This window comes from Dendropsophus ebraccatus, chromosome 4 (assembly GCF_027789765.1).
Source record: "Dendropsophus ebraccatus isolate aDenEbr1 chromosome 4, aDenEbr1.pat, whole genome shotgun sequence".
Taxonomy (NCBI): domain Eukaryota; kingdom Metazoa; phylum Chordata; class Amphibia; order Anura; family Hylidae; genus Dendropsophus; species Dendropsophus ebraccatus.
Window position 1 is genome coordinate 161516118 of NC_091457.1, and position 144179 is coordinate 161660296.

General features: G+C 46.5%; 3 protein-coding genes across 9 annotated transcripts in view; 2 read left to right on the top strand and 1 right to left on the bottom strand.

The window, feature by feature from the left end:
• PIGC (phosphatidylinositol glycan anchor biosynthesis class C) overlaps positions 1–1002 on the bottom strand; it is a 20853-nt gene extending 19851 nt beyond the window's left edge. Inside the window, exon 1 of one of the 3 annotated variants that reach the window (XM_069969061.1) lies at positions 819–1002. The gene's annotated coding sequence lies outside the window, so the exon portion shown is untranslated. Of the gene's footprint in view, positions 1–533; positions 557–818 lie in introns of those variants that run through there. The other 2 variants (XM_069969059.1, XM_069969060.1) reach the window with 2 other exon arrangements.
• Positions 1003–6912: 5910 nt separating this feature from the next.
• Positions 6913–69786, top strand: SUCO (SUN domain containing ossification factor). Of its 5 annotated transcripts, none has more exons than XM_069967615.1 (24): positions 6913–7128; positions 24017–24125; positions 26688–26786; positions 27189–27340; positions 31633–31764; positions 33299–33449; positions 34493–34610; positions 39744–39865; positions 40434–40501; positions 40855–40962; positions 41243–41348; positions 46611–46631; positions 46808–46863; positions 47343–47431; positions 49391–49456; positions 52170–52250; positions 54334–54442; positions 55248–56384; positions 57780–57867; positions 59238–59342; positions 60340–60497; positions 61919–62010; positions 65601–65656; positions 67265–69786. In XM_069967615.1, the coding sequence occupies exons 1-24, from the start codon at positions 7076–7078 to the stop codon at positions 67700–67702; spliced, it is 3714 nt and encodes a 1237-aa protein (XP_069823716.1). In that variant the 5' UTR covers positions 6913–7075; the 3' UTR covers positions 67703–69786. The 5 variants fall into 5 exon arrangements, with proteins under 5 accessions (XP_069823716.1, XP_069823720.1, XP_069823718.1 ...); XM_069967619.1 differs by lacking the exon at positions 67265–69786 and adding an exon at positions 62848–62995; XM_069967617.1 differs by lacking the exon at positions 52170–52250.
• Positions 69787–89810: 20024 nt separating this feature from the next.
• FASLG (Fas ligand) lies at positions 89811–97843 on the top strand. Its single transcript, XM_069969063.1, has 4 exons — positions 89811–90131; positions 93869–93914; positions 94023–94076; positions 95659–97843. The coding sequence occupies exons 1-4, from the start codon at positions 89865–89867 to the stop codon at positions 96051–96053; spliced, it is 762 nt and encodes a 253-aa protein (XP_069825164.1). The 5' UTR covers positions 89811–89864; the 3' UTR covers positions 96054–97843.
• The last annotated feature ends 46336 nt before the right edge of the window (positions 97844–144179 follow it).

The following is a 144179-nucleotide window of genomic DNA, read 5'->3' on the forward strand; positions in this document are numbered from 1 at the left end:
TGTCCCCTGTGCGATCCCTGCCGCCTCCGTACTGTCCCCTGTGCGATCCCTGCCGCCTCCGTACTGTCCCCTGTGGGATCCCTGCCGCCTCCGTACTGTCCCCTGTGGGATCCCTGCCGCCTCCATACTGTCCCCTGTGGGATCCCTGCCTCCTCCATACTGTCCCCTGTGGGATCCCTGCCGCCTCCATACAGTCCCCTGTGGGATCCCTGCCTCCTCCGTACTGTCCCCTGTGGGATCTCTGCCTCCTCCGTACAGTCCCCTGTGGGATCCCTGCCGCCTCCATACTGTCCCCTGTGGGATCCCTGCCTCCTCCATACTGTCCCCTGTGGGATCCCTGCCTCCTCCGTACTGTCCCCTGTGGGATCCCTGCTGCCTCCTCCATACTGTCCCCTGTGGGATCCCTGCCTCCTCCATACTGTCCCCTGTGGGATCCCTGCCGCCTCCGTACTGTCCCCTGTGGGATCCCTGCCGCCTCCGTACTGTCCCCTGTGGGATCCCTGCTGCCGCCTCCGTACAGGGGGAATTATTACATAGAGCGACATTTAGGCGCCTTATTCTTTACACAGACACAGAGGAGGGCGGCGCCATCCGCTCACTGACCAGAAGCGTTACACCGTTACTAAGCAACCAGCGTTACGTCAGAGGGGCGGGGCCACGGAGGACCCCAGGAGGGCTGTCCTGCCGGACGCCTGCGGGAAACGCTGCTCCTGTTCGATAACTGTCGGTATTACGTACACATCCTGCCCTGTATTACAGTAACGTCCCTCCCATCCTGAGCTCACGGTTCGCCCTCCTCTCACCATACGCGGCCTTACCTTACTGCGATGTCGGCATTGGTCAACAAATCACCGCTAACCAGCAGCCCAGAGCAGCCATGTTACACTACAGCTCCCAGCATGCCTTGCTGCGGGTCACGTGATGCAACTGGCCTCGTTACTCATCGCACACGGGAAGCGAATAGAATTACTCGTCGTTTCCTGCGCACGTTTATGTGTCTGACGTGTTCTGTGTACATGACACGTGATAGACAGATAATACTGTACGGAACTCGACGTATCAATAAAGTTGTTCAAAACAAACAAACAAAAAAAAAACAGGCTGCCTGTGTTCATTAGAGTTGTTGCTCATAGCAACCAATCACAGCTCGGCTTTTGTTTCTCAAACTGCTGTAGTAAAATGAAAGCTGAGCTGTGATTGGTTGTTATGGACAACAGAGGTCAGTTCCCTGTGGCCCTCCAGCTGTTGCAAAACTACAATTCCCATCATGCCTGGGCAGCCAAAGCTTTAGCTAAGGCATGATGGGAATTGTAGTTTTGCAACAGCTATGGGAAGGTTCATTATGTTATGATCCACCACCTGTCCAGAGCGGCTGCGGTGAGGTGATGTCTTATGCTTCATTTACACGGAACGATTATCGTGTGAATTTGCACGATAACGATCAAATTCGAACGATAATCATACGTGTAAACACAGCGAACGTTCAAGCGACGAGCGATAAATCCTTCATTTTGATCTTTGAACATGTTCTCAAATCGTCGTTCGCAAACAATTCGCAGATTATTCCGTGTAAACAGTCGTTCAACGATTTTACCCATGTGCGAGATAGGCTTAAGCGATGGCAAAACAAATTTTCCGTACGATATATCGTTCTGTCTAAATGCTGATCGTTATATAAAAAAAATCGTTACTTCAAAATCGTTGGGGCGAATTATCGCTCCGTGTAAACCCAGCATTATCCTTACACTTACAATAGGTCACTGAGATGGTCGGCTCCACTGAACAATCCTTATGGCGTCTATTGTGAAGCTATAATTTTAAGGCTATGTTCACACACTGCACAAAAAACTTTGTTCCGCCATGAACGACCATTGTTTAACGCTACCTATAGCCGTAATTAATTATCTTTAAGGTACCGTTAAAGAATGGATGTCATGGTGGAGTGGCTGTTGTTTGTACAGCGTGTGAACATAGCCTAAAAGGGGTTCTCCAGGCTTAGAAAAACGTGGCTGCTTTCTCTCAGAAACAGCACCTCTCCTGTCCTCGGTTTGGGTGTGGAGGTTTTGTAGCTCAGAATGGAGCCGAATTGTAATACCACGCACAACCTGAGGACAGGGGTGGCGCTGTTTTAGCAAAAAACCTTACTGATGTCCTGCTTCTCCTGTGGCAACGCTCTCCTAGTACCCGCCGGCTGTCCCTGTGATTAGTACACGTCATTGATATATTGTGATGGGGACCAGCAGGGCGAGTATCTGTACCCGCCATGTTTGCGGCACATCTGCCGGTAATCTGCAATAATCCATTATACTAATGCTGTGTTTACACGGAGCGATAATTCGCCCAACCGAACGATTAACGATTTCAAAGTTACGATGTGTTTTTTTACGATCAGCGTATAGACGGAACGATATATCGTTTGGAAAAATCGTTATTGCGATCGTTCTTTAGATCACTTAAGCCTATCTCACACATGGGTAAATCGGCGATTTGCTAATTTTTTGCCAACGACCAACGATGATTTGAGAACATGTTGAAAGATAAAAATGAGCGATTTCTCGACCGTTTGCTGTGTTTACACTGAACGATTATTGCTCAAATGCCATCGTTATCGTGAAAATTCGAACGATAATCGTTTTGTGTAAACACGGAACGATTAACTTTCGAATTTTCGCATAAACGATCGCATTTGATCGATAATCGTGTAAACACAGCAAATGGTTGCACGACAAGCGAGAAATCTTTCATTGTGATCTTTCAACATGTTCTCAAATCGTCGTTGGTCGTTCGTTGAAAATTCGCAGTTCGCTTCGTGTAAGCAGTCTTTCACCGATTCACCCTGTGTAAAAGATGGGTTTAAGCGATCTTAAAAACGATCGCAATAATGATTTTTTTACGAATTTTCAAACGATTTTTTCAACAATTTATTCGTCTAAACGCTGATCGTAATAGAAACCAAATCGTTGCTTCAAAATCGTTAAACGATCGATTGGGCGAATTATCGCTCCGTGTAAACGTAGCATAAAGGTTTTCACTTCCATGTGGATGGACTCAGGAAGTCAGGTCAATTTCTGCACCAAGAGAGGATGAGAGTTGTAACGTCTCACAGCTATACAATGTAACGGGTCTCACTGCTGAGCTACACTGATATGGGACTAGTCTGTACCAGGGTGAATTAAAGGGGAACTCTGGGAAAGAAAAATCAACTGGTGTCAGAAAGTTATACAGATTATGATTCACTCCTATTTTAAAATGTCCTGCAGGAAGTGGTGTATTCTTTCCAGTGGTGGCAGCAGAGAGCACTGTGTCAGACTGGAGAGAATACACCACTTCCTGCAGGACATACAGCAGCTGATAAGTAATGGAAGACTGGAGATTTTTAAATAGAAGTAAATTACAGATCTAGATAACTTTTTGACACCAGTTGATCTGATTTTTTTTTTACTGTAGTTCCCCTTTAAAGCTTACTGACCATCTCCTTACCATTACTTTTCCTTACTAACAGATTATATTTCGGAGGGGGATGGTGACATTCCTGTAACCCCCCGGAGAGGCGACAACCAGGCGGCGTCTTCTTCATCTTCTCTAAGGAAATGACAGATGCAGCTTCAGCTGCTACACGTCCTCAGCGCCCCCCACTCTTCTGGTGGTTACAGTCAGCGTGCCCCCCACTCTTCTGGTGGTTACAGTCAGCGCGCCCCCCACACACTTCTGGTGGTTACAGTCAGCGTGCCGCCCACACTTCTGGTGGTTACAGTCAGCGTGCCCCCCACACTTCTGGTGGTTACAGTCAGCGCGCCCCCCACTCTTCCGGTGGTTACAGTCAGCGTGCCCCCCACACTTCTGGTGGTTACAGTCAGCGCGCCCCCCCCCCCCCCACACTTCTGGTGGTTACAGTCAGCGTGCCCCCCACACTTCTGGTGGTTACAGTCAGCGCGCCCCCCCCCCCCACACTTCTGGTGGTTACAGTCAGCGTGCCCCCCACACTTCTGGTGGTTACAGTCAGCGCGCCCCCCACACTTCTGGTGGTTACAGTCAGCGCGCCCCCCACTCTTCCGGTGGTTACAGTCAGCGTGCCCCCCACACTTCTGGTGGTTACAGTCAGCGCGCCCCCCCCCCCCACACTTCTGGTGGTTACAGTCAGCGTGCCCCCCACACTTCTGGTGGTTACAGTCAGCGCGCCCCCCCCCCCCCACACTTCTGGTGGTTACAGTCAGCGTGCCCCCCACACTTCTGGTGGTTACAGTCAGCGCGCCCCCCCACACTTCTGGTGGTTACAGTCAGCGCGCCCCCCCCCCCCCCCCCACACACTTCTGGTGGTTACAGTCAGCGCGCCCCCCCCCCCCCCCCCACACACACACACACACAGCGCGCCCCCCCACACTTCTGGTGGTTACAGCCGCTGACCTAGATCTCCCAGGTCATATACAATGGAGGAGATTTTTCAAACATGGTGTAAAGTGAAACTGGCTCAGTTGCTCCTAGCAACCAATCAGATTCCACCAGCTTCACAAAAAAATAAAAATCTTTCAAATCAACTGGTGCCAGAGATTTCTCATTTACCTCTATTAAAAAAAAAATCTTCAGTCTTCCCGTACTTATTAGCTGCTGTATGTTCTGCAGGAAGTGGTGTATTCTTTCCAGTCTGGAGAGCAGCAGAGGTTTTCTAAGGGGATTTGCTGCTGCTCTGGACAGTTCCTGACATGGACAGAGGTGGCAGCAGAGAGCACTGTGTCAGACTGGAAAGAATACACCACTTCCTGCAGGACATACAGCAGCTGATAATTACTGGAAGACTGTTCCTGGCTTTGGCTTCATAATTCTGTCAGATAATCTGTCTGTGTTATAGGGCCCTTACTGATAGACTAACAACTATCCATACATTAGGTTTCCTTCTGTCTCCAGTGGAGGATACTACGGTATATGTAGTGCCATAGTGATCTGCCCGGAGGTGTTGTAGAGGAACATATCCAGCTTCTCCTCTCACGTTGCGTCTCCCACACGTGGCGTCTCCTCTTCATCATCCAGGAGTGCGGATTTTATAGACACTTCATTAGTGGGTAGTAAAACCTGATAGCGGTGCAGAGAGGGTGACGAGCTGCCGGCTCCTGATTCACGGCCGCTGTCTGCATTCTGACACCAGGATTCATCAGTCATGAGTATATGTCTCCAATTGGCTCACCACCTGCTGCAGAACTACAACTCCCAGCATGCTCTGACAAGGATCTTGTGACACAGTGGTCTGTAGTGTGTGGTCCCCAATGCAGGGGATTTGACAGCCCTGCAGTTCCCCACACAAACATTGGGGGCAGCAGAGGGGCCCTTGTCAACCTATTACTGCTGCTACTCAACCTAAAGGGGTTGTCCAGCGAAAATCTTTTTCTTTCAATTCCACTGGTGTCAGAAAGTTATATAGATTTGTAATTTACTTCTATTAAAAAAAAAAATCTCAATTCTTCCCATACTTATCAGCTGCTGTATGTCCTGCAGGAAATGTTTTATTTTCAGTCTGACATAGAGCTCTCTGCTGACATCTCTGGCCGAGACAGGAACTGTCCAGAGCAGGAGAGGTTTTCTATGGGGATTCATATAAAACAGAGACTGAGTTCCTGTCTCGGCCAGAGATGTTAGCAGAGAGCACAGTGTCAGACTGAAAATAAAACAACACTTCCTGCAGGACATACAGCAGCTGATAAGTATGGGAAGACTTGAGATTTTTTAATAGAAGTAAATTCCAAATCAATATAACTTTCTGACACCAGTGGCATTGAAAGAAAAAGATTTTCGCTGGATAACCCCTTGAAGTAACTCTATAAGGCCCTTTTACACGTCCGTGGCCGTTTTTTACAGTCAGTTAACACTGATCAGGAGGCTACAGGAAACCATCTTTGTTCTCCGACTGTAGAAACATAACAGAAAAAAAAGCATACTCACCTGCTGGGCTTCCCTCCTCCGGCTTCTCCCTCTGTCCTCAGTCGTGGTGAGTGCACCAGCATCCAGAGCTGTCCGGAATCCTGGGTGCCCCCATAGGGTTCTCTGGAGCACCCCTGCCGGTATCCTGGATCATTATAAGACATCTCCTATATTTTCCAGGCCTATTTTGGACCCCAGTGGATCCAGGAGATCTGATTAGGAGGCCGGAACAAAAATACTTATAATATTATAAAGTAATAGCACTTTATTATCAAAGAATAACTAAAAAAACAACATGCGTCTCTGGGGTTCCCCTTTAAATGGCCGCTACCATTACCAAAAAGAGCTGGGACCTGACTAATCACTTAGTGAGTGGGGAGAAGCGCCAGATTGGCGGTTCTATCTCCACTCTGATGAGTTATTTTCATTATAACATGACGTCACTGCATTGTGTCACTGTTTTTTCTAGTTTCTGTTCCTTTAAGACACGTGATGCACTGTGGTACGCCACCTACCAATCAGATTGCTGCTTTCGTTTTCTAATCGGATTCAGAGAAAAGAAAGCTGGCCCCTGATTGGCTGGCAGAGCCGACTGCTCCATCGGTCTCATACACCTGCCGTATATCCGGGGTCAGTACGGCTGTAAATAGAATTCTTGTCATTCTCCTTATCACATAGAACATGACTGCGTCACAGCGACCTGTCACTGAGCTCTGACACGACACGACACCCCCCTCATAACCTGCCCAATGGGTCACTCCTCTCATTTTGTGTGACAGATGGAGGAGTTAACCCTGTCACTACCGATAGAATACGCACAAGCTTGTGTTCTCAGGGAAAGTCTAACAGTCCCCACCCCCCCGGTCTCCTCCTCCTTTTTTCTCAGGAGCAAACCAATACGCTTCCAGGGGGGGTGGACGTACAGGCTTGGCTTCTGATTGGTTAGCACTGACCCTAGTGACGTCACCGCCTCCACCTCAGCGAGTGTAGAGGCGCCGGCAGGGTAACGGCCGCGTTGGACGTCCGGGTCACGTGGTGCGCGTTGTGAGGTGGGGCGGAGCCGCACGGATAGAGATAGAGAGAGAGAGAGACAGGAGCGGCGGTGTGAACGTGCGCTTACCGAGGAGGACATGCCGGGGAGGATGAGAGGAGGCGCCCGGGAGAGATGATGAAGCGGCTGGTGATGATAGGCTGCCTCCTGCTCTGCTGCTTCCTATGGTGAGAGACTGGCAGGTGCCGGGGGCAATGCGGCTCCGTGGACGGGAAAAACTACAACTCCCAGCATGCCCTGACAGCCGTAGGCTGTCAGGGCATGCTGGGAGTTGTAGTTCCCCCCCCCCCCCCCCCCCCCCCCCCCACAGCTGAAGGTATACAGGTGGGGAACCCCTTATGTGTGAGTATATAGGCAATGACAGCTGTCATATATACCTGTGTGTGTGTGTATGTATATATATATATATTTGTTTATTGTCTCCGAATATCTTCTGGGCCCCTGGTTACCCTATAGGGCCCCGCAGCGACATGGTGGCGAATATGATCGTATTGAGATGTAGTGCGGATTTGTGTGATGCCGTCCCCCAGTTTTCTTACTACTTATTGTCAAGATATATATATATATATATATATATATATATATATATATATATATATATATATAATTTTTTTTTGTGTTTCTGGTTATTTAGTCTTTTTTTTGTTACTATATTTAAGAATTTTTGACAGTGAGACAAGCGGGGTGTGAGGTATAGAGAGAGATATTGGGGGGCATGGCGGCCGTCGGGGTTGGTTGGGTCACAGATCTGTGGTGGAGCTGTGCTGGGTCGGTTCTGACTGGATGTGATGGCGCTGGTGTGAACAGAGGACTATTCATGGTGGTGGGGAGGACTGTATGAGGTCATGTGACTGGTGTCAATTTGTACGAGGATGTGTAAATGCATGTGCGTGGTATACGGGGATGTATAGATGAGCGCATGTGGTATACGGGGATGTATAGATGAGCGCATGTGGTATACGGGGATGTATAGATGAGCGCATGTGGTATACGGGGATGTATAGATGAGCGCACGTGGTATACGGGGATGTATAGATGAGCGCACGTGGTATACGGGGATGTATAGATGGGCGCACGTGGTATACGGGGATATATAGATGAGCGCATGTGGTATACGGGGATGTATAGATGGGCGCACGTGGTATACGGGGATGTATAGATGGGCGCACGTGGTATACGGGGATGTATAGATGGGCGCACGTGGTATACGGGGATGTATAGATGGGCGCACGTGGTATATGGGGATGTATAGATGGGCGCACGTGGTATACGGGGATGTATAGATGGGCGCACGTGGTATACGGGGATGTATAGATGGGCGCACGTGGTATATGGGGATGTATAGATGGGCGCACGTGGTATACGGGGATGTATAGATGGGCGCACGTGGTATACGGGGATGTATAGATGGGCGCACGTGGTATACGGGGATGTATAGATGGGCGCACGTGGTATACGGGGATGTATAGATGGGCGCACGTGGTATACGGGGATGTATAGATGGGCGCACGTGGTATACGGGGATGTATAGATGGGCGCACGTGGTATACGGGGATGTATAGATGGGCGCACGTGGTATACGGGGATGTATAGATGGGCGCACGTGGTATACGGGGATGTATAGATGGGCGCACGTGGTATACGGGGATGTGTAGACAGAGGAGTGTACGTAGTATAGAGGCACACTTGGATGTGAGTGTACATGGTATATATGGTTGAGTAGATGAGTATACAGGGGGGTATAGAGGAGTGCGTGTGGTATATGTTGATATATAGATGACTGCACGTGGTATACGGGACATGTAGATGAGCGCACGTGGTATATATGGACTTGTGGGTAGTTGAGTGTATATATGGATGTGTAGATAAGTGTACAAGGTATACAGGGATATATAGATGAGCGCACATGGTATGCCGTATATGGATTTATAGATGAATGTACGTGGTATATAGGGTCTTATATGTAAGCTTACATAAGTCCTATAGATAAGTGAGTATGGGGATGCATGGTATATAGGGAGAGCTGGAGGTGTGTAGTCTATAGATAGGTGAGTATGGGGATGCACGGTATATAGGGAGAGCTGGAGGTGTGTAGTCTATAGATAGGTGAGTATGGGGATGTATGGTATATAGGGAGAGCTGGAGGTGTGTAGTCTATAGATACTGGTTATCCTGTAGGTATCGGTCACTGCTCTGTGACTATCGGGGGTGCCCCTCTCTCACTTCTCTGCTCATATTCCTCTTGAATTATTATTATTTCCCCCTGTAAGTTTATGTCCGGTCCTCGGCGGGTTTCTCTGCTGCTGCCGTCTATGTATTGTGATTCTGGGGGTTCGGCTGCAGCCATCATTGTATAGGATATAAGGGTGTAAGTCTTGGCCTCCATTCACACCGTCAGTTCTAGTGAAGCCCATAGTGGGTGATAGGCTGGCTGCTGTGCGGCACACCCTCACCCCGGCCTGGACCAAACGCTGACCCTCGCACTTCACTCATTTAAAGAAAAAAATGCATAAAAATACCCTAAAGAGAGCGACTATAGCCTGTAGGGAGCCGGCCGTGTCCTATAGGATGGATGTATATGGAGACGAGCGGATATAATATCATCATCGTGGGTCTGAATGATAATGTACAGTACAGATCCAGCTCGCTGCTCTCGGGAAGCTGATCCTCCAGGAGGCTGTCTGTCTGTCTCTCTCTCTGTCTGTCTCTCTCTCTCCCTCCCTCTCTATCTCTCATTACACAATGCTTTCCTTCCAGCATGTGTCAGACTTTGGCCGTGTGAGTCTCTCCTCCTGCAGGTATGATGGAGGGCTGAGCTATTCCTGTAATGCTCCCCGGGTGGATGAGTAATGTGCGGCGCTGCCTGTGCGGCTGTCAGATACTTCTCATGCCTCCCTGCTGATGCCGCTCTCATATCTGCTGGGTGTAATAGCGTCGTATATACCGGGCACGGCTGCTGCACATATATCGTGTGGGTAAAAACTTTCTGTGTTCTCCTTAAAGTGAAACAATTTGTGACGTGTCCCGATCCCTGTGATCAGGGGGGTCCAGGTGCTGAGACGGAGGGGCGCTGCACACAGGTGACCGCTTACTACTCACTGCGCTCTCAGGACCTGGATCCAAACTTACAGCGTTACCGCGCACCTGTATGATCTCACCCCGTTACCGATGAGGCGCATGCACTGTGCATCAATTACTATAGTATATGTGGGCTATCGCTGTGTGTAATGTTATATATACACACAGTATATGACTATAGCAGTAGAGATGTATGGTGGCCTACAGTGGAGATAGTATACAGCGTATCATCATGGGATCGTGGTGATCGTGCCCACAGCAAGCCCTGGAGTCACCATAACCAATGTGCAGCACAGAGCCGGGCGAGATAGGGAACACACTCCTGTATTATAGTGGTGTCACCCAGTAAGGATTAGGACACGTACAGGTAGGTGTATGTAGATATAAGGACGGTTGTATACGGGGGACAGTTGTATATGGGGACTGTTGCTTCTCTTTAGTGTCTCTTTTCTCCTTCATCCCCGATAGTGTTTTTGGTGCGTCATTGATTTGCACGCTACAGGACGTCGTAAAATTGGCATTTACGGCTCTTTCTATGTGATGCTCGCTCCTCACGTGTTCACTGGGTGTTATAGCATAATCAGACAGCGGTATGTATGTATGTATGTATGTGTATATATATATATATATATATATATATATATATATATATATATATATATATATATATATATATATATATATATATATATATATATATATATATATATATATATATTTTACACGCACACACACACACAGAGTACGGGCCTGACCAGGTTTGTTTGGATTCTGTGATGTAAATTATGTAAGAACTATTTGGCATGCAGGACCTTCAGTCACTATTGTAGTCCATGTAGTAGTAACGCTTCTTTAAGGCTGTGGTCACACTGTTGTGCCATAGGTTGGGGTTGTATATCGGCAGTATCCCCAGTGTATTAGGCTGTATAGATATATGGCGGTGTACGCTGGCCACTGCAAAGAGAGATTATAATAATAATTCTATACTGTATATTCATATTGTGCGTTTCTCTGAGGAGTCACTGGACGAGACTGGCAATGGCACAGAGCTGGGCGAGATGAGCTGTGGGGGTGACACCTGGGGCCAGATGCCCTATGGTGGCGACACACCGGCCCTGATACATGTAGGTATATGGTATATTCTGGATTAGTACTGGACCATTGAAGAGGAGAGCTGTATGGCCCTGTATAGCTGTGTGCCCGCCTATATGGGAGATGAATGGAGATCATAGCGGCAGATGTCTTGTGGTCTTCACCATAAAGGGGGGGGGGGGGGGCGGAAGTGTTCTAGATCAGAGTGACAGGTTTCATGTACATTGAATGCAGAGAGAAGGTTCCGGGTCTCCTGTTGGTCAGAGATGACAGAGACTACGGAGATGTTAGCGTCCGGATCCTGTCACGTCACTGTGGATTAGGCCAGGGAGAGTCCTCTTATCCTGGAGATGACGGATGAGGCATTAATACACAATGTGATATATAGGTCAGTGATTACACATAATGCGGGAGGTGAACGGTCTCATCCAGATACGCGGACGCTGTGTAATACGGCCGCCAGGTATGCGGACGCTGTGTAATACGGCCGCCAAGTATGCGGACACTGTGTAATACAGCCGCCAGGTACGCGGACACTGTGTAATACAGCCGCCAGGTACGCGGACACTGTGTAATACGGCCATCAGGTACGCGGACGCTGTGTAATACGGCCATCAGGTACGCGGACGCTGTGTAATACGGCCATCAGGTACGCGGACGCTGTGTAATACGGCCATCAGGTACGCGGACGCTGTGTAATACGGCCGCCAGGTATGCGGACGCTGTGTAATACGGCCGCCAAGTATGCGGACACTGTGTAATACAGCCGCCAGGTACGCGGACACTGTGTAATACGGCCATCAGGTACGCGGACACTGTGTAATACGGCCATCAGGTACGCGGACGCTGTGTAATACGGCCATCAGGTACGCGGACGCTGTGTAATACGGCCATCAGGTACGCGGACGCTGTGTAATACGGCCGCCAGGTATGCGGACGCTGTGTAATACGGCCGCCAAGTATGCGGACGCTGTGTAATACGGCCGCCAAGTATGCGGACGCTGTGTAATACGGCCGCCAGGTACGCGGACGCTGTGTAATACGGCCGCCCGCCATCACTATTATTACATATCAGGCTCAATGGCTACAAGTATTCTTGTCTTTTATACCTGGTGTCATTCTGCTCTTCATCCTGTTGTTGCAGCGATTGACAGAAGTGGCCAGAGAGTGAGGTGCTTAAAGGGGTAGTTCACCCCCCCCCCCACACACACACACACATTTTTCTTTTTAAATCAACTGGTCCCAGAAAGTGCCAGAGATGTGTGATTTACTTCTATTAAAAATCTCCAGTCTTCCAGTCATCAGCTGCTGTATGTCCTGCAGGAAGTGGTGTATTCTTTCCAGTCTGACACTGTGCTCTCTGCTGCCCCTCTGTCCATGTCAGGAACTGTCCACAGTAGAGAGCACTGTGTCAGACTAAAAAGAATACACCATTTCCTGCAGAACATACAGCAGCTGATAAGTACTGGAATAACAATTTTTTTTTTTAATAGGAATTAATTAATTTGAAAGATTTTTTTTTTTTTTTGTGACCAACCCCTTAAAGTGCTCACTTCTCCCTACTGATTCTAGTGGTTGAGCCCCTTTCAAATAAAGATATTTGGTGATATATATATATATATATATATATATATATATATATATATATATATATATATATATATCTTTCTTTTTATAAGGACACTTTAAAGGTCTTTTGAGGAAATTAAATTTATTATTTTTTTTCCTTTGGCTGGCTGCCAACCCCGGTAATAATAGAATTCTGTCCGCACGTTGTGTAACCCTTCATTGTCGCCTCATTTCCTGTTGTAATTGTCACCTCTGATCAGGATAAGTTCTGCCCCGCAGCGGCCCGCGAGGTGGTGGAACCAGAATTTCTGGTTAAATTTAGGACTAGATATGAAATCAATCAGGAGAACAAGTTTTCTTAAAGGAATTATCCCAAGATTATAATTATCACAGAGTGTCTGATAAGTGGCGGTCCGGTCACTGGGAGCCATGGTGGTGGAGTGAAAGTGATACTACTCCAATTTCTAAGAGGGACACTTAAAGGGGTTATCCAGGATTATAAAAAACACAGCTACTTTCTTGCTAGACAGCGCCGCCCCTGTCCTCAGGTTGTGTGCTGTATTACAATTCCATTCACTTCGAACAGAGTTGCAATAATACACCTAAACTGAGGTGCTGTTACTGGAAGGAAGCGGACATGTTTTTCGAAGCCTGGAAAACCCCTTTAAAAGTTTAAACAACTTATGTGTTGGTGCCTCTCCTGTCCTCAGGTTGGGTGTGGGGGGTTTTGCATCTCATGGAAATGAATGGAGCTGAATTGTAATACCACTCACAACCCAAAGACTGGTGGCGCAGTTTTCCCTTTTTCACGAAAGTAGCTGCGCTTAAAGAGGCAATAATATCCCGAGAGGACGTCGGTATTTTATTTCCTGAGTTGTGATATAATACAATCCATAAATCCTCCGATCTGAGCCGAGCTGAATGGCGGCATCTGTTCTCGCTGCCCGGTGACGTACGTTTGCTTAGAGGCTGCTGGAGGGGAGATGAGGGTTTATGATCACAGGCGGCCATTCAGAGCTTCACCTCAAGAAAACCTGAGGTGCTGAGTCAGCGAATATTATAGGAAAACAACTCTGCGAGTACAGGTCCTGTCTAGTCCTCCCCCACCAGGGGTCTTGTTCTCAACCCCCTCTCCCCTCCGCCACCAGGGGGTCCCATCCCATCCCCCCCACCACCAGGGGGTCCCGTCCTCTCGTAGAATGGTCGCGCCCTCCTCATGGGATCAGCGTCTAGTCGCCCGTATCTCAAAGGATCAACAGGAATCCATCTTTAAGTATAACCAAAGGCAAATAACAAACCCCTCACACTTACTCACCCGGCGTATTGTAATAGATAAAATAAATCATGTTCCTCCATTGTAATCCGGCCGCATTGTACATAATGAAAGATCAATATTTGCAGATAGAAGAGCTCGCCAAAAAGCATCACTTCCAAAGTAATCACAGCGAGGAACCTGTTACATCTGATGGGCCCCGGTCACATGACGATGGTGCCAACCGTGGCATATATGTGCGGGCAGTCTGCCATGATGGGACACTGACGTGTATGTGTAAGGACGCCATCGGCCGCAATGACTTTAAAGGGCTGAATATTAATATCCGGTTTCCCACTTTTCCTGATGTTCAAATAAAACAAAACCTATTAAAATATGGTGATATTCATGGTGCACAGTGAACGGCGCAAAGGAAAAAAAAATACTAAACGATGGCAAGATGGCTGCCCCCCATGACCTGTGATGTCACCAACTCTTTCTTCTAGTGGTGACCTGTATACCTAAATGATGGGCTAAGTGGTTGTGATTCCGGTATCTTGGAGTCAGTGATGTCACAGGTCATGTGATGTGTTGGCAGAGCTTGGGGAGAGGGAGCATTTTTGGATGTGTAAGTGTATATACCGTTGCTCTGCAACCTGTACAGCTGTCGGGGCATACTGGGAGTTGTGGTTTTGCAACAGCTGGAGAGCAACTGTTTATATTCGAGCAGTGGTGTATATTATCTAGCAGCACAGTGAGGGAGCAGTGCAGTTTAGTCCTGGTTGCCCTGCGCCGTTTAATTCTGCTTGCTCCGCGCCGTTTACTTCTGTTTGGTCCCAGTTGCTCTGTGAGGTTTGGTCCAGTTTGCTCTGCGCAGTTTGATCCCAGTTGCTCTGCATTGCTCTGTGCAGTTTGATCCAGTTGCTCTGCATTGCTCTGTGCAGTTTGATCCCAGTTGCTCTGCATTGCTCTGTGCAGTTTGATCCCAGTTGCTCTGCATTGCTCTGTGCAGTTTGATCCCAGTTGCTCTGCATTGCTCTGTGCAGTTTGATCCCAGTTGCTCTGCATTGCTCTGTGCAGTTTGATCCCAGTTGCTCTGCATTGCTCTGTGCAGTTTGATCCCAGTTGCTCTGCATTGCTCTGTGCAGTTTGATCCCAGTTGCTCTGCATTGCTCTGTGCAGTTTGATCCCAGTTGCTCTGCATTGCTCTGTGCAGTTTGATCCCAGTTGCTCTGCATTGCTCTGTGCAGTTTGATCCCAGTTGCTCTGCATTGCTCTGTGCGGTTTGATCCCAGTTGCTCTGCATTGCTCTGTGCGGTTTGATCCCAGTTGCTCTGCATTGCTCCTGTGAGGTTTGGTCCCGGTTGCTCTGCATAGCTCTGTGCCGTTAGGCCCCGGCTGCTCCTCGCTGCTCTGTGCCGTTAGGCCCCGGCGGCTCCTCGCTGCTCTGTGCCGTTAGGCCCCGGCGGCTCCTCGCTGCTCTGTGCCGTTAGGCCCCGGCCGCTCCGCGCTGCTCTGTGCCGTTAGGCCCCGGCTGCTCCGCGCTGCTCTGTGCCGTTAGGCCCCGGCTGCTCCTCGCTGCTCTGTGCCGTTAGGCCCCGGCTGCTCCTCGCTGCTCTGCGCCGTTAGGTCCCGGCTGCTCCTCGCTGCTCTGTGCCGTTAGGCCCCGGCTGCTCCTCGCTGCTCTGTGCCGTTAGGCCCCGGCTGCTCCTCGCTGCTCTGTGCCGTTAGGCCCCGGCTGCTCCTCGCTGCTCTGTGCCGTTAGGCCCCGGCTGCTCCTCGCTGCTCTGTGCCGTTAGGCCCCGGCTGCTCCTCGCTGCTCTGTGCCGTTAGGCCCCGGCTGCTCCTCGCTGCTCTGTGCCGTTAGGCCCCGGCTGCTCCTCGCTGCTCTGTGCCGTTAGGCCCCGGCTGCTCCTCGCTGCTCTGTGCCGTTAGGCCCCGGCTGCTCCTCGCTGCTCTGTGCCGTTAGGCCCCGGCTGCTCCTCGCTGCTCTGTGCCGTTAGGCCCCGGCTGCTCCTCGCTGCTCTGTGCCGTTAGGCCCCGGCTGCTCCTCGCTGCTCTGTGCATTAGCTGCAGGTGATCTCCATTAATGACTGCTTCTTGTCACATTGTGATGGTCCCAGTATGTCGCCAACCCTTCCCAGTCAGACCAGTAAAGATGTTTGCTCTGTAATATTGCTGCCTGGACGCATTGTGAGAACTTCACCTTCTGGATGTTTCTACTTGTCTTGTATATAAATGTCGGCTAGGCCGTGACTATTAGATTGCCGGTGAGCTGTATGCCGTCCTTGGTGCTCCCATGCAGGCTGCACCTTCTATAATGCACCAGGTGCAGAGCAGCGATGCAGGTAATGCAGCTTTGTCCTTTGACATCACATGCTATGTAACCAGCCTGAAACCAGTGTGTGGATGAGCGCCACAGCCCCCTGGTCTAACAGCTGAGAGGTGGACCCCCTCTGAAATGTTAGCCATGGCCTCTCCTGATGTGTATGTACCTCAGAGCAGCGCTCTCCTCAGCACTCCTGCTATGTGCTGCTATTTACAGCCTACATCCCAAAGAACAGAAATTGTTTCCATTATATTCCGGTACGTGGGGTGTAGAGTGTCTGCGGACGGGAACGCCGGCAAATAGTTCAGATGGCAAAAATTTTAACCCTTTAGCAGTGTGAAGAACCCTTGGCTATTAATGGTAGAGACCTAATGAATGATACTGCTTATACACCTCCTCTGCCTGGATGAGGTCGGATCATCACTTATTAGTAATATCCACTCACCTTCTCTCCACCCCTGCACAGGGACTACTTCACAGGTCACAGAGCATGCCCACAACACCCTGCTATAGACGTCACATGATGTCACAGCTTTTCTTTTCTTCACAGAGGTCACAGAGCATGCCCACAATACTGCCTCATGGAAGTAAGTCTTCTCTAGATTACATGCTTCTGTGGTCAATGGGGCAGCTGTAAAGCATCTCTCTAAATGCTGTTAAAGGAGTACTCCAGCCAAAAGTTAAATAGATTTGTAATTCACTTCTATTTCAACACCTCTAGTCTTCCTGTTATCAGCTGCTGTATGTCCTGCAGGAAGTGGTGTGTTCTCTCCAGTCTGACACAGTGCTCTCTGCTGCCACCTCTGTCCATGTCAGGAACTGTCCAGAGCAGGAGAGTTTTTCTATGGGGATTTGTTGCAGCTCTGGACAGTTCCTGACATGGACAGAGGTGGCAGCAGAGAGCACTGTGTCAGACTGGAGAGAATACACCACTTCCTGTAGGACATACAGCAGCTGATAAGTACTGGAAGACAAGAGATTTTTTTGAATGGAAGTAAATTACAGATCTATTACAGATCTATATAACTTTCTGAAACCAGTGGATTTGAAAAAAAAAGATTTTTGCCGGGGTTCCCCTTTAAAAGCAGCTCAGACAAGATGGTAATGCTAGGGAGAGAATGATGGTGGGACATGAACCTGCCTAATCCTTATGTCCTTAGCTGCCGGAGGAGTGTGTGTGGGCGGGGGGCTGCCAGTGTCTTCCATCCATCTCTCTATATAACTAGAGATGAGCAAACCTGGAGCATGCTGGAGTCCATCCGAACCCGATCGTTCGGCATTTGATTAGCGGTGGCTGCTGAAGTTGGATAAAGCCCTAAGGCTATGTGGAAATCATGGATATAGTCATTGGCTGTATCCATGTTTTCCAGACAACCTTAGAGCTTTATCCAACTTCAGCAGCCCCAGCTAATCAAATGCTGAACGATCGGGTTCGGAGGGATTCGAACCCGAACCTGGTTCGCTCATCTCTATATATAACACATGGATGCTTGGCTGAGGTGAGTGTGCATATGTGAAGCTGTCAGCTGAAGGGGTGTTTGGCCGCAGCTGTGTGTGGTTCAGGGGTAGGTGTAGATTTGGCTGCTGCCCTACAGGGGCCGCTCTATCAGAGACTCCATGTATATCTATTATAGGAGACCCCCTCAGATCCCGCCTGTGCTGCAGTCAGTCTGCCTGTCCTTCGGCTTCACTGTCCCAAGTCATAGAGCCGCGAGCTGTCACAGCACATTACCCTGTCGGCCGCCATTGTCTGACCTTAGCCGGAGCATAATAGCCACAAGGATACAATGGGACCAGTGACAGCGCCGCATCACCCAATCCAGCCGGGGATTAGTCGTGTCTGCAGAGACCTCCGCCATGGATTGTGCTGAGCTCATGGGTTCTGCCGGTGACTGGGCAGTAATGTGTGGAGGGTCGCCAGGATGGGGGGGGGTGCACCCTGGCAGTAATGTGTGGAGGGTCGCCAGGATGGGGGGGTGCACCCTGGCAGTAATGTCTGGAGGGTCGCCAGGATGGGGGGGTGCACCCTGGCAGTAATGTCTGGAGGGTCGCCAGGATGGGGGGGTGCACCCTGGCAGTAATGTGTGGAGGGTTGCCAGGATGGGGGGGTGCACCCTGGCAGTAATATGTGGAGGGTCGCCAGGATGGGGGGGTGCACCCTGGCAGTAATGTGTTGAGGGTTGCCAGGATGGGGGAGGCAGCAGTAATGTGTAGAATGTGTGGAGGGTTATCAGAGAACTGGTCATTAAGAGAGACTGAGATTTCTCCTCTTTTCAAATCCATTCCTGGCTTTGGCTTCAAAAAAACAGTCAGATAATTTGTCTTTGTTAAAGTACCCATAGAGTAGTAAAGAAGCAGTGAATCATTGACCTCCTACGATCTCAGGGGTCCCAGCAGTTGAGTCCTACAAGTATATAGTAAGCTGAGGTGGGAATCCCCCTTTATAGCTCCCGGAGCCCATCTGGCGGTGTTTGGGTCCGGCATGTAAGGGTTTTGGCACTGCTGCTACTGTTATTTTCAGTTCCATGTTTCTATAATAGAACTGAAAGCTGGAAATATTAGCACAGGTGTGATGGGGGGGGGGACCACTCCCTGATGATACTACAACCCCCTATCATACACCGCACGGCCTACAGCTGTGCTCCCTGATCCCACAGCAGAACTATAACTCCCATCATGCACGGACAGCTGAAAGTGTCAGAGAATGATGGAAGGTGGAGTTATGCAACAGTCAGAGAGCCGCAGGTCGGGGAGCCCAGCTATGGGGGGGATTCACATCTGGTGTAATGAAGGGTTAATAAGCGTCTTCTGCCCCTGTAGTGTGACGCCTAGTACAATGAAGGGTTAATAAGCGTCTTCTGCCCCTGTAGTGTGTGACGTCTGGTACAATGAGGGGTTAATAAGCATCTTCTGCCCCTCTGGTGTAACGTCTGGTACAATGAAGGGTTAATAAGCGTCTTCTGCCCCTGTGGCGTGACGTCTGGTACAATGAAGGGTTAATAAGCGTCTTCTGCCCCTGTAGTGTGACGTCTGGTACAATGAAGGGTTAATAAGCGTCTTCTACCCCTGTGGTGTGACGTCTGGTACAATGAAGGGTTAATAAGCGTCTTCTGCCCCTGTGGTGTGACGCCTGGTACAATGAAGGGTTAATAAGCGTCTTCTGCCCCTGTGGTGTGACGCCCTGGTACAATGAAGGGTTAATAAGCGTCTTCTGCCCCTGTGGTGTGACGTCTGGTACAATGAAGGGTTAATAAGCGTCTTCTGCCCCTGTGGTGTGACGCCTGGTACAATGAAGGGTTAATAAGCGTCTTCTGCCCCTGTAGTGTGACGCCTGGTACAATGAAGGGTTAATAAGCGTCTTCTGCCCCTGTAGTGTGACGTCTGGTACAATGAAGGGTTAATAAGCGTCTTCTGCCCCTGTAGTGTGACGTCTGGTACAATGAAGGGTTAATAAGCGTCTTCTGCCCCTGTAGTGTGACGTCTGGTACAATGAAGGGTTAATAAGCGTCTTCTGCCCCTGTAGTGTGACGTCTGGTACAATGAAGGGTTAATAAGCGTCTTCCTCCCCCGACGGCTTTCTCTTGAAACGTTACTGAACGTACTGGCGGTCTCGGTCTCGTCCCCTCAGGCTTCCAGTCAGTGACTGTTGTGTGTCCAGAGTCTCCTCATACAGTGGCTGCGGCTTCTCCAGTAGAGGACGCAGTGTCATGGCGGAGCTGCGGAGGGCGCTGTTCTGTGTTCTTTATTGTTAGTGTTATGGGGGCTCCTGAGGTTATGTACATGATGGGTAACATCAATCCCACCTTGTATATAGATGGGGGCTGGCTCCATGTCCGCCTGCTGGTATTAGACGCGGTGCCAGGGCATTATCCTAATGTGATCATCATCTGTTATATACACAGACTCCGGCCTCCTCTATTATAGAGGCCACACTGGCCGTCACCATCACTTCAGTATACTTTATATATATATATATATATATATATATATATATATATATATATATATATATATATATATATATATATAATCAAACATGGTGTAAAGTAAAACTGGCCCAGTTGCCCCTAGCAACCAATCAGATTCCACCCTTCATTTTCCAAAGAGTCTGTGAGGAATGAAAGGTGGAATCTGATTGGTTGCTAGGGGCGACTGAGCCAGTTTACAGCATGTTTGATAAATCTCCCCTATGTTCCCCTAGCGTATTTCTAGTATGTAATGTACGTTGTTTTATGTGATGATTTCTGTTGTGGGGAATAAAGGGACATTGACCATTATTCCTCATAGACGAGACAGAGGATAACTAAATAACGGTAGGCAGCCATCCAAACCCTTAAAGGGTTTGTTCACCTTTTTTTTTTTTTTCCTTTTAAATCAACTGCTGCCAGAGACTTGTAATTTACTTCTATTTAAAAATCTCTAGTCTTCCAGTACTTATCAGCTGCTGTACGTCCTGCAGGAAGTGGAACTTCCAGTAGTTGTGGTTGGTAAATCTACAGTAACATAATTTAAACACGCCTGGATATACATACATCTATCCTAAGATAATAAGAATGAAAATACTAAAAGGGCAGACTAGATGGACCCAGTGGTCTTTTTCTGCCAATCTTCTATGTTTCTAAGTGGTGTATTCTCTCCAGTCTGACACAGTGCTCTTTGCTGCCACCTCTGTCCATGTCAGGAACTGTCCTGAGCAGCAGCAAATCTCCATAGAAAACCTCTCCTGCTCTGGACAGTTCCTGACATGAACAGAGGTGGCAGCAGAGAGCACTGTGTCAGACTGGAGAGAATACACCACTTCCTGCAGGACATACAGCAGCTGATAAGTACTTTAGCTGTCCAGGCATGATGGGAGATGCAACAGCTGGAGGGCCAAAGCTTCCCCCATCCCTGCTATACACCAAATGGGGGCAGCCCCCTGGAGATCACTGCTTCCTATTGGTCTCAGTGATCGGTGAGGGGCTCGGCACCCAGACCCGCAGTCATCCATCCTGCCACACATCTACCCCATACTACGGGCACCGATCCTCCCTGGTTATCACGCACTCAGCAGATGTATAGGAGAAGGCCGTATGTCGGGGGTTTTGTCTGTCGGCCGCAGCGGATATTGATGGGTCATCCGGGAATCCTGGAGAATTACAGAGAGATTTTCTGGAAATTCCACAGAAATCGCCCCCCTTCCCTGTATTAGAGGATTCTAGGACCCTCATCTTTTATTCAGAGTAGTTACAAAGAGTGTCTCCTGCTCTAGAGGACCCGACCTGTCCTGTATCCTGTGACTGTACAGCACCACCACAGGGGGAGGTGAGTACTACACGGCACACATGTCCTATGTGATCATCTTATTGGCCCTCCCCCTCTGCTGTGACCGGTCGGGTGACCCCTTTAATAATCATCCTGTTAATGTGATTGATGCAGGTGGCCGCTTAGTTTTGAATGTTTTTATGCATTTTTCTCCCCGTTTGCACGATGAATATTGATGCACGGCCAATCAGTGATCTGTTCCCGTTCGGGGATGCGGCGGTGACCTTTATCCTGTAAGCTCAGCCAGTTCTCATGTTGTAAAATGTCAATCCCAGCTAATCCGGGTGACCTCGGCATCCTCAGGTGAGCGCCCCCCCCCCGGGGGGCGGAGCAGCCGTCACCTTTCTCATCACTGCTTAATGTCAATGAGAGGAACCGGAATTTTATTAAGTTTGGCTTAAAATAAGAATTTATGTAGTCGTGTTTTCTTACAACCTCCACGTTGTACAGGAGTGCGGTGCAGCATCCATATCGGCCTGCGGGATTCATATAGACCAGGGGGGTCACACCTCTAGCTGGTGCAGAACTACAAGTCCCATCATGCCAGGACAGACAAAGCTTTAGCCGTCCATGCACGATGGGAACTGTAGTTTTACAACAGCCGGACGGCAGCAGGTTTGACACCTGTGATATAGATTCTAACAACGGGACTATGGTGTGCTCCAGAGCAGTCTATTGCAGGACTACAACTCCCATCATGCACTGACAGCAGCAACTGCAACAACATGTCACAGAACTACAATTCCCATGAGGCTTTAACTGAAGGTAAACATCTTAGATGCATCACTGATGGGAGTTGTAGTTTTGCAACGGCTTGCAGAGCCACAGGTTTTGGGGGAGGGGGCGCTGTCACTGCTTTCAGTGCATGATGGGAGTTGTAGTTTTGCACTGGTTCCGAGTGTTGCTGCTGTCGATGCATGATGGGAGTTGTAGTTTTGCACTGGTTGTGAGCATTGCCGCTGTCAGTGCATTATGGGAGTTGTAGTTTTACAGGAGCTGCATGATGGAAACAACTCGGAAGTCAGTGATTGTGGTTCACTACTGAGAGGTTATAATGGGAGTTGTAGTCCTCGGGTTGTGGTCACTGGTCTGGAGGTTGTTGTCTTATAGGGATATTTTGCTGCTGCAGAGTCTCTGTACTGTAGCGCTATACAGCGGTACCATGTGGCGGTATGTTGTGTTCCTGCAGCTCAGTGGTGCTAGATGACTCCTGGTACTGGAAAAGTGCAGTCAGGACTGTTGTGGATATTGAGCGCAGTGCGGAGACGTTGTGTTCTGTTTTGCCACAATGTGTGAATGCAGCCTTACAGACGGCGCAGTTCTCTAGTGCAACAATATCATACAGAATGGATGTGCTGTATTTTTCCTCTTCCTCGTGGCGTCCCGTCAGCTATATATAGCCGGTGTAGTGGCTGCGCTGTGAGGTGTTGCGGGGCGCAGAGCTTCCATATCGTACGTTCAGGCTCCGCTCACATCTGTTCTGCCATCTGGTTCCCTCAGATCCTTTCATACTCTGAATACATTGACAGAAGCTGATGGTAGGGGCTGTATACATACGGATACTGTGTAATGTGCGTGACATCTGGCCTTGGCGCAATCCTGGAGGATTTCAGCTCTGAAGGCTGCAAGTTGTTATACAAGCAAAGTTCTTTATGTCACTTTATTTTTTATTGTATTAGTGTTGTCGATTTCTTTATAGACAATGAACCTCATAGTCACGGGTCACACTTCTGATTGGACGGACCCCCTTGTTTCTTTGTTCCAGCAACGGCGCCTCACCTCTCCTCAGTTTGTATATAGTATTGCAGCTCAGCTCTATTGAAGCGAATGGAGCTGAGTTGTAATACCACGTACAACCTGAGGACAGAGGTGACGCTGTTTTTTTGGAAGAAAGCAGCTATGGTTTTTTAACCTTTTTATAGGGGTACTCTAACAAAATAAAATCTCCAGTCTTCCAGTACTTATCTGCTGTATGTCCTGCAGGAAGTGGTGTATTCTGACACAGTGCTCTCTGCTGCCACCTCTGTCCATGTCAGGAACTGTCCAGAGCAGCAGCAAATCCCCATAGAAAACCTCTCCTGCTCTGGACAGTTCCTGACATGGACAGAGGTGGCAGCAGAGAGCACTGTATCACACTGGAGAGAATACACCACTTCCTGTAGGACATACAGCAGCTGATAAGTACTGGAAGACTGAAGATTTTTTAACAGAAGTAAATTGCAAATCTTTATAACCTTCTGAAACCAACTGATTTGGAAGAAAAAATATTTTCGCTGGAGTGCCCCTTTAATTCATTAATTTCTTTGTTTCCTCTCCTGTCTTATAAGTTCTTTTCCTCTAGGTCCCGCTGTGTTGCCGGTGTCTTCACTGGTATATATGATGTATATTGGTCGTACTGTTGCTTAGCCTCGTTTTTTTTTCTTCCTTTCAGGCTTCCATCTCGTCACGTTTTTTGCACCCAGGACCCCGTTCTTCCCGCAGAACAAGTTGCCGAAAATATCGAAGGTAAAATAAGTGAAGATGAGTCTGCGAAGAAAGAGGTAAGCGGAGGTGATATGGAGATCCATTATAGTACATGTCGGGTGGTGGTGAAGCTGTCTGTTGTTAGGAGTCTTCACTCAGGCTTCAGCAGTCCAGGCATGATGGGGGTTGTAGTCTTGTAACAGCTGGAGGGCCACAGGTACTACTTGGGGTACTACCATTCCTTCCTCTAGCAGTCGGACCTTCGACAATCTTCAAGATATCGCTTATCTCCTATAGATGGGGGGATACACTTTGATCTTGGTATAACCCCTTTAACTATGCGGACCAAAGCAGTGCCTGGAGTTATATGGGCTTCAGTCTCTGCAGAAAGTCTCCATGTTACCCTGGTGTGAAGCGTTGTCCGGGGTCGAGCAGCAGATCACACAGGACCGGTCACTGCTTCAGCCCCGGGATATAGCGTTGGACTGTAAACAGATAGTGAATGTCATCCTGACCCTGACATGGCAGAGCTGGCAGTGTTGACTGACCTGTATGTGAACATGAAGCCGTCCTGTCCTGGCTGTGTTGTAATACAGGAGTGTGGAATTCTCCATGAGGCTCCAAGGCAGGGGGGGCTGTGGAGACACGACCGGCCCGGGGGGGGGGGGGGTTCTCAGGGGTTTAGCTGTTTGGTTTGTAAATTACTGTGACCGATGCGGCTGTGGATAATTACATGGAGAGAAAAGGTCGTCCTGCCGGATTGTGCATCGGTCTGTAATACATTGTACTGGTCTCCATACCCTGACTGATGGGGCTGGAGATAATAACATGGAGAGAAGAAGTCGTCCTGCTGGATTGTGCACCTGTCACCGGACTGTAATACATTATACTGGGCTCCATGTGACCGATGGGGCTGGAGATAATAACATGGAGAGAAGAGGTTGTACTGCTGGATTGTGTACCTGTCACCGGACTGTAATACATTATACTGGGCTCCATACTGTGACCGATGGGGCTGGAGATAACATGGAGAGAAGAGGTCGTCCTGCCGGATTGTGCACCAGTCTGTAATACATCATACTGGACTCCATATTGTGACCGATGGGGCTGAGGATAACAGAGAGAAGAGGTCGTCCTGCCGGATTGTGCACCAGTCTGTAATACATCACACTGGTCTCTATAATGTGACGGATGGGGCTGGACGTAATAACATGAAGAGAAGAGGTCGTCCTGCCGGATTGTGCACCCGTCACCGGACTGTAATACATCATACTGGTCTCCATACTGTGACCGATGGGGCTGGAGATAACATTGAGAGAAGAGGTCGTCCTGCCGGATTGTGCACCAGTCTGTAATACATCACACTGGTCTCTATAATGTGACGGAAGGGGCTGGACGTAATAACATGGAGAGAAGAGGTCGTCCTGCCGGATTGTGCACCCGTCACCGGACTGTAATACATCATACTGGTCTCCATACTGTGACCGATGGGCTGGAGATAATAACAGAGAAGAGGTCGTCCTGCCGGATTGTGCATCGGTCATCGGACTGTAATACATCATACTGGTCTCCATACTGTGACTGTGTGCAAACATGTCCGTACAGCGCGGATCTTTACCCCCTGTTTACTCTTTATGGCAGGAACGCTGATCCGCTCCCAGCAATACACATACATGTGTGTACACAGATATCCTGCTGAGTTGTTTCATAACTTTCTTTGACGGTCCCAGTTACCTGAATGGAAACAACATTGTGCACATGACCTGTCACTAATCTGCAGCGCGTGACTGACGTTGCACGTTTATCATCTCCACGATCCTTTTTCCATGCTGCGCATTAACTCAGAGCTCGTTGGTAATCTATCATTAGGCCCTGGTGAAGCTTGTGAATTTTTTGCCTAACAAAAAACGTTGTTAAAAAAATGACACGAGGGTTGGAGTGGAGTACTGCTGCGGCAGTGGGGTTTTTTTGCGCAAAAACAAAAAAAATCCCCATAATCTGGCTAATAAAGTAGATACCATGAAGCCACACCCCCCTCCGAGCAAAAAAAAATAGCGCAAACGCCTTGATAAATGGGGCTTAAAATCTTACACTGTGTGCAAAAACACTAAACTTAGACAAAATAATGGCGCAAAGGGAATGATGATGTGCTCCTAAATTTATTTATTTTTTTTAATCAAGAAGTAGTTCACCCCCAGATGCTCTTCTTTAAAATCAACTGGTGAAAGAGATTTCTAATATACTTCAATTAAAAAAAAAATCTCAAGTTTTCCAGTACTTATCAGATGCTTTATGTCCTGCAGGAAGTGGTGTATTCTCTCCAGTCTGACACAGTGCTCTCTGCTGCCACCTCTGTCCATGTCAGGAACTGTCCAGAGCAGCAGCAAATCCCCATAGAAAACCTCTCCTGCTTTCCAGACTGGAGAGTATACACCACTTCCTGCAGGACATACAGCAGCTGATAAGTACTGGAAGACTGGAGATTTTTTTTTTTTTTTAAGAAGTAAATTACAAATCTATGGCACTTTCTGAAAGAAGATTTGAAAGAATTTTATATTTGCTGAACTACCCTTTTAAGGGGAAATATGTATTGAATGGTTTTTAAAACTTCACTAATGCTCTTGTGCTTTGTGATACAGGAGGAAAAGGAGCCAGAAAAGATTATAGAAGCGGTGAAGTCTGCGTCACCGAGTCCAGCGGCAGAAGATGTCACATTAGACTGTGCTCAGGATGAGAAGGTAATTTGGGGCGAAGACTATAGATAGATAGATAGATAGATAGATAGATAGATAGAGATTGACCAGCCGGGCCTGGACTGAATGCCTGGTTGGGTCACTGGGCCTTGTGGCTGTATTACAAATGCAGGGAAGATTACATAACCTACATTACACCAGTGTGGATCCAGGTTGTGTATGTTATATCACTTATTGCATTCGGTAGAAACCTGGAAGAGGGTTACACTATTAGACCTAGGCCGCTATCTGTGGGATTGTGCATGTGATGGGCCGGACCCCTCCGTCATGTAACTCACACACGGACGGCTCCTCGTGTCATCCTTCATTTTCCATTTCCTCCTAGGACGTCTCTATATATATCTGTGTATTTTTATCCCTGGTAATGTGACAATTGATGTTGTGCAGGGTAAAAAAGCGGAGCAGGTGCTGGACGCCCCCCTCGGCGACATTGACACTAACAGCGCAGAGAAAGCAGCGGCGGCCATGAGCCTGGCCACAAGTGGAGAAAACATTTCCAGTTCATCTACCTCAGAGATCCCTGCGGAGCCGCTCCCTGAGTAAGCTATGTTTTATATATACACAATGGTGTATACCATGTTACCGCTACTACCGCCAGTTATTGGCGCGGGTCTCCGTACTCAGACCCGCACTGATGAAACTTTTCACATAGAAATATTAAAATATATTAGATATTAGCACTGTCTTCTGATCTCGTATCACCAGGATATACCATAACGTCATGTTAGTGGAGGCCCAGATTTATAGAAATTGGTGTAATAGACTCACAATGACCAATGGCAGCCTGGCATTCAGCTCTGGCACAATGAAAGCTGACATGTGACTGGTTGCTGAGGGTAGTTTATATCAATTTCCCCTTCTACACAGTTTAATCTGGGCCACTTGTTTCAACATCTCCATGTGTCTCCATGGTAACAGACAACACAACACACAGTATGTAGTCTGATCCTCCTTTCATGCTCTGTTCTATACTATTACCAAGCGATGGTAGTGTATATTCAGTATGTTACAAGTGGTAGAAGACTGATGGGTGAGCGGGTGACTGAAGGGCCAGACTGTTACCATGGAGACACATAGCTTTGTATAGGAGCTGCTGCTGGTAGTGGGAGATGGCGCTTGTGATCTCTATGGCACCTTCCTTCCCTTCTCCAGTGCACCATTTTTCAGAAATTTACTACAATATACAAGAGAGAGCTTGGTGTTGTGGGAGTGTGCTGGTACCAATACATCCCCTGTCAGTGGCCGCTGTAACTCCGTATTCCTAGGCCTCAATAACCAGGCTCACAGATCTCAGACTTGCCATGCTACTCTACCGAAGGTGCTACTTCACAAGATTAAATGTGATTGAGTTAAATCTGTGCAGAGGAGGCCTATTGGTATTAAAGTGACTCTGTGCCCACGTTTTGCACCCCCAGCCCAAACCACTTGTACCTTCGGTTAGCTGCTTTTAACCCAAGATCTGTCCTGGGGTCCGGTCATGCAGTTATTGTGCTAAAAACAACTTTTAAACTTGCGGCCCTGTGTCATATTGGCGTGGCCTACAGTACCCATGCCCTAGGCCTGCACCGCCCCTCCATCCCTCATCCCCGCCCTTTTTACCATTAGGAATGCCCCTGGCAGGATTTCTCCTAATCATCACCTGTCTGAACACTGCACATGTATTGTGTCCAGACAAGTGATGAATAGGAGATATCCTGCCAGGGGTATTCCTAATGATGAGGAGGGACGAAGAGGCGGTGCAGGCCTAGGGCATAGACTCTCTAGGCCACACAGGGCTGCAAGTTTAAAAGTAGTTTTTTTAGGACAATAACTGCATCACTCGCCGAACGGACCCCAGGACAGATCTTTGATTAAAAGCAGCTATCCGAAGGTACAAGTGGGTTGGGGGGGGGGTTACATTGTGGGTACAGAGTTACCTGTGTGTAGAATTGTGTGTACAGCTCTGGAGCATGACGCACAAGGTCTGTCGGTTATCTTGGCTTACAGGGTTAAGTATAGCGCCACCCCTGTCCTCAGTTTGTGTGTGGTATTACAACGCCGCTTCATTCACCCGAGGACCGGAGGTGCTGTTTCTGGAAGAACAGTACACGATCAGTAATTCGATGTATCTGCAGAGTTGCTTTACTAAATGTGAAGAGTTATTTCCACATGTCTGCGACCGGGGGCCATGAGGCCTGGTGACTGCTGCTATTGCTGCCAGTATGTGACATGGTTATATATACAGCGGATACCGCACCGTGTTACTGGATTCTGTGAATGTCAAATTAGTGCTAGGCAAACGGATGCTATATTGGTCTGTTATAAAACCAGATTGCCTATTGTCCTGTTTAGGCTGGGAGTCTCCGTTGTTTTTGTTTTTTTTTAGTTTTTTTTTTTTTTTTCGATGCAAATTTTTTAATTGTATTTGTAAATGTGAAATGTTTGTATCCTGTTACCACTGTGCAACCAATAAAATATACCCTCCTCCCCCCCAACCCCTCCACGCGGTGCCTGGCAGAGATGTCTCCATACACTCAGCCTGAGGTACGGCAGCCAATCACCGGCCTCAGCACCCACCTGATCTTCCAGTTGTGATTGGCTACAGACCCCCATGCACGTCTATGGAGACAACATTACGTGCATCCACCAGGCAGTGGCCCAGGGCGGGGGGAGGGGATGGCCGGAGTTTTCTTACTACTCTGGAGGCTTTTTTTTTTTTATAATACGTTGTTGGTGTCCTGTTGTACTATACGTGATGGAGGGAGCCAAGCATTACTGTACTCCACTTAGTAATATTAGCCTCATGTGGCAGCCATACCCGCTCTCGTACCCGGTGTGTGCCAAGTCCTCTTCTGTTCTCACAGCTGGCAGCACTGTGCACAACATGAGCGTCTAAGCGGGATGTCAACACTTAAAGGGGATATCCTAAAATTACAACATATAACTTATTCACAGAGAGGAGAAAAATCTAAACTTTAAGGGTCTCGCCTATCACTTAAGCGGAAGTCCTTTATCCCACCATGTTATTGGAGTGGCATGCTTAGCCGTGCTCTGTTCTTTTGCTATAGGACCCATGTACATAGCTGTTTGATAAATCTCCCCCTTAATCTATAATTAAGAAAGTATTTTTTTTTTTCCCCTGTTTTAAGTCTGTTTTGTGTATACAGGCCAACAATGTGTCGCCATGGTGACAGACTACATGCAAGCCATGTGTAGTCAGATAGCTCTTCTGGTAGAAAAGGGGCAGAAGCAACGCACAGGTGTCAAGGCCTGCCCCTCCATCCAGCTGTTGGAAAACTACAATTCCCACCATGCCTTGACAGCCAAACCTAGAGCTGATAGGAGTAGTAGTTTTGCAACGTAGATGTGAACGGATCCCTACCCTCACTCTTTGGCTTTTGCACATGCTGTTTGCTGGGCAGCGCATTGTTACGTAACTGCTTTGCTGAGCCTTATAAACACAGTCCTTATGGGATTATCAGGATTTTGAAGAAACAGCACCAGCCCTGTCCTCAGGTTGAGTGCGGTATTACAGTTCAGCTCTATTTACTTTAATGGAGCTGAACTGCAAAACCACACCCAAACGGAGAACAAGGAGCGGTGTTGTTTCTGGAAGGAAGCGGACATTTTTATCTAAGCCTGAAGAACCCCTTAAAGTTGGTTTTCCAGAGTTTTAGAAAAAAATAAAGTCCACTTTCCTCCAGTGACAGCACCGCTCTTGTCTCCATGTCAGGTGTGGTTTGCAATTAACCTCCATTCGCTTCAATAGAACTGAGTTGCGGAACCTGCACCAAACTGGAGACGAGAGTTGTGCTGTCTCTGGAAAAAAGTGGCCGGATAACTTCTTTAAAGAGTCACTGTCGTATGTTTTTTTTTTTTTTTGCAGAAATCAATAGTCCAGGCGATTTTAAGAAACTTTGTAATTGGGTTTATTAGCCAAATCTGCCATTATCTGCATGTAAAAAGCCTTTTCCCAGGCCCCCCCCCCCTCCTTCCTCTTTTTCATCCACTCTGAAAAATCTGAAAATTGTGACTTGTTGCAGGAGACGTACCCAGTCTGCTCTAGGGAGAGGGGAGGGGGGAGGAGGAAGGAGGGAGTTAGCCGGCAGCAGAAAGCAGATAACAGAGGATTACAGGCACGGAGCTGGGTGACAGCTGTAATCCGAGCTCAGACAGGTCACTGGTGACTGTCACAGGAGATATCCCGTGAGGGATTTGTAGATTAACTCTTTGTTGTCCTGTTTTGGTCTTTTCTTTAGCTCTCTCCATAGGAGAACAATGAAGACAGGGGGGAGAGCTTCAAACTGCTTTTTCATGATAAAAATGCATTATTCGGATAATAAACCCAATTACAAAGTTTCTTAAAATCGCCTGGACTATTGATTTCTGCAAAAAAAAAATTCACGACAGTGACACTTTAAAGCTCCCTTTTAAGGCCAGGGTCACACATGCATGGTGTGATTTCAGCCTAAGGAGTAGTCCACACAGGTCAGATTTGCTTTTGGCTATTACTATAGGCTTCATTGTCCGGCATTTACCAGCCTATTGCTTTCCAGCTGCTGCAAAACTACTGCAGCTTTAGGCTGTTGCGGGAACGGCAGCAGCTGTAAAGCGTCAGGTTGAGTTTTGACCGCTATTGACCACGGACGGGAAGCTTTAGTGGTCATGCTTTCTGCAGTCCCTACGCTCTAAAGCATTGCAGATATTACACCGGCTCATTGCTGACTGTTTCCTGATTGATCTTGTGCTTTTCTGGCTCCCTTTTACTGTCCGCCATATTGGTTTTTGCATGGTAAGCTTATGACCCTCCACTTCCCCCAGGGTAAAAAGGTTGTTGTTTCTCTCCCTTCAGTGCAATAGAAGCGTCCAGCGCTCCTCTCCCTGTAGTCATCCCTAGTGACACTGAGCAGTCAGAAGCTGACTGTGACATTGGGGGGGCGGTAGAGGTTCAGAGCCAGCCATCCTTTATCAGTCCATCGGCAAGGTGAGTATCCTTAAAGCAAAATGATTGCAAATCCCGGAAAAGGTAACTCCTCCATCGGCTGCTATGGCCACTCAGCATCCCATGGCTCACATGCTTTGCTTGCTTTTTACATTTAATTTTATTTTATTTTTTGCGCCTGTAAATTTTGCGTATTGTCTATGCATGGAATACATCAAAGCACAAGTGCATCTGAAAGGCTGAAAGGTTACAACTATCCTTCCACTTGGTCACGAGTATAGGAAGACCGTGTCCTCAATGCTGCAAGTTGTTTCATCTTACTTAAAGGGATGTTCCACTCAAACACAACTTTTTTATATGTTGCTGCCCATAGTGAGACTAACAATTCCTTCCATACTTGTTATTATCTATTCAGTCTCTTTCCCCCAGTTCTCAGCTGCTGCTTTCTGCTGAAGACACAAAAATCTGTGTGTGAGCTTTTCTCTCTGTCTCCCCCTCCTCCTCCCCCCTTCTGAGATGCCTGATGTAAACATGTCCCTGGCTGGCAGTATCTGCAACTTTGTTAATACTTTGTAATGCTGGGAGGGATAATTACAGTGATTTCATTAATCACAACACTTGACCTCAGTATAACCCTCCCAGCATTACAAAGAAGCTACAAAGTTGCAGATAAAGCCTGTCAGAGACTTGTTTACATCAGCTGTCCCAGATAGGAGGGAGGAGGAGGGGGAGACAGAGTGAAAAGCTCACACAGAATTTTGTGTCTTCAGCAGCTCAGAACTGAGGGAAGGGGACTAAATTGGTAATAACAAGTATGGAAGGTATTGTTGGTCTCTTCATGGGCAGCAACATAACTTTTGATATTTTAATGGAATACCCCTTTAAGTCCTTGACACCATTTTTATGTTAATTATCTGTACCCCAGATGGAAGGAGCAGTCTCTGTAGCACCACCTATAGGCAACTTCCCTGTACATTGTCTAGAACAGTCTGGCTTATATCTCCCCTCTACTAGTAATGTTTCATAGCTGTTTTATTGCTCGGACATTGACTGTCCTCAGGTGCTGCCTATAGGTGGCACTAGAGAGAGGTTTCTTCCTTCAGGAGCAGAGCTGATTTGCATAATTTTCCCATGCAACCTTGCACAACTCCAAACACCAGAATGGGATCCTCCTTCCTTGTGCCTCATGTTATATATAAGCTTTCAGTTTTCCTTGTTCTCGGTAGTCGGGCTCCTCGGGATCAGAGTTTGCATTTTCCTTTACGCTTTTGCAGCTGCACATTTTGCTTTTTGTTTTAATTGATGCCAAAATAAACTGAAAATATGTGACGGATAATGGAGTGCGGGGGGGGATAGACGTCCAAGTAATCCTCCATAGAGCATGTGGATCATGTGACCTCATGAAGCCGGAGCCGCTTTTTGTGTGTACTGTCATCCGTGGTGTTGCCGATTCAGGACACATCTATGCATGGTTTACTATTGGCAGACAGACCTTTGTCTATATTGTTTTTCTTTTTTTTTTTTTTTCTTCCCCCTCTCTCTCCCCTTTCATCATCCCCCCTCCTCCTTTTTATAGTTTTGTCAATGAACATGTAGAAAACATCTCGGTGTCGAACAAGAAACGAAAAGAGACGTCACCGGACGGGGAGGCCAAGGCATCGGCGCTGGAGAAGGAGGGCGGAAAGCAAAAGTTATCGCTCAATTTCTCAAAAGAGTTAGAGAAAGAGGTAAGAGGTACGGGGGGCTGGAGGGTACATAGTGTGTGTGAGTGCACGCCATCAGACCCTATAGCCCAGGGGTAGGTAACCTTGGCCCTCCAGCTGATGCAAAACTACAACTCCCATCATACCTGGAGAGCTAAAGCTTTGGCTGTCCAGGCATAATGAGAGTTGTAGTTTTGCAACAGCTGGAAGGCCAAGGTTACCTACCCCTGCTATAGCCGGACGCATGCCTTTTTATAGGTGTTCCGTCCATCCTCCCTAAATACATGCATGCTCTGCTCAGCCAAGTGTGCATTCTATAGGGATAAGGGGAATAAGCCGCCGCCAGTCCGCTTTGCACCAGGCTTTATACATTGGACCATGTGCATTCTATAGGGATAAAGGGAATAAGCCACCACCAGTCCGCTTTGCACCAGGCTTTATACATAGGACCATATGCATTCTGTAGAGATAAGGGGAATAAGCCGCCACCAGTTCGCTCTGCATCCGGCTTCATAAATGGCACCAGGTGCGTTCTATAGGGATAAGGGGAGTAAGCCGCCACCAGTCCGCTCTGCATCCGGCTTCATACATGGGACCATATGCATTCTATAGGGATAAGGGGAAGAAGCTGCCGCCAGTCTGCTCTGCACCAGGCTTCATACATGGGACCATGTGCATTCTATAGGGATAAGGGGAGGAAGCCGCCACCAGTCCGCTTTGCATCCGGCTACATAAATGGCACCATGTGCGTTCTATAGGGATAAGGGGAGTAAGCCGCCACCAGTCCACTCTGCACCAGGCTTCATACGTGGAACCATATGCATTTCATTTGGTCCTTACTATGTTGCGTAACTTGGACTCGTATTAGTCCTATAAGATCCACCTGATGTTATAAATCTGTTCCTCTTTGAAGTTTATAGCAGAGGATACAGGTTGTGCTCCAGCACCTGATAAACATTACATAAAAAGAATGACTGGACCTGAAAATATGGTGGTGGTGGTGGGGCTCCTCCTGATCTGAGCCCGGTGCTTGTGCTGCTGGTCACTAATGTCTGTGTCACTTATAGATGCTGAACAGCAAAGAAGTGGTGGGAGGAGACCCGGTGGTTCCTGGGAACACAAAGGACGACATTCCAACCTTCGATGAATGGAAGAAACAAGTCATGGAAGTGGAGAAAGAGAAAAGTACGTTGTTACCCCTGGCAGGGGTCTGTGCTGTGTGACCACTGCTCTGTGTAATATCAATATATACATATAAACTATGACCACTACCCTGTGTAATATCTGTATATACATATACACTATGACCACTGCTCTGTGTAATATCTGTATATACAGTCATACACTATGACCACTGCCCTGTGTAATATCTGTATATAGTCATACACTATGACCACTACCCTGTGTAATATCTGTATATAGTCATACACTATGACCACTGCCCTGTGTAATATCTGTATATACAGTCATACACTATGACCTCTGCCCTGTGTAATATCTGTATATACAGTCATACACTATGACCTCTGCCCTGTGTAATATCTGTATATAGTCATACACTATGACCGCTGCCCTGTATAATATCTGTATATAGTCATACACTATGACCACTGCCCTGTGTAATATCTGTATATAGTCATACACTATGACCACTGCCCTGTGTAATATCTGTATATAGTCATACACTATGACCACTGCTCTGTGTAATATCTGTATATACATATACACTATGACCACTGCCCTGTGTAATATCTGTATATACATATACACTATGACCACTGTTCTGTGTAATATCTGTATATACAGTCATACACTATGACCTCTGCCCTGTGTAATATCTGTATATACAGTCATACACTATGACCTCTGCCCTGTGTAATATCTGTATATACAGTCATACACTATGACCGCTGCCCTGTGTAATATCTGTATATACAGTCATACACTATGACCTCTGCCCTGTGTAATATCTGTATATACAGTCATACACTGACCACTGCCCTGTGTAATATCTGTATATACATATACACTTTGACCTCTCCCCTGTGTAATATCTGTATATACAGTCATACACTATGACCACTGCTCTGTGTAATATCTGTATATACAGTCATACACTGACCACTGCTCTGTGTAATATCTGTATATAGTCATACACTATGACCACTGCTCTGTGTAATATCTGTATATACAGTCATACACTATGACCACTTCTGTGTAATATCTGTATATACATATACACTATGACCTCTGTCCTGTGTAATATCTGTATATACAGTCATACACTATGACCACCTCTCTGTGTAAGGGGCAGGGGTCAGTATGAGCTGCACATGTCTCTATACATAGCTGGGTGATATACACTAAGCGCTCAGCATGGCCTACACCACTGGTGTCCACCTGCCGCCCTCCAGCTGGTGCACAAACTAAAACTCCCATCATGTCTGGAGCTTTAGCTTTGGCTGTCCAGTTATGATGGGAGTTGTAGTTTTGCACCAGCTGCAGAGCGAAGGTTTGATACCCCTGGCCTAGACTGTCCAGCATTGTGCAGGGTGTAATGGGTATGGGTATGAGTGCGCTTACTTTGATGGGAACACTAGGGGGTTAAGCATCAGAAAAACACATCTCCTTCTCATCACAATAGACCGCCACCAGACTGCCTGTTCTTCATGCTCGACTTTCCTAATAGACTTTATCCATGCGAGAGACTGAAAAAGGCCACGGGCAGCGGGATCGGCGGGGATCAGTGTCCGCTCCAGTCCTGTCTTTTGTAGTTTAATCTCTCTGGAGCCGCCATGTGGGCAGCAGATGAGGAGACGGCACGATACACGTCCACTCCCCCCCGCACCCAATAATTTTTACCACTGGTCGACTACCTTTCACTTTTTACAACATTTCACAGTATAAATCCACATGAAGAGTTTCCGTTTCTTTGAAGAGTTTTTACTGTGTTCTGTGAGCAGTTTACCTCACATTCACACACACACAGCAGTGACCAGAAGCCACACAGCGGGCTTAGCGCCATTTCTCCGTGAGTCATGTGACAGCGGCCGATCCGTAGTCGCATTCTGCACTCTTCAAATTGTCCGACCTCGCTGATGGAGGAAGGAAAGAAGTCACTGTTGTGAATTTACCTTTAGGCTTAAATAGAGAAGTAATCATCTGGTTCCTCCAAGTAGGTGACAGAAGCAAGGTATTTACTGCCATGTAGTCTTAAAGGGAACCCGTCACAGGTTTAAAGGCTTTTTTTTTTTTTTTTTTTTACTTTCCTAGTAGCTTTCTTAGTCTTGGACATAAATCCCCTCTTGCTTCCAGAGAACGATAAATCTGACTTCCTGTTCTCGGTGCTTTAAGATACCAGCAGGTAGGGAGAGGGAGGAGTTCACTGTAGTTCGGATGGTGGAGAGTTGGAAAAGCATATGTAGGGCAGGCTGTATATAGAGAGCAGCATACATGGAGGGCAGCCTGTATATAGAGAGAAGAGCAAGCATGGAGGAATGGCTGATACAGGCTGTATATAGAGAGAGCAAGCTTGGAGGAATGGCCGATACAGGCTGTATATAGAGAGGAGAGCATACATGGAGGCAGCTCACACAGGCTATAAATAGAGGGGGGCATACATAGAGGGCAGGGTGTATATAGAATGGAGGGCAGCTCACACAGGCTGTATATAGAGAGGAGAGCATACATGGGGGGCAGGCTGTGTATAGAGGAGAGCATACATGGAGGGCAGGCTGTATATAGAGAGGAGAGCATACATGGAGGGCAGGCTGTATATAGCGAAGAGAGCATACATGGAGGGCAGGCTGTATATAGAGAGGAGAGCATACATGGAGGGCAGGCTGTATATAGAAAGGAGAGCATACATGGAGGGCAGGCTGTATATAGAGAGGAGAGCATACATGGAGGGCAGGCTGTGTATAGAGGAGAGCATACATGGAGGGCAGGCTGTATATAGAAAGGAGAGCATACATGGAGGGCAGCCTGTATATAGAGAGGAGAGCATACATGGAGGGCAGGCTGTGTATAGAGGAGAGCATACATGGAGGGCAGGCTGTATATAGAGAGGAGAGCATACATGGAGGGCAGGCTGTATATAGAGAGGAGAGCATACATGGAGGGCAGGCTGTATATAGAAAGGAGAGCATACATGGAGGGCAGGCTGTATATAGAAAGGAGAGCATACATGGAGGGCAGGCTGTATATAGAGAGGAGAGCATACATGGAGGGCAGGCTGTGTATAGAGGAGAGCATACATGGAGGGCAGGCTGTATATAGAAAGGAGAGCATACATGGAGGGCAGGCTGTATATAGAGAGGAGAGCATACATGGAGGGCAGGCTGTGTATAGAGGAGAGCATACATGGAGGGCAGGCTGTATATAGAGAGGAGAGCATACATGGAGGGCAGGCTGTATATAGAGAGGAGAGCATACATGGAGGGCAGGCTGTGTATAGAGGAGAGCATACATGGAGGGCAGGCTGTATATAGAGAGGAGAGCATACATGGAGGGCAGGCTGTGTATAGAGGAGAGCATACATGGAGGACAGGCTGTGTATAGAGAGGAGAGCATACATGGAGGGCAGGCTGTATATAGAGAGGAGAGCATACATGGAGGGCAGGCTGTATATAGAGAGGAGAGCATACATGGAGGGCAGCTGGGTGGACAGTAATAGTATCTGGTATAGTCTGCCTGATGCTGTATATTACTGCTGGTGAAGAGTCATCAGGGTTCGGTGCATTATTGAACATGATGGTCCAGATTAGTAAAGACTTGTGGGATGTCAGTCTTGTCAGTCCTGTAATGCTGTGCCCTTCATATAATCTATGTGATACGCTGTCTGGGTGCGCAGATATCTTCAGCCTTTATTACACCACGTGTCCTGCCTCCGCAGTTACCCCCCATCATTGGCACATGGTATTACACACTGGGGGCGGTAGCGGCTGGCGTGTCACATTCAGCGTGATCAAGAAAAACATTGATTTATTACCCATAGTACCAATACTTTACACATGTCCTGGTCTTATTAGGCTGTATAACAGGCTTCCCCTCTACATTCTCACATGGTTTCTATGAAGTGTACCTAGAAGGGTTAAGCATCTGTCTCATCCCTCTAAATCCTTTTTTTTTTTTATTAAATTGCATGGATTTCAATGATAAAAGTGGTTGGCGGTTCATACATTTTTTCCCTCTATTAGCCGCACTTCTTTCTGAGCTATAGACACATCTGCTCCTGTTCTTCTGTATGTCAGATATTAATAACAAAAGGCATTAGTGGTGGTGGGATACATGGAGCTGGCCTTTGGTAAACTCCGGTGTCATCACCGCTCGCTCATCCCTATAGGTTGTACTTTTATTCACTCCAGTACTCCGGCGAAAATCTATTTTTTTTTTACAACTCAACTGGTTTCATAAAGTTAAGTACATTTGTAATTTACCTCTACCTCCTAAATCTCCAGTCTTCCAGTACTTATCAGCTGCTGTATGCCCTGCAGCAGGGGGTGTATTCTCTCCAGTCTGACACAGTGCTCTCTGCTGCCACCTCTGTCCATGTCAAGAACTGTCCAGAGCAGCAGCAAATCCCCATAGATTAACCTCTCCTGCTCTGGACAGTTCCTGACATGGACAGAGGTGGCAGTAGAGAGCACTGTGTCAGACTGGAGAGAATACACCACTTTCTGCAGGGCATACAGCAGCTGATAAGTAATGGAAGACTGGAGATTTTTAAATAGAAGTAAATTACAAATCTATAACTTTCTGACACCAGTTGATTTAAAAGAAAAAGCTTTTCCCCAGAGTACCCCTTTTAGTGTTTGGCATTAATTTAGATGTTTTAGGTGATTTGGAAGCTAAAATTTCAATGTGTATACCAGATGAGGAAAATGTAGAACTACTGCACCCAGAACTGCTGCACAGTCTAAAGTTTGTTGCCATGTTGTATATTGGCAGCTTTTTTCCCATAGTTCATTTCCTGTAATAACTTGTGATATAGTATTGAGTGGACGTGAGGAAACTGTCCAGGTCGGGCAACTTCTCCAAAACAAAACCAACGTTTGAATACCGGCATCTGGAGAAGATGGATGCAGGACTAGGGTGACATCCGACTTCTCCAGACGCCGGGAATCACCTGCGAAGGTTTGGTTTCGGAGAAGTTGCTGAACCCGGACAGTTTCCTCACGTCCGCTCAACGCTCCTTGTGATAATTTGTAATCTTGCGGTATCCCCATTAATTTAGGAACCATACAGGGAACGTTTTCAGCCGCTTCTGCTTTTTGTGATGTACAGTAACCCTTTTCTTCTCTACCTCTTGCATTGCAGGCCAGTCTATGCACCCCTCCGTCAATGGGGTGCAACATACTGTAAAGGTCCAAAAAAATAGAAACAATTACGCTTCCGTGGAATGTGGAGCCAAGATCCTGTCAGCTAATCCCGAGGCCAAGGTTGGTGTCATGTGCCCCATCCATTGCACACTTGTCTAACTTTACACCACTGATCTCTGGGTTCACACTAGGTGTTTTTTTGTCTGTTTTTCAAAAAAAGCATTGAAAACAGATGCATTTGTTTGCATGCGTTTTGATCTGTTTTTCCTTTGGCTTCCATTATAAAGAATCAAAACGCATACATTTTCTTCTAGCGTACACACATTTGGTCGACCACGTTTTTGTGCATGTTAAAAAAAGGATGTATTTTGATCCTTTTTTTTTTTTGTCATATAATAGAAGTCATTGGGAAAATGGATCAAAAAGGATGCAGGTGATTTGACATCAGTCAGATATTGATGACTTCTCCTGAGGATAGTTCATTGATTAAAACCCTATATCAGCGGCTATTTTCCTCGCTGTAAGATCCTGATTTTTTTTTTTTTTAAATAAACTTTCCAAAATTGGCAATTATCTGTACTCTAACCCCTAATCCGGCATCACGCTGTCCTGTGGAGGTCAGACTATCGGTGGTGTTACCTACTGTAGTAAAACCACTAGTTCTTTATCAGACTTTTTTCTCTTGTAGAGCACGTCCGCCATACTTGTGGAGAACATGGATCTGTACATGCTGAACCCTTGTAGCACAAAAATCTGGTGCGTATCATGTTAGCCTTGACACACACGCACACTCACACAAACAATATATACTGTATTGATGAAACCTAGTGAGTGGTCAGAGCTCTTGGCTTTTGTTAGTAATGGGCACCATACCAGCTGGTATGGGCCTTTCTTGTATATTGTGTAACTCTGATAATCGAGACATTATAGAGCAGGGGTGTCATACTCGCAGCCCTCCAGCTATTGCACAGCTACAATTCCTATCATGCCTGGACAGCCTTTGGCCTATGGGGAGTGTAGTTTTGCAACAGCTGAAAGGGTACGACTTTGACACCTATCTTATAGAGAGATGACATGACATTGTGTAATTTTGAGAACTTCTTTTCCAGGTTAGTTATTGAGCTCTGTGAGCCGATCCAGGTCAAGCAACTCGACATTGCGAACTACGAGCTCTTCTCCTCCACTCCAAGGGATTTCCTGGTCTCCATTAGTGATCGGTACGGCCCTTATATATGTGTATTATAAGCCTAGATGGGCTCATTAGACGTCTTGCTTCCTCCTGTAGTTACACGAGGACGCTCGGTGCCCACACTTAGTGAAGAATTGTTACTCTCGTGTAGGAAGTTAGAATATAATAATATAGCGTGTTAGTTTTGCTTCTCGTTTCTTTTCTTAGAAGACGCAGAACACTTGGATGAGGAAGTGAAGGCGATGCCAGGATCTGGTGGGGTTTCTGTCCTCTTGTAAATGCATTTGTGTTTCCTCTCGGACTCTTAGGTATCCTACCAATAAGTGGGTGAAGCTGGGAACCTTCCACGCCAGAGATGAAAGAACAGTCCAGAGCTTTCCCTTAGACGAGCAGATGTATGCAAAATACGTCAAGGTAACGCCGCTCCTCATTCCGCCACTCGGGTTTAGTTTTGATGGTTTTGCATACGGTTTCCTTCTACATTGTGATTTATGGAATGAATATCTCCTATACTGCACCAGTGCTCTCCAGTCTGGGGATCTCCAGCTGCCGTATCTGGAGAGACTCTGGTTGTGGAGCACTGTGCTACACAATGGTAAGAAGGAACATGATGGACTCTAATACTGGGACAGAGTAGAAACAGGGTCTCTGGGTCTCTGCTAAAGACTCGTCCTACTTGGCAGAATTAAACAGCTTCAGCTTTGCGTAGTATGAGGTAATCTTCATGTCACCCTGCCCCTGGCTCTGTGCCTGTGGGTGGGTAAAATTTGACGTAGTTTTCCGGATTTTTTTTTTTTTTTTTTTTTTTTTTTTTTTTAGAAGGCAACCTAAGAGCAGGAAGCGTTATACAATTACATTCCACAGTTACCCTCTATGTAAAAGATTGTGGAACTGTATAGACATTTAGCTTAAAGGGGGTTTCCAGGACTTTCATGTTGATGGCCTGATCTTAGGATAGGCCTTCAATATTCCATGGGTAGGAACCGACTCAAAGGGGTTGCAGCATCTGATTGGCAGGAAGTGATCCGAGTCTATCCGCCACCGATTAGATATTACTGATGTATCCTAATCAATGGGGGTCAGCAGACAGCACTCCCCGTGCTCTGTACCAGTACCTTATGGAAGGTACAGATGGTTCTGTTGCTGCGGCACCTTCCATAAAGTAGTGTTTCATATTGAGATCCATATAATAATCCCTTTGCAACAATTTTACTATTCACACGAGTCTGGAAAAAAAAAAAAAGCAACTTTCAGAATAGTCTATTAAAAATATTCCTTTGGTTTGTGCGGCCAGATGTCCCTCCATGTTTACAGGCTAAATAGTTAGTACAGTATATAGTACAGTGTTACACAGCGAGCTCCAATATCTTCTATCAGTGCGGACAGAAAACTGCTGTCTGTTCCCAAGAACAAGCGGCGGATCCTTAAGGAAGCTGCAAATCTCAATAGAAAGAAGAAAGGGTGCAGCCTGTGGTCGCTGAGGAGTGGGAGGATCACTGCTATTATCCCCCCGGCCCCTGGGGATCTGCCGTCGGCTTCTAGATCTCCGAGGAGCTGCTGCATCTACTACTCCGCTTTGTAGCTGCTTCTGGGAAATGGGGAAATGTCTCTGCAGCCCTTACAGCTTATAGATACTCCGACATGTGTAACATACAGGATCACGGCCCCAGACTGTCTGTGCAAGGGCTGCACGGACATCACTATTGATGTCTGTGCAGCCCCTGCTAAATGATTATCAGGCCATGTAATAGGCCTAGTAAACGAGTGCCGATCTAGCAGATCGGGCCACCATCGGCCCGTGTAATAGGACACTTAGTCTCATCACTATTACTCTTTCCAATTGTGATAGAAAGCGCCAATGGCCCAAGTCACAGTGCTATTGCTTGTACACCTAATCCTTGAAAAGAAGCAGCTATGGTGGTCCCTTCCTTTTGATCCTGTGAATGGGAAACATCCATACCCTGTATCAGTGGGGGTCCCCCTGGTCAGATCCCCCATCCTATCCATAGGCTGCAGATGTTTTTAGTAAGAATCCTGGCATTAACCATCTGGGATATAACGTATAGATCTCCCCATGTGCAGAACACGCCGTATATCAGGACCATGGCCGCTCGCTCTCATGCTTCACCCTTCACCTAGAGGCAGAAACATCTGCAGGAAATTCTCTCCTGGTACATGTTACATGTGCTGCACCCCTGGCCTGGCCCTTCTGTATGTTACATGTGCTGCACCCCTGGCCGGCCCCTCCTGTATGTTACATGTGCTGCACCCCTGGCCGGCCCCTCCTGTATGTTACATGTGCTGCCCCCTGGCCGGGCCCTCCTGTATGTTACATGTGCTGCACCCCTGGCCGGCCCCTCCTGTATGATACATGTGCTGCCCCCTGGCCGGGCCCTCCTGTATGTTACATGTGCTGCCCCCTGGCCGGGCCCTTCTGTATGTTACATGTGCTGTACCCCTGGCCGGGCCCTTCTGTATGTTACATGTGCTGCACCCCTGGCCGGGCCCTTCTGTATGTTACATGTGCTGCACCCCTGGCCGGGCCCTTCTGTATGTTACATGTGCTGCACCCCTGGCCGGGCCCTTCTATATGTTACATGTGCTGCACCCCTGGCCGGGCCCTTCTGTATATTACATGTGCTGCACCCCTGGCCGACCCCTCCTGTATGTTACATGTGCTGCACCCCTGGCCGGGCCCTCCGGGCCCTCCTGTATGTTACATGTGCTGGGCCCTTCTGTATGTTACATGTGCTGCACCCCTGGCCGGGCCCTTCTGTATGTTACATGTGCTGCCCCCCTGACCGGACCCGCCTGTATGTTACATGTGCTGCCCCCCAGCAGGGCCCTCCTGTATGTTACATATGCTGCACCCCCGCCCTCCGGCCGGGCCCTCCTGTATGTTACACGCGCCGGGCCCTCCTGTATGTTACACGTACCGGGCCCTCCTGTATGTTACACGTGCGCCCCCTGGCTGGGCCCTCCTGTATGTTACACGTGCCGGGCCCTCCTGTATGTTACACGTGCCGGGCCCTCCTGTATGTTACACGTGCCGGGCCCTCCTGTATGTTACACGTGCCGGGCCCTCCTGTATGTTACACGTGCCGGGCCCTCCTGTATGTTACACGTGCGCCCCCTGGCTGGGCCCTCCTGTATGTTACACGTGCCGGGCCCTCCTGTATGTTACACGTGCCGGGCCCTCCTGTATGTTACACGTGCCGGGCCCTCCTGTATGTTACACGTGCCGGGCCCTCCTGTATGTTACACGTGCCGGGCCCTCCTGTATGTTACACGTGCCGGGCCCTCCTGTATGTTACACGTGCCGGGCCCTCCTGTATGTTACACGTGCCGGGCCCTCCTGTATGTTACACGTGCCGGGCCCTCCTGTATGTTACACGTGCCGGGCCCTCTTGTATGTTACACGTGCCGGGCCCTCCTGTATGTTACACGTGCCGGGCCCTCCTGTATGTTACACGTGCCGGGCCCTCCTGTATGTTACACGTGCCGGGCCCTCCTGTATGTTACACGTGCCGGGCCCTCCTGTATGTTACACGTGCCGGGCCCTCCTGTATGTTACATGGTATCGGTCAGGGCTGCAGATACAGGACTTCTTAGTATCCGCTTTCTCTCTGTAGGGTGATGAATGTAAATCCTCCTTTTTCTGCCCGGTAGAAATCGACCATTACAGCAGCTTTTTCTGGTGTTTTTTCTGTCTAACGCTTTCCCTCTGGCTGATAGTTGTAGTATCTTGTAGTTTCTGGCTTCTACGTGCACCGATTATATAAAGCAGGAATGGGGAACCTTCAGCAAAACTACAACTCCCATCCCATGGGGATTGTAGTTTTGCTACAGCCGGAGGGGCCGATGATTCCCCATCCCTGGTATAAAGTGTGGAGTGACTGGGCTGGATCTGTAGTTTCTCGTCACACTGCCGCCCTCTGGCTGTCACAAAAACTACAATACCCATCATGCTTAATGGTTGTCCAGGTGTGGTGGGAGTTGTAGTTTTGCAGTAGCTGGAGGGCGGCAGTGTGACCCCTGTGCTGTACAGAAATGATTTGCTTCTGGTCTCTAGCTGTATACGGGATAGGAGAGACTGTATCAGTGCCCTACACTGGGGGCATCACAACACTGTCATGCACGTACACCAGTATATGGCACAGGTACAGCCGTCTCCAGCCCGGGTCTCTCCAGCCCTTGGAGAACTTCAAATCAGGCATGCTGGGAGTTAGTCATGCAACACTTAAAGGGGTTGTCCAGGCTTAGGAGAACATGGCGGGTTCCTTCCAGAAACAGAGACCTTCTTGTCCTCCCGTTTTGGTGCAGTATTACAGCTCGGTTTCATTGAAGTGAATGGAGTTAGATTGTAATACCGCGCACAACCTGAGAACAGGGGTGGCGCTGTCTTTGCCAGAAAGTAGCTGACTTTTTCTAATTCTGGATAACCCCTTTAAGGAGCACTGATTTCTAGGAATCCTTCTAGGCCTGTGATAGGGTACCTGTGGCCCTCCAGCTAAAGCTTTGGCTGTCCAGGCATGATGAGAATTGTAGTTTTGCGACAGCTGGGGGCCGTAGGTGCTCCATCACAGGCCTAGAATCGTGCTGAACGTTCCCCATCCCTTTTTAAAGGGGTACTTAAGCATTTTTTCAAATCAGCTGGTGCCAGAAAGTTATACAGATTTGTAATTTATTCTATTTAAAAATCTCCACTCTTCCTATACTTATCAGCTGCTGTATGTCCTGCAGGAAGTGGTGTATTATTTCGGGTGTGACACAGTGCTCTCTGCTGCGACCTCTGTCCATGCCAGGAACTGTCCAGAGCAGGAGAGGTTTTCTATGGGGATTTGCTGCTGCTCTGGACAGTTCCTGACATGGACAGAGGTGGCAGGAGAGAGCACTGTGTCAGACTGTAGAGAATACACCACTTCCTGCAGGACATACAGCAGCTGTTAAGTACTGGAAGACTGGGGATTTTGAAGTAGAAGTAAATTACTAATCTGTATAACTTTCTGGCACTAGTTGATATGAAATTAAAAAAATGCCAGTGCTCCTTTTAAAGCTATTATGACCCTGCCATCCTACAACGATCTCTGCCGCCATGTCGTCTCCTCGGTTTGTCCGTGTGATTCACTTCATTTGGCCACGTTACCAGTCTCCTGTCCCACAATTGTTCTCCTTGTGTTTGATCACAGGACGGATCGTCATTACTTCTGCTAATATGTTTACTTAAGAAAAAAAAAGATCAATAGGATGCATATCCTGGTGCCAGGGTGAGGCCATGATGAATTAAAGGGGAATTTAGTCCCTCAGTATCTTCCCATTTAAGAAGTGGAGATCAGTGGGGGAGTTGTTGGAACAGCCGGTCACTGTTCTCCAGGGTCTTCATTGTTTACCAGTCACAGCGCCATGCACTCAGTGGTGGCCAGATCTGGTATTACAGCTCACTTAAAAAAAAAAAAAAAAAAAAAATTTGGTAATTTCCAAAAATTTACACAACCATGAATATTTTTATATGAACATTTTTTTGTGCAGAACAGAATCTACAAAATACTACAACGCCTCCTTCCTCTCTGACTGCTGGGATGGTCTCCATGTAAATGCGTAGATGATATGGCTTGTGGCATGTACTGTGTTTCTGTACTGACACTTGTTTCTCTTTCTCTTTCCTGGTTGCTTCAGATGTTCATCAAGTACATAAAGGTTAGCGAACCCTGTGAATGTCGTGTGCTCGGCCGATGAATGAACGCATGCATGGCTATAGATGTATCCGATCGCTAGAGCCGATCCACCTCCGCTTCTAGGTGCCATTAATTCTGCGCACTGACCGCCGCCAGCCTTTACGTCTAGCCGCTCACGCTGTGACTTTTTGTGTTTAGGTGGAACTCATATCGCATTTCGGATCGGAACATTTTTGCCCGTTGAGTCTCATAAGGTAATGGGGGTATGTGTGACTGGGTTACGTATTAAAGGGGTTGTTCACCAATCTTTTTTTTTTTCTTTTCAAATCAACTTGTCCCAGCAATTTGTAATTTACTTCTATTAAAAAATCTCCAGTCTTCCAGTACTTATCAGCTACTGTATGTCCTGCAAGAAGTTATTCTTTCCAGTCTGACACAGTGCTCTCTGCTGCCACCTCTGTTCATGTCAGGAACTGTCCAGAGCAGCAGCAAATCCCCATAGAAAACCTAACATCATTGCTGGGGGTCTGACTGCTGGGTCCCCCACTGATCACAAGAGGGGAAGTGTCCCCCCCCCCTTTTGAATGGATCAGCAGATGGACATGTATAATGCAGCTCTATGGGCTGCAAAAAGATATCCCAACAGTCAGACCTGCCAATGGATGATGATGAGGAATTTTGGTGGGAAAGCCCCTTTAAGGACTGTTGGGTAACTTGTCTCTTTGTTCCTTAGGGTGTTTGGCACCAGCATGGTGGAGGAGTATGAGGAGGTGGACTCCCAGTATCACTCAGAACGCCCCGATATTTATGATGAGGATGAAGGTAGGTGCTGCAGTCTCTTATTATTTGCACCAGTGTGTCAGCAGGTTGTCATAAATGGTGTCTGTCCCCGGCATTACCCACTGCGTGCTCTGTAAGTAAAGAGGAATATTAGTGCTCATATAACAAGGGGACATCTACTGTGTGGAGAAAAGAGGGGTGTCCTTATCACAGAAAGGGATTCTTTACTGTAAGAGCAGTGACACTATGGAGCTGTATAGATTCTTAACTGTAAGAGTAGTGACACTATAGAGCTTCCTATAGATTCTTTACGGTAGGAGCAGTGTGCAAAAGAGGGGTCTGTGGAGCCTCAGTTACGAGTCTCAAAACACAGGAATAGCCAGATTTCCCTCCAGGGGAGGGAAGCCTATTGCCAAGAGGGTGATTCCCATTGGGGAGATCACCAAACCACCCTTATACGCAGCCCCTTAAGTCCCACTCGGTTGCGAGTATTGGAACATAAATAGGGAAATTCCAGGGTGGCCCCTTTTGTGTCAAAGTCTAACTGTGGTGAGTTTTGGGACATGACAAGGGTTTACCAAGGCAGGCATCAATCCACAGACATCTGTTTCGGTGTAGTTGCCCCTCGTCAGTGTGGAGTAGGTTTCTGGCTAACAGGGGCAATGAAAAATAGACCAACAAAACACAGTAATCACTGAGCTCAGGGAGACCAGCGACAAAAAAATCTAATGGAGTACTCACTGAAGAGTCTCCACTGATGCATTGCCCGAGTGGGACTTAAGAGGCTATGTATCAGGGTGGTTTGGCAACAGGCTTTCCTCCCCTTGAGGGATATCTGGCTATTCCTGTGTTTTGAGACTCGTAATTGAGGCTCCACGGACCCTTCTTTGGCATATTTAAATTTATAGGGGCAATGTATCAGTGCAGACTCTTCAGTGAGTACTCCATTTGATTTCTTTTGTCGTTGGTCTCCCTGAGCTCAGCGATTGTTGTGTTTTGTCGCTAGGAGCAGTGACACTATGGAGCTTCCTATAGATTCTTTACTGTAAGGGCAGTGATAATATGGAGTGGTCTATAGATTTTTTTTTCTGTAAGAGCAGTGATACTATGGAGTGCTCTATAGATTATTCACCGAAAGAGCATTGAGGCTATGGAGTGCTGTATAGATTCTTTTCTGTAAGAACGGTGATACTATGGAGCGCTCTATAGATTCTTTTCTGTAAGAGCAGTGGGACTATGGAGTGCTCTATAGATTCTTTTCTGTAAGAGCAGTGAGACTATGGAGTGCTCTATAGATTCTTTTCTGTAAGAGCAGTGAGACTATGGAGTGCTCTATAGATTCTTTTCTGTAAGAGCAGTGGGACTATGGAGTGCTCTATAGATTCTTTTCTGTAAGAGCAGTGAGACTATGGAGTGCTCTATAGATTCTTTTCTGTAAGAGCAGTGAGACTATGGAGTGCTCTATAGATTCTTTTCTGTAAGAGCAGTGAGACTATGGAGTGCTCTATAGATTCTTTTCTGTAAGAGCAGTGGGACTATGGAGTGCTCTATAGATTCTTTTCTGTAAGAGCAGTGGGACTATGGAGTGCTCTATAGATTCTTTTCTGTAAGAACGGTGATACTATGGAGTGCTCTATAGATTCTTTTCTGTAAGAGCAGTGGGACTATGGAGTGCTCTATAGATTCTTTTCTGTAAGAACGGTGATACTATGGAGTGCTCTATAGATTCTTTTCTGTAAGAGCAGTGGGACTATGGAGTGCTCTATAGATTCTTTTCTGTAAGAGCAGTGAGACTATTGAGTGATCTATAGATTCTTTTCTGTAAGAGCAGTGAGACTCGGTGTCCAGGTGCCTGGATACATTTCTGGAGTGTAATAGTATTACAGGTTGTAGTCACTGGACTATGGATGACAAATTTGGGGTCTGAAGGATCTTTGCCTCATCTCTCGTATCCGTCTACTATCAGTCTATCTATATAAATTCTCATTTTGTGACTTGCAGATTATCCGATGGATTACAACACCAGAGACGACAAATCCTCCAAGAACCTGCTGGGCTCTGCTACAAGTGAGTCACGTCCTCAGGGGGACGCGATCCGGAGATTTCCATCCTGCGTCTCAGTATAAGGCAGAGCGGCTTATGTGTTATCCCACAGTATCCCATAAGTGTGATAGTGATGCACGGCCGATGAATGATGACCGTGTAAGAGAAAATAAACTGTACACAGACCTCTCCACGCTCCCGGTCTTCTGCCCTCTACTCACTTCCTGGAGCCACTGCCACAGCAGCCGCTTAGCCAATCACTGGCCAGGACCGCCGCAGACACTGATTGGCTGTGCGGTCTGTCACTTCAGAGACTGCTGGGGCGGCTCCAGGAAGTGAGCAGAGGGCAGGAGCATGGAGAGGTCTGTGTACAGTTTAAGAGTAAGGGCTGCACGGACATCGCTAATGAGATATAGAAATCTGTATATAGATATACACTGCCCGAAGGATATATACGACCCGAAGCCTCCTGTAAGCGAGCGCCAATCTGCAGGATCGGCGCTCGCTTTGCGAGCCTATTACACTGATCGATATATATAATGTGCAACCATTTCTAAACGGTTATCAATCCGTGTAATAGGCTCAGTGAGCGAGCGCCGATCTTGCAGATTGGCGCTCGCTTACAGGAAGCTTTAGGTCGTCTAATAGAGTCCAACATTCAGGACCCTCACTGATCGTGATGACATAGTACTGGTGTAATGCGGCCTCCCCTTCAGAGCAGCGCTCCTGGGACGACACTGTGAAGGGTATCAGGAGCCGGACACAGCTGTGCAGTATACCAGTACTGTGTCCTTCATCTTCCTGATCAGTGGGTGCCCCGGGGGTCTAAACCCCCGTACTGATCATAAAGTAATGGTATCTCCCAGCCATCACTGTGGAATAGGAATACTCCGTTACAGGACAGTGGGGGAGGGTAAGGCTGGTTTTACACTGCAGTGTCCATTGGTCATACACGTTAGGGGCGCCCCCTGCAGGTCCATTCCCATAATAAATATTATAGTGTACCAGCAAATGGATACAAGGAAAAGGATACCACCCAAATACATTGAGAACAGGGGAACGTAACTCAGGCTTCCATTAATTGGGGTGGGGGGGGGGGAGGGGGGTCACAGAAAAGCACAGCTACTTTCTTGCAAAAACAGCTCCACCCACTGTTCTCAGGTTGTGTGTGGTATTACACTTAAGCTCCACACGTGTAAACTAAGGACAGGAGTGGAACTGTTTCTGGATGAAGGCTGCCATATTTTTCTAAGCTAGGACAACCCCTTTAATGCTCACTGCAGGACCCATCCAGCGTGTATGTTAAATGGACATTGCTTGACATTGCAGTGTGAACCCAGCCTGATGTGTGTGAACATGACCATGGCTTGTGTCCTGTGTGTTTCTGCCTCTTTGTTGCTGTGAGCTTAGCTGTCGAATGTCATCTGGTCAGCGATCAATACATGAGGGGCCTCTCCACCCATATAAGATGTCATTTATAAGCAGAATATCGGCTTAGGGATGATGGTGGATGGTTTCTTTAAGAAATAGCGCCACCCTTGTATGCAGGCCGTGTCTGGTATTGCAGCTCAGCCCTAGTGTTGGATTCTTTCCAGTTTTTGATAAAGTATAATCAGTTTTTTTCTAAATGTTTTAGTTCTTCACTTATTCATATATTTGCTGTCAGTGAATGGGCTCACTCTGGTTTATATTCATTGGAGACAGCAAGTCTGCCAATAGCTACACCTGCACTTTGCTGAGAAGTGATACAATTGTATCCAGAGACAATGCTCTGTGAGCTCTACAGACTGATACACTGTACATAGATAGTCCTGCTCTCAGCTGTAACCAGTGTACACAATGCTCTGTGAGCTCTACAGACTGATACATTGTACATAGCTAGTCCTGCCCTCAGCTGTATCCAGTGTAGACAATGCTCTGTGAGCTCTACAGACTGATACACTGTACATAGCTAGTCCTGCGCTCAGCTGTATCCAGTGTAAACAATGCTCTGTGAGCTCTACAGACTGATACACTGTACATAGCTAGTCCTGCGCTCAGCTGTATCCAGTGTAGACAATGCTCTGTGAGCTCTACAGACTGATACATTGCACATAGCTAGTCCTGCCCTCAGCTGTATCCAGTGTACACAATGCTCTGTGAGCTCCAGACTGATACATTGTACCTAGCTAGTACTGCTCTCGGCTGTATCCAGTGTAGACAATGCTCTGTGAGCTCTACAGCCTGAACTGCATACTGATACATTGTACATAGCTAGTCCTGCCCTCAGCTGTATCCAGTGTAGACAATGCTCTGTGAGCTCTACAAACTGATACATTGTACTAAGCTAGTCCTGCTCTCAGCTGTTTCCATAGTAGACAATGCTCTGTGAGCTCTACAGCCGGACACAGTGTAACAACCTTGCAGATTAGTGCACGTGTTCCTGATGGGTTTAGAGCATTGCTGGGTAAGTACATGTAAGTCTCTGTGTTCTCATCCACTGACAGCAAACATCTTTACTGGTGAGGAACTAAAAAAAACATATAAATTCTATGATAAAATAGAGAGAAAGGAGGCTGGAGGGGTTAATACAGCTGCAATATACTATCTCCCTGCCCCCCAGGAGTGGGGGTTACTGTATAGAGACAGGATATATAGGGGGCCCATCAGGTGCAGGGTGTTTGTTACTGTGTTACTGCGCAGCCTTGCCTCGGTACTGCTCTCACATGTTTTGCTTGTGTTCCTGCGTTCTCTTCAGATGCCATTCTTAGCATGGTGAATAATCTTGCAGCTAACATGCTGGGGGCGAATACTGAGGAGGAAATCACTGAAGGGAAAGGTAGCCGCTTTATCTTCATGTTACCGTAAACCTAGTATGGGGGAGGGGATGGTGTCGTATGCTGTGTACATAGGGTCATCAATCTAGTATTGATACTATGGGTCTTCATAGGGGTCAAACTAACGGCCCCTCTGGATGGTGCAGAACTACAATTCCCATCATGGCTGTCCAGGCATGATGGGAGTTGTAGTGGTGTAACAGCTGGAGAGCAGCCAGTTTGGCCCCCCCGATCTAGAGGGAACATAGGAAACAATCAGGATGGATGACTTTTTTTTTTTTTTTATACAGTTCGTGGTTCAGAGATTTGGAATTTTTTTTTTTGCAGTTTTTATTATTGAACAGTTTTTTTCTCCCCATAGTGGGACTGAGGAGAAGTATAGCTTCTCCTTCCTTTATATCTTCCATTCTTGTTGTCTCCACTTGAAACTGCATGTGTCACTAAGGTCCTTCATCCCACAAGTGTAGAGAGGTGCTGGGGCTTGTCAGCATGTGCACCGCAGCTCTGTGGATGGCCGCACATATATATATACTGGTATATACCTCGGTTCTCAAACTCAATGGGTTCAGGAAGGCAGTCTGAGAAGTGAGCAGTGTCTTCCCATAGGAAATAATGTAAATGTGTGTAACTGGTTAGAGCACCAACTAATAATCACCTGCAGTACCCATATATTACATTGTATAGAGCTCAGTGTAACCACTACAGTACATAACGGCACTATATACTATACAGGATATTACAGAGCAGCACTATATACTGTACAATACATTACAGAGCAGCACTATATATATACTGTACAGGACATTACAGAGCAGCACTATATATTATACAGGACAGTACAGAGCAGCACTATAGATACTGTACAATACATTACAGAGCAGCACTATATATATACTGTACAATACATTACAGAGCAGCACTATATATATACTGTACAGGACATTACAGAGCAGCACTATATATACTATACAGGACAGTACAGAGCAGCACTATATATACTATACAGGACAGTACAGAGCAGCACTATATATACTATACAGGACAGTACAGAGCAGCACTATATACTGTACAGTACATTACAGAGCGACACTATATATATTTTACAGGACATTACAGAGCAGCACTATATACTGTACAGGACATTACAGAGCAGCACTATATATACTGTACAGGACATTACAGAGCAGCACTATATACTGTACAATACATTACAGAGCGGTACTATATACTGTACAAGACATTACAGAGCAGCACTATATATACTGTACAGGACATTACAGAGCAGCACTATATACTGTACAAGACATTACAGAGCAGCACTATATATACTGTACAGGACATTACAGAGCAGCACTATATATACTGTACAGGACATTACAGAGCAGCACTATATACTGTACAGGACATTACAGAGCGGCACTATATATACTGTACAGGACATTACAGAGCGGCACTATATATACTGTACAGGACATTACAGAGCGGCACTGTATATACTGTACAGGACATTACAGAGCGGCACTGTATATACTGTACAGGACATTACAGAGCGGCACTGTATATACAGCACAGGACATATATACAAGAAATATTCACCAAAACCAGCAATTATAGTACAGTAGTCACCAACTTCTCACTCATCTACTGTGCCTCCCCTCCCCCCCAAAAGCACTGTACAGGATGGGATATGGCGGTGCACTGACTCTGCTGCTACTACTACTACTGTGCTGTATATGCACTCCAGCAATCTTATACAGTACTGTTCTTATGTGATGCTTCCCTAGTGCTAAACTCACCACATACAACCCACCAACCACACTCGCAAAAATGTTCAGATTACGAGCAAAGTTCAAATTCCGAGCGTTTCTTCCGGGCAGAGTTCCTGAGTAGAGTGACACATGCAGGAATGCACAGGGAGTAAGGACAGGACGGTGCTGGGTGCCCCCGCTCTCGTGTCTGTATTAGGACAAGAAATAGAGGTCATTTCTGGTGACTTTCTTCTGCCCTTTTTTTTTTTTTTTTTGCATACGACCAGCGACTTTTATATTAAGTTATTTTTTATATACTTGTATATTTTCCCCATAGCTGTGAATGGGAGTAAACCGCAAAATGTCACAGCAGAATCTACAGTCACAAACGCAGCAAGTAGCACAAACGCAACTGAACAGACGCCGACCCCAACCCCAACAGAGACGTAAGTGCCTTCCAGGCGCCTGCCTGTATATAGACCATGAGTAGTAGTATAGTCCTAATAGATGCTTTTATTTTGGTCTTTTTTGTGCACTTTGCTGTTAAAGTTTGTTTGTTCACCAAAAATCATCTTCTGCAGTGTCAGCTGTTTCATCCCAGCTTTGCTTCATCCATATATTTGATTTGAAAGAAAAAGATATTTGCCCGGAGTACCCCTTTTAATGAACTAGTTCCAGCAAGTGCCAGAGATTTGTAATTCACTTGTCTTTAAAAAAAAAAAAAAAAATCTCCTCTCTTCCAGTACTTATCAGCTGCTGTATATCATGCAGGAAGTGGTGTATTCTCTCCAGTCTGACACCGTGCTCTCTGCTGCCACCTCTGTCCATGTCAGGAACTGTCCAGAGCAGGAGAGGTTTTCTATGGGGATTTGCTGCTGCTCTGGACAGTTCCTGACATGGACAGAGGTGGCAGCAGAGAGCACTGTCAGACTGGAAAGAATACACCACTTCCTGCAGGACATGCAGTAGCTGATAAGTACTGGAAGACTGTAGATTTTTTTTTTTTTAAATAGAAGTAAATTACAAGTCTCTGGCACTTGCTGGAACCAGTTCATTAAAGGGGTACTCCTGTAAATATCTTTTATGTATGGATGCAGCAGAGCTGGGATGAAACAGCTGACTCTGCAGGGATACTGGTAATGTTTGTGCTTTATATTAGTAAGAAAGTCCTTGCACCATCTAAGCCTATCCAGTCCTAGCTTATACTGCCAGATAGCGAAGCCTTGTAACTTTCTGATATTTTTTTTTCAGGTTTGTGGAGGAGACTGCGACTCCTCCCGCTGAGCCAGTGGTCAGCGTATCCGAACCAGAAGCTCCCAAGGAGAATCCTATTGTTCAGCTGGTTCAGGAGGAAGAGGAAGAAGCGCCCAGCCCATCTACAGTAACTCTCCTGGGCAGCGATGAGCTGGAGGAAGAAAAGGTGTCATGGTTTGAGTTTGAGTCGCAGCTTTACTGTGGGGAGTTGGCCACCATCTGCTGCATCTCCAGCTTCTCGGAGTACATCTATAAGTGGTGTTCAGCCATCGTGGCCATCCACAGGCAGCGCAGTAAGACGTCCGAGTACAAGCGGAAAGAGGAAGAGGATTCCCAGGCCACTCAGCAGACGTTAGCGGCTCCGGCAGCTACTGTGGAGTCCTCGGCTGAACCATCGGAGAGCCGGATAACAGAGAAGGCCAACACCGATTTTATTTTGGTCACTCCCGGAGAGAGTTTCCCAGCCGGCTCTGGGGTTAAGATCCTAGAGTCCATCCATTTGGAGCCCAGTCAGACGCAGACCATCTCCCAGTCTGCAGCTGCCGATGAGATCGCCCCCTCCAACGAGGCCACGTCCGAGGCCAACAAGATGGTGGCAACGCCCACTCCTGGCTTAAGCCCTTCCGTTTCTGTACCAGACCAAACCATGGAGCTAAAAACGAGCGATACTCTGATTTACGCAGAGAAGGAGAAACCAACCATAAGCGCCGAGGACCATCCCAAAGAGGAGCAGGAGGTCACCAAGGAGGAGCCGGTCGACTACACCAAAGTTATTAAAGCTACAGAGACCCTGCAGATCCAAGAGACCAGCATGTCTGCCACGGTCAGCGAGGTGGAAGTCAAGGAAATGGTAAAGCCGGCGATGACTCAGGTTATCGATAGTCCACCGGCAGCCGACAAAAGGGAAGTGGAGTACATGACCGAGGAGGTGTCCATCAGCAATAGCCTGCACAGGAGTACTACTGATTTCTATGCCGAACTGCAGAACGCTACTGAATTAGGGTACACCAACGGGAACCAGGTCCACGGCTCCAACCAGAAGGAGTCCGTCTTCATGCGCCTCAATAACCGGATTAAAGCTCTAGAGGTTAATATGTCTTTAAGCAGCCGCTATCTGGAGGAGCTCAGTCAGAGGTGAGTGAAAGGTCACGCCCTTCAGCTAAGATTGACAGCTCTAGTGTCCAATCAAGAGACCGATAGAGCAGTTAGTCATAGCCTAGTGAGAAGAGCCCGCCTCCTGGACACATGCATGCCCAAAAAGAGTTTTTACTGTCATAGCCATTGCAGAAAGTATCATTATAATCCCCCCTCCATGGCCTCTGTATAGGGCTGTCAGCAGGACTCTAGGAAAGCCCCTTTAAGCCTCATTTACATATTGGCATAAAGGCTTCTTTCTCACCCATGGAAAGGACTATTGAAATAAGGTACATGCCTGGAGTCCTGATGTCTAGCCCTATCCAGCCATGTGCCTATTAACACCTCCTTTTCCTGCCGACAGGTTCACTTTAATATAGATTTATCTTAAAGGGGTTTTCTGACAAAGACTCATAGGTCTAGACTGACTGCTATATAAATCTATTGCCCATTCAGGGCAGACCACTATGTATGTATGTATGTATGTATATATATATATATATATATATATATATATATATATATATATATATATATATATATATATATATATATATATTCATTTATTCATTTATTTGTATTTATTTATTTATTAGTATTTATTTATTTATTAGTATTTTCCGGCATATAAGGGGACTGGGAGTATAAGACACGACCCCTGACTTTTAAGAAGATTGTCAGGGGTTTGCCTTTATACGTCATAAAATGTTAACCCCTGCCTAACTCGCCTTTGACCTGTTCCGGCAGCCGCGCATCTCCTGTCCCGTTGCAGGCAGTGTGGCGTAGAGTGCCTATTCTGGAAATCCCTGAAGCTCTCCCGGGCAGCCAAGTGTCTCGTCGCAGAAGCTCAAAGACGCTTCGCTGCCAGGAGAGCTTTGGGAAAAAGAGGCGGCAGAAGTTCCCGAAGCCTCTGTCATTCTCCCGAAGCTCTCGCGGGCAGCTGAGCGTCTCATTGGAGAATCTCGGAGACACTCAGCTGCCAGGAGAGTTTCGGGAGAATGACAGAGGCAGCAGAAGTTCCCGAAGCTTCTGTCAGTCATTCTCCCGAAACTCTCCTGGCAGCCGGGTGTCTCAGAGATTCTCCGATGAGACACTCAGGTGCCCAGGAGAGCTTCGGGGGATCTCCGGCGCAGACAGTATACGTCACACTGTCAGCGCCGTGAACGGGACAGGAGATGCGCGGCTGCCAGGAACAGGTGAGTTAACTGTTTGTTTTTTTGTAGTGGTCGCCTCATACGTTGGGGATGCGGCTATTTTTGAGCTCCCCCACCATATGGGGTGACCATACCTGTCGTATAAGATGACCCGAGATTTTTCGGGGTTTAAAAAGCATTCTTATACGCTGGAAAATATGGTATATACCTGTGTATATAATATTTCTTTGTTTCTTTTAAGGTATCGAAAGCAAATGGAAGAAATGCAAAGAGCTTTCAACAAGACGATACTAAAACTGCAGAATACATCCCGCATAGCAGAAGAGCAGGTAATACATGGCATCTGGTGACCTCATAGTAAATCACTGAGCCCCTCGACCCTTCATAGTAAATCACTGAGCCCCCCGATCCTTCATAGCAAATCACTGAGCCTCTGGAGGGATCTTTAGATAGAGATGTGCGAACCTCGAGCATGCTCAAGTCCATCCGAACCCGATCGTTCGGCATTTGATTAGCTGGGGCTGCTGAACTTGGATAAAGCTCTAAAGTTGTATACAGCCAATGAATATATCCATGTTTTCCACATAGCCTTAGGGCTTTATCCAAGTTCAGCAGCCACCGCTAATCAAATGCCGAAAGTTTGGGTGCGGATGGACTCCAGCATGCTCGAAGTTCTCTCATCTCTAATGTTAAACTGTTAATGTTGTGTTAAAAACTTTTTTTTTTTTTTTTAATTTTAAAGAATTCCAGTCAAACCGGTTAAACTCATGAGGTCCCTCGGCGCCTGGCACCGATATCTTTTAGCGTCTTTCATCTTTATAATGACTATTTTTTGTAGTTTTTAATGTATCTTCACACTATAGAGGCTACAGCTGGTTTTCTTTGCAGAATTTTTGTCTGCCGGTCTCTCCCCCTTTAATGGGTCTCCTATAGGAAAAAAAAAACCTACAAATCCTGTAAAAGAACAAACCCTCTTATGAGTTTGAAGAGCAGAACACGAGGCGATTATAGGCCGTATAGGCTGATATCATCCTGTGTAGTGTCTCTCATGAGAACATCTTGTCGTCTGGGTGGATGAGAGGGGCGCGGTCCCGTTCAGTGCGGCTTAGGTTGTAGTTGATACATAATGTTCTGCGTCTCGTGATGCAAAATTGAAACGTAAGTGGCCATTCACATATCCACAAAAAAACTGTCCGTGCATCTGGAGCTCCCGACATCACGATTAATGATGAAGCTGGGAGATCCGAACCTGTTTAAACGTTCCTGCTGCTGTACTGACAACATTTAAACCTTTGCTCGGTATGATAATGCATTATGATACCGGGAGCTCCGAGCCACACGAAGGTTTGTTTTTTTTTTTGTGGATGTGTGAACGCCTCCTAACAGTGTCATCCGTCTCTCCCCTGCTGTCAATCGAATCCAACTTGTTCTCTTCATTAGTCCATTGAAGGAACAAGTCAGATGTCCCCCCTTGGTGGGGGTGGAGTGCACTGTGGCAGTAAGACCCGATACAAGTGGTAACATGGAGGACCTGTCAGGAGTGACTGTAATGCTTTATAGGTAGTTTTGCTGTATTTTAACATTTGGTTCATTCTCATTTACATTTGATGTTCCTGTTCTCGATATAGAAGGGGATTTATATGTAACCAGTATACAGAACACCAGGACGCTCATAACCAGACTCCTTTCCTCCTTACAGGATCAGCGTCAGACAGAATCCATCCAGATGCTCCAGGCCCAGCTCCTCAATATGACCCAGATAGTGTCCAACCTGTCCGCCACCGTCACCGAGCTCCGGCAGGAGGTAAGAAGCAGTCTGCACTGTGCCCTACCTCATGTCTTACTACTTATATTAGAGCAGGGGAAGGGAACCTTGGCTCTCCAGCTAAAGCTTTGGCTGTCCAGACCTGATGGGAGTTGTAGTTGTGCAAAAGCTGGAGAGCCAAGGTTTCCCATCCCTGTATTAGAGGAAAGGCAACAAGGCAGGAGATATCTGCATTTATCTTCAGCCCCCACCCTATGTAAAGGCCTGTCCCAGCAGGATCTCCCCAGGCCTGTGATACACACCTACTACAAGGGCAGAGCACATCTGTCTACATAGTCAGGGAGCAGGTGAGGTCACTGTCACATATGGTTAATACGAGCACAGTCACATATAGGTATTGCCAGGCCTGGATCGCCATATATTGAGACTGCACTACAATTCAGCTTTGATCGCTTTAAAGTCTCACTGTCATTTAATTTTTTTTTTTATTTTTTTTTTTGTAGAAATCAATAGTACAGTCGATTTTGGGTAATTGGGTTTATTAGCCGAAAAATGCATTTTTTATCATGAAAAAACAGTTAGAAGCTCTTCCCCCTGTCTTCATTGCTTTTTACGGAGAGGGGAGAGGTGGAGGGAGATGAGGCACCAAAACAGGACAACAAAGAGTTAATTTACAGCTACACCACCGGGCTATCTCCTCTGAAGTCAGCACTGACCTCTTTCTCTTAAATAAATCCTATAATTTCCTTCAGAAATCCAGGCTGGATTGCCATTAGATGGCGGGCAGTGCTCCTAAAGGTCTTTAAAGACATGGCAATAAACGGTTAGGTGCACGGGAACGGTGCCGAGGATGAAGGTAACAGACATGCCCTCCTCCTCGGACATATCAGCAGGTTGGATTCATCTATGCTGACAGTTCCCCTTTAACACACACAGACACACAATACATTCCCTCAGTCCTCCCCCCTACTTAGTTGACACGTCCTCCATTGCCTTTAGCGTCTACCCTCCTGCATAATCCCGTCTTGTATTTCAGGTGTCGGATCAGCAGAGTTACCTGGTCGTCTCTCTCATTTTGTGCATCGGCTTGGCCTTATTTATTTGCATCCGCTGTAAAAACTCTTCTCCGTTCAGCGATGACGACGACGACTTGTCAAAAATCCCTAAAAGCAATAATTACCCCAGTCCTAAGAGGTGAGTGTAACCACGATCAAAGACAGTGACAAACGTGGAGGTGTGAACACAGCCCCAAGCTGGAAAGCTATGAATTATTCAAGCTGTCTTCAGGCCTCGCTCTTCTGTTCTCACCACTGCTAGTCAGAACGCTGTCAGCCATGTTTTTGTTTTTTTGTTTTTTTGCTTTGAGCTTACAACCGGCGTCATGGCGTAAGTAATCGGTGTTGGTGGTGGTAACCGCTCATTGCACATGAACAAAAACCTGAAGCATTTGACCAAACAATTTTTTTTTATCCATTAATGTGGTTCTCCGGCAAAAACACTTTTCTTTCAAGTCAAATGGTGTCATAAAGTTATATAGATTTGTAATTTACTTCTATTTAAAAATTTTAAGTCTTTTAGTACTTATCAGTTGCTGTATGTCCTGCAGGAAGTGGTGTATTCTGCCATGTCAGGAACTGTTGAGCGGCAGCAAATCCCCATAGAAAACCTCTCCTGCTCTGGACAGTTCCTGACATGGACAGAGGTGGCAGCAGAGAGCACTGTGTCAGACTGGAGGGAATACACCACTTCCTGCAGGACATAAAGCAGCTGATAAGTACTGGAAGACTGGAGATTTTTAAATAGAAGTAAATTACAAATTTTTTTCTGAAGACAGTGTATTTAAAAGAACCAAAAATTTCAGGAGTACCCCTTTAATAGATAGGGACTTGCATTATTTGTGCATGATACTTAGAGGGGGAAATCAAGCCAGAAGCATCTTGTGTATGTCAGATACAACCCTGGTGCAGCCGGTCTTCTGGGGCTCTGTACTGTAGGGCGCCCTCTGGTGTCACTCAGGTGTGTTGACGATCCTGCACAGAAACATTCACATCAGCTATTATGTCTGATTTAGGCCGTATTCACACGCTACATATCCTTTCCAGGTTTACTCACACTTTCCCACTTTCTGGACAGAATCTGTTGCATTTACTCTTATCGATGCTTTTGCATTGCAATGCTTTTTGCTTTTTTTTTAAATACAACAAAAGGTTTGGGTGTTATAATTCAGCATGACACAATCTGTCCAGGATGAGACACCAATATGCATAAGAGAGTCATCCACTCCCGCTTTAGTTGGGGTCAGCTGACTTTGCTCTTACCTGTTTGGGGTCTGAGATCACTGGCTTCACCTCTATGACCTATCAGAAGGTGATTTTGGCTGCATTTCCCCTTGTAACTGGCCGTCTCTTCAGGTCGTGTCCCGTGAGCGGTGTAATTCCTGTGCGGTACAGTAGCTGTGGCGGTGTATGTGTATTCCCAGACCATGTAGCGGGCATAGTATGTAATGTGAACCCCACCTCCCCATATATGACCTGTATATAGAGGATGGTGTTATATACCTAGTGATAATTCGCTGCAGACAAGTAACAGTCACTCCACTTGTTTTTGCTCTTCAGGTGTTTCTCGTCCTACGACGATATGAATCTCAAGCGAAGAACCACGTTTCCTCTTATCCGTTCCCAGTCATTTCACCTATCAAGTAAAGAAGGTACGAGCAATCCTGAATATTGTAACTTGTGCTTCCCCCCCCCCCCAGCTGCTGCAAAACTACAACTCCCAGGGGGCATCCTGAGAGTTGTAGTGCTGCAGCAGCTAGAAAGCTAGAGGTTGGTGATCACCATTTTAGTTCCCTGAGGTGGCATGCACACGTCCATGTCAGTTTTTGCAGTCAGGGGTAAAAAAAAAATCATTATTTCCTCACTGTAAAAAATAAGACATAATGGCCTGTGGTACCACACTCCAGCCTGTCTACTCCGCTCTCTTCTCACTCCGCTCCTGCATTGCAGCATTGGAAGGAAATAGCGGTTTATTGTGGCCAGTGGTACAATGCTGCCTCCAGTTACAAGAGTGATTGACAGAGTAATGAGCCAATGGCTCCTAGTCCTGTCACAGTGTGGCATTTAACTGTTTGCGCTCCTGGTTTAGAGTATGCACACATTTAAAGCACCCAGTGGTACCTGCCCGGGTGCTCACGCTGGCCCAGGCTGGCTAGCAACGCATCCAGAATTCCAGCCAGGTTCTAGAAGCGCATCCAGAACTGGCCGAAATTCGAGGTGCTTCTATGAGGTCATCCATGAATTCTGGACAAAAATAGGACCGTATCTATAGTTGCCGGACCTATTTTACAGAACAGAAACCCTTTAATGTCCAATAGTCCCCAAAAATGTCTCCGGGTCCGAAATTGCGTCCAGATTTCCCGATAAGTATGTGACGTGTGCACGAGGCTTGAGATTTGAATGGTTTTACGTCCATACATGCAGTGTTATAGTCTCTATATCCACTTCTCAGCGATCACATGGTCATACATCTGTGCTTTCCCATCCAGACTGCCGTAAGCGCCGCCGTGTTGTGCGTACATTAGAGAAGAAAGATGGATGTAGATCAGGAGTGAGGACCATGACAGCGTCATTCTACCGCCCTCCCCAGGCAGAAGTAGCCGAGCAAGCAGAGATTTATATATAGCCCTTTAATTTGTTAAGTCTGCACCAGTAAAATATGTGTTTAGTATCAGTCTACCTGTGTGTGTGTAATATAATAGTGTATGGCACCATAAGAAACCAATGCAAACTATAGGTGCAACACGAGAAAAGAATAAGAGAAAGACCATTCAGATCAGAAGCGGATCGTGCAGGAAGATTTGTAGGCTATTTGTAATAGTGGATTACCAACAAAGTCAAGTGTAGCTTACACCACTCAGTACTGCTCTATATTGTCCTCCCTGCTGCCACGTGCTATAGGAGAAAGAGCTGCATACCTCTTCTGTGTGCGCAGTGTATGGCAGACGACATAGCAGTATACAAGTTATAGAAAGGCCAGAAATGGTGTCACTCCTCCTTTCTATGAGGGTGATTTTGTAGGAAAGGTTAAGTTGGTCATACATACTACATCAAGCTAGCTGTTGGCTAAGCGCTCATTCATCCTATAGCTATTCTAACTTCATCTATACCCGTGCATGCTCGGATCAGCTGAGTGTGCATGTGCTCTGAGTGGGGAAAGGGGCTAAGCTGCTGCCAGGCACCGGTTGTTGGCAAATCTCTGTTCAGGATCGGGCATTGAAATGCAATGTGCTCTAATATCTGCCATTAGGAGAGAGTCAGGAGACCCTCATAATTTTTAAAAGTCGCCAAGTCTCATCAAAATTAGTGGGTTTGGTTGATCTTCAGCGAATGTATTTGGCCACCGCTAGTATTTTGCACGTCATCTTTGAGGACCTTTGTCCTGGTAAAAACCTTAAAGAGCTTTTCCAGGCTTAGAAAAATATGACCGCTCCCCCCCCCCCCTAGAAACAGCATCTTTCCTGTCCCCAGTTTGGGTGTGGGTGTTTTTCAGCTTAGTACCATTGAAATGAATGGAGCTAAATTGTAATAGCTCTCACGTTTTGCAAGAAAGTTGCTGTGTTTCTCTAATCTTGGATAGAGACATAACTATATGCCCATTTCTCGCTTGGGAACATACAGTTATGTCTTCGCCTGTTCATCCACAGTGGGTTCTTGCTGTCATTGATAGCTGAGCAACTGCTGAGACGTGAGCAGACCTCAGATCAGATTGCAGCGGTCAACCCTATAGATGCTGCGATCAGTGCAATCACAGCATGTATAGGGCAGAATAGAGGAAGAATTTTCCCTTTGTTTAACATTGGGGCTGTGCGGAGCGATTGGGCCTCCCCGAGGCCTCCAGTGTCAGGCTCAGTCCTAAGGCAGACTCTGATCAGCTTTGTCTATGACAGGCAGTGTATTATATATTGTCATCAGGCAATTGGATAGTGAAGTCCCCATGGTGGGGCGAAAAAACTCAGAACCGCATAGATAAGTGCTCGCATCTCGGCGCTATAACCACATAAAGTGAGACAGGTCAGATTTCAAAAATTGCCTCAGGTCCTTAAAGTGTAACTGTCATTTAAATCAATAGTACAAGTGATTTTAGGAAACTCTGTAATAGGCTTTATTTGGCAAAAAAGCCTCTTTCTGTACTCTGAAAGCTGTTTTCCGGCCTCCCCCTCCTCTCACTTTTATCTGCTCATTATTAGGCAAAGCTGTTGCCATTACAGAGGAGCTAAGTGAAGACTGGTTTGCTGAGTCTATTATAACCTATGGAGGGGGAGGGGGATGAGTGAGAAGGGAGAGCAGAGAAGAATCTGTACAGTTTGGAGACTGTCCGGGCACATAAAACGCTGAATTCACAGATCAGAAAGGTCACAGTTTGTCTGGGAGCCTGGTGAGAGAAAATTGCAGGATGATGGGCTGTGCAGGGCTGCCTTTTCTCCTCTCCCTGCCCCCCCATCCCCTTCGCCCCCTCCTCTCTACATAGACCATAGTGGACACATAAATCCTGCTTCTTCTGAAGTGAGGGGGGAGGTTGGAAAACAGCTCTTTGAGTACAAAAGGAAACCATTTTGCTTAATAAAACCTATTACAGAGTTTCTTTAAATTGCTCGTACTATTGATACTTATTGATTCCTGAAAAGTGACATTTACATGAGTTACACTTTAAGGCTCTATCCAGACCGGTCCTGTAGGGGTTAAGAGACACTTTCCATTCTGTCGGTGCAAACAAAGCTCCTTCAGATTGTTGTTCTTCTAGACTTAGTGGCCGTTGTTATACAGAAGATGATCCCCTGTAATCTCCTCTTTATGAAGATCCTGCAGTGTAAACTTATGTCAGATTTAAAGGATTAGAGGGAAATCATAAATTGTAAAACTTTTCCTAAATGTTACACTGCCCGATCTTCCTTCTGGGTTTTGCAATTAATAATCGCATAAAAGCTGCTGAAAAGAAATGCAAATATTCCGAGTCCTAGAAAGGAGATTACAGGGGATCATCATCTGTATATAAAGTGGGACTCTGCGTCCAAACAAGGATTCTTCCCACTGCACCGACCCGATTTACCAGAATATTCTGGATATTATTAAAGCGAATCTGACGCCCTCTAATTATATACAGAGCGGGGGGCATCTCCGCATACATGGTTATAGAGGGTCCCCGGTGCCCTGGAACCACGACGCCTCACTGTGCTGTACGCCCACCCCTGCAAAATGGAAAGATTGATTACTATTATTATTGTTTTTTTGTTTATTGCAGTAGATCCTGATGATCTGTACATTGTGGAGCCATTGAAATTCTCTCCAGAGAAAAAGGTGAGACCTAATAACATCTAAAAAAAAAAAAAAAAAAAAAAAAAAAAATATATATATATATATATATATATATATATATATATATATATATATATATATATATATATATTTATATTTAATATATTAACACATATATATACACAGTGGTGCCTTGAATTACGAGCATAATTCGTTCCGGGACCATGCTTGTAATCCAAATCCACTCTTTAACCAAAGCTAATTTTACCATAGGAAATCATAGAAATGCAGACAATTGGTTCCACACCCTAAAAATAATGATTTATTATTCTGAATAACATGTAAGACAAAAGAAACAAACATCTAGAAACAGCAGAATCTGTGATATTATAAGTTACTGTACAGTAATGGAGAGGATGGGAAACGCAAGGGCGGACAGAGACTGCAGGGAGCAGGAAGGAATGAGCAGGGCAGATGTGGGCACATACATGCAGCGCTCTCTGTCCGGGGAGAGAGGGGTTACAGCTATGGAGAGATTACCTCCACAGCCCTGTCCCCTGATGCAAGCCCCAGCCTGAAGTGGATCTACCATGATTTGAAAGCTGAGGGAGACTTCCTGGGTCAGAGTACAGGGCTGTAGACCACACTATGCAGACTCTGTCCCTCCCCCACTCCACCTCAACCACGTACTGGGAGCTGTTAAACCAAAGCAATGCTCTTAAACCAAGTCACAATTTTGAAAAACTGTGATTTTTTTTAAACCAAGTTACTCTTAAACCAAGGTATGACTGTGTGTGTGTGTGTATGTATATATATTTTTTTTTTCTTCTGGAAAATCCCAGTCTCTACCACTAGGTGGCACTAAAACATTGCATTAGGCCAAATATGCGGTTGTGGCGGTAGCAGAGGTGCACTGATGCCCTTTCACCAGCAGATGGCAGTGATTCAAAACAAAACTGATCCCCTCTCTAACAGTTTCAGGCATCTGCGTTACATTATCGATGTTATTCCTGGAATATTACCCCGCGGGGTATAATGTAATCTAACGTTAGATGCTCCTTCATCACTGTCACTGGAATCAAAGCAATAAGACACTGGAGATCTCTAGATATGCACTTCAACATTGCAAAAATCTCTTTGAAGTGTTTGTGATAAAACAAAAACTTTCAGTATGTCACAGGAACATACATTTTGATCAGTGGGTTCTGGGTGTTAGAACAAGCCAGGAGAAGCACTTGCCTGAGCGCTGCTCTCCCTGTCTTGGTGCAGGAGATGGATTCTCTAGTTAGTCTATGAAGCTCATGTCCTGCATAGATAATGGGAGAGAAGTGCTCAGCTGTACACTTCTTCTTTCAGCCCCTTTTAGTCATCAGTAGGGATCTGACCACCGGGGTCAAAACTTTTTACTTTTGAAATATAAACTTTTTTTTTGGCTCTCTGCACCCTGACCGATCAGCTGATAGAAGGGGCTGCAGCTTTCATATCTTCATTCTTTAGACACAGCGCCATCCACTTTATGGTGGCCGCCCTCAGTACTGCGGCTTCAGGTGGATAGGACTGAGCTGCAGTACCAGTAATAGCCACTACAAATCCTAATGGCGCTGTGAAATGTGAGGCTTTTACTGACTCTGTTATCTGTTCTGTCCGCAGAAGAAGCGTTGCAAGTACAAAACCGAGAAGATCGAGACCATCAAAGCGATGGACCCAATAAAAGCACTCCCAAATGGGGACGTAAAAACCAAGTTCACAAACCAGAGAGACTTTTCCAATATGGGAGAGGTGTACCACTCTTCCTACAAGGGGCCACCGTCTGAAGGCAGCTCGGAGACCTCTTCCCAGTCGGAGGAGTCCTACTTCTGCGGCATCACCGCCTGTTCTGCCCTTTGTAATGGACAACCCCAAAAGACTAAAACCGAAAAAAGAGCCATTAAGCGCAGGCGCTCCAAACTTCAGGACCAAGGAAAGTTCATCAAATCCTTAATACAGACTAAGTCCGGCTCCATGCCCAGCCTGCACGACATCATCAAAACCAATAAAGACCTGACTGTCGGCACGTTCGGGGTCACCACAGTCTCCGGTCGTCTCTAATCTCACAGGGTACCCCCATCGACTTTTTGGGTTTTATTTTTTATTACTCCGGTACTACGTCAAGTAAGCTCCAGCCGACCGGTCACGGGTTACATGCACAACGTGATGGGACGGGCCGCTCTTCTAGGACTCGGGTCAATCTCAGAACATTGGTCGAGCGTCGCCCTCTCCTCCTTGTTTCGATTTTTAGGATTTCGATTTTTTTCCGCAGTTTTATTACTGGGGAAAAGAACATTTTACTGCCCAGATTTGTTGGGTTTAACTTGATGCTCAAGTTGGTTATGTCCCACCCCGACGTCGTTCCCGTACTTGCACCTTTCCATATTTATGTGCCTTCTGTCTATTTATAATGCCACTGGAGGGAAAAGCACCAAGTGTGAATGCCTGACTTAGGGTTTTTTTTTTTTTTTAGAGAGAACACGTTTTATAAGTTTTTGTTCCTTTTTTGCCGCTTCTTGGAGTTTAACACTAAACACCCCGGGGGGGCATCTTACAGCCTAACCATTCCAAGAGGAGGGTCCGCCATCCTGCGACACCTGCACCAAACACCAGGAGTTATATTGGAATTATGGGGAAGCCTCTAGCTGCTGGCGGTCGTGCAGTCTGTCCGCCGTATGCTCCTAGGATGCGGTGGGAGGATATGAAGTGCATATACAGTATAGGGCAACACAAACTACTGATCACTTTAAGTTTTTTTTTAAATCTGGTTAATTTGCACCATGTTGCCTTGCTGGGAAGCGTTGCAGCAATGCCATAAAGCAATGGTCTAGCTCTAAAGTAGGGATTAATGAACCTTCGGCCCTCCAGCTGTCCAGGCATGATGGGACTTGTATTTTTGCAACAGCTAGAGGGCTGAAGGTTCACCATCCCTGCTCTATAGCGTTGCAAAACTACAACTCCCAGCATGCTCAGGCAGTCCTTATAGTCCCGCTTGCAGTGTTCTTCAACCTGTGGCTCTTTATCTATAGAAAAACTACAGCAGGTTCACACAGCCAGCATAGCTTGTAGTTCCGGCTATCCGAGCATGCTGGTAGTTGTAGTTTTGCTGGAGCCGGTTGAACACTACTGCCATGGAGTCTATCGACAGCTTTGTAGCTGCAATGCTGCTCGATTTTAAAAGGTTTACGAGAGTATGCAAAAACGTCAGTCTATCTTTGCAGGTAGAGCGTCTCGCTTACCTGCTGGCTGCATTTGTTATTGCAGCTTGGCTGTGGTTGCAAAAAAAATTTGTATGAAATCTTGTATGGTCATAAAGTGTTTTTTTCCCAAGATTACAACATCTTCTAAATAGGATCACCGTTAATGTCCGGTTGGACCCCCAACAATCATGAGATCGAGGGTCCAGGGTGCCTGATTCAGTAGAGCAATGGTGATGGATGGAGTATGTGCCAAGTGCTGTATTCTATCCCCAGAGCACATGGTAGACATCCGATCTAATAAACCAGGACCCTTAGGAGTCCAAAGTGTTGTACCCACCACCACTGGTCTGACACTCAGGCTATAGTCACACAACGTACATTTCATAACAAGAATGACCATTGTTTTCAAATAAACCAATGGCCGTTCTTGTCATAGTGAAATGTGTTGCATTGAAGTAAATGCAAACAACGGTCATTGTTCGCACAGTGTATTTAACAGTGACCATCGTTTGCTACGGCCGTTGAAAAAAATCAACATGTCACTTATTTCCGGGCCGTTGATGCATTGAAAATTTCATTGAAATTAATGCCTAGTGGCCGTTATTTGACACTCTGTACTGCGGCCGTTGTCCGTATGTTGTGTGAGCACAGCCTTATCCCGTGGATCTGAGATTGTGGGTTTTTTTTGTTTTCTCTTGGGGAAAGGTTATGATCTCCCGCCTCTAAGCCCTGTTTACACCATGTTATCAGTCCTTTGGTTTTTCTATACGTTGACAGATTGGTTATCAGGATTACTTACCGATTCCTGCCAATCTGATATAAGGATTACATATGGATTGTAGATCTGATATATGATGTGGAGGAAGTTTTGTATTACTATTATGTTGCCAAAAATATGTAGAAATTTCCCTGCTCCGGGGTCAAGCCGCAGGTCATGGCAGCCGCCTGCGGAGAAAACCAGGTCCACATGTGTGTGTGTGGGGGGTGGGGGGGTGGGGGGATGGGCGCACCAATATTTATTGGCAGAATCACAAGGCCGTCACCCACCATATCTGGCCTGCGTTTCCTCATCATGCGGCGGCTGCAACAAGAGACTTCACCCTATTATTATTCAATAAATCCTAGGGGGCCGTATCTATGTTTTAAGCACTTAGATGACTGCGGGGAATCTTGCAACATCGGGTTATGATAGAACTGTGGTCAATGTTAGCCGCTCCGGCCTCGTATCGACTCTCCTCTGGATGATTCTCAGTCTTGCCTGCAAAAATCTGAAGGATCCTGGATTTTTTTTTCTGTGCAGTTTAATAGACAAAGACTGGTCCAAAACTTTTTACTTTTTACTTTTTGCCTCTTCCACACCACGTGTGAGCGCACTTACATCCGACCCCTCCTGTATCAGCGCACGCTTACATCCCTAGATTTTTGCCGCTGCCATTGGAAAAAATTGAGGAAGGGAACACAAGTATGAGCCTCGCTGATGGTGGGACTGATCCCGAATCTGCTAAAAATTATTGTCACAGCCAAAGCTTTAAAGGAAAAGTTTGGCCAAAAGTATTTTTAATGTGTTATTACTTATGGATAGTTAGATAAATGTCTAATGTACAATAATTATGGGAAATGCACATAAACTTCTATTTCCCTTAATTTAGTAGATCAGGCAGGCTTCAGATTCTGTAAAAATTTGTGACGTCACGAATCAGTTGTCATTTCTATGGAGTGCCCAGCAGGGGGCGCTATATGTAGAAGTCTATGGCACTGTATTGTGTCTATGGATGTCTATGTAAAGTAATGTAATGTACACTATGCTTTATTGATTGAATACATTTATGGGATTCTTTGGGAAGCAAGTGTCCTTGCTCCCCAAAGTATTCCATAAATGTATTCAATCAATACATTTGAAGGGCACCGAGCAGGGAGGGAGTGAGGTGCCTGTGAATCTACCTCCCCCCTCCCTTCCTGCTCGGTGCTGTGGGAAACATATGCACTGTACTACTCCTCCCATCATCTGCTCATAGTATGAGTAGATGATGGGGGGAGTAGTACCAGGGCTATCCCCATCCATAAGTAATAACATATTAAAAAAATACTTTTGGCCAAACTTTTAAAGTCTTTTGAATTATGGTGGATAAAGAAAGCCGTAGAGATTCGTGGTAAAAGTGACTGTCCGATAACTATACAGGAGACCTGTGGTTCTATAGACCTGTTATCATGGAAGTGACTAGTGCCATAAGGCCTGGAGTACGCCATGTATGTTAATGGGGTACCTCTCCTGACTGTACCATGCATACTGCTGCTGCTTTTAGTGTATTTTACCTTACACAGACCAATGCGGTTAGGTAGAATATTCTGCACCTAGTAGTCAGCCCCGTGTTGGGTACCTGCCATGTCATGGTGTGTGTGTGTGTGTGCGGATGGGTTTATTGTGTCTGTAGATTTTAAGCCTTTTATGTTATGTTTTAGGTTTATGTATAGTATAGTGTTTTTTTTCCCTTTTTCAGAGCTGCTTATTGTTTTTTTTTTTTTACGATACAGGGTCTTAGAGTGTTGCGTCTGCCGCTGCTGATGGCTGCGTGCCAGGCCGTGTAGGTTTATGTCCTATGGATATTGTATTTAGTTTAGACTTTTTATACTGCCATTTTGCTTCCTCCTCTTTGCTTAAAAGTATTTGTCACTTTAAAAAACACAAAGCAAAACTTAGCACAAACTTTTTGATCAGTTGGAGACTAGAAGGAGCTGAGAGAAGCCTCCGCCCAGCGCGTTCTCTCCTGACTCTGTGTCACATGACCTTGATGGAATCCTAATGTAAGTCTACTACTGGGGCCTCCCAGGTATCATAGAGCAGGAGACAAACATGGAGACTCCTACTGATAAAAACTTTTTACATGCCAGGTTTTATTGAAGGAAAGGGTTAAGGCGGCCATAGAAGTTGTCTATTAGCAGAACGCTTATTTATATACACGTGTCCTTAATACAGGGAGGTCAATAAGCCGCTGCCAGATGACTCTCTGGTGGTGGCTCATATCCCCTTAGAAGATTGTAGCGTGATGACATCCATGACATTCCCGAGACAGTTAGGTGACCCTCATACATGTACGATTGTGAGATCCTCAGTTGGACGTTCTTCTAGCTTATATCTCTCCTTTTATTTCTCAAGTTTTAAAGCAAATCGGGTACATTGCCGTTTTTTTTTTTACCTTAATGGATCAGCACGGGAATGCAGATGGCGCAGTGCAAGGTGCTGGTCTTTTTCGGATATGGTCACACTGGGGGCTGGTGGGCCTGTGCCTAGTGCTCCGGATCATTCCAGTGCTCCCAAAAAGACTGCGCCACCGACCTTCCCATGCCGATCCATTAAGGTAAAAAAGAGTATCGATGTATCTAATGGGACATTTGCTTTTAAAGTATCTTGTTCCTTATTACATCTTGTAGTTATTTTTATTGCGCACGCTCCTCCGTGTCATAAAAAATATATATATTAACGTCTGACATGTCAAAGCTTTGTGCAACTTTCTATAGTAGAAACAGATGGGGAGAGAAGGTCTCAGCTGTCAGACCTTGACTCTTTAAAACTTTTGACAGTAAAAGTTTTTTTTTTCTTTTAGATGACAGTAACACTTTAAGCTTGCCGTACACCTTTAAGTAAGCCATCTAACGTGTATAGGGGCAGACGAGCAATGACGGATCAGAAATAGCCCACTTGTCTCATCTACTTGATGGAAAGGATGACTGCCTTGAGCTTGTGGTCATAGAAACTAGGGCGTTGCTTCAGGTCTTGGTATACAGTGGATTCCTAGAAAGGGCGAGATCTGTAGCGTAGGGCTAGAATATTATAGAGGCCCCTTTAATCTTTTCTGCCTGATACTTATTGTCAGTCTTCACCTTTAGGCACTTGGAAGGCTTCAGTGTCCTGATCTTCTGTCTAGGGCAGGGATGGGCAACCTTCGCCCTCCAGCTACCTCCAACTACAATTCCCATCATGCCTGGGCAGCAACCACTGGAGGGCCGAAGGTTTCCCATTGCTGGTATAGAGCAGTGTTCCCCAAAATGTGTCTCTCCAGCAAAACTACAGTTGCTAAAGGCTGTGCAGGCATGATGGGGGTTGTAGTTTTGCAGCAGCTGGAGGGCCACGGGTTGGGGACTATTACTAGAGTCTAGCTCACTAGTAATGGCAGCCGCACAGCCAGGAACCTGCATCACGTCATAGAACAGAAGTCCTCTACCCATGTCAGATCATCACGACTCAGAGAGGGCGCCCCGATTCCTAAGCCTCATGACATCCGTTCTTCTCTACCACTCGCAGAATTGTGAAGTATTTGTCTATTTATGGAAAAAAAAAACACCTTTTCTGACGTTGCTCTTAAAGGGGCAGTTCTGTTGGAGTTCGTCGTTGGAACTCCCATGACCTAGTTAATGAAAGGAAGTGAGAGCATATCTGTAGTCACTTCACGTTGCTGTACTCTCAGCTCTTCCCGTAACCTTTCGGTCCGGTGCGTTCATAAAGTGCTCACCGTATGACCGCAGCCGCCGACCGCTTTTAGTTTCAGGAGCGCGTCAGCGGTATGGAGGCATTTATTCCTTTAACGTAATCAGCAGATGCAATATACCTGTCAAGGAGACACGTAGTACCTTTCATATTTCCAGAATGTACAATTTTTTTTTTTTTCTTTTTAATTCTGTAGTGCAAAGTGTCAAAGACGTTCCCATATCGCTCCCCCTTCCATCCCTATCCTTGCTTAATAGTTGGCTCCTGTTTCCAAATCTTGTTACTGTGCGTAAAGTGTGTGCAGGTGCGAGATCTACAAAGAGGAGCCTTGTATTCTAGCTGGGGGATAGGAGGGGGAGCGAGGTGGTCTTTAGTCCTGGAAACGCCTCTTTGACCCTTTTGACACGAAGATGCTCTGACAGCCGCAGAAACATGTATTTCCAAACAGCCCATACTGGGTGTATATGGAAATGAGTTAAGCATTGAGCAGACTGCGTCCGTGTGTGCATGGAAGATAAATAACGGCCGGTGTTCTTGAAACATTGGCCATGGTCAGTGCAGCGTGTGCATGGAATGACCGGCACTGCATTGATTTCAGTGCAATGCTGCCCAGGCTGAAAACAGTGGCCTTTCTTTTCAAGAATAATGCATTATGTGAACGCACCCTAAAAGTGACTGTGTACCAACATGGGGCTGCCCTCAAACTGTTACGAGGACGAGGTAGCGTATATTAAGAGTTCCTCGCGGAATGGGGGTCGCCCTTTCTCCTGGTGCCGATATTAAGAAGAAAAACTTTTTATTGCTGTGTCGGGGTGGAGAGTCAATCAGGCGTGGCCTAAAGCATCCTTGCCCTAGGCCTGCGGTGCCGGGAGAAAGGTAGACCTCCGAACCGGACCCCTACAGCGCAGTACCGGTGGTTTGGGAGCGGCTTCATTCCGATACAGAGTCACTTGGCAGGGCCAGTAATCCGCCCATGTCAAAGGAGCATAGGGGGCTGTATGCGCAAAACGACAGGGTCCTTATTTTTTAAACTATTTCTGAGATTTAATAATTAAAAAAAAAATTCCAATTTCTAATGAGTAACAATATGGTGTCCCAGACAGGTAAGGCCGTAAAGTCCAGGTTCATTGTGATGCGTGGGAAAACTTTTTCCATGTACTATATATATATATATATATATATATATATATATATATATATATATATATATATATATATATATATATATATATATATATATATATATATATATATATATAATATCAGTGTTCTGCTTTTTATGAACTGAAAACGGAAGAACGTTCTCTAAAGACGTTTGTGGCTGGAACCAAATGTATCTTTAGATTTAGGGAAAGCGATCCTGAGCTCATGTATGAGGGTAATGGAGAAATAGAGCTGTAATTGTCTCCGGCTAGGAAGGTGTAGGAAGCTGCGGGGGGCGCTCTACAATCCACCAACGTGTTGGTTTTATGTGGCAGCAGGGACTACGTTATGCGGATAATTTAAGGCGTTACTGTTCATAGTATTTGTCTTGAAGTGTTTTTTCCAGGACTCTGACATTCTGAGTTGGCCTATACTAGGGTACCAATCAACCACTGATCAGATGATCGAAGGGGCTGAGGCGCTCTGACGTGCAGCAGCCAGGCACAGCGCCATAGATTTTGTAGTGGTTGTTTCTGGTACTGCAGCTCTGTGCAGACTGAGACTGATCTGCAGTACCAGAGACTGGAAGGTTTTCCCAGGCACAGTGCTGTACATCTTGTAGTGGTTGTTTTTGGTATTACAGCTCTGTGCTGACTTATTACTTATCACAGAGCTGTAATACCAGAAACAACCACTGCAAGATGTACAGCACTGTGCCTGGGAAAACCTTCCAGTCCGCTGATGGGTGGGTGCTGCAGTCTAATCTAATATTGTTGGTGTATCCTGATGATGGGTCTTCAGTCTATCATGGAAAACCTTTTCGAATGTTATACTAGTCGTCCTATTACTATTGTTTCAGATTTTAGGGTCAGGGGGGCTTCTTTGATTGTTGCCAATATGTGACCTATTTTTTGGGGGGTCATTTTTAGATGGTGTGAATGCTTGAACATGTGAAAATGTGAACCCATCTGCATATGTTGTAGTTAAAGGGGTTATCCAGCGCTACAAAAACATGGCCACTTTTCCCCCTACTGTTGTCTCCAGGTCAGGTGCGGTTTGCAATTAAGCTCCATTTATTTCAATGGAACTGAGTTTCAAAACCCCACTTAAACTGGAGACAATAGTAGGGAGAAAGTGGCCATGTTTTTGTAGCGCTGGATAACCCCTTTAAGCTGGTGGTCCATTGGTTTGGAGATATACAGACTAGAAGCCCTTCTGCTCTAAAGCCGGGCGGCTCGACTAACCTATGACTCCCTAGCTGGTGTTGAACTGTAATTATCGTTTCATAAAAGCCAGAGAATTACAGGTTAAAGATCCCGCTGTATACACCATGCTGATGTGCTGAGAAACCATTGGCTGTCAGCTGTACATCTCCCTGTGTGTAGGGAGCTGTGAGGCTGACGGCCAAATAAGAGCACAAGACTGATCGACCCTTGTGAAGGCCAAAATAAGTATTTGCATACAGACTGCCTCGGCCTATAGCATAGCAATCCTTTATTCTCCGTGGGAAGAGAGGCGAAAGCCGCTGCCAGACACAGCTGTCCCTCCAGACAGTCTCTGGCCGTGGCTTTCCTTCCATGAGAGCAAAAGGATTGTTCATTGGAAGTCAACATCCCCCCCCCCCCCCCCCCCCCCCCCAAGTGTCTGTGGACAGTCAGGAGTTCCCAGTGTGCAGCATAGTCATCCGGTCCTGCCAATGTGTTTTAGAGGCTTTTACTTGTAATTTATTTTTATAGTATTTTAACCCTGAGTGTTACAAAGAGACCAAAGAGGGTTTTCTGCCGGCCACATGAGACGTGCGTGAGTGTAAGTTATTATGTTCATATTATGTGAATTTAGTTGATATTTTGTATGAATCGGTACAGAGCGGCTTTTAGTGTGTGTGATAAGACTTTTATAGGGTCCATTTACCTAGACCAGCATGGCATCTATAGGTACCTCCAATACGCAGGTACAGCAAGTCCTCCACCTTCAGATACCCCAGGCTCAGTGTGTAACATGTAAATCCCCGCAGTCTGTCGCTCCCTATGGTTATTGTGCGTATCCCCGACCACCACGTGTATCTCCGACCACCTCACTCCTTACTGTATTTGCTGCTTATGTTACGTCCTGAACACAACACGGAATGCAATGGTTTCCCTTCTTCACGATGTCACCCTGTCGAAGACGATAGAATACGAGCACCCGAACCCCTACTTTGTTTTGTCATCTGGTCTTCATGAAAGAAGCAGAAAAAAGGAATAAAATGTAACTTTATTTTTCTTCTTTTTGGCTTAGAATTATATGGTGGACAAAAGTGTAACTCCAGAGCCTTAGTGCAATTTAGAAACTGTGAATTTCCAAATAAATATGAACACTTGTCTTTGATGTCTGGACTGTTTCTATGATGGTCCGGGGGGGGGGGTTCGCCTTCCAATGGGAACTGGTATCGGGATGCAAATGTTATTAGAGTGAATTGGGCAAAAGTTCTGAGCTGTCGGCCCTATGGGAGGGAAAGGAGGGCAGACATACCTCTGTGGTCTGGGTCATGCAGCTTTGCTGAAGCTCCCAGCAGCCTCAAGTATCTTAGATTAACAAAAAAAAAAATGGCTGCTTTCTTCTGCTCTTGTCCTCGCTTTGCATTTTGTGATTTTCTGATCCTGGATAAGCCCTTAAAATCAGTTTTCTGGTCAAAATAAAATGATGGGTAAGAGGGGGTGCTAAAAACAAGTGACACCTGTCTGCTGTGCTGCCACAGTCCCACAGTAGCTACTTGACCAGTTAGTCGGTGACTGAGTCAGAATCTCACTGCAGCCGAGAGGGCAGTTCCTGTGGTGTGACATCACGGGAACTGAGGGTTGAAGGAGATCAGCGGGAGGAAGAGAGTCTTTTGGTCCTGCCCAGTTCTCCCCCCCGATTACCCCTTTAAGAGCCCAGAGCACGAGCGTTCTTGTAACAGAGCATCCTGGGCAGCTGAAAGAAAAGTTTTGTGACATTATCAAGGCCAAACACTCATGGGTCAAATATTCTTTGTATTGGTAATAAGCAGCATATCCCGATGTTCTTGTCTCCATTAAAGGGGTTATCCAGTTCTACAAAAACATGGCTACTTTCTTCCAGGGACAGCACCACTCTTATATCTCCAGGTCAGGTGCGGTTTGCAATTAAAGGGGTTATCCAGCGCTCCACAAACATGGCCACTTTCTTCCAGAGACAGCCCTACTCTTGCCTCCAGTTTGGGTGAAGGTTTTGCTGCTCGGTTCCATTGAAGTGAATGGAGCTCAATTGCAAACCGCTAGAGATGAGCGAACCTTTCGGACTTTTGGCATGCCTGTGATCCCGGCCGCATAGTTGCGCTCCCAGGATTATGCGGCCAGGATATTCCAGGGAATCTATCTGGAATATCCTGGCTGCATATTCCCGGGCTCGCAACTATGCGGCCGGGATCACAGGCATGATAATAGAGAACAGATACCGTTGGACCAAAAGTCCGACTGTCCGCTCATCACTACGAACCGCACCTGAACTGGAGAAAAGAGTCGTGTTTCCTAATGAAACAAGTGCCAGACTGCGGGCGGTGGGGAGTGGAGACTTAAAGGCAGAAAAATGCTGCCTCGTCCTGGTGGCACCAACGTTTAAAACATGTAATGTTTTTGAAAGATTTATTTCTCCCCATTGTCCCCTAGAAGAAGATGTTAAAGCCAGACAAACTGAACAAGTAATTTCCAGTATTCCTCCAACTTCTGTCAAATCATTGGGGCCCCAGCGTGTCGATGTAAGGGCCCAGTGCTCCTCACATACTACTGCAGAGATGAAAGCTGTTGGGAAACTTTCTGACAGGGACAATTGTACAATAAAAAAAAAAAATCACAACAGCAGCTGAATAGGCAAAATAAAAAATATAACCATACAAGATGCTAATCCTCTAATAAAATATCTCCACATCACTCTACAGCAATGCTTCTTTTTCTGGTTTCTCAATTAAACTGTCCCGCTAACCCGGAACCTAGTCCACACTGATGAGGGGCAACACTCCGAAACAGCTGTCTGTGGATGGATACCTGGCTTTGGTCATATGATTAGACTTGTTATTGATCTGGATATTGGCTAAAGGGGTTATTCTAAGAAATAAAAAAAAAAAATGAAATGCTAGCTGCTATTACCTAGTCCCTCTGAGTATTTTGAGCCGTCTTCTGTCTTTCTAGCTGCTGCCATTCCCGAGTTACATGTTTTTTTAAAAGCCGATCTATATCCAAGATGGGGCCGGCCAGGAAACTACATTTCTCATCATGCATCATGCAGGTTCTTAGATGATTGGGTTGGGATCATACACAGAATTACCCGAGGAGGTAGTGCAGCCAGATATACCAGATGATTGAAGGTGATAGGGTTGTGCGCTGGCTTTTTAACATACCAGGAGGGAGCTCCTTGGCATCTTATGAGCAGAGTCTAGAACAGGGGTCCTCAACTGGCGGACCGGCCAGCTGTCCGGACCTCTGGCCAGACTTCCCAATTGCCCGGATCCGGCGGGACAGTAATGTCCCGCCGCCCCGGGACGGCCCCCATGTGACCCGCTCCCCCACCACACTGTCTCCCGCCCCATAGGCCTACTGTCCTTAGATTTCAGTACACCAGTGGAGCTGGGGACAGTGTCGGCCTGGCCGCCGGCTGATACGCTCTCTCTGGGGACGTCCCGGGGATTCCCCAGCAGAGCGCGCTCCAGTGACCTCAGTGTACGCCGCCATCCTGTACTTCTGGTAGAGCAGGATGGCGGTGTACACTGAGGTCACTGGTGCGCGCTTTGCTTGGGAATTCCTGGGACGTCCCCAGAGAGCACGTATCAGCCGGGGGCCAGGCCGACAGGGGAAGAGAAGACGGGCACAGCGGGGGAGCGAGGTGCTAGGAGAGTTGTGTTTTTTTGGTCTGGACGACATGTACAGGGGGGCTATATGGGAGGGGGAGAGCGCACAGGGGGCTATATACTACGGGGGAAAGCGCACGGGGGCGCTATGTACTACTGGGGGAGAGCGCACAGGGGGGCTATATACTACTGGGGGAGAGCACTCAGTGGGGCTATATACTACAGGGGGAGCACACAGTGGGGCTATATACTATAGGGGGGAGCTCACTGGGGGCTATATACTACTGGTGGAGAGTTTACAGGGGGGCTATATACTACTGGGGGAGCAACAGTGGGGGCTATATACTACAGGGGGAGAGCGCACAGGGGGGCTATATACTACTGTATGTAAATAGTTGAACAACGTTTGTGAAAAGTAACAAAACCCGTTTCCTACTAATGATCAGCTCGGACCCTCACTTGACAATAGACCCCGGTAAGTGGAGCTTCACTAAAAGTTGTTGAGTACCCCTGGTGTAGAATGACAGTAGAGGTAGTAGCAGCATGGTAGAACGCCATGCAGAGAAGGTATCCGGGCAGCTGTTCCCTGTTACGCTACCCAGGAGGGTCCGGCGGCATTACAGTCCATCAGGAAGAGGAGTAGGAGTTTTATGATACCAAATGCTGTGATATCAATCACTGATTTATTTTTTTTCTTACACTTTTTGTGTGGGAACCAACGGCCTGTTACACAGCCTGCTCCTTATATGAGTCAGCGCTGTCGGGATTCTTTGATGTAAAGGCAGCTTTATTGTTTCATGTGGTGGAAGTGAAGTCTTTTCCCCTCTTTTATGTTCACTGCGCATGGTCAGGGTTTTTTTTTCTTTGAGGACGCAGACACAGTGATAATTTCTTATATTACAACATCACTCACATCGCTCCCTGACTTTCACTCTGTTCCCAAATTAAAGGGGTCGTTCAGCAAAAAAAAAAAAAAAAATTCATTCAAATCAACTGGTGCCAGAGAGTGCCAGATATTTGTAATTTACTTCTATAAAAAAAAAAAAAAAAAAAAAAAATCCCCAGCCATCCAGTACTTATCAGCTGCTGTATGTCCTGCAGGAAGTGGTGTATTCTCTCCAGTCTGACACAGTGCTCTCTGCTGTCTCCTCTGTCCACGTCAGGAACTGTCCAGAGCAGGAGAGGTTTTCTATGGGGATTTGCTACTGCTCTGGACAGTTCCTGACATGGACAGAGGTGGCAGCAGAGAGCACCGTGTCAGACTGGAAAGAATACACCACTTCCTGCAGGACATACAGCAGCTGATAAGTACTGGAAGACTGGAGATTTTTTAATAGAAGTAAATCACAAATCTCTGGCAACAATTGATTTGAAAGATTATTTATTTTTATTTTTTTGCTGAACTGCCCCTTTAACTATCAGTATTTTTTTTTATTAATTGAAATCCATACACGAGGAATACATACAGAGTCTATAGAGATATTACACATGGCTATGAGCCAACTATCCCAGTGCTGTAAAGTAACAGTGCTAGCCTCGGAGCTGCCCATGTTCTCCATCAGCACTGAGCTTCCACGCCGTCCTGTGATTTCAGCATCTCACTTTACTGTTCTTCCATTGTTTGTGATATAATTGGTGATTCATATTCATAAATATAGGCTGCCAATCATTGTGTGAGACCGCCCACTGGACTCCTAGGCTTGTAATGAGCAGAGATTTCAATCAATAATTTACAAATTATACAGAAAGTGAATCTGTCAGATGCAATTCTGATACCAAACTGGAGACACATAGGGGGAGATTTATCAGACTGGTGTAAAGTAGAATTGGCTCAGTTGCCCCTAGCAACCAATCAGATTCCAACTCTTATTTTTCAAAAAATCTGTGAGGAATGAAAGGTGGAATCTGATTGGTTGTTAGGGGCAACTGGGCCAATTCTACTTTACACCAATCAGATTCCACCTTTCATTCCTCATATTCTTTGAAAAATAAGAGGTGGAATCTGATTGGTTGCTAGGGGCAACTGAGCCAATTCTGCTTTACACCATGTTTGAGAAATCTCCCCCATGGTACCATTCATATATAACGTGCAAAGTGTCAAAGAGGCGGTCTTAAGCTTCTGAAATGCTGAGAAACATAATGTCTCCTTGCACCCCCTCCCATCTCTGACCCTGCTTGTTTCACAAGCAGGCATGCCACAAGATGTAATACGTCCTTGCTTCCCCTCGCATCCCTGTTTGGGATTTGGCTTCTGGCTGACTGTAAATCTAGCAGAGATAAGGATGGGAGGGGGATCAAAGAGACACTTCAGGATCTTGGTAACGCCTCTTTGACACTTTCCACTGGAAAATAAAAGCATTTTTCTACATTCTGGAAGTACAGACAGATATATGAAAGGTACCATGTGTCAGCAGTTTGGAACATGAATTTCAGCCAAAAAATTCCATTAAAATTTTTTTTTTTTTTTTACCAAGCTCTATAACCTGATGCCCATGGATTGTGAATGGTGTTATTACTCTTCCCTTTAAGCTGAAGACTCTCTATTCGACTTCTTGCGGGATATTGGTCGGCAGCGAGTGTAAGGACTGGAATACTTCTATAAAATATCTAAAGTTCAGCCAGAATATACTGCGCTTAGTTCCTACGTGCGGCAGGGGATCGCTATGTGTAACATCAGCAGATCTCACCCTCCGTATCTTCTATCGTTCAGCTCTGGTGTTCGTTCCCAGGAACAGATTAGGTGGCGGAGAACCGTACATGTTCCATTTCGGAACGCTTTCTGGGGCTCCTGAAACCGATGCGGTGAAACCTTTTCTTCTGTCTTTAATGTCTGGAAACTCTGAACATCAAAGACTCCAAACCACAGAAGAAACCGAGCGACATCAGATGCGCCGTGCCGCTGCCTCACAAGCTGCAGGTTTCACAATATCAGGTAACACTAAGTGTTATAGTGCAGCAAACAAATCTCGGGACCTGCAAAGGGTTAAAGGGGTGGTTCACAAAATAAATTTTCTTTCAAATCGACTGGTGCCAGAAGATTTGTAATTTACTTCTATTAATAAAATCTCCAGTCTTCCAGTACTTATTAGCTGCTGTATGTCCTGCAGGAAGAGGTGTATTCTCTACAGTCTGACACAGTGCTCTCTGCTGCCACCTCTGTCCATGTCAGGAACTGTCCAGAGCAGCAGCAAATCCCCATAGAAAACCTCCCTTGGTCTCCAGGATGGAGCTGTCTCTGGGATAGGGATCTTTTTAACCCAGTGAGTGGGGCTAACTCCCAATACCAGGGAGACAGCCATGTGCTACTGCTATTGCAGGTTTTAATTTTTTTTAATTCTCTTGTATTTGATATCTATAAGTATTTGTAATTGTCTCTATGATCACTCTGCTGGTACAATAAAAAAAAAAAAAAAAAAAAAAAGTTTCTCATGACACACAGCTTGCTTATTCTATTTCAACAAATCGGAGGAGATCTCAGGAAGCGGGGGGCAATGGAAGGAACGGATGGAACCGCCATAATATGCGCTATGGTGTCGCCGATCAGGTGATATGGAAATCTTCATTGAGCAAGAGATGAGATGACTCTGCTCATTTTGTCCTAGTATATAGAGCAAAGCTAGCAAGTAAGCTACAGGCTTATTGTGACTGCTCTAGTCTTTATACAAAAAAATGGAATTATATATATATATATATATATATATGTGTGTGTGTATATATATATATATATATATATATATATATATAAAATGGAAATCTTAATTGAGTAAGAGATGAGATGAGTCTGCTCATTCTGTCCTAATATATACAGCAAATCTATTATGTGAATAGCCACATACATAATATTGTGCATAGCAAGCACCTGATATTAAATATTGTGTAATTTCTGTTTGAAGAGATGACAATTAGTTAATTGTGACTACTCTAGTCTTCATAGTAAAAACTGGAATTTTTTTTATATATATATTTTTTAATGTGAATAGCTACCTCAGGTGATATAGAAATCTTAATTTAGAGATGAGATGGCTCTGCTCATTCAGTCTTAGTATGTACAGCAAAGCTAGCAAGTAAGCTACAGGCTTATTGTGACTGCTTTTGTCTTTATAGCAAAAACTGGAATTTTTTTGTATATATTTTTATGTGAATAGCCACATCCATAATATTCTGAATAGCAAACACCTGATTAAATAATGTGTCATTTTTATTTGTAGAGATGACAATTAGTTAATTGTGATGATATATAAGAATGAGCGGACTCTGTCTTCGTAACCAGCTAACAACCCACAGGAAGGAAACCATTATTAGCGTCTAATGAGAGAAGTTACTTCAGCTAAAATGTCCATTTCAAGACAGGAAAAAGTGACGGAGATGAGTCACCGATCGGTGGAGACAAACACAACGCGGAGGAGCTGAGGAGGCTCTGCGGCCGATTATTAGAGGTTAATAACTTATCTGAAGAGACTATTTAATGATCAAAATGGGGGAGATTTATCAAACATGGTGTAAAGTGAGACTGGCTCAGTTGCCCCTAGCAACCAATCAGATTCCACCTTTCATTCCTCACAGACTGTTTGGAAAATGAGAGGTGGAATCTGATTGGTTGCTAGGGGCGACTGAGCCAGTTTCACTTTACACCCATGTTTGATAAATCCCCCCCCCCCATTGAGTTTGGTTACATCTCGTAGAGTCCGGATGTCGTCCATCACTTAGAATCCTCAGCTGTTCTAAACCAAACTTTATTTTGTCACGGTCAATTTATGTTTTTATGCTGTGTATTGTGTATTGTGCTGCAATTTGTTATGGATTTTCTGGATATTTTTTAGGAGATGGAAAACCCCCTTTAATTTCCCGTTTGGCAAAGAGGCCGAACACTTGTTGGCAGACTCTCCGAGAGGTCACGGGAAGAAGACGTCCTGTAAATCAGTTTTTTTTAGGGGACTCTTGTAAAAAATAAGGATTGGCCAGGTGGTTAGTCCTCTTAGGGTACTATTACACGGAACGATAATCGATTCGGCCGACAATCATCGGCTGATCGTTGATATAGGTTAGAACCTATATTTGTCAGGCGCCGACCGCGCACCGCTGCGTGTAATAGCGGTGTGCGGCCGGCGACTGACAATATACATTACCTATCCACGCTCCAGGGCTGCTCCTGCGGTCCGCTTCTCCCCGGGTCCTGTGCGCTCTAGCTTCAGAGCGGCCGCTCAGCCAATCACAGGCTGCCGTGGTCCCGATGCCAGAGAGCGGACCGCAGGAACAGCCCTGGAGTGTGGATAGGTAAAGTATATAGTTTAAGCAAGGGCTGCAAGGCGATGTCCATGCAGACCTTGTTAAACGATTATCGGGCCGTGTAATAGGCCCAGTAAACGTTTACAGGTATTGTAGGGCCCCCATGTAGGGCCCGTGTAATAACACCCTTAGTTACACAGAGTGGCGGGGCCACATGTGGCTGAAATCACGCCTATATGATGGGGAGGAGCTCGGGGGCTTTCAACTAGATTGTTAGACTGAAGTTTAGTTGCAAAACTCATGCAGCCATTAACAAGCGGCTGGAATAAGTGCAGCTCATTCATTCATCTGACTTGTGTAAGTTTTTGCCTGAGTGTCAGCACATTGTGACCAATATTCCGGTTCCATCCAGATCCTCTATACTTTGGACTCTGCTTCATAACATTCTGTTCCAAGTCTAGTCCGATCCCAAGTTGTCTATGGTTCCTGACCGTGCTTGGTCCTGGATACTACTTGGCACTAGAGATGGGCGCAACTCAAGCATGCTTGGGTTCAGTGTTGGACTGGGGTACCTTGGGCCCACCAGGGAATATTTTATTCTAGGGGTCCACCCTACATACACCAGATATACCCAGCGCCAAACCTTTCACATTACTATAGCGACTTTGCACAGTGCTGTGTATGTGACCGGCAATGCTCGCTCACTGTTACTAACTGGTCAGACACTCTATGCTAGCGATGGGGAACCTTCGGCCTTTCAGCTGTTGCAAAACTACAATCCCCATCATGCCTGGACAGCCGAAGGCTGTCCAGGCATGATGGGAGTTGTAGTTTTGCAACAGCTGGAAGGCCGAAGGTTCCCCATCCCTGCTCTAGTGTATAGGAGCTGTCCAGGCATGATGGGAGTTGTAGTTTTGCAACTGCTGGAGGGTCGAAGGTTCCCATCCCTGCTCTATGCAAACAGCACAGCCGTCCACTTAAGTTTCTTGAAAGGTGAAGTCCTATGAAACTAACTGGGGGATTATATGTCATCCTCCTGCAGACCTCCTGCTCAGGGGCTCACCAATGGGTAGGGCCCACCGGGGAATTCCCCGGCTCCCCTGTGGGCCAGTCCGAGCCTGCTTGGGTCCATCCAAGTGGCCAATAGACTGTATATATGTTTTCCAGGACTTCCTAGAGCTGCATTCAACTTTTTCAGCCACCGATAATCAAATGCTGAACGCTCAGGCTCGGACAGACTTGGGCATGCTCAAGTTGCGCTCATCTCTACTCGTCACCTGTTATTCTGATGACTATGTTCCAGTCCAGCTTCAGTAACCACAATCCAGTCCTGCTGCCTCATTTGTCTGTGGCCGTCCATTCCGGTGGCCAGTCTGGGGACCATAATCTCCTTCCTAAACTCTGCACCCCAGTCTGGCTGGTGCCCAACCCTCTGCAGCCCGAAGCCTCCCCACCCTCATCCAGAGACTCTCATTCACATCCGCTTCTCTTTTCAGCCTCCATATGTACAGGGCTAATGCAATTTTTTTAAATTTTGATCCATCAGTACATCACATACTATTTCATAGATATCTCATTCCACTGGTTCAGGAAGCTCAGTAGTGACCTGGTGGAGCGTTGCACATACATTTCTGCACACAGTCATTGGTTGTACAGTTCTTTCAGAGGAAGCAGTGGGTGATTCTGAGAAATGATACTGCCCTTTAAATATAGCAGTACCTTTTTTTTTTTTTTTTTGCTAAGGCCACCACAGACGACGGCCTGTTCAGGAACACTCTATACACGGCAGTGACCTGCTTTGCACTTGACTTAACCTCAACAATCTCTGGTTAGAGCGCGGCATGCATTGTATTTGCTCTACATCATCTATGCACTTGAGTTTGCAGCTTCATGTATAGAAGGTGTCTCATGCTATAACCACAAGACTTGCTGAGAACTTCAATCTGGTTGTACATGCATCTCCTAAGAGAAGATACAAAAATAGGTGACTAGCTATCCCCCACCTTGGGCAAGATATGCAATAACTTGATCATACATATGGGTCCCACCTCTGACATCTACAACCAATTGGAGAATGGGGGTTCACCAGCTAACAACCCATCTGCTCACATGTCCAACTCTCCATTTACCTCTATAGTAGTTATGGAAATGGGAACTATCTGAATGAAATCCAAAAGGTTCTTCAAGTTCATTGCTGCATTAGGCATATTGCACACATGTACATATCAGATAGCCCGCTGTCATAGAGACTTGTTATTGGTGGTGGTCTAGATCCTGAGAGGGGACTCAAGTGGCCAATTGGGTGCCTTGACCCCCATAAGACTTTGTATAATGGTTATAAATGAGCAAAGTTTTAAAAAATTTGGTTAAGCTGTTTTTCTGCAGTTCAGCTCCTTGCTCATCAGTACTTACCTGTCCACGCTGCTCATCTGTGTTTCCGGTGTCCTCAGTTGCCTTCAGCCCGCTCAGCCAATCACTGACTAAGACGGGTAAGCACCGTAGCCAGTGATTGGTTGAGTGAACTGTCATTTTCCAGACAAGGGTAACAAACTGCTCAGCCAATCACTGGCCGTGACCCTGTCCTGTCTCAGTCAGTCACTGATTGGCTGAGCGGACTGTCACTCCCGAGAAGAGAGTAGCAGCCCGCTTAGCCAATCAGTGACTGACACTGGACAGCACAGCGGACAATAATGGGCTGAGCGGGCTGCAGGCGGCTCAAGACACCGGACACACAGAGGAGGAAATCGGGGGAGTGCAGATGGGTAAGTATCACTTTTTTTCCACAAAATTGGAAAGTGAAGCTTGCAAAAATTTGCTTTGATCATCCCTAATCATAGTCAGTACAATGATATTCCCATATATTTTTACGTAGTTTACTTAGTAGGTTTATTAGAATACTAGATTACATTGGGCGCAATTTCCACTGGTTGCCCAGAATGAGCATCAATCTAAGCTGTAAGTGGTGTATGTGGTGGCCTCATTGGTGTAGATGGAAACCTGAGGCACTACCAGCAATGACGAAAAGTTGTGGTGAGTAATAGCAGCTACAACGTTTGAGATACACAGAAGCCGGAGTCACGCAGGAGTGAGCAACCATTTCCCTCCCTCATACTGAATACTAATAGGTCAGTATAACAATTATCATTCTGATAAAGGATTGATGTGTCGCTATAGCACTGCCTCATTCCGTGATGATAATTCTGGAATCATCTTCCATGTTTGGAATTAAAAATATCTTTATAGAAATTAGGAAATCAAAATGATCTTTTTAGGTATTAAGGGGTTGTCCAACCAGAATGTTAAAAGTGAATCAGAGAGCTATCAAAATAGATAAAGGAGTCATACTTACCTTCCCTGATCCCCTGACAATGCCATTCCAATGAGTCCAAATCCATATTGCTCACTAGTGCTTCATGGTCCCTCAACCAGTCACTGGCCATGATGGGGGAGAGTCACCTCTAAGCATCACAGGAAACAGGAAGAAGCGGTGAGCGGCAGGAAATGAGTAGCTTTTGGAATGGCAGAGAATCAGAGCAGGTGAGTATGTTTTTAAAATTTTTATTTTATTTTCATAGCACCCTGACCCAATTTAATTTTTTTTCTGAGATTCAAATATATCTCTAAGGATGCGTTCACACATACAGGATCCTCAGCAGATTTGATGCTGTGTTCAGCTATTTAGATTAAATCCGCTGCAATACAGCACGTGTCAATCTACCCTTAAGAGGTTTCCTACTTATCACCTAAATAAAATAGACAGCACAGAAGAGTCTGATTGGTGGGGTCTGACCACTGGGGCCCCCCTCGGATTACAAGACTGGGGTTCCAAAGTGCCACTTTAATGGTGTGGCTGTTGAGTATGCACGCTGCCGCTCCACTCGATCTCTAAGGTTTTGGTTTTCTCAGAAAGTTTGAACAGTTTGTGCTATTGCTCTGGACCCAATTTAGACCCTAGTTCTCAGCGTTTACCAATCCTGTGAATCTACCACCCTCATTTTATGTAATTGTTGCCATTGTTGGGCTAAAATTGGTGGAAGAATGAGTCAAGGGAAGCCCTATATGTATTTCCCATAAGATTACGCCTGTCATGGAGATGGTGCGACAGTAGACTGGAGTGAAGGCTGCTGGGTTTCTCTTCTGACTGGCTCTACAGATTGGTGGTAAGTTATTACCCGATCACCCCAACCAGTCAAAAGAGTCATTCCAATATAAAGATAATATGGAGGAATTACTAACTTAATAATTTACAGTTTTGTCTATTCTTTTTTTCTTCTTATGGACTGTTCCTAAAATGACTCTGTAGGTCTTTACAGTCAGTTTTCATAGTTTTAGGTGAATGGGATAGGATGTGGCCTGCAACTGTTCTTGGGTGGACATGATGACGAGGAGGTCCCTTTTTTGGCTGCAGCTAGACAGCTTAGAAATCCTGTCTTCTATATGTAAATCTGACATCATATCAGGCTTGGAGAGTGGCCAGTGCATGTTGGATGGTACAGATGCCGAGGCTCTTGTAGAACGCACAGTGAGTTCCCTGAATGGGTTCTGGATGAAAGTTCCTATGTACGAGACTCGCTGACCATGTCTCCTCTGTACTCCATAGTGGGTCATATTCAATTTTACTATGTATGGTTACGGCATTGCCTAATTTAGCCAACTCTTCCTAATTCTGATTCAAAGAAGATGCCTAGTCTGATGGGTCATGTTCTCCATCATGTGGCTGGCTGGGAGCGTGTGCGTCACTTACCTGGGGAAGAGATGGCATCAGGTTGCACTATAAGAAGAAGACAAGATGGCGGGGGCAGTGTGATGGGTGACGTTCTGCTGGAGACCTTGTGTCCTGGCATCATATGGATGTTACTGTGACAACAATCACCCACTGAACCATTGTACACACCAAGTCCCCATCCATGGCATCAGGACACCTAATGTATGTAATGGATAATGCCCCGGGGGCCGCACTGCAGACATTGTACAGAAATGAGGAACATGGTAGAGAATGATGCGGTTGCCTTGTTTCCCATAGATCAGTAAGGTTGAACAATCCTGACCATTATCCTATGTATTCAGCCACTAGATGCATCTATAATAAAATCGACACGTTTGGTTATTATATTAGTTGTAGTAGATGCACACGGAGGATGTTCTAGTTCCTTTGGTTGGAAATGAGAAAAGGGAGGGAGCAGAGAGGTGTCAGAGGGCGGACGTTACTATTTCACGACTATAAAGGTTTTAAAGTGAGAAAAAAACCCACATCTTCTTCCTCCAGCTAAAGTCAGAGTAGATGAAGCTTAGATCTGCAGGAAGTGTCCCACGAGCTGAGACTTACCATTAATGCCCAACATGCAGCACATGAGATACGCTCAGCAGCCGGTCTTCTGGATGAACCAACATGAGAGGCCTGTGATTATGACCCATTCCCCCATGCAGCCACCTCCGCTACCACCAACCTTTCCAGACTTCAGGAGAAAGCGACGTAAAGATGGGACCTGTACTTACCTGGTGATTATTTTTCTTCTGGTCCTTTTGGCGCTGGCCGGGGTCGGACTGGGTACTTACAAGATCTTCGAGCTACAGAAGGAGCTGGACGGGATCAAAGAGGTACGAGACCTTTGGCTTTTATAAAGCAATTCTCCGTCTCAGGCTGGGTTCACAATGCGTTTTTGTACTCTGTTTTTTTTTCATCTGTTTTACGCAAAAAAAAAACCCTGATGCATTTGTGTGCATCTATTTTTCTATTTACTTCTATTATAAAAAAAAGCGGATCAAAAACAGGTCAAAACGCATCAGTTTTTTAGCGTACACAAAACTGTGGTCAACCATGTTTTTGTGTACGCTAAAAAAAAACAAAAAAACGCTTCGATCCATTTTTTGATCAGCTTTTTTTATAATGGAAGTCAATAAAAAAAATTACACAAATGCATCAGTTTTTTTATCCGTTTTTTTTTTGTTGTTGCATAAAACAGGTAAAAAAAAACAGATTGCAAAATGCAGTGGGAACCCAAGCTTACATGGGGGTCAGCTACAAGAATATCACTCAGTTATACACATACAAGAAGGAAACTTCGGCCACCATGCAAACTTGTCAGCAGACAACATGCCATAAAGCAGACACTGACTTTTCGAAACATGCGATCCGATTGCGTTGCAGTTTGTCCAGCTGCATCACATCAGTTTCCAGTAGCAAGTAATGTACTGTTTCCTTATAGTGAGCAGTAGGATCAGTCATTACATGGTGAGTTCAGGGTGGTAGTCATGCTGTGCGTTCTACATTGGGCCTCTCTTTAGAAGTTTTGCTTGTCCTGGACACCCCCTTTAACAATAAGACATGGGAGGCTGTTGTAGAATTTCGGTTGCGATTTCAAAACATAGCACTATGCACTATATGCTGGTGAATGTTGTTTTACCGAACCCAAATAAGCGACAAAAACTGAGCTGCCAATTTTAACATTTGCAACCCTCCTGTTGCCAAAATTTAGCGAATTGGAAAAATGTTGGAAAGCCCACAATAAGGCTGGGTTCACACTACACATATTTCAGTCAGTATTGTGGTCCTCATATTGCAACCAAAACCAGGAGTGGATTAAAAACACAGAAAGGATCTGTTCACACAATGGTGAAATTGAGTGGATGGCCGCCATATAACAGTAAATAACGGCCATTATTTCAATACAACGGCCGTTGTTTTAAAATAACAGCAAATATTTGCCATTAAATGACAGCCATCCACTCAATTTCAACATTGTGTGAACAGATCCTTTCTGTGTTTTTAATCCACTCCTGGTTTTGGTTGCAATATGAGGACCACAATACTGACTGAAATATACGTAGTGTGAACCCAGCCTAAAAGTTTGCACAGAAATCAACATCAAAAGGATTTTTGCTAGGGATTTCTGGTCCATTCAACTGGGTATTTTTTACATGGTGTGAACGCCACCTAATACACTCTATCAGCACATATTGCAGTGTCCAACACTACAATGAAATTCTTCCAATACTTATCTCCGAGTCTGCACTCATAATATCCCTCTTGTCTATGCAAATTCTGACCTCAGGTTATCTGGCTGTAAGAGGTTGTGCCATCTATGTGAGTGCACCAACAACCGTAATAGTGCAAGCGTGTCCCTGGTATATCATTGTGTCACCAATGCCAAGTAGCCAGCAGAGTTTGAACTGGTAGCGTTTCTTGAATTTTATTATTAATAACTAGAGATGAGCGAACCTGGAGCATGCTCGAGTCGATCCGAAGCCGAACTTTCGGCATTTGATTAGCGGTGGCTAAATAGCCATAGGGCTTGGATAAAGCCCTAAGTCTATGTGGAAATCATGGATATAGTCATTGGCTGTATCCATGTTTTCCAGACAACCTTAGAGCTTTATCCAAGTTCAGCAGCCCCAGCTAATCAAATGCTGAAAGTTCGGGTTTGGATGGACCCGGTTCGATCATCTCTATTAATAACCTACAGCTGCCACTATATTGTGGTCTCATTGTGGGCAGATGAGGGCGGGATTTTTCTGATGTACTAATTTTTGTGACCGTATATAGTTGTCTACAGATTATATATATACAGAAACAAACTTATCATTTTCGGAATGAGTTGAGCATCTCAGTTGTGGTTTTACCTTTATACCTAATCTCCATCAGTGGCGTCTGAAGTCTTTCTTGTATCTGATGACCTGATAAAGCTGAGTGTTCTGCGGACTGTACAGATTAAGGGCCCTATTAAACGGGACCATTATCGTGCAAATTATCGTTATATTGTTCAAATTTTAGTGATAATCATTTGTTGTAAATGCAGCAACGATCAAACGACCAATAATAAATCGTTAATCGTTTGCTGTAATTCCACATCGTTATTGTCAGGACAGGGGAGGCAGGGACAAGACACGACAGTGAGCCCTAATGCTGAACCCACCAACTGTCCCTACCTATTTGCCTCAATCGGCCCTAGGCGGCCGCGGACAACCAAGTAGACGTTCCCTGCACTGGATACGTGCCCACAGAACAAAACAGACAAGAAAACACAATAGCGGATAGTCAAACAAGCAAGGTCAGAACCAAACTGGCAGCGCAGTACAAAATCAGGTAACAATCGAATAGTCAAAAAGTCATGCCAGAGGTCAGGTAACAAAGCCAAGCAAGCAGAGGGATTAGGTACGGGTATTGCAGGAATAGACAGGGGGAGCTGGAACCAGGGTATGAAACCTAATAGCCAGCACTTAGAGACTGCCTCAGCTTTCTTTTATGCAGAAACAGAGCCCAGTCCGGATCCCCATTGGACCGGCGCTCAGATCTTCCAGGTTCCAGATAGGCAGAGAAACCAGTCAGTCTAAAGACCTACTCAGCTGTAATAATCAAGTCTCCCAGTAATCATTTTAACTCCCACATTGCCAGATAGCTGAGAAGCAAGCAGGTGTGGCACATAGAAGTAAAAACAGGCCCAGTTAACGTTCGGTTACCGCACAATCCTGGCAGTTATGTCATTTGTTGAGATAAGATGGAGTAAACTATCGTAGTAACGACTATTGTTCTGTGTAATATGGGGAACAATTTCAGATTAACGATAAACAATCTCAGTTGCTTTGGATCCTTAGTCTAGATGACTAATCCCTTTACTCGAGTCCATGAGAAGCCAAGTAGAGACGGTCTAAGATGAGTGGAGACAGCACTTAGGTTTTCCCCCTTCCTTTTAGCCAGCGGTGGGGTCTCTGTACACCCAAGTGATCAAAACCAATGATGTATGAGGAGATTAAGGAAATGGTACTCTTTAAGGATTTGTAGTCTAAGCTACAGTATAAACTACTCTAATCACTTATTTTAATAGTCTTCGATGGCCTCTCTGCTCTGTCCATATAGGTGATCACTGTCTGTGTTCTCCTGAAAGCAAAGACCATCAATGCCGTCCGCAATGGTTTATATTTTTTGAGCTGAGCAGAGAGGTTAGAAATAGTGAGTCCAGGCACAGACAGTCCATTGAATGGAATCATGTAATACATCATTTTTCCAGTGGGGGCAGCCTTCTCAAACTTCTTCCCTCCACGTGATAACTCAGATGATTCTTAACACATTTGCAGAACTGTTCTAAAGTCTTGGCCACTAGGGGTCTCCATTTCCTGCCATCTCCTGTCCACTGCTTGTTGCTAGGGAAATTCCATCTCTAGTAACAGACAGATCAGAATGGAACACAAGAAGTGTCAATCACAGGAAGGGGCGTTTTTGAAAAAAATCTTTTGAAAGGACCGAAACGCTGTAAATATTATTACTATGTACAGATTTTAGATCTGTGAAAATGGAATTGAAGTTGAGTCACTATTAATGTTTCCCTCTTTTCTTGCAGTCTTCCAGCGATGCCGATTTGTCTCATTCATCAGCGAAGCTAATAGGTAACTTCCACTTATTGCTCTGTACTATTGTTTATATTTCTATATGAGCCCGTACAGTGCAGATATGGAGGATGTATCCTGGCTAATTGTTCCCATTGTGTTTTTAAGGGCTGGAAAAACATGCAGAGAGAAAGGAGGGCAGACAAGCCGCACACGTCACAGGTAAATGCTCACTATACTATACAAATATTTTTGTTTTTTTTGGAATAACATGGCTTCATGGTAGAACAGAGCATAGAACCTTGTCTAGACCTTCTGGAGATCCAGGGTTGTCTGATCTCAACACATTAGGCATACTGATCATGAAATACTGAGACCGGCTGTTGGGGTTGCTTTGGTTGTGTCCTTCCAGTCCGGCCTGTCATAAAAGATAATTTTTTGTATCAGGATAATAATGGTCACGGCTTAATCATTGATGATTAGATCATAAGTAATGGAGTAAAAACTTCTGTACCTTTTTTTCCCCTTCTATTTCCATTTGCGCTTCTATCTGCATGTAACAGCAGTCATTGTATTATCTGGGTCTCAGCCTCCAGTTCCATCCCTGACTTCCATCAAACAATATTATGCCTGCCTCTAACTTGTCATTCATGTCTTCTCCTGTTCTCCTTCCAGCTGTTAATGTTTTTCAGGCTCCTCCTGTTCCTCCACCTTCTCCTTCTTGCTTCTCCTTTATTTCTGACTCCTCCTGTTTTTCTTGTTTCTCCCTTTTTAATTCTGGCTCCTCCTATTTTTACTGGCTCCTCCTGTTCCACTGGCTCTTCTTATTTTCCTCTTGTTTCCCTCCTAGCTCTCCCTATTCTCCTGGATACTTCTCTTCCCCTGGCACCTCCTGTTTTCCTGCAGGCTTCTTCTATTCTTCTGGCTTCCCCTCTTTTTCCCCTTCTGGCTCCACCTATTCTCCTCTTGGCTCCTTTTCTTCCTCCGGCATCTCCTGTTCTTATCCTGGCTCCCCTTGTTCTCCTTCTGGCTCCTTCTCTTCTCCTCCTGTTCCCATTCTGGCTCCTCCTTTTCCCCTTCTGGCTCCCCCTTTTCCCCTTCTGGCTCCTCCTGTTCCCCTTCTGGCTCCTCCTTTTCCTCTTCTGGCTCCTCTTGTTCCTCTTCTGGCTCCTCCTGTTCCCCTTCTAGCTCCTCCTGTTATCCTTCTCTCCTCCAGACTCCTCCTGTTCTATTTTCACCGACTCCCTTTCTACTCTCTATCCTATGCCTATATGACTCCATGCATGGAGGTAAAGTGATATCACATGTTCTATGCTGTCATAGATATTGGGGGGGGGGGGGGGGGGAATCAGGGGAGCTTGTTCAAAAGGGTTACCCTGGCTTTTAGGATTGCTGGCCTATCCCCAGGGAGTCAGACCCTCAGCCTCTTCAGTGTTCACATGCGCTCATCCTTGAATCGTCATTCTATTAGTAACTCCAGCACAGGGTCCCATTCAAGTGATCCGAACAATGCTACATCACCATGAATTGCCTCTACCAATATGGCGTATGGCGATGCAAAGATAAGAGCATAAAAACACAAACGAGGTAGCGGTACTCCCCTAAATAAACCCATTATTTACAATAGTAATAATATGTTTGTTAGAGGGTAGATCTAGGGGGTTACTTTTTCCCCTTATGGAGACTGGCAACTGCTGTAGAGAGTCAGGCAATGCTTCCTGGTAAGCATTGTCTTCCTGTAAGTTAGCGTACAATCGAATATAGTTAGAGCGTTTTCTATAACAACTCATCATTGATTTTACAGGGAAAAACAGCACAACCTTGCCACTCAACTGGGAAGATAAAGTCGGACGAGCCTTTACCGCGGGCATTCGATACAAAAATCATGGCCTAATAGTGAATGAAACGGGCCTGCACTTCCTTTATTCCGCCATTTACTTCCGGGGAGGCGATTGCCCCAAGGATAAAGAATTGACTCATATCGTCTATAAGAAATCCCCCAGATATCCAGTAGCCATCAAACTCATGGAAAATAAAGAAGACTACAGCTGTAGCCCGCGTGTTATGTGGGCAAGACACAGTTACCTCGGAGCCGTATTCAACCTCACCGCCTTCGACGTGTTGTATGTCAACGTCTCCAATGTCAGCTTAGTCAACTTCGATGAAACAAAAACATTCTTCGGCCTCTACAGACTATGATACGAACGTAACCGTTCTCGAATACATTAGATATTTTGTTTTTTTCAATGTTTCCCACATCTGGAAGGCGTGCAATAATAATCTATAAGTCATTACATCCAAGAGATTTCTATACGGTTTCCATGTTTTAATGGAGATACAAGTTACATTGCTCTTTTATGGAGTCAAGAAATGTTGATGTCATTGGACTATTGGGGATTATATGGAAAATTTCCATTTCTGTGATTGTATTTGTGAAGGTTTTTATCTAGTTACATTGTGATGATCTAAAGATCTGATGAAATACAGATGCGTCCCTCCTTACCTTTCCTTGAGTTGTGTGAGATTTCACCATACTCTTTTGGGAGTTTCTTATGCTATATATGTGTCTATATGTGGTCACCCAGTGGTCGTGACAATGTATTGAATTTGTCATGAGAAATTAAGAAAGGGTAAGGATGGAAACTAGAGATGAACACTGGTGGCTGATGCAGCCTTGGAGAGTCCATAAAAACATGGATACAGCCTATGGCTGTATCCATGTTTTCCAGGCTTCCTTAGGGTTACATCCAACTTCTTCAGCCACCAGTATTCAAATACCGAACAATCGGACTCGGACATGCTCAAGTTGCACTCATTTCTAAAGGGAACATCTGTATGAATGCAAAACAAGCCATGAGCAAAGATGACTGATGGACTAAGCCAACACTAGTCACGCTCTTCACTTACGGAAGGGCCCCTCCTAGTATTACCCAGTATGTGATGTATTTAGACACAAATCTATTGCAGAGAAATTTACAAACTTCAAGAAGCAAAGAATTAGGAATAATGAAAATATTTGATGTGTGAACATGTTCCGTACCTAAAACTATAAATGCTGACATACAAACACCATTGTAATACCAGTGATCGCTATTTTACACCACAATATATTTAAAGGAGTTTTTAAGGGGTTTAAAAAATGTATATATGGTTGAGGGTGGGTTAAAAGTAAAAAAAAAAACAAAAAAAAAAAAACCCTAAACTCGCCTACCCCAGCCCCCCACATCTGCCATGTCGATTCTCCTGGCGCCTAGTCCTGACCACTACTTCCAGATGATGAATTGTCTTGGCAGAAACTGTCCTACACAACCAATCACTGGCCACAGCGACGTCCTGCCTCAGCCAGTGATTGGCTGAAGCACCATCTGCTGAAACAACTCATCATCAGGAAGCAGCACTGAGGACCGAGCACCATGACAGTTGTGGGGGAGCTGGGGAGGTAAGTATAAGTATTTTTTTTTACTTTTAACCCATCCTCAGCCATATATACATTATACATTTATACACACACCCAAACACCGCCTTTAAGTAACATTAGTAAATGTTATATCGTAATTTATTTGCAGTCAACTTTGTAACACTGTTATGTGTACACAATATGCTAGAGGCGATGTATGTACAGGAATAAGATGTGTAGTTACTAAGTAATAACTGTGATGTTACCTGGTTGAATGTAGAGCCCTGGTACTGTATGTCTTACCATTGAAGTGAATGTCGCCAATGGGTGAGAATGTGATGTTATATCTCTTTATGTAAATAGATTATTTATTTTACCATCGATTCGAAAATTGCTTGTCATTTTTTTGCTAACTTTCCACACAATTTCCTCAGATCTAAACCTTGTAAGACTCTGTCTACACTATCAATCAGGGAAAGCCCCTTCAGAGCCTCCACTGATGGTTGTGATTGGGATGATGGAACCTAGAATATCGTATTATAAGTCGATGGGATCCATCAGGCATAGTCGATGTCCATTGATTGATGGCTCTTTTACTGCCATTGGTTTCCATTGTGATGGTGGTGTGATTAGAGCCTAAGGACGATTGCTGAGCGATCATCAAGTGTAATAGGCTCAGTAAACGAGTGCCTAAGAGCCTGTTTACACTGGTCTATTATTGGTCAATTAGGCCTATATCACCCTATGTAACACAACAATCGAATGATGAACAAGCAAACACTCATTCTTTGACTGATTGTGTTGTTTTGACCCATCAACATCATTGACCATCGGCCATTGATTATTATTCACATCTTCAAAGCAAATGGTAGATACATCCGCATTATAGGGGTTTTCTGGGAATAAAACATTGATTAGTCGGGGTCCTAATATATTCACGTCATAAATTTTTAGTTTTTGTAGACAAATCAATAACAGAGTAACCAGACATCTCTCTCTCTCTCTATATATATATATACTGACCACACATGAGGACACGCAGCATAGACAACGTCTATTTCTCTCTTACCATGGTCGGCGTTCACCGACTGTAAACGTTGTATCATTTTATATCATCTAGGTCGTGTACTACAGCTGTAGATTAGCTTATAAAAGGTTAATCCAAGACATTGTGAGGTGTGTGTGCAGCCGCTCGGCTGATGGCCCGCACGCTATGTATACAGGATGTGGTCATCACGGGTGTCACGTATTTTAATAGCAGTCACAATACACATAGCATTTCCTCCCTGACAAGTTTCCATTAGTAGCCGAAATGTTTTTTTGAGTACACAAGATGTCGATGCTTTTTTCGGCTTCGTTTTTTATGTCTCTCGTCTAGATTGTACAGTATATAGAGATACAAAAAATACAAATATTGCAGATTTTATATATATATATATCTCAAAGATAATTGGACGTTACTTCCACCTAAAAAAAATATTTACATGACACCCAAATATGTCAAAACATTTGATTGGTTGATATTTATTCTGTTACTTCTATTAAAATCTATGGAAAGAGCCATCTGGTTGTTATCCTGTAGGTGATCTCGGTTTTCTGTGCCGTCACTCGTTTTTCATAGAATTTGCGCTGCTTATATTTCTCTGTCCAAAGACGTTAGGTTCTCAATGGAAATAGCAAGGGAGGCCGTAAAGAATGCGGTTCCCCTTACATATAGCCTGGTGTATACGTGGGCAATGTTCTCAAGTAAATTGCCAGTTTCAGGATTATGTGGTCCCTGCAACGGGATTGGAAACAGATATTCGAGAAAAAAAATACATTCTGCATAAAAGTAACATAAAAGCTTCTGAGATAAAACATCAACCTCCACTAATTCCTAACTGAAACTCCTGTCCACCTCCTCGACACTTCTACCAGAGAACACGTCTCTGATCATGTATCTCCATCCACCGTCTCCTACTGAAACCAGTGAGTATGACACCTTCTCCCACCTATCCACCTGCAACACGGCCAGATTATCATACTATACTATACTTATTTTTCATAAGACAAGTTGTGAATATATTTGGACCTCCAATGGTCTAACTTTTTTTTTAGTATCTCCTATGTATCTAATCAATTCTACATGTTAGGTGGTGAAGCGCCCATCATGCAGAGAACAATGTTCCCCAATCTCTGGCTCACCGACTGTTGCAAATTTACAACCCTCATTATGCCTTGATATTTCTTAGACATAAGCAATAGCAAGTGCTCGTTTTTTTGGGGGCAATATATAATGAAACCAGAAAAAAAAGAGCAAAAAAAAAACATTTTTGGGGTGAAATTGACTAAAACGTTTGTAGGGTAAAACTGATGTGTTGGCTACAATCGTTAGTAAGATTACCATAAATCCAAATGTTAAAACTTTTTGTCCTCCTCTGATGTCATCATCACTACTTCTTCCTCACTCTTATCCAGTTACCATGTCCTGTCCAATATGTCCCCTCCACTTTCCTCACGTTTCCTGTCTCTAGATCTGCTCGATTTCCACTACCACCACGCGTACCAGTGCCCATACTTCCACAATTATGTCTAGCAATGCCCCTATCCCACCACCTTTACTGCTAGTGCCCCTACCCCCACTACCATGACTACCAGTACTCCTACCACTATGGCGAGCAGTGCCCCTACCCCCACTACCATGACTACCAGTGCCCCAACCACTATGGCTAGCAGTGCTCTTACCCCACCACTATGGCTAGCAGTGACCCTACCCCACCCCCATGACTACCAGTTCCCTTTCCCCTACCACTATGACTACCAAGCACTGGCGGAACTACCGCCGTAGCAGCCGTAGCGGCTGCTACGGGGCCCCGCCGCATCAGGGGGCCCGTGACGCGGGCCCCTGGAGCTGACATATCCTGCAGCACCCGGCGGCTGAGCATGCCTCCCGGGTGCTGTAGCCGGGGGTCGGTCCCGTGCTCCTCCCGACCCGGAGACTCCTTTCCCCAACCATAGGGAAAAGGAGTCACTGGGCCAGGAGGAGCACGGGACCGGTCCACAGCGCTCCTGTCACCCACCGTCTGATGCGCGGCTGCCGTCTGATGCCGCGTCCTACCCCCGGCAGCGCGCGTATCATAGAGTTCTGTGTGGGCTTGTGCTGTGGCCGCGACTTCCGGCACAGAGACGTGTGCCGGAAGTCGCGGCCACAGGCCCACACAGAACTCTATGATACGCGCGCTGCCGGGGCTAGGACGCGGCATCAGACGGCAGCCGCGCATCAGACCGGGTGACAGGAAAAAGGCTCGACGGGGGAGCGTGTTGTTAGGTGAGTTTTCTTTCTTTTTTTTAAACTTGCTTTCCTCGGTGGGGTGGGGAGAAGGGGGCATCTATAGGGGGGCATCTATAAGGAAGGGGGGGAGAAGGGGGCATCTATAGGGGGGGAGAAGGGGGCATCTATAGGGGGGGAGAAGGGGGCATCTATAGGGGGGCATCTATAAGGAAGGGGGGGAGAAGGGGGCATCTATAAGGAAGGGGGGGGAGAAGGGGGCATCTATAAGGAAGGGGGGGGGAGAAGGGGGCATCTATAAGGAAGGGGGGGGAGAAGAGAAGGGGGCATCTATAAGGAAGGGGGGGAGAAGAGAAGGGGGCATCTATAAGGAAGGGGGGGGAGAAAAGAAGGGGGCATCTATAAGGAAGGGGGGGAAGAGAAGGGGGCATCTATAAGGAAGGGGGGGGGGAGAAGGGGGCATCTATAAGGAAGGGGGGGGAGAAGGGGGCATCTATAAGGAAGGGGGGGAAGAGAAGGGGGCATCTATAAGGAAAGGGGGGGAGAAGGGGCATCTATAAGGAAGGGGGGGGGGGGAGAAGGGGGCATCTATAAGGAAGGGGGGGGAGAAGGGGGCATCTATAAGGAAAGGGGGGGAAGAGAAGGGGGCATCTATAAGGAAGGGGGGGAAGAGAAGGGGGCATCTATAAGGAAGGGGGGGAGAAGGGGGCATCTATAAGGAAGGGGGGGAGAAGCGGGCATCTATAAGGAAGGGGGGAGAAGGGGGCATCTATAAGGAAGGGGGGGGAGAGGGGGACATCTATAAGGAAGGGGGGGGGAGAAGAGAAGGGGGCATCTATAAGGAAGGGGGGGGGGAAGAGAAGGGGGCATCTATAAGGAAGGGGGGGGGGGAGAAGAGAAGGGGGCATCTATAAGGAAAGGGGGGGAAGAGAAGGGGGCATCTATAAGGAAGGGGGGGAAGAGAAGGGGGCATCTATAAGGAAGGGGGGGAAGAGAAGGGGGCATCTATAAGGAAGGGGGGGGAGAAGGGGGCATCTATAAGGAAAGGGGGGGAAGAGAAGGGGGCATCTATAAGGAAGGGGGGGAAGAGAAGGGGGCATCTATAAGGAAGGGGGGGAAGAGAAGGGGGCATCTATAAGGAAGGGGGGAGAAGCGGGCATCTATAAGGAAGGGGGGAGAAGGGGGCATCTATAAGGAAGGGGGGGAAGGGGGCATCTATAAGGAAGGGGGCATCTATAAGGAAGGGGGGGGAGAAGAGAAGGGGGCATCTATAAGGAAGGGGGGGGAGAAGAGAAGGGGGCATCTATAAGGAAGGGGGGGGGGAGAAGGGGGCATCTATAAGGAAGGGGGGGAGAAGGGGGCATCTATAAGGAAGGGGGGGAAGAGAAGGGGGCATCTATAAGGAAAGGGGGGGAGAAGGGGGCATCTATAAGGAAGGGGGGGGGAGAAGGGGGCATCTATAAGGAAGGGGGGGGAGAAGGGGGCATCTATAAGGAAAGGGGGGGAAGAGAAGGGGGCATCTATAAGGAAGGGGGGGAAGAGAAGGGGGCATCTATAAGGAAGGGGGGGAGAAGCGGGCATCTATAAGGAAGGGGGGAGAAGGGGGCATCTATAAGGAAGGGGGGGAGAGGGGGACATCTATAAGGAAGGGGGGGGGAGAAGAGAAGGGGGCATCTATAAGGAAGGGGGGGGAAGAGAAGGGGGCATCTATAAGGAAGGGGGGGGGGGGGAGAAGAGAAGGGGGCATCTATAAGGAAAGGGGGGGAAGAGAAGGGGGCATCTATAAGGAAGGGGGGGGAGAAGGGGGCATCTATAAGGAAGGGGGGGAAGAGAAGGGGGCATCTATAAGGAAGGGGGGAGAAGCGGGCATCTATAAGGAAGGGGGGAGAAGGGGGCATCTATAAGGAAGGGGGGGGGGAGAAGAGAAGGGGGCATCTATAAGGAAGGGGGGGGGGAAGAGAAGGGGGCATCTATAAGGAAAGGGGGGGAAGAGAAGGGGGCATCTATAAGGAAGGGGGGGAAGAGAAAGGGCATCTATAAGGAAGGGGGGGAAGAGAAGGGGGCATCTATAAGGAAGGGGGGGAGAAGAGAAGGGGGCATCTATAAGGAATGAGGGGAGAAGAGAAGGGGGCATCTATAAGGAAGGGGGGGGGAAGAGAGGGGGGCATCTATAAGGAAGGGGGGGGGAGAAGGGGGCATCTATAAGGAAGGGGGGGAAGAGAAGGGGGCATCTATAAGGAAGGGGGGGAGAAGAGAAGGGGGCATCTATAAGGAAGGGGGGGAAGAGAAGGGGGCATCTATAAGGAAGGGGGGGAAGAGAAGGGGGCATCTATAAGGAAGGGGGGGGAGAAGGGGGCATCTATAAGGAAGGAGGGGAGAAGAGAAGGGGGCATCTATAAGGAATGGGGGGAGAAGAGAAGGGGGCATCTATAAGGAAGGGGGGGAGGGGGACATCTATAAGGAAGGGGGGGAGAGGGGGGCATCTATAAGGAAGGGGGGGAGAGGGGGCATCTATAAGGGAGGGGGGAGAGAGGGACCATCTATAAGGAAGGGGGGGCATCTATAAGGGGGGGGAGAGAGGGCCATCTATAAGGGGGGACACCATAGGGGGAGAGCAGGCCATCTATAAGGGGAGAACATAGGGGGAGAGGGGGACAACATAGGGGGAGAGGGGGATATAAACGTACAACATTGGGGGAAAGGGGGCCATCTATAAGGGGACAATATAGGGGAAGAGGGGGCCATCTATAGGGGGGGCAACATAGGGGACCATCTATAAGGGGACAACATGGGGGGGCATCTATAAGGGGGACAGCGGGGGGGGCAACATAAGGAAGCTATCTATAAGGAGGGGTGACAGAGAGGAGGGCCATATACTAAAATGGGATCACATAGAGTCAGCCTACCCGCTAAATGTGGGTGTAAAGGGGCCAATACAGATGTGCAGTTGGTAGAGATGAGGATGGTGACAGAGTGTGGAGCCTAACATGTCTGTCTGGCAGATTCTGTGGATTCGTGGCCCGGAGAAGTTCTCATAACGGCCCAGGGCAGATGGAAAAGAAAATGAAAAGGGAAGAACTCCGATCAGAGAAGACGTCTCCTGTAAGTCACCTGATGTAACTGTACTGTAATTTATATGGTGTACAGAACCTGTGTAGAGCTGAGTTTGTTGATGGCATAGTGGTCGATCGAGAGGGGGTGGGGCGGAGGGGGGGGCCCAATCAAAAATTTGCTATGGGGCCCAGACATTTCTAGTTACGCCCCTGCCCACAACCATGCCTAGCGATGCCACTATCTCTACCACCATGGGCTACCAGTGCCCTTACCCCCACCACCATGCTTCCAGTGTCCCTAATACCACCACGGCCACCATGGCTCTATGAGTCACTCACCTCTATAGTCCTTCATTTCATTATAGCTGTGATATAGGTGTGGCTGACTGCAATCATAACAATGGTAATTGTGGCGCATACAGAGACTACGCCCCCTCTACACACAGCCACACCCACAGTCCCGCCCTCTCCCCACCTCTCTGGTGCCATGACTGCAGAGGGGCGAGATGGTTGGAATAGATATTTTTCTAGGTCTGGTTGTGCCACACTTACTAGAGGCTACGCTCCACGTGAGGCCGACGCACCCACCTATAATCATTGTGTGTACATGCTCTGGGCAGGGCCTCAAACGCAGTGAGAGAGTATAGCCTAGAGCCGTGCAGGGAAGGGATCGGGCTAGCCCTGGCAGGTTCAGAGTGCAGAGGGGCCCCCTATAAGTCATGGGCCCCCGAGCAGCCACCTACCCTGCCCAATGAGAAAGACGGCTCTGCCTATATATGATGATAGGGGTGTATCTAAGCCATTTTGTGTAATATATTGTATGTAAGCCTATCATGTGTGAAATTAGTGTATCTAAGCCAGCCATGTGAGACAGTAGTGCCTGTTATGTTTGACACGAGTATATGTGTGGACATAACATTCGCTCCCTGTATAGTGGTAATATGTGATAACTGTATGACTATTATATAAAGGTATACAGTACACTTTGCTGTTACTCTTATATACTGCAGATTTTCTGCATACAAATCTTTCCTTTCAATATGGGGGGGGGGGGCGCTGATTTAGTTTTTAATTCAGACAGCAGAAAACCAAAAGAGTCGAATCTACTAGGCCGTAATATAATACTATAGATGGTTTATAGACAGATTTGATAACTTGTCATATAACTCCCCATCTACGGCTGGGTATGGGGCCTTCTGGTTGTCGCATTGTGCTTCCTGGAAGTCTTTGTGGTCACTCTTTGCTGAGAAGTACAAGGCTGTTTCACACCCCTCAAATGGAGTTCTTCGGTGGGTCGACGGTGGTCTGTGAGGTAGAACTGGGTTACAGCTCTTTCGTTTTCTGCCATATCTTACGGAATAGCTGACTCATCTCGATTCTTAGACAAATGGGTAAAAGAGTTAGAAAACCTTCATGTTTTCATGTTTCATCATGGCTGGATATCCACTGAATGCTAAAATTCTTAGAGGCGTTTTATGCAGATTCTACATATAAATATTTCATTTTTAATAAACAAAATACTTAAATTGACAATCTATACAATGTGAAAGATGGTGTCATCCCGTATTCAGATAAATAGTCCACACAGTGTCTGGATAGAGCTAGACAAGGGCTAGAGAAAGAGTGTTCATAGTGTCTGGATAGTGCTAGACAAGGCCCAGATTAATAGTGTACACAGTGTCTGAATAGAGATTGACAAGGCCCAGATAAATAGTGTGCACAGTGTCTAGATAGTGTTAGACAAGGCCCAGATAAATAGTGTGCACAGTGTCTGGATAGTGCTAGACAATGCCCAGATAAATAGTGGACGCAGTGTCTGGATATAGCTAGACAAGGCCCAGATAAATAGTGTGCACAGTGTCTGGATAGTGCTCGACAAGGCCCAGATAAATAGTGTACACAGTGTCTGGATAGAGCTAGGCAAGGCCGAGATAAATAGCGCACACAGTGTCTGGATAGAGCTAGGCAAGGCCGAGATAAATAGTGCGCACAGTGTCTGGATAGTGCTAGACAATGCCCAGATAAATAGTGCACAAAATGTCTGGATAGTGCTAGACAAGGCCCAGATAAATAGTGTGCACAGTGTCTGGATAGAGCTAGACAATGCCCAGATAAATAGTGCGCACAGTGTCTGGATAGTGCTAGACAATGCCCAGATAAATAGTGCACAAAATGTCTGGATAGTGCTAGACAAGGCCCAGATAAATAGTGGACGCAGTGTCTGGATAGTACTAGACAAGGCCGAAATAAATAGTGCGCACAGTGTCTGGATAGTGCTAGACAATGCCCAGATAAATAGTGCACAAAATGTCTGGATAGTGCTAGACAAGGCCCAGATAAATAGTGGACAAAGTGTCTGGATAGTGCTAGACAAGGCCCAGATAAATAGTGGACAAAGTGTCTGGATAGTGCTTGACAAGGGCCAGATAAATAGTGCCTGGATAGTGCTTGACAATGGATAATGGAAGGTCTGCACCAGCTCCAGCTGTGGTTTCCTTTTCCTCAGTGGGACTTTATACCAAAAGACTTCCTCTCAAGTGACTTCATGTTTGGCTTGGAGCCCACAGAGGGTGGAGTTGTGTTGAAAAGGGGCAAAGAAAAGTACAGTACAGTAACTCTACCTATGCTGATCAGCTACTCTCTCTCCCTATCCACATAACTAAGACAGGATCTTCAGCTAGTGGCTAGGTAAGTGCACATAGCCGAAAGCTCCACTGCTCTTGCTAGGCTTCCTTAGGGGTCCCCCGACGGCTAGCTCTACCCACAGAGGCTCCTTCACCATGTGACGGGTCACTGCTTTTGCATCACCTGCTAGCAGTGCTCAGCAGTATATGGAGGTCTGTGCAGCAGCACCGACAGGAGCAGAAATGTCAGAGTAAAGTCATTAAAAATAGGTTGCACTGATGAAACAGAAGAGGTAAGAACGCTGTGTTAACCCTTTCCTCTTGATTTGGTGTTTGGAGATCTTCTGTATCATTCTATAGACTCAAGTCCACCATGTGTAGAATATATATCTCCGATTTGTTTCGCCGTTCTTTACGTTGCGTTATGTTTTTACCTTTTTTCCAAAGCGCTCACCGACCTGTGAATCAATAAGGAAACATTGTAGGGCTGCAGTCACATGGGATTTGCATGTCTGTTATGGTTGGAATCATTGAATCACAAAGTGTGAAGGATGAAAGATTTTGCTTCACTAAGTGGAATCTTTAATATTCGATTATTTTTGCAGCGATCTGGTGGATTGGCGGCTCCTCGCCGGTGGGCGAAGGGAATCCTCATCTATGCTAAAAATACTCCATCATAGGCAGATAAACAGCATAGACAATACCGTATTCTCCGTGCTGCGGGGGAAGGAAACTGCTGTCATGCAGATTGTAATCTACAGTTATGTGACGGCAACCGAAGAGTTAAAAAAATTATTAAGAATTAAAAAAAAAAGGAAAAAAACATAAATAGTACAAAAGAGAACATTAAAATATTTCCACAATAACAATAAAGTCAGAACATAGCCCTGAAAGGATGGAGACCCAGAGTCAGCCGTGAGATACACTCTTAAAGGGATATTCCAGAAAAAATGTTTACATTTAGAAGAGTGCACTGGAGGTGTAAACCATAAATAATCGACTAATCTCTCGTCAGTGCCGTTCCATTGGTTCCAGGCCCAATGCTCAAAGCTTCCTGTCCTCTGTCTGACACAGAAATCACCAGGTAAGGTGGATCACCAGATAACTCCTTTAAGTAGACATTAGGGGTGGTATTACACGGAACGATTATCGTTTGAAAAATCGTTATATCGTTTTGATTTAAACTATAATTGTTTAGTGTAATAGCAGACAATGATTAAACAACCAACGGCAAATCGTTTGCATGTAATAAGACGTTGTTTGGTCGTTCTCAGTAGCGGCGAACGCAGTGGAGATGACAGGACGAGCGCAATAACGATCATAAGTAACGATCATCGTTTCCGTGTAACTGGGTGATTGATTTTAGGTCGTTCGCCATAGCGGTTGTTTGAGTTTGTTTATCATTGATCGTCAAACAATTGCTTTGTGTAATAATACCCTAAGTCCACCACTTGAGGATTTAGTGGACGTTATCTGAGGATCACCTTGTGCATGACAGGGATACCTTCAAACGATACAGGGCAGCATACCTGAGTTAGGTACTGATCCCAGTAGGACAAAGCAGCATGAAAGCCTACGTATCCTACTGCAACGCACAGATATTTTGGGAAGCCTTGGGAAGTCTGCTCCACCCAGTGCAGGGATCTGGCACCTTGTACTAACCTAGCAAGACGGGTACCCTGACACTATAGGGCATAAGGTGGTCAGATTAGAGGGATCTATATGTGAGTATGAGTATCATCTTCTTATATTTTCAACTATGCTATCCCGGCAGAGTACAGTGCTACATTGGACAGGGCCCTTAAGACGCTCCTCTACTCCACTCTACGCTTGCTCACACAGGCCATTTCTACTACATCTTGCCTGCACCTGCAGTTACCAAAGTGCTCTTATTGTATTGCACGGACATTATCCTATTTAAGATATTGGACTCTGGTCTATCATTCCGCACCTACACACCAGGTTACACTTGGGCTATCCAACAACCTCAAATGCAGTGCCCGTTTGTTCAGGGGTGGGTCCCAGCGCCACTGCAGGCTATCGTGACAGGTGCCCAAGTGACCCTACACCTACTGAGCTTTCACAACACCGCACAATCTACCACGGTATGCCGCATTTGCTACTGCTTTGGACAGTTCCTGACCTGGACAGAGGTGGCAGCAGAGAGCACTGTGTCAGACTGGAGAATACCTCACTTCCTGCAGGACATACAGCAGCTGATAAGTACTGGAAGTCTGGAGATTTTTTAATAGAAGTAAATTACAAATCGATATAACTTTCTGGCACCTGTTGATTTGAAAGATATTTTTTTTGGGGTGAACAACCCCTTTAACAACAATGAAGGGACACATGATGGAGACCACTGATCTCATGATAACTGGCACTGAGCTGTACACGTTCCCTTGGCTGATATAGCATGACACAATCTTATGGAATGGGATAGAACATTCCCCGTGTATCTCTACGGAAGCCTTATATTATATATAATGTTACAATGTAGAATGGCATCCAGATGACCGCGTTCGGCTATTAGGACCTACACCTGTGGTTACTGCGTCGCTCGTATCGACTTCTGCTTTTTTCCCTTTATTGTGGGAGGATAGAAGATGGGCTGATACCACCGGCGCCTCCTCCTCCTCCCAGCTCTGACAGGGATGTTCCACACGTGTAGGCGACCGCTCACTACGCCATGTGCAGAGTCCTCAGCACCCTAACCACCACTATCACACCCACAGCCCCGACATCTTCTGAGGCTCCATGTGCACAGGTCGCTAGAAGACCGAGCATCACCAGTAAACAAGAGCTGCATTTCCTCTGTTACAAAACTTTTACAGAAGATATTAAAACTGAGAACAAACATTGCACAACACCCCCCCCCCCCCCCCCCCCCCCCGCATCTCTATGATCAGTGCACGGAGGAAGATAGAAACCATCACTTTATGGGGGGACAGGAGGGCTAGAGTTATAAAACATTACATTACCCTAGACCACCAGGGATTCAAAAATGTACCCTGTATTCCCTGGACCGCCGAGGATTCTAACGTTAACCTTCTCTGCCCTAGACCACCATGTATAGAAACATCAGCCCACTCATTGCTCTAGGCCACCAGGGATCCTCACATGGTCGGGCAGTTGTAGTTGATGCTGACATAGCATCCTCCCCTTTAACCCCCTCACTGTCCCCTAGACCCCCAGGGATATTGATGTTGAAGGGTTGAAGCCACTTTGAAGATGAACTACTCTAGAAAAGAAAAAATGTTTTTAAATTAAGAAAGTTATATAGATTTGTAATTTACTTCTATTTAAAAAAAAAATAAACTCCAGTCTTCCAGTACTTATCAGCTGCTGTATATCCTGCATGAAGTGGTGTATTCTTTCCAGTCTGACACAGCGCCCTCTGCTGCCACCTCTGTCCGTGTCAGGAACTGTCCAGAGTAGGAGAGGTTTTCTATGGGGATTTGCTGCTGCTCTGGACAGTTCCAGACATGAACAGAGGTGGCAGCAGAGAGCACTGTGTCAGACTGGAAAGAATACACCACTTCGTGAAGGACACACAGCAGCTGATAAGTACTGGAAGGTTGGAGATTTTTGAATAGATGTAAATGACAAATCTGTATAACTTTCTGACACCAGCTGATTTGATTTTCTTCTTCTTCCAGAGTTCCCCTTTAACAGTCACCAAGAAATGAAGCTGAGCGGTTTTGGTAATCTGTTAATCAGTCGTAAGTGTCAACTTTCATTTAATTGACGGCAACTTTGATGTTTGTAAGTAAAATCTCTAAATAGTTTTTTTTTTTTTTATTCTTACAGGAAATAGGCGCAGATCTGTCTGGTCCTAAGTAGCCAAAAGTGATGAAATGTGACTGGAGTTGTCAGTGACCGCTGTCGCTGTAGGTGTCATTTTGGTGGAAGCTGCTTGTGGTGTGTGACTAACTCTGACCTGCACATTGTTACTCCACGCTGTCTTATGGAAGGGAACAGAAATGTCACATACTGTGAGAATGACCAACGTGTTATTCTGCATTTTAGTCTTCTGCAAGATCAGCTGTTTTCCGAGGATGCCGGGACAGGACACAGTGCTCTCTGCTGCCACCTCTGTCCATGTCCAGAGCAGCAGCAAATCCTCATAGAAATCCTCCCCAGCTCTGGACAGTTCCTGACATGGACAGAGGTGGCAGCAGAGAGCACTGTGTAAGACTGGAGAGAATATACCACTTCCTGCAGGACATACAGCAGCTGGTAAGTACTTGAAGGCTGGAGATTTTTAAATAGAAGTTAAAGGGAATCTGTCAGCTCCTGGGCCCTACCTGAGGTGGTGACAGTGTGCTGTAGCTGGCGGCCCCCAGTAAGCATGCTGTCTTTTTGGTAATTTTCAGTGCAGCTGATTATGTACAATCTTATGTCACAGAGCAGTTGTTCGTGCCACACTTGACATGCATCCTCCTCCCTCTTCATGAATAACCAATGCTGCCCGCCCTCCTGTTTGCTCAGCTGTCAGATTGCAGATCAGATTGCAGTTCTCTGGTTTGAATCCCCTGATGGAAATTAAACAGACCTCTATTTAATTTCCATCAGGAGATTCAAACCAGAGAATGAACTGCTGTCAGGTCTCTAGACAGGTGAGTTACCCCTAGACCACAGCTCCAACACATTAGGGAGAAGAGATTCAATTATACCTGAGTGTTTCTTTCAGACATAACCTGCCTACAGAGGACTGATCTGCAATCTGACAGCTGAGCGAGCAGGAGGCCAGGCAGCATTGATTATGCATGAAGAGGGAGGAGGATGCATGACAAGTGTGGCACGAACAACTGCTCTGTGACATAAGATTGTACATAATCCGCTGCACTGAAAAAAGGCAGCATGCTCACTGGGGGCTGCCAGCTACAGTACACTGTCAGCACCTCAGGTAGGGCCCAGGAGCTGACAGATTCCCTTTAATTACAAATCTATATAGCTTTCTGACCCCAGTTGATTTGAAAGAAAAAGATTTGGTGCAAGAGTTCAACTTATCCCTCCATAGGCAAGGCCACGCCACTTCAAGCACCACTCGCAATTACAACATGCTTGTTCTATGCGCTTTTGCAACAATAGTTCAGGGGGGCTGCTGCAGCTGAATCTATGCTGTGGACAGCACCAGAAGCAGATGGCTCCATTCACTGCATAGTGGCCGTGCTGAGTTACTGCAGCTCAACTCCTGATACAATGTAAGGGAGCTGCAGTCACTCAGCCTAGCCACTACATAGGGAGGGAAGCCAGACTAACCTGTGGCAGCCCTGCAGGACAGCTGACCAGTGGGTTTTTGGCACCCTGATCCTGTATTGATAACCTATCCTGTATACCTGACGACCAGGCATCAATATATGAAATTGAACCTACTATAGGTCGGTAATGGGGACATGTTAATAAGTGTATTTATGTATATATAACAATTTTTACTAATCACCCTTACTGGCCTGACTGTTCCCAAGACCCTGGCATCTATCCTCACTGTACATATACCATCATACATGAGGGTAACTATCCTCACTGTACATATACCATCATACTAGGGGGCATCTATCCTCACTGTACATATACCATCATACCAGGGGCATCTATCCTCACTGTACATATACCATCATACCGGGGGGTTACTATCCTCACTGTACATATACATCATACCGGGGGGTTACTATCCTCACTGTACATATACATCATACCGGGGGGTTACTATCCTCACTGTACATATACATCATACCGGGGGGTTACTATCCTCACTGTACATATACCATCATACCGGAGGGCATCTATCCTCACTGTACATATACCATCATACCGGGGGTATCTATCCTCACTGTACATATACCATCATACCAGGGGCATCTATCCTCACTGTACATATACCATCATACCGGGGGGTTACTATCCTCACTGTACATATACCATAATACCGGGGGGTAACTATCCTCACTGTACATATACCATCATACCGGGGGTATCTATCCTCACTGTACATATACCATCATACCGGGGGTATCTATCCTCACTGTACATATACCATCATACCGGAGGGCATCTATCCTCACTGTACATATACCATCATACCGGGGGGCATCTATCCTCACTGTACATATACCATCATACCGGGGGGGGGGGGGGGTAACTATCCTCACTGTACATATACATCATACCGGGGGGTTACTATCCTCACTGTACATATACATCATACCGGGGGGTTACTATCCTCACTGTACATATACCATCATACCGGAGGGCATCTATCCTCACTGTACATATACATCATACCGGGGGGTAACTATCTTCACTGTACATATACCATCATATCGGGGGGTATCTATCCTCACTGTACATATACCATCATACCGGAGGGCATCTATCCTCACTGTACATATACCATCATACCGGGGGGTAACTATCCTCACTGTACATATACCATCATACCGGGGGTATCTATCCTCACTGTACATATACCATCATACCGGGGGTATCTATCCTCACTGTACATATACCATCATACCGGAGGGCATCTATCCTCACTGTACATATACCATCATACCGGGGGGATCTATCCTCACTGTACATATACCATCATACTGGGGGGTAACTATCCTCACTGTACATATACCATCATACCGGGGGTAACTATCCTCACTGTACATATACCATCATACCGGGGGGCATCTATCCTCACTGTACATATACCATCATACCGGGGGGTATCTATCCTCACTGTACATATACCATCATACCGGGGGTATCTATCCTCACTGTACATATACCATCATACCAGGGGGTAACTATCCCCACTGTACATATACCATCATACCGGGGGCATCTATCCTCACTGTACATATACCATCATACCGGGGGTATCTATCCTCACTGTACATATACCATCATACCAGGGGGTAACTATCCCCACTGTACATATACCATCATACTGGGAGCATCTATCCTCACTGTACATATACCATCATACCGGGGGCATCTATCCTCACTGTACATATACCATCATACCGGGGGTATCTATCCTCACTGTACATATACCATCATACTGGGGAGCATCTATCCTCACTGTACATATACCATCATACCGGAGGGCATCTATCCTCACTGTACATATACCATCATACCGGGGGGCATCTATCCTCACTGTACATATACCATCATACCGGAGGGCATCTATCCTCACTGTACATATACCATCATACCGGGGGTATCTATCCTCACTGTACATATACCATCATACCGGAGGGCATCTATCATCACTGTACATATACCATCATACCAGGGGGTAACTATCCTCACTGTACATATACCATCATATCGGGGGGTATCTATCCTCACTGTACATATACCATCATACAGGGGGTATCTATCCTCACTGTACATATACCATCATACCGGGGGCATCTATCCTCACTGTACATATACCATCATACCGGGGGGCTTCTATCCTCACTGTACATATACCATCATACCGGGGGGCATCTATCCTCACTGTACGTATACCATCATACCGGGGGGGGAAGGGGGGTATCTATCCTCACTGTACATATACACTGGCGGAACTACCGCCGTAGCAGCCATAGCGGCTGCTACGGGGCCCCGCCGCATCGGGGGTCCCGTGACGCGGGTCCCGTGCTCCTCCTGACCCGGCGACTCCTTTCCCCAACCATAGGGAAAAGGAGTCACTGGGCCAGGAGGAGCACGGGACCGACCGACAGCGCTCCTGTCAGTCCCCCGTCTGATGCGTGGCTGCCGGGGGTGTCGCGTCCTATCCCCGGCAGCGGGCGTATCATAGAGCTCTCTGTGTGCCGGAAGTCGCGGCCGCAGCACAAGCCCACAGAGAGCTATATGATACGTGCGCTGTCGAGGATAGGACGCGACACCCCCGGCAGCCGCGCATCAGACTGGGGACTGACAGGAAAAAGGCTCGACGGGGGAGCGCGTTGTAAGGTGAGTTTGTTTGTTTTTTTTAAACCTGCTTTCCGGGGGGGGGGGGGGGAGGAGAGAGAAGGGGGCATCTATAAGGGGGATGGGGAGAAGAGGGCATCTATAAGGAAGGGGGGGAGAGGGGGACATCTATAAGGAAGGGGGGGAGAGGGGGACATCTATAAGGAAGGGGGGGAGAGGGAGACATCTATAAGGAAGGGGGGGAGAGGGGGACATCTATAAGGAAGGGGGGGAGAGGGGGACATCTATAAGGAAGGGAGAAGGGGGCATCTATAAGGAAGGGGGGGAGAGGGGGACATCTATAAGGGAGGGAGAAGGGGGCATCTATAAGGGAGGGGGGAGGAGGGCATCTATAGGGAAGGGGGGGAGAGGAGGGCATCTATAAGGAAGGGGGGGAGAGGGGGACATCTATAAGGAAGGGGGGGAGAGGGGGACATCTATAAGGAAGGGGGGGAGAGGGGGACATCTATAAGGAAGGGGGGGAGAGGGGGACATCTATAAGGAAGGGAGAAGGGGGCATCTATAAGGAAGGGGGGGAGAGGAGGACATCTATAAGGAAGGGGGGGAGAGGGGGACATCTATAAGGAAGGGGGGAGAGGGGGACATCTATAAGGGAGGGGGGGAGAGGGGGACATCTATAAGGGAGGGAGAAGGGGGCATCTATAAGGGAGGGGGGAGAAGGGGGCATCTATAAGGAAGGGGGGGAGAGGGGGACATCTATAAGGAAGGGGGGAGAAGGGGGCATCTATAAGGAAGGGGGGGAGAGGGGGACATCTATAAGGAAGGGGGGGAGAGGGGGACATCTATAAGGAAGGGGGGAGAGGGGGACATCTATAAGGGAGGGAGAAGGGGGCATCTATAAGGGAGGGGGGGGAGAAGCGGGCATCTATAAGGGAGGGGGGGAGAGGGGGGCATCTATAAGGGAGGGGGGAGAGGGGGGCATCTATAAGGGAGGGGGGAGAGGGGGACATCTATAAGGGAGGGAGAAGGGGGCATCTATAAGGGAGGGAGAAGGGGGCATCTATAAGGGAGGGGGGAGAGGAGGGCATCTATAAGGGAGGGGGGAGAGGGGGACATCTATAAGGAAGGGGGGGAGAGGGGGACATCTATAAGGAAGGGGGGAGAGGGACATCTATAAGGGGGGGCAACATAGGGGGAGAGGGGGCCATCTATAAGGGGACAACATAGGGGAGAGGAGCACAACATAGGGGAGAGGGATATTATAAAGGGATAACATTGGGGGAGAGGGGAACATCTATAAAGAGACAATATAGGGGGAGAGGGGGCCATCTATAAGAGGACAACATAGGAGGGGCCATCTATAGGGGGGGCAACATAGGGGACCATCTATTAGGGGACAACATGGGGGGCATCTATAAGGGGGACAGCATGGGGGGCTTCTATAAGGGGGGCAACATAAGGGGGCTATTTATAAGGAGGGGTGACAGAGAGGAGGGCCATATAATAAAATGGGATCACATAGAGTCAGCCTTCCCACTAAATGAGGGTGTAAAGAGGCCAATGCAGATGTGCAGTATAGAGAGATGAGGATGGTGCCAGTGTGAGGAGACTAATATGTTTTTCTGGCAGATTCTGTGGATTTGTGGCTCGGAGAAGGAGATGGAGAAGAAAATGAAAAGGGAAGAACTCCGATCAGAGAAGACGTCCCCTGTAAGTCAACTGATATAACTGTACTGTAATTTATATGGTGTACAGGACCTGTGTAGAGCTGAGTGTGTTGATGGCGTAGTGGTCGATCGAGAGGGGGCGGGCGGGGGGGGGCCCCAATCAAAAGTTTGCTATGGGGCCCAGCCATTTCTAGTTACGCCCCTGTACATATACCATCATACCGGTATGTACACTAGGACACACACAGTACATATACACCCTGCTCATCCTGAGGGGCTCTGGTATCAGGGTTTGGCCTATACACCACCTTTAGGAGAGCAGTGAGGGGGCCGGGGGTCTCTGGGCACAGGACAGGACTATGGAGCCATCACTGCCCTGATCCCGCTCTCTCAGGTCGGCCTGGCTGCACCCACACAGACTGTAATCGAGTACAAGCACCCCCTCCGCCATCCTCTGTTCCCCTGACTGACCTCTGCAGCTCCACAAGACTGATAATATGGAGGTCAGAGCAGCCATACATGACAGGGGAGGGGGAGGGTAACCTGGGGCATCTCTGATATCAGGAGAACAGGACTATAGAGAAGCTGGATAACACTCATTACAGCCCCCTGCCCTCCGGCTCCATCTCACAGGACACAGATCAGAGACACCACACACCCACCTGCCTCCCTGTCACTGCTGCCCCCTACAGGCCAGGAGGAGCACTGTCTGAGGCAAATCTCTCATGTCCCCTCATGTGTGGTGCGTCCCTGGGCACAGGCAGCCCCCTACTGCCCTAATAGGAGGAGCAAACATGTTGAAAGACAAACGACTACAGCAATCAGCCGACATCGTTCACTTGGGCTTATCGTTGTGTTCTATTACACAGGACGATTGTCGTCCGTAACGGCCAATATCGTCTGAATGCGGCCGATAATAGGGCCTGCGTTAATAGGGCCTTAACTGTGCGGCCTGGGCCCTGCAGACCGTCCTGGCAGAGGTGGGGATCAATGTACACTGTGTACAGGAGGTGGGCAAACCTGGGCGATAGGGACACAGTGTGGTCATAAGGGGGGCCTGGTGGCCATGGCAACCGCAGTAGCTACGCCACTGCCAGCAGGGAAAATGGAGGTTTTCTGACGAACATTAGTAAATTAGCTCCATAGTGTCTATATACTGCATAATATATATATATATATATATATATATATATATATATATATATATTTCTATCTATCTATACACACCAGTCAGACCACTGCTTTTAGAGCAGAGTGGTGGTCGGTAACCTAAACAACGAGCTGTCAACAATGGAAGGGAAAGAGCAGCATATCAGGAGAAGGAGGCAAGTCTGTAAATGATTATATGTGCAAAAATAATTATCTTGACGAGTCCAACTGATGTAGCTATCACGGAGGCAGACAGCGCAGCTGCTATGGGACCCGTGTGGTAGGGAGACCTGCCCCGGCGAAGCGTGTTCTGCCTCCATGGAACGGTTCACATCAGCACCACCACCTCTGGCTGCTGGAGAGCCGCTGGCCCGCACCAACACCATGTCTCCATCACAGACAGTCGCCAGCCCGCACGGAGGCAGACAGCGCAGCTGCTATGGGACCCGTGTGGTAGGGAGACCTGCCCCGGCGAAGCGTGTTCTGCCTCCATGGAACGGTTCACATCAGCACCACCACCTCTGGCTGCTGGAGAGTCGCTGGCCCGCACCAACACCCTGTCTCCATCCCAGACAGTCGCCAGCCCGCACCAACCCTCCACCTCCAACTGGACAGCCACTGGCCGCTCCAACCCCTGCCTTCCTCTGGACAGCAGCAGGCCGCTCAATCCCCCAGCACCACACCCGCCAGCCTGCACTAACTTCCCCCTGACAGCCAGCGGCCGTCACCAGTGGCGTTTGGTCCCCCAAGGAGTGTACAGTGGCCCCATAAGTTTTTTGCTATGAGCCCCATGAATCCTACCTATGCCCCTGAGGAGTCCTACGGGTATAACTATATTAGCTGAGATGAGGATACCCCTTCACCCCTTTACATCTTGTACGGTGTTACAGGCTGAGAAATAAGAGCTGTATCATCCAGCAAGAATAGCCTGACTGCCGGCTGATGTCCTGTATGTATGAGCGCAGTACAGGGCAGCACAGACATCACATAGTTTCTTTGAAGATCATTGATCAAAGCTTCCTCCACAGCCAGCTGGTGATTGCTGTGATGTAACGTATCTTACCCGCCTGTTACACTTCTTTGTACTGTAAGGTATCTGACAGGATGTAAATGAATGACTTTAATGTGAAGAGTTTCGTCTGCGGCTTAACCAGATCCTGGTAAAATGCAAATATTTATAACCCTCTTAGTTATAGCTTCTCAAAACGCGATACACTGTTTTCCTAAGTGGAGGATTAGATACACTGTATACTAGGTATCTAAGCAAGTGAAGCAGTGGAGGAATTGGCAGCATGGTCAACCCCACCTAAAGTGGAGCCAACATGATCATAGTCATATGAATTTAATTCTGTTAGTCCGCAGTAGAGCTGTATACATGTAGCGTAACTGCACTTCAAAATACAAAAACAAGTAGTGAGATGTGGCCCAGGGATCTAGCAACCTGGTGGTTCCATGCTGGGTTTAAAACTTTACTGTCACTTAAAAAAAATTTTTTTGAAGCTTAACACACAAGTTTCAATCAGTCAGGGTTTGTGAATCCAGATCTCCGATCTCTAGATAGAACCAGAGGAAGCGCACAGCTGAGCGCTTCACCCCCTGGCTCCTTGGCATACATGAAATAGTAAGGAACAAAAGAAACCTACAAGGATTAGGCAATAGGTGCAGGTGGAGGAGGATTTGTAAAGGCAGAAGAGGTGAAGACACACTGGCCCTTTAAATCCGAGGTGAGCTGACAAACACATTAGTAGGCAGAGATGGCCTTCAGCAGACACCTGCCACCATGGACAGTCTGCAGCAGAGACCAGGAGGAGCGAGGACGCCGGTGGGCATCAGCAGACAAGGGACCAGCGACGAGCGTGTCCAAGAGACAAGTTCTGATCTGTTGTGGTCTGGAGGCCGAGACCCCCACTGATTATAACCATAGGCAGAGAGAAGCGTGTGAGTAAGAGCTTCGCTCCTTGACCTGCTGCCCTTTCTGCCTTGATGTAGGAGGTGGTTTCCATAAGATTATGAATGCTCTCCTGCAGTGACACGGAGATCGCAGCGAGCCAGGGAGTAATTCTAATGATGTGCGGATATCTGGACTCCCATAACATGTCTCTAAGTGACAGAGACACTTTAAAGGGGTTCTCCAGGTTTAGAAAAACATGGCCGCTTTCTTCCAGATACAGCAGCTCTCCCGTCCTCAATTTAGGTGCTGGGGTTTTGCAGTTCAGTTCCATTGAAGTGAATGGAGCTGAATTGTAATACCACACACAACCTGAGGACAGGGGTGGCGCTTTTTTTTTTTTTTTTTTTTTTATGCCTGGATAATGCATTAAAGGGTAGTTCCCCCCCAAAAAATATTTCAAATCAACTGGTGCCAGAAAAGTGCCAGAGATTTGTAATTTATTAAAAAATCTCCATTCTTCCAGTACTTATTAGCTGCTGTATATTGTGCAGAAAGTGGTGTATTCTCTCCAGTCTGACACAGTGCTCTCTCCTGCCACCTCTGTGCATGTCAGGAACTGTCCAGAGCAGCAGCAAATCCCCATAGAAAACCTCTCCTGCTCTGGATAGTTCCCGACATGGACAGAGGTGGCAGCAGAGAGCACTGTGTCAGACTGGAGAGAATACACCACTTCCTGCAGGACATACAGCAGCTGATAAATACTGCTATGTTCACACTACGTAAAAGTATGGCCGTTGTTGCCATCGGCAACAACGGACGTACTTTGTGCGGTGTGGACATAGCCTTATCTTCTGTGGGATCCCGGCCGGAGCGTATACACATCATATACGCTCCGGCCGGGATCCCATACGGGGCCGCACATAACTGACATGTCAGTTTTCTGCTGCCGCAATTCTTTGTAGGAAACCCTGTCAGTTCACATAATGAAGCGAGCGGCTCCGGCCGCTTGCTTCATTGTGTGCTGTGGGATGTTCTGATGCGGGAGCGTGCTGATGCGCCCGCATCAGAAGCCTGCGGCCAAAAGATCATCCGGATGATCCATGCAGAGACCGGCCGTTCTGTGACCCGGCCGGGGTCACGGAACGGCCGCTCTCTCACGTTGTGTGAACATAGCCTAGACTGTAGATTTTTTAATAGAAGTAAATTACAAATCTCTGTCGCTTTCTGACACCAGTTGATTGCAGACATTTCGTAGAGGTCTGGTTTATCTGACATAGAACACGCAGAGACCACTTTAGAGGGAACAGAAAACTCATAATCGGTTTCCTTTACTTTGTATTACAGTGTATTAGTGTGCGACATGAGCGACTTGTTGGTCCCTGAACACTGTGTGAGTTGTTGCAGGATGCGGCTGCCTACATAGACGCTGATGCACCTACTGAAACCAAAGTACAGAGCCGCAGCCGGCCGCGACCTTTCCAGCCCTCACACCTTGTCAGCCGCTTCATGCCGACTCTGTGAGCTCATTAATGGGGGAGATTTATCAAACATGGTGTAAAGTGAAACAGGCTCAGTTGCCCTTAGCAACCAATCAGATTCCACCTTTCATTTTCCAAAGAGTCTGTGAGGAATGAAAGGTGGAATCTGATTGGTTGCTAGGGGCAACTGAGCCAGTTTCACTTTACACCATGTTGATAAATCTCCCCCTATGGCTTTTATGTCCCTGATGCTACAAACTCCTATAAGATCAGTCCAAGCGGTGGATATTCCAGCATATTCTATTCATATAGCACTAGTATTTAGTGACCACAGCATTTTTCTCTCTTTACAGCCAGACAATCAGCCCTCTTTGCTTTTTTTCTGTACTTTTTATAGAAATATTTTTTTTTCCTTATTCTGGCGTTATTAGGGAAAACTTTTCAAAAACATAAGAAGGGGGGATAGCAAGTAAACCCCCAACATTGTTACATTGCCCAGGATTTATCAAGAGGCGCCCATCTAATAATAACTCCAGACAAGTTTCTGAGGATGTCTGTGCGGCCGCTTCAGGGATCCACACTAGATCAAATAAATTGTACAAAAAAAATATAATGTCCGTGTGGGGAGCCATTCAGCCCTTCGCTGTGGTAAGTCCCGCCCATGTGGTGAACGTCGTAAAGACCGGTAAAAAGTCGCCTCTACTTTAGCACTTCTCAACCTTAATGTGTAAAACTATTTTCTTTCTGTCATCGCAGAATGTTCAGAAGATGCAGTTAATTAAAGGTGACTTTGAACAGTAAAATATTATAAAAAAATTGTAATATAATTAACAAAATTGTAAGGAAAAAAACACTTTAAAATGCATTGCAAAAAAAAACAAAAAACTGTGCATCCTTTTAGTTTACAAAAAAAAAGTTTTCTTTTAAATCTACTGGTGCCAGGGATTTGTAAATTACTTCTATAAAAAAAAAATCTCCAGTCTTCCAGTACTTATCAGCTGCTGTATGTCCTGCAGGAAGTGGTGTATTCTCTCCAGTCTGACACAGTGCTCTCTGCTGCCACCTCTGTCCACGTCGGGAACTCTCGGGAACTCTCGGGAAATCCCCATAGAAAACCTCTCCTGGTGTGGACAGAGGGGGCAGCAGAGAGCACTGTGTCAGACTGGAGAGAAAACACCACTTCCTGCAGGACTCACAGCAGCTAATAAGTACAGGAAGACTGGAGATGTTTTCAATAGAAGTGAATTACAAATTTATATAACTAAATATTGATCACACTGCGGAGTCCGGAGGGGCAAAGAAATGCAACAAAAACCCAAATGCGTGAACATAGTCTAATAATATGCATTACAGCAGGGATGGGGAACCTTCGGCTAAAGCTTCGGCTGCCCAGGCATGATGGGAATTGTAGTTTTGCAACAGCTGGAGGGCCGAATGTTCCCCACCCCTGCATTACAGTGTTGGGTAAATACCCGCCCTTGTGAAAAGCACCTTGATAAATACTAACGTAGCTCGTGGCCGCCATCTAGTGTTCACTTACAAATAAACACATTGCACAACAGAGGGCTGAGGTTAGCTTTTGTGATGCTGGTACTGTGGGGGGTTTAAACTAAATCTGGACAGTTCCTGACATGGACAGAGGTGGCAGCAGAGAGCATTGCGTCAGACTGAAGACATTACATCACTTCCTGCAGGACATACAGCAGCTGATAAGTACTGAAAGACTGGAGAGTAACTTAGAAATCTATATAACTTTCTGACACCAGTTGACTGTAAAACAGATTTCTTTCGGTTACAAACCGTAAACTCTCCAGCATTTAAATTTCCCTACAGCTCCCCCTCAGGCATAATGGGGTATTATACAGCTACTTTTGTAATCAGTGGGCGCCTGTGGTCCTCCAGAGCAGGGCAGTATTAGGTCATTTTGGCAACATGGCAAATCTTGTTAAAAGCCCCCCCCACACACACACACACACACACTCAGTTCAACCCTGAGGAGGAAAGGGGGCTTTTATCAAGATTCGGGTTATTAGGAAGAAACAGCATGTGTATTGCAGCATAGAGCAGTGCAGTGCTCCTACCAAATAATGTTCTGCTGAATGCAGAATACTGACATACAGAATGCTGGGAGAGCTGGGTGACCTCCATTATACACTGACATACAGGATGCTGGGAGAGCTGTGTGACCTCCATTACATGACATACAGAATGCTGGGAGAGCTGGGTAACCTCCATTATACACTGACATACAGGATGCTGGGAAAGCTTGGTGACCTCCATTATACACTGAAATACAGGATGCTGAGAGAGCTGGGTGACCTGCATTACACTGACATACAGGATGCTGGGAAAGCTGGGTGACGTCCATTATACACTGATATACAGGATGCTGGGAAAGCTGGGTAACCTCCATTATACTGACATACAGGATTCTGGGAAAGCTGGGTGACCTCCATTACACTGACATACAAGATGCTGAGAAAGCTGGGTGACCTCCATTATACTGACATACAGGATGCTAGGAAAGCTGGGTGACCTCCATTATACACTGAAATACAGGATGCTGAGAGAGCTGGGTGATGTCCATTATACACTGACATACAGGATGCTGGGAAAGCTGGGTGACCTCCATTATACACTGCCATACAGGATGCTGGAAAAGCTATGTGACCTCCATTACACTGACATACAGGATGCTGAAAGCTGTGTAACCTCCATTATACACTGCCATACAGGATGCTGGGAAAGCTGGGTGACCTCCATTACACTGCCATACAGAATGCAGGTAGAGCTGGGTGACCTCCATTACACTGACATACAGGATGCTGGGAAAGCTGGGTGACCTCCATTACATTGCTATACAGAATGCTGGGAGAGCTGGGTAACCTCCATTACACTGACATACAGGATGCTGAGAAAGCTGGGTGACTTGTAAACTTGGGCGGGGGGTGGAGCTTATTGCGCGGGGGGGGGGGGGGCTTATCGGGACATATCTGGGCCTCCCTCTGTGGAGGATTCCCCCCACCAGCTACTCACCTGTCACCCTCCAGCCTCCAGTTCCTCTTCTCGTCCCTCCGTCCTCTTCTGGCTTCCAGTGCAGGCAGCCACCTGTCATCCAGAGGCCGCCTGCACAGGAAGCCCCTGTGTCTCTGCCCCCTACTGTTTCCTTAAGCTGTGCGTGCGTACGCACAGCTAAAGGTTGCTCTGGCCAGGGGATCTGGAACTTACATTCCAGATCCCTGGGCAAGAGCTGAGCATGCTGGGAGTGCGGGCTGGGTACTGTCGGGGCCGCAGGGCGCCCCCTAGCTTTGGGCGCCCTGTGCGGTGGCCTGGCTCGCCCTCGCCCTAGAAACGGCCCTGCTCCAAAGCAAGGAACTCTCATTGCTGCTGGTCTGTACACTAATAAGTGAGGAGACTATGAACTCCTTACTATACACTGCAGCCATTTCTCTTATTCCTCATTTATCATTTTGTGAATTACTGAAGTGATTTTTACGGTATTACTCACTAGTACATAGGATTATGTCATGTTGCAAGGATAGGCCAACACTTGGTGCGGTTCCAACACCCCCCAGCGATCTTGAGAATAATTGGACGCAGCGATGATTCAGCGCTATGGCGCTCACGGCCACCCACTGTGCAACGAGCTGCAGGTGCCCCATTCACTTACATGGGTTTACAATGTGTTTGGCAAATATGGGACTGGGACATCTGAAAAGTTCATGCAGCTGTAACATATTTTTCCTGTATTATGTATATATATATATATATATATATATATACATAGCCAATGGCTGCTTGCTCTGTCAGTTCACTGTATTTAACTATAAAGGCCAAAAAGGAGTCTTTATGGTTAAATATATAGGTGCAGGAGCTGACTAACTTCTGCTTAACCCCTTATGTACTGCAGTATTTAAGTGACCCAAAGTTCACTTACATGCTGCAACACAAAAAAGGGTTAAAAAACAGAAGACAAGGAGGTCTCTGCTTCACTGCTCTGCATTGAAGCAGAGATCTCATTGTCTTTTGCTTTTTAACCCTTTTTTGTGTTGCAGCATGTAAGGGAACATTGAGTCACTTACACATTGCAGTATGTAAGGGGTTAAGCAGAAGGACACAGGGCAGCTCTTACCTTCTCCCCCAGGCCCCCATATCAGCTGCTTGCCCTGCTTCTATGGTAGCTACGCCACTGTTTGTGCTTCTTGTATATTGTGTATACGTGTGGTGTTTCTCACCTATAGTGTCCCCCAGCCCGGAATCTTCAGGTTTATTTACATAGAAGTATCATTTTTCTGCACAGTGTAGCAGTATGGCATAGGATGTCAGTCACAAGTATGTACACTACATGTCTATTCATGTCCGCATACCGTACACCCCTGACTGTGCATTGTGCTATCAGTGATTCTTGCTCCTTCCCTCCTTTATGGCTTCCATCCATCTGCATGTTGTGTCTGACACAGATGAACAGACAGATGACCCGGTGATCTCTCTCTGAGATCACACACACAGGGCGAGGCGTGAGAATTAGCAGACACTTGTGAGATGGTCCCAGACTTCCCCAGGGGAATCTCATCAATGTGTCTCTACCAGGACCGAACAATCCTGCATAACTTAAATATTTCAAAATTTCCCAAATACTTTTAATTCCCACACAGAGAATTTTCTCATTGACATGTGATCGTATTCTTGGAATAAATGTTTACTGTCTGGAAAGGAAGACTTCAAGAAGATTTTCTCAAGTTTTAAAGGCATCCTGCTTTCTTCCAAAAACAGCGCCACCCTGTCCTCAGGTTTTGTGTGGTATTACAACTCCATTCGCTTCAATTCAAGTTCAGACATAAAATGGGGGATATTACTACTGTTTGTAGCCTCAAAGTGGGACATTACTACTCTAGGAAGGCTTAATGCAGGACATTACTACTCTAGGGAGGGTCAATGCAGGACATTACTACTCCAGGGAGGCTCAATGGAGAACATTACTACTCTAGGGAGGCTGAATGGAGAACATTACTACTCTAGGGAGGCTCAATGCAGGACATTACTACTCTAGGGAGGCTCAATGCAGGACATTACTACTCTAGGGAGGCTGAATGGAGAACATTACTACTCTAGGGAGGCTCAATGCAGGACATTACTACTCTAGGGAGGCTCAATGCAGGACATTACTATTCTAGGGAGGCTCAATGCAGGACATTACTACTCTCGGGAGGCTCAATGCAGGACATTACTACTCTAGGGAGGCTCAATGGAGAACATTACTACTCTTGGGAGGCTCAATGCAGGACATTACTATTCTAGGGAGGCTCAATGCAGGACATTACTACTCTAGGGAGGCTCAATGGAGAACATTACTACTCTAGGGAGGCTCAATGGAGAACATTACTACTCTAGGGAGGCTCAATGCAGGACATTACTACTCTAGGGAGGCTCAATGCAGGACATTACTACTCTAGGGAGGCTGAATGCAGGACATTACTACTCTAAGGAGGTGAAGCAAACTACTCTACGAGAACACAAAGGAGAGAATTAATGCCTTGCAGGAGCACAGAGTAGGACACTACTACTGTATGGTGGCTCAAAAGGGACATTACTACTGTATGATGGCTAAGAGGTTGGCAAAACTACTCTATAGAGGCTCAAAGAAGGACATTACTAGTGTATAGGGGTCTTAAAGGTAAACAGTACTACTTAAGGGGGCTCAGATGGGGACATTCATATGAAAGCTAAATGTGGGACATTATTAGTGTATGGGGGCTCAAAGGTGACATTACTAGTGTATGACTCAAAGGAGAACATCACTACCTTATGGGGGCTCAGAGTGGGACTAGTGCATAAGGCTTAAATTGGACATTACTTGTGACTAGTGAACATTATCATCATATGGGGGCTCAAAGGGGGCACTATTATAGTGTGGGTGTGTAGGTGTCTTCAGTATCTGTGCAGGGGCTGTAGGGGGCAGTATTATAGTGTGGATGAGCTATAGGTGTCTGCAGTATCACAATGGGCGCGGTTATTGTGCAGGGCCTGTAGGGGGCAGTATTACTTTTTGGGGGTGTTAGTTTTGATGCTGCTATCAGATTGATGCCAGTGTTTGGAGAACATGTCTGATACATTTGGTAAATGTTTCCCATCCTTGGTGCTGGGGTCTCAGTATACGCTATGTCAGTAAGAATCCATGTAGAAACACTGCCGAGCTTCTAGTAATCTTCCTCAGGGTACAGCATGTTTTATAGAAAGGAAGGTCAGCTCGCTGGATGGATGGAGAATGATATGGATTATAACTACAAGCCAATTTCCACTCGTTGTTAATGACAGATTATTGTTTCCTTCTTTCTCTTTGGATGACATTGCTGTAATGACACTATTCATCTTGTTACTTCAGACCTTGTATGAGCTGAACACGGGGGCGGCTCCCTGATGAATATCCACCATCCATCTGTTGGGCGTATACCATCTATATTATGTACTGAAAAAATAAATGTTACTACTAAATTTAAGGTGTTATCCAGGACTAGAAAATCATAGCAACGTTTTCCAAAGACAGCGCCACCCCTGTCCTCAGGTGGTAGGTGGTATTACAATTTGGCTCCATTCACTTCAATGGAACTCTATTTCTGGAAGAAAGCAGCTTTTCCTTACAGTGGAACTGCTATTATACACATTTCTATTCTTCTTTTTGCCTTTTTTATGTGATTTTTTTTTATACACATCTTGTTTCATCAGATCCGTTTTGGTTCCATATTTACCTTATGGTTGAATGTTAAAATAAAAAAAGTTGATTTTTTAATTGCTTAATAATAATAATAATAATAATAATAATAAAATAAACCAACAGAACCAAACATAGAACAAATTGTAAAGAAATATATCGGGGTCATCAGGCTGATGGTTAGGTCGGGGTATGACACTGTAGTAGAGTCTGCTGCAGTAACCACCTATGTCCATCAATTTTATAATATTTATCAGGACATGAGGCAGGACTGGAGGACCATAATCTAATGGTAGTTATCTTATATAGGAAAAAGAATTATGATCTGCAATAGTATTGTATACATCTAGAGGTGTCATATGTTCCATATACATTGTGTGGACAACATCAGAGAACATGGACTGGACACAATCAGAGAACATGGACTGGACACAATTGGAAAACAAAGACTAGACACAATCAGAGAATATGGACTGGACACAGTCAGAGAACATGGACTAGACACAATCAGAGAATTGACCATACTATGTGCCTTGACTTCACAGTGCTGATTCCCAACCTTTTCGAGGCCCGGTGTACTCCATAGGACCATAACTCTTCTTCCCCAGCCAATGTCCCTTCACCTAGGGGCGTAACTAGGATTCATGGGGCCCTATAGCAAAAAAGTGTATGGGGCCCCCAACATATTACCTGTACCAGCGATATGGAGCTGTCCCCCTGCATTTGGCAGCTCTGAGACACTGTGCCCTGGGGTGGGGTGGGGTGGGGGGTGAGTGGTAGCAGGACGTTTGGAGTCCCTGCTGGTTGGGGCAGCTCTGAGTCCAGGGGGTGACCTCCATTATACTGACTACTATACAAGATGCTAGGGAAGCGGGATGACCCCATTATACAGGATACCAGGGAGGCTGACTGACCCCATTATACAGGATACCAGGGAGGCTGACTGACCCCATTATACAGGATGCTAGGGAGACTGAGTGACCCCATTATACAGGATACCAGGGAGGCTGACTGACCCCATTATACAGGAGACCAGGGAGACTGACTCACCCCATTATACAGTATGCCAGGAAAGCTGGGTGACCCCATTATACAGGATGCCAGGGAAACTGGTGACCCCCATTATACAGGATGCTAGGGAAGCTGAGTGACCCCATTATACAGGATGCCAGGGAAGCTGGTGACCCCATTATACAGGATGCCAGGAAAGCTGGTGACCCCATTATACAGGATGCCAGGGAGGCTGAGCGACCCCCATTATACAGGATGCCAGGGAAGCTGGTGACCCCCATTATACAGGATGCCAGGGAAGCTGGTGACCCCATTATACAGGATGCCAGGGAAGCTGGTGACCCCATTATACAAGATGCCAGGGAAGCTGACTGACCCCATTATACAGGATGCCAGGGAAGCTGAGTGACCCCATTATACAGGATGCCAGGGAAGCTGAGAGACCCCATTATACAGGATGCCAGGGAGGCTGGTGACCCCATTATACAGGATGCCAGGGAAGCTGAGTGACCCCATTATACAGGATGCCAGGGAAGCTGGTGACCCCGTTATACAGGATGCCAGGGAGGCTGGTGACCCCGTTATACAGGATGCTAGGGAAGCTGAGCCTGAGTGACCCCCATTATACAGGATGCCAGGGAAGCTGAGCCTGAGTGACCCCCATTATACAGGATGCCAGGGAAGCTGAGCCTGAGTGACCCCCATTATACAGGATGCCAGGGAAGCTAAACCTGAGTGACCCCCATTATACAGGATGCCAGGGAAGCTGAGCCTGAGTGACCCCCATTATACAGGATGCCAGGGAAGCTGAGCCTGAGTGACCCCCATTATACAGGATGCTAGGGAGACTGACTGACCCCATTATACAGGATGCCAGGAAAGCTGAGTGACCCCATTATACAGGATGCCAGGGAAGCTGGTGACCCCATTTTACAGGATGCCAGGGAAGCTGAGTGACCCCATTTTACAGGATGCCAGGGAAGCTGAGTGACCCCCATTATACAGGATGCCAGGGAAGCTGAGCCTGAGTGACCCCCATTATACAGGATGCCAGGGAAGCTGGTGACCCCCATTATACAGGATGCCAGGGAAGCTGGTGACCCCATTATACAGGATGACAGGGAAGCTGAGCCTGAGTGACCCCCATTATACAGGATGCCAGGGAAGCTGGTGACCCCCATTATACAGGATGCCAGGGAAGCTGGTGACCCCCATTATACAGGATGCCAGGGAGGCTGAGCGACCCCCATTATACAGGATGCCAGGGAAGCTGAGCCTGAGTGACCCCCATTGTACAGGATGCCAGGGAAGCTAAACCTGAGTGACCCCCATTATACAGGATGCCAGGGAAGCTGGTGACCCCATTATACAAGATGCCAGGGAAGCTGACTGACCCCATTATACAGGATGCCAGGGAAGCTGAGTGACCCCATTATACAGGATGCCAGGGAAGCTGGTGACCCCGTTATACAGGATGCCAGGGAGGCTGGTGACCCCATTATACAGGATGCCAGGGAAGCTGGTGACCCCGTTATACAGGATGCCAGGGAGGCTGAGCCTGAGTGACCCCCATTATACAGGATGCCAGGGAGGCTGGTGACCCCATTATACAGGATGCTAGGGAAGCTGAGCCTGAGTGACCCCCATTATGCAGGATGCCAGGGAAGCTGAGCCTGAGTGACCCCCATTATACAGGATGCCAGGGAAGCTGAGCCTGAGTGACCCCCATTATACAGGATGCCAGGGAAGCTGAGCCTGAGTGACCCCCATTATACAGGATGCCAGGGAAGCTGAGCCTGAGTGACCCCCATTATACAGGATGCCAGGGAAGCTGAGCCTGAGTGACCCCCATTGTACAGGATGCCAGGGAAGCTGAGCCTGAGTGACCCCCATTATACAGGATGCCAGGGAAGCTGAGCCTGAGTGACCCCCATTATACAGGATGCCAGGAAGGCTGAGCCTGAGTGACCCCCATTATACAGGATGCCAGGGAAGCTGAGCCTGAGTGACCCCCATTATACAGGATGCCAGGAAGGCTGAGCCTGAGTGACCCCCATTATACAGGATGTTAGGGAAGCTGGTGACCCCCATTATACAGGATGCCAGGGAAGCTGGTGACCCCATTATACAGAATGCCAGGGAAGCTGGTGACCCCCATTATACAGGATGCCAGGGAAGCTGGTGACCCCATTATACAGGATGCCAGGGAGGCTGAGCGACCCCCATTATACAGGATGCCAGGGAAGCTGAGCCTGAGTGACCCCCATTATACAGGATGCCAGGGAAGCTGAGCCTGAGTGACCTCCATTATACAGGATGCCAGGGAAGCTGAGCCTGAGTGACCCCCATTGTACAGGATGCCAGGGAAGCTGGTGACCCCCATTATACAGGATGCCAGGGAAGCTGGTGACCCCATTATACAGGATGCCAGGGAAGCTGACTGACCCCATTATACAGGATGCCAGGGAAGCTGGTGACCCCGTTATACAGGTGCTAGGGAAGCTGGTGACCCCGTTATACAGGATGCTAGGGAAGCTGGTGACCCCATTATACAGGATGCCAGGGAGGCTGGTGACCCCATTATACAGGATACCAGGGAGGCTGGTGACCCCATTATACAGGATACCAGGGAAGCTGGTGACTCCGTTATACAGGATGCCAGGGAGGCTGGTGACCCCATTATACAGGATGCCAGGGAGGCTGGTGACTCCGTTATACAGGATGCTAGGGAGGCTGAGCCTGAGTGACCCCTATTATGCAGTATGCCAGTGAAGCTGAGCCTGAGTGACCCCCATTATACAGGATGCCAGGGAAGCTGAGCCTGAGTGACCCCCATTATACAGGATGCCAGGGAAGCTGGTGACCCCATTATACAAGATGCCAGGGAAGCTGAGTGACCCCATTATACAGGATGCTAGGGAAGCTGAGTGACCCCATTATACAGGATACCAGGAAAGCTGAGTGACCCCATTATACAGGATGCCAGGGAAGCTGGTGACCCCCATTATACAGGATGCCAGGAAAGCTGAGTGACCCCATTATACAGGATGCCAGGGAAGCTGGTGACCCCGTTATACAGGATGCTAGGGAAGCTGAGCCTGAGTGACCCCCATTATACAGGATGCCAGGGAAGCTGAGCCTGAGTGACCCCCATTATACAGGATGCCAGGGAAGCTGAGCCTGAGTGACCCCCATTATACAGGATGCCAGGGAAGCTGAGCCTGAGTGACCCCCATTATACAGGATGCCAGGGAAGCTGAGCCTGAGTGACCCCCATTATACAGGATGCCAGGGAGGCTGAGCCTGAGTGACCCCCATTTTCCAGGATGCCAGGGAAGCTGAGCCTGAGTCACCCCCATTATACAGGATGCCAGGGAAGCTGAGCCTGAGTGACCCCCATTATACAGGATGCCAGGGAGGCTGAGCCTGAGTGACCCCCATTATACAGGATGCCAGGGAAGCTGAGCCTGAGTGACCCCCATTATACAGGATGCCAGGGAAGCTGGTGATTTCCAGCTGGCAGTGATAGTTACCATCTTCCTGCTGTGTCTCCTCCTCAGGCCATGTGCGATGAGCGAATAACCCACCCGCGGTGGGCGCTGGGGGCGGGGCTTGTCACGATGGGGCGGGGCTTAGCGGAAAATCCTGGGACTGTTCCACTTGTGGAGAGGGGGACACTGGTGCAGGACGCTCTGAGCCTGTGTCAGGGGGAGGTGCAGAGGTGTTTCAGAGGGGATTGCAGACGCTCCCTTCTGCGTCTCTGGCAGAGTGCTTAACCATCAGTAGCGTAGCTACCTTGAAGACAGGGGAGACAGGCCAGGCGGGCCCCCGGGCCCCCTGCGGTGCAGGGCCCCATAGCAACTGCCTTCCCTGCCTTCATGGTAGCTACGCCACTGCCTTCACCCCAGGCTATTTAAAGGGGATTTGTCAGCTGTGATTCATGTTCCAAACTGCTGATACTGTTAGATGCTGTTAGGACAAGGAGACACATGGTACCTTTCATCTATCTGTCTGTGCTTCCAGAAGTGCAAAACAGGAGTCCGTGGAGCCTCGGTTGCGAGTCTCAAAACACGGGATAGCCAGATATCTCTCGCCTGTTGCCACGGGGTGCCTCCATGATAGGGAGAGCACTACACCACCCTGATACATAGCCCCTTAAGTCCCACTCGGTTGCGAGTATTGGAACATAAATAGGGAAACACCAGGGTGGCCCCTTTTTGTCAATGTCTAACTCAAGGTGCGAGTATTGCGATCATGACAAGGGCTTGCCAAGGCAGGCTAACATCCACAGACAGCCGTTTCGGGGTTTTTGCCCCTCGTCAGTGTGGAGTAGGATTCTGGCTAGTTGGGGCAATAGCAAATCGACCAACAAAACACAGTTATCACTGAACTCCAGAAGGTAGAAAATGCTTTTATTCTCTTGCAAAAAAGTGTCAAAGAGGCGTTCCCTGTCTCCTGAAGTGCTGACAGCTGTAACATCTCCTCGCTCCCCCTCTCATCCCTGTTTGAGGCTTGAATTTTAACTGACTGTTAATGAGGCAGACATAGTGATGGCACTTCCGGAGCTTAGAAACTCCTCTTTGACACATTGCACAGGAGAATAAAAGCATTTCCCTATCTTCTGGAAGTACAGACAGATATATGAAAGGTACCATGTGTCTCCTTTACCTAACAGCAGTTTGGAATGTGAATTACAGCTGACGGATTCCCTTTAACGTTCCATCTCCTATAGCTCCCTGATCAGGTTTCTGTGAGTTGCAGAAGTGTGTGACTGTTCTGGATAACCAGTGTCTGACTTGTTTCCGGAGCTGTGCTGCCTGTTGCTGTCTGTCCTGACCCCATGACCTCCTGCCCACCCACTGTCCATCTACCTGGCCTTTCTGTACTCAACCATGCATTGGACTCTATTATCACCATCACAAAGGCCTCATATCCGTTATACAATTCTCATTGATTTCTATGGTCTCACGGGAACATAGTCTCTTTTCAGCTGCTCTCGTTATTCATGACAGTATAGAATGTGAATATCCTGCCTCCTATTCATTACTCTATAAAACTCTTAAAGGGGTACTCTGGTGATATTTTTATTTCTTTCAAATCAACTGATTTCAGAAATATTTAAAAATCTCCAGTCTTCCAGTACTTATTAGCTGCTGTATATCCTGCAGGAAGTGGTGTTTTCTCTCCAGTCTGACACAGTGCTCTCTGCTGCCACCTCTGTCCATGTCAGGAACTGTCCAGAGCAGCAGCAAATCCCCATAGAAAACCTCTCCTTCTCTGGACAGTTCCTGACATAGACAGAGGTGGCAGCAGAGAGCACTGTGTCAGACTGGAGAGAATACACCACTTCCTGCAGGACATACATCAGCTGATAAGTACTGGAAGACTGGAGATTTTTCAAAAGAAGTAAATTACAAATCTTCATAACTTTCTGACACCAGAGGATCTGAAAAAAAATAAAATATCTCTGGAGTACCCCTTTAAGGGTTTGGATATAAAAGCCTATGTAATTGGTATAATAAAGGATTTGTTTCGGCTAACCTCAGATGCCGCAGTCATAGATTCCAGAGCTTCCTGTAAAGTTTAGAATATTTGTTAGTAATAATTACACACCCGGCCCGGCAGATGTTCTGCAGATTTGTTACAAGAATTGGCGCAGGAAGCAATGTGGTCTATGGGTCTATAGTGTGAGCGGAGCACAGAGAGGTCAGGCCGGAGTCACTCCCCATTATAATTAGCAGAACTCCTTGATGTCTTCATTATATTGATATGCAACTTGCATAACTTTTATATTATTTGATGGCTTTTAAAAAAATAAAACCTTCTACAGAAAAAAAACGTTCCTTAAAATTGCTTATAACGCTTTTATCCTTTGGTCTATGGGACTGATTGAGGTGTCATTTTTTGCGCCATGATGTGTACTTTGATCGCTTTTCATTACAATGTTTCTGGATTTGATGCGACCAAAAATGCCCAATTTTTGCACTTTGGTGGGTCTTTGCGCTTACGCCGTTTACCGTGCGAGATCAGGAATGTGATAAATTGATAGTTTGCGCGATTACGCACGAGGCGATAGCAAACATGTTTATTTATTTATTTTTATTTAGGGGAGGTTTTTTTTTTCATTAATGAAAACACAGTTTTTTTTTTTTACTTATACATTAATTAGAGCTTTCCCTTGGGTTATTCCCCCTGGGAGGACTTCTAGTACAACTACACTGATCTCCCATAAAGATCAGTGTAGCTGTATTATACAACACCGATCCATGAGATCGGTGCTCTATTGCTTTGGCCTGCTGCAGACCATTGCAATAGAATACCGAGCCAGGATCAAAACGACGCTGAGGCCCAGCCCGACAAGACCAAGAGATCCCCCTCCGTGATCTCATCGCAAGAGGGGATCCCGCCACTAGACACCAGGAATGGGCTGCAAATAACACTGTTAGATGCAGCTGTCATGTTTGACAGCTGCATCTAACGGTGTTAATTAGCGTGAGAGGCGATCGGCCTTGCTCACGCTAATAGCCGCGGTCCCGTGCTGCAGATAGCAGTCAGGATAGCGGCAGTTCAGAACGGAGTAGCGGCAATCAATGGGGGTGGGGTGTCTGTACTTTATGTATACTCTAGTAGTGCGCAGAGTTAACGTGGTGTCCTACCACGTGGTGTTTCCAGTATGGGCTCCTGTTGTAAAAGTCCTGTACTACAAAGTAAGGCTGCGTTCACACTACGTATATTTCAGTCAGTATATGTATATTTCAGTCAGTATATTTCAGTCAGTATTGCAACCAAAACCAGGAGTGGATTGAAAACACAGAAAGGATCTGTTCACACAATGTTGAAATTGAGTGGATGGCCGCCATATAATGGCAAATATTTGCTGTTATTTTAAAACAACGGCTGTTATATTGAAATAATGGCCGTTATTTACTGTTATATGGCGGCCATCCACTCAATTTCAACATTGTGGGAACAGATCCTTTCTGTGTTTTTAATCCACTCCTGGTTTTGGTTGCAATACTGACTGAAATATACGTAGTGTGAACGCAGCCTAAAAGTGTAAATGAAGGTGCTTTCTCTAATTTTACCACAAGATGTTACTGTATTTAGCTATGTATGTTGCACAGCTGTAGTAAGTCAAGGGTTATTGTTGTATCTTGTGATTATGTACACCAATGAGAGATGCTGTTCCTTTTTTCTACTTATCTCTACCCTTTTCTCTTCTATAAACTCTCTTCTCCACCACTCACAGGAGCTGTTACATACACCCTGTAGGAAGTAGTCACATGGGGAGAGGAAGTGTAGGCCCTTTTAGTTAGTTCTTTTCTGATTCTCAGTGGAGCAAGACACACAGATCAGGCATCCCTGCTGAATTTAGCCAGGAGCCTGGCTCTGCCAGGTTCCCTGTCCGGGACAGACCAGCTGTGGTGTTGGGACACACTTAGAGACTTTCTTTCTTAGAACAACCCTTATCCTCAAGATGCAATGCTAAACACTAAAAGAGGGGACAAGTCAGAGAATACCTCAACCCACACAGTGAACATCTCTTAAGGTGCAGAGCGGTATCCTAGACAGTGGAACTGACCCGGATAGAGCAAAGCAGCCAAAAGCCTACGTACTCTATCTTGCAACACAGGTGACACTGGAAAACTTCGTACACTTTGCTCAACACAGATTATCAGGACTGGGGCTTGTGTCACCCTCGTAGGACAGATACCCTGACACTGCAGGGCATAAGGTTGTTATAGTGACGAAGGTCAAAACACAGGCACAAGTATTCTTTTTTCAAGCTTTCTTCTTAAAGTATCTCTTCTACTAAAGTTCCGGCAGAGCACACTACTAAATTGGGTTGAGACTCTCCCGACAAATTCCTCTCCACTCTTCTGAGCTCTCTACTCAACGAAACTAGCACTAATGTTCTACCTCAGCACTTCAGCAACTCTCAGTACAGATCCACTGAAAGCAAGTCTGTATCAGTCACGTATTGTTTTATTATCCTGTATTATCAGAGACTTGTCAGTAAAGATCAGTTGCAGTACCGGCTGGATGATCTTCATTTCTGATGAATTGGGATGCGGGCCCAATTCGCTGCTGCACACAATAGAGTGTGCGGCCAGAGCCGCACGCTCCATTGCGTGAACTGATAAAGGGGTTAATGTAGCTACAGCGCTTTGCTATTTTAAGAAAAGGAAGAATTATTGTCTACAAAAAGAACGAAAGGAAAAGCATCCTCCCCTTATGTCATCAAATATGGCATGGTTCACCATTAAACTTTTAAATTTAGTTTGTTGGAAAAATTTAAAGGTTTTTTTTCAAACTTAAAAAATGGTTTATAAATCCAGTGTGATTCATCGCGTAGAGATCGCTGTAGCCGGGCTCATATGTAGTCAGTGTTCATCATGTGGTCACCTCCCTCTATGACATCCATGACATCCCCTCGCTTTTGTCTCCAGAGGAGCTGCGTATTACACGATGGGCGGCAGATATCAGGCTGTACAGCGTGTGAGGAGCACAGCTGTGTATCATCTGCAAAGACAAATTCTGGCATCTTAAAGGGAACCTCTCATGCTTAAAATCCAGGCTGCCCAGCCAGCTCTCAGTTCTTACTCCTATGCCATGACCTAGAAAGTAAATTAACAGGATGACTCTGTGCTGGGGGAAGACTAATGCAATATGGCACAATAGATGGCGTGTACAAGGGAGAAGGGGTTATTGATGCATTGGGTTTGCAAGTAGTCGAAACACAAGAGCAGCAGCAGCAGTGATAAAGGGATATACAAGCTGCTGCTTAGAAGCTAAATTGAGCGGGAGATTACATTGCAGCATTGTGGACAACCGTAGATACAATGCTATTTACGTAAGAGGCAGCTTTGTATGGAGGGCCAGAGATGAGAGGGAAGCCTTGATTTACCTTTGTGAATCATCTTCAGCACACAGGCAGGCTCAGCTTTCAGTTATACAGCTCCGGCTTTCTCAGGCTATGTCCTTCTTTTACACATAGCAATAGCTAAGTCCACCTCCAAATCGTGTGTTTTGTCCTTAATCTCTCTGTTGCTAGAGACAGAAATCCCCTAACAACAGGCAGTGGACATCAAAGAAGGGAGACAGCTAATGGCCAATACTTTAAAGACTGTTTTTTTTCTGGAGTTATTTCTGAGTGATTTATAAAGGGGACGTTGAATAGAGGGTGGCCATTTAAACCCAAATGTGTGCTCCTTTAAGAGGGGGTTTTGGGGTATTCAATGTTAGTGAGCTGTGCATTAAGATCTCTTTAAGGCTAAGGCAGCCACAACTTAAAGTGTCACTGTAGTTTTATTTTTTTTGCAGAAATCAATAGTCCAGGCGATTTTAAGAAACTTTGTAATTGGGTTTATTAGGCAAATCTGCCATTATCTGCATTCAAAAAGACTTTTCCCAGGTCCCCCACTCCTCCTCTCTCACATCCACTGCTCATTATCAGGAAATATTTACTCGTTTACATTAGTCGAGCCCTGTGTAACCTATGGAGAGGGGAGGGGGGAGGAGGGAGATTAGTCGCCAGCAGAGAGCAGAGAACAAAGTATTACACAGTGGGAGCTGTGTGAAAGGCAATATTCAGAGTTCAGAGAGGTCAGTGCTGACTTCAGAAGAGATAGCCCGGTGATGTAGCTGTAAATTAACTCTTTGTTGTCCTGTTTTGGTGCCTCATCTCCCTCCATCCCTCCCCTCTCCATAAGAGAACCATGAAGACGGGGGGGGGGGGAGAGCTTCAAACTGCTTTTTCATGATAAAAATGCATTTTTTGGCTAATAAACCCAACTACAAGGTTTCTTAAAATCGCCTGTACTATTGATTTCTGCAAAAAAAAAATAAAAATTAAACGACAGAGACACTTTAAATCCTAATTTACCAATTTTTTTTCTTTCACTATTGTTTTGCATTTTGCCAAAAATAAATATAAGCATTGTTTTCAGAGCTTAAAGTGAATGTACCACTAGGTACATTGTTTTGTGTTTTTTTTTGCATGAATAGACCAATGGCAGCGTGAGGATACCAGTGGTACTGTCTTTTTTTAAAATTTGCATGATAACGATCGAATTCGAACGATAATCGTACGTGTAAATGCAGCGAACGATCGAACGATGAGCGAGAAACCGTTCATTTTGCTCTTATAACATGTTCTAAAATTGTCGATCGCAAAAAATTCGCAGATCGTTCCATGTAAACAGTCGTTCACCGACTTTTCCTATGTGCGAGATAGGCTTAAGCGATCGCAAAACGATAGCAAAACAAATTTTCCGAACGATATATTGTTCAGTCTAAACGCTGATCGTTATAAAAAAAAAAAAAATTGTTACTTCAAAACCATTAATCGTACAATCGGGCGAATTATCGTTCCGTGTAAACGCAGCATTAGGGGGAAATTTATCAAGGGCTTTGCAGCTATTTTTAGGTGAATAATTGGGTTTTTCGCCCAGTTATGGTCTAAGTTCTATTTATGAACCAGTATTCGACAGGTGAATATTTTTTAGATGCAATTTTTTTTCATCTGCCTGTTTTGAGTATTCACCCAAGATTCTCCTAATCTGGGATTAGCGCCCAATTTATCATTTACGACTTTTTAAAAAGTGGCACAAACAGGTGCAGGCTTACGTCTGGTCAGTACCAGGTGAATATGCTTGCGCCATTTTTGCATCTTTTTGTGCGACTTTTTTTTTGATTACATTTACTATGGCGGTGCTACATGTTAATAAATCAGTCACAAGATATTGGAACAAAATACACACCAATCCCTATTAGAATAGTTGCACTTATTAGACTCCTTAGTAAATGTCCCTCTTAGACTTGCCAGTAGAATTATTGTTGAATAGTTGAATAGTTAGAGCGAGCCATGGCCAATAGCACTTGCTATACACTACTATTTAGGGGCTGCATCTAGAGTTCCCACTGTTTAAAGGGGAACTATAAGCAGGTTAGATGAATCTAACCTGCTGATATGTCGCTATTGTGCGGGAGACACTGAGGGTGAAGCTATGCGCCGTTCTGGTGCAGTTAGCCGTTGGCTCCACAGAGCACTGCCCCACCCACATAGCACCAATCCGCCAGTTTCTGATGATAATGAATAGAGCGGGCTGGCGGGGGGGGCGAGCCGATATGGGGGCGGGGCAGAGCTTCCAACAGTCTTACTGGACCGTGGGCACATGACTAACTGCCCCAGAATAGGGACATATCTGAAGGTTAGATTTGTCTATACTGCTTATAGTTCCCCTTTAAATCTGCAATCCCAGAAGCAGTGCCATGTGTAAGAACGTCCTTACTACAGTTACTTGTGTAGGAATAAGAACACAGAAGGAATAACAGCTGGAAGTGATGGCAAAGTCAGTCTGTTTTCATTAGGTTCCTTCACCTTCTGTCGTCTTTCCCAGGCTCTGTCCTTTTCCGCACCACTGGATATTTGTTACACATTAGGAAAAAAAACTTCCCAGGACTCTAGAGATAATCTGAATATGTATCACATTATTGTCAGAAAGCAAGTATGGCGTCAGCTAATGGCCACCAACAGTGACTGGGATCAGAGATCCTTCTGATTCAGGTCATTTTACCCCCTAGATTCCATGCTTAGTAGCAGCTGAGGCATCTAGGAAGTTACCTGAGAGGTGTCGGTCCTTTCAAAGCTCCAATTGCACCCACGAAGGGTTAAGATTGGTTGTCACTGCAGCCAGGGGCCGTCTGTAGGTCAGTGTAGCTGCCATGTCAGATCTCCTTGAACAGCCTGCCACGAGCAGTCACAGATATGTCAATGCGATGCATCCGTACAGTGGTGTTCTGCGCAAGCGATTGAAAAATTGTCTGTACGGGTCCCTTAAGTGGACAAAAAAATGTATGAAAAGTTTTTTCAGTAATAAAATATAAGTCTCACTGTTATCTTAAAGGTGCTAGGCCTGGATTTGGGGATGTTCTTCTCTGTAGATGTAAGGATATGTGCACACTACGGAATACATGCAGAGACTTTAAGCCGCGCGGCCTCTGCTTGAAGTTCCGCCCATCCGATAGACTTAATGATATTCGCTGGCAAATTCCGCTATCCGCCTAAAGAGACCTGATAATAGCGTCTACCGCCCTTATCCAACCTGAGAGTATGTGCACACTATGGACATGTCAATTCTTTGGGCAGACGGCGCAATTCACTGGCGAATATCATTGAGTCTATGGGACGGTCGAAACTCCAAGCGGAGGCCACACGGCAGAATCCACTTGAATTCTTTGCGCATATTCCATAGTGTGCACATACCCTCAGGTTGCATAAGGATTGTCATCGGTGGACGCCATTGTCAGTTCTCTTCAAAGATGTTCCATTGGCTTCAGGGCACTGGCCGGGCCATTCAAGGACACTTAAAAAATTGTCCCTAAGCCGCTTCTGTGTTGGGAGGTCCTTCGGCCCAGTCTGAGGTCCAGAGGATCAGGTTTTCATTCAAAAATATCTCAGTAATTTGCTTCATTCAGCTTTCCCTGCACCCTGACCAGTCTCCCTGTGCCCCTTGCACCACATGATGCCGCCACCACCATGTTCTAATATAAGAATGATAAGCAGGTGTTGAGCAGGTTCTGGTTTCCTACAGACAGGACATTTACAAGTGAGTCCATAAAGGTCAATCTTGAAAAATGATAAATGCAGCAGAGTATGCGCCTCCCGTCCCGCCCCCTCCACACCCCCTCCCCGCCCCACTGGCAAAGGTGGCGTAAAATAGCCAGATGTGAATATTTTATTCGCAAAACGGCCAGTTGCAAATAAATTAAGTCGCATCTGGCCGTTTTTCGCTAGATAATACAACTTTTTTTGTTTGATAACTTTCCCCACTGGTCTTCTCTCTTACCGAGGACATTTTACTTGTTCCTTAGTTTTGGTGGAGCAGCAGCTTTAGGAAGAGTCCCGGTTGTTCAAAACTTCTTCTATTTAGGAACTTTGGAGGCTGCTGTTCTCTTGAGAACTTTCAGTTCAGCAAAGATTTGTTTGTCTCCTTCAGATCTGCTCTTCCACACAGTCCTGTCTCTGAGCTCTACAGGCAGCTATTTCCTCCTCCACTCAGTCCTGTCTCTGAGCTCTACAGGCAGCTCTTTCCTCCTCCACACAGTCCTGTCTCTGAGCTCTACAGGCAGCTCTTTCCTCCTCCACACAGTCCTGTCTCTGAGCTCTACAGGCAGCTCTTTCCTCCTCCACACAGTCCTGTCTCTGAGCTCTACAGGCAGCTCTTTCCTCCTCCACACAATCCTGTCTCTGAGCTCTACGGGCAGCTCTTTCCTCCTCCACACAGTCCTGTCTCTGAGCTCTACAGGCAGCTATTTCCTCCTCCACTCAGTCCTGTCTCTGAGCTCTACAGGCAGCTCTTTCCTCCTCCACACAGTCCTGTCTCTGAGCTCTACGGGCAGCTCTTTCCTCCTCCACACAGTCCTGTCTATGAGCTCTACAGGCAGCTATTTCCTCCTCCACACAGTCCTGTCTCTGAGCTCTACAGGCAGCTATTTCCTCCTCCACACAGTCCTGTCTCTGAGCTCTACAGGCAGCTATTTCCTCCTCCACACAGTCCTGTCTCTGAGCTCTACAGGCAGCTCTTTCCTCCTCCACACAGTCCTGTCTCTGAGTTCTACAGGCAGCTCTTTCCTCCTCCACACAGTCCTGTCTCTGAGCTCTACGGGCAGCTCTTTCCTCCTCCACACAGTCCTGTCTCTGAGCTCTACAGGCAGCTCTATCCTCCTCCACACAGTCCTGTCTCTGAGCTCTATGGGCAGCTCTTTCCTCCTCCACACAGTCCTGTCTATGAGCTCTACAGGCAGCTCTTTCCTCCTCCACACAGTCCTGTCTCTGAGCTCTACAGGCAGCTCTTTCCTCCTCCACACAGTCCTGTCTCTGAGCTCTACGGGCAGCTCTTTCCTCCTCCACACAGTCCTGTCTATGAGCTCTACGGGCAGCTATTTCCTCCTCCACACAGTCCTGTCTCTGAGCTCTACAGGCAGCTCTTTCCTCCTCCACACAGTCCTGTCTGAGCTCTACAGGCAGCTCTTTCCTCCTCCACACAATCCTGTGTCTGAGCTCTACAGGCAGCTTTTTCCTCCTCCACACAATCCTGTCTCTGAGCTCTACAGGCAGCTCTTTCCTCCTCCACACAGTCCTGTCTGAGCTCTACAGGCAGCTCTTTCCTCCTCCACTCAGTCCTGTCTCTGAGCTCTACAGGCAGCTCTTTCCTCCTCACACAGTCCTGTCTGAGCTCTACAGGCAGCTCTGTCCTCCTCCACTCAGTCCTGTCTCTGAGCTCTACAGGCAGCTCTTTCCTCCTCCACACAATCCTGTGTCTGAGCTCTACAGGCAGCTCTTTCCTCCTCCACACAATCCTGTCTCTGAGCTCTACAGGCAGCTCTTTCCTCCTCCACACAGTCCTGTCTCTGAGCTCTACAGGCAGCTCTTTCCTCCTCCACACAGTCCTGTCTCTGAGCTCTACAGGCAGCTCTTTCCTCCTCCACACAGTCCTGTCTCTGAGCTCTACAGGCAGCTCTTTCCTCTTCATGGCTTGGTATTTGCTCTGATGTACACTGCAAGCTGTGAGACATAGACTGTGTTGCGTATTTTCTTATCCTGTCGGCTGGATATACCATCTATGACTCCAGTCAAGGTGCAGAAACATCTCAGAGATTATTGAGAAAAATTAGAGGAGCCAGAACTGAACTCCTAGAGCTGAACTCCATAGCAAATGTCTGTGCAAGCTTTTAGTTTTTCCTTTGGAGTTCTGAGTGCAGAATAATGGGGAGAACTTGACTTTTTGTTGACCGCAACATAAATATTTTTTAAAAAAGTGAAATGGTCTGAAGACTTTCCGAATGCTTTGTATGCTGATCCCCTTGGCTGCTGGTTTTCCATCCGTCTGTACAGCATATGTGTGGATCTAGTTCTTTGGTTGGCCTATCATGGAGATTGGATGTACAGTTGGGTGTCATAGGAGCCGCAGTAAAATGTAAAAAGAACCAAGAAACTTTCAGTAAGTTGTGGGAGACGAATCACCTTGTTTTCGGTCAGCTCTCCGCACATGTGATCTCTCTATAGTCGCTGGAACAATATACAAAATCGGATGACTTGGACTCCGCTTCTATCTCCTGAAGAATCTTCTCAGATGTGGTTTATTAGAAAAGAGAAAAGGGGGAGATTTATCAAACATGGTGTAAAGTGAGACTGGCTCAGTTGCCCCTAGCAACCAATCAGATTCCACCTTTCATTTTCCAAAGAGTCTGTGAGTAATGAAAGGTGGAATCTGATTGGTTGCTTGGGGCAACTGAGCCAGTCTCACTTTACACCATGTCTGATAAATCTCCCCCAAAGTAGTTTTGTCTTTTGGGTAATATATCTTATGCTTCTTTTTCACATTTTTCTAGTCTACCTTGCACTGTACGTTGCTTTTAATAAAGTTGGTGGCCGCTACATCCGTACATTACTATGCAAACACCTACCGTACTTTCTGAAACCATAACTGGTGCTAATTCTCCATTCACGATATATGATCAACTAAAATGCGTGGGACGTAAGAGACCTAATGGTAAAGGCTCAAACACAATGGGGGAGCGTTATCAATCTGAGGTGTAAAGTAGAATTGTCTTAGTCGCCCCTAGCAACCAATCAGATTCCACCTTTCATTCCTCACAGAGTCTTTGAAAAATGAAAGGTGGAATCTGATTGGTTGCTAGGGGCAACTAAGACAATATTACTTTTCACCCCAGCATTTACATCCCAGCATTACAAAGAAGCTACATTGTTGCAGATACAGCCTGCCAGAGACTTGTTTACATCTCAGAGGGGAGGGGGGAGGAGGGGGAGAGAGAAGACGGAGAGAAAAGCTCACACACAGATTTTTGTGTTTTCAGCAGAAAGCTGCAGCTGAGAACTAAGGGAAGGAGACTAAACGGATAATATACATGTTACAGAAGGAATATAAAATTTATGTTTGAGTGGAGTACCCCTTTAATGTTCTCACAACCAGTTTACCAGTTTCTCTAACAATTTGCTATCTATTTGTATAATTTACATCTGGAGAATGTAGCAACTACTAACAAGCAATATTTTTCTCAGTAAATCACGTTGCTGTTGCTCGGCTTTTTTTTATTACAGTAAATTATTTTCTGACAGCTCCTTCTGCTTTT

Bases quoted from the DNA above. Each gene is read 5' to 3' on its own strand.
- SUCO (XM_069967615.1), top strand. From the start codon at position 7,076: ATGATGAAGCGGCTGGTGATGATAGGCTGCCTCCTGCTCTGCTGCTTC. The intron at 39,866-40,433 runs GTTGGTGTCATG...TTTCTCTTGTAG, and splicing joins CAGCTAATCCCGAGGCCAAG to AGCACGTCCGCCATACTTGT. The intron at 54,443-55,247 runs GTAAGTGCCTTC...TTTTTTTTTCAG, and splicing joins ACCCCAACCCCAACAGAGAC to GTTTGTGGAGGAGACTGCGA.
- FASLG (XM_069969063.1), top strand. From the start codon at position 89,865: ATGCCCAACATGCAGCACATGAGATACGCTCAGCAGCCGGTCTTCTGG. The intron at 93,915-94,022 runs GTAACTTCCACT...TGTGTTTTTAAG, and splicing joins TTCATCAGCGAAGCTAATAG to GGCTGGAAAAACATGCAGAG. The intron at 94,077-95,658 runs GTAAATGCTCAC...TTGATTTTACAG, and splicing joins ACAAGCCGCACACGTCACAG to GGAAAAACAGCACAACCTTG.